Source organism: Argiope bruennichi, chromosome X1, assembly GCF_947563725.1.
Source record: "Argiope bruennichi chromosome X1, qqArgBrue1.1, whole genome shotgun sequence".
Taxonomy (NCBI): domain Eukaryota; kingdom Metazoa; phylum Arthropoda; class Arachnida; order Araneae; family Araneidae; genus Argiope; species Argiope bruennichi.
This window is the reverse complement of record NC_079162.1, coordinates 73,517,668-73,661,846: the sequence shown is the minus strand read 5'-3', so window position 1 is coordinate 73,661,846 and position 144,179 is coordinate 73,517,668. Positions and strand designations below refer to the sequence as shown.

General features: G+C 29.7%; 1 long non-coding RNA gene across 2 annotated transcripts; it reads right to left on the bottom strand.

The window, feature by feature from the left end:
* Positions 1–38,359: 38,359 nt before the first annotated feature.
* Positions 38,360–134,260, bottom strand: LOC129959067 (uncharacterized). Of its 2 annotated transcripts, XR_008783386.1 has the most exons (5): positions 133,866–134,260; positions 66,555–66,636; positions 58,930–59,339; positions 53,098–53,289; positions 38,360–39,399 (listed from the first exon to the last, which is right to left on the bottom strand). It is a non-coding gene; the product is annotated as an uncharacterized LOC129959067 (long non-coding RNA). The 2 variants fall into 2 exon arrangements; XR_008783385.1 differs by lacking the exon at positions 53,098–53,289 and having other exon boundaries at positions 133,866–134,250.
* Between the last annotated feature and the right edge of the window lie 9,919 nt (positions 134,261–144,179).

The following is a 144,179-nucleotide window of genomic DNA, read 5'->3' as shown; positions in this document are numbered from 1 at the left end:
AAATATAAATTCAAAATAAAAAATAGGGATATTTAGAGATAATAATTTTGAATATATTATTACATTTGGGAAATAAAACTTAAGTAATAAGTTTCTTGGCAGAAAATTCACAATTATTTCTGTGTAAGTAAAAAAAAAAAAAAAAAAAAAAAAAAAAAATGAAATTTCAAAATTTGTCGAGATTATTGTCATTTTATTATAAAAAGGAAAAATGTTTCGTACATAAATTTAGCTCTTTCTTTGTATCTATCATATTTCAACGCATCCAGAAATCCTCATCGCAATTTTCCATTTATTGCAAATATAGTAATTAATGGAATCAAATTGAAGAATAAATAGACTCAATTCGTTATATTTCTTCCATGCTGCAGAAAAGGCTAAAGTCATAAAAATAAAAAATAAAAAGTTTTAAAAAAACCATTGTTTTTTTTAATCAATTTTATTTTTTATCACATTTGAAGTATAAATAAAAATATGTCGATAAATTTATTTAAAAAAAAAGGCTCTAAATTTATCAGACGCATCTTTAGCTTAGAGTGTATACCTATAATTTATTGTATTAATGGACACTTAAAATTAAGTCATATCTTCCTCTAAAATATTGTCTATAATAATGAATAATTTAGTTTTCGTTTCCATGTTGATAAAGGCTTGATTAATTTACGCATTTAATTTAATTAAATATTTTAATTTCTTAATAAACTTCGTAAAACACAAAAATAACTATGCTGGGAATTTTTTTAATAAATAATCGCATCCCAATTTAGAGAGTTAGATATTAGTTATTTTAAGTAGCTTAAAATTAAATTTTGTATGACATTCATTGCAAGATATTTTTGTAATAAACATCAATGTCAATTTCTTTCCAGATTTCGTTCAAATCAAGGTGAGAAAATTCTGTATTTTTGCGTAATTAACAAATCATTTAATAGTTTGGGAAGTTGCTATATGACGTAAGATTGACAGAAAGTTGCCAAATTGTTTGTGTATTAACTGCTTTTTTATCAAACAGTAAAATTGCTAATTTAGGAAAAATGATCATACAATATTTAAATTTATGTATATTGGCAGTCTTTGATTATTACATTTGGCAATTAAAATGAAATCATTCTTGAAATGGTTAATGTGTAATGAAGCTTTAAGTATACATTCTAAAATTATTTAAAGAGCTTTGGCATTGACTTTCTCGAAGATGCTTTTTTTTTTATTTGGGATCATTTTAATTTTTGAATAAGGGCTTATAAATGAATTCACATTAATTTCTTAATGCTTGTACCACGTACTTATTCGGTTGTACCCATATTTTTTGTATAATTCTGGCTGCCTACTACCTTCGTATACTGCCGACACTATGAATTGCATATTTGCTCTTCTAGATATATAAATTAATAATAAGATGGTGTCGCTTGGTGAATGAAGAGCAATATTTTTAAGATTGATGATAGTAATTTGCTCTCCATTCCTCAAAATAACGCCATGCTTTTGCGTATTGAGCAGTTTCCTTTAAAACAAGCAGCATGAACTGAATGTTCAGTGCTTGGCGAATGCGAGAATGGAATCATGTAAGCATAATTAAGTTTGGAAAGAATTTTTCTAAGCATTTTATCTTTCTGAAAATTGACCTTCAGAGATAAAAATTAGAATTTATTCTCATATTCAATGTTATTGTTTACTAAACCGAAACATCTGCAAACATTTTCATCCTTTTGATGTGAAAAGTAGGGAAAACAAGAATAATTAAAATCATACTAAATTTATTATTTGGGATTAATAAAGTATTGAAAAAAATTTATTTAGTGAGGATGAAGAAATAATTTAAACAGAGACTTTCTATTGCTCAAGATACCTATCATAGTAAATACTGGAAAGAAATTGTAAGAAATTCGTAATATTGGTGATGTAGGATTGGGTTGATATCCTGTTTTGCTATATCAGGTACAGATTGCTACTGATATTCGATTGTACCTGACAGTTTTATACTTAATACAGCTGGTAAACGATTCTTTTTCCTTAGAATGAAATCAGGTTCTTGTTGAGTATCTGTTCTCGTACTTGTGCCAAAACTGGTTGCTGATACTGATAAGAATATGAGATTTCGCCTTTTCGGAATAGATATTGTTGACAAAGTTTCTGTAACCATGATTTCAACAGTGACTGACGGTTGGGTGAGAAGAGGAAAAGAAGGGTTTTCTTAATATAAGACAAGGCGGGAATTCATCAGCATTATGCGCACCATTAAGTGAAGTAAAGAGCAGTAATGTTGAGGATTAAGTATATATTGTTGAAAAAACATCATGCAAGCAAATAGCATCTTCGAGACATGACGGCAAACTAGGTTGTATCGACCTGATACTTTCTATCAGATTGATATATTATCACCCGATCGAAAAATAATTTCGAGGAGATAATCAATCGAGTCCAAAGTCTGATACTAAGCTCTTGACATTCTTTTTCTGCATAAGTTTTTGTATAATTGTCGAGTATCTGTTGCAAAGTAGTAGGTTGATACAGTGCCACCCAAGACTACGGTAATGTGCATAAGTGCTTCTTGTCTCCTATTACAGACAAAATCCATAAAAGTATTTAACATTTATATAGAAGTCGAGCAATGTAGCTCTGTAGATTATTCAAATCTTTATTCTTATCGCCCCAAAAGATCTCAATAATATTTCTATGAAATTTGCAGCTTTTGCAAGCTTCCTGATTGCGTAGAGGAAATTCTCCGAAATTATCAGTTTGAAGCTCGTAAAACAGCACAAAAAGTTGATGGAAATCTATCCACTCAAAGACAGCAAAATTGATCTTTTACCTTTAAAGGTTTTAGAAGTATGGGCAAGGAATTTTGAAGAACATGTTAACCAAGTTTTATTGAAATTATGCAAATTTATGTCAATTTCTCTCAAGTAGGCTAGGAAAGTCACGCTTGAAAGTTAAATACTAATTGACATTTGACCTACAGAATAATCGTATTTAAAATGATAGGTTCATTTAAAAATTCCTTCCTATGTTCTTGCTTTCATGTTGAAGAAAAAATTTCAATTATATGTTGTCAGATATATAGGAGGATTTTGCCTTATCTAGGCTATTTAAACATTTTTGATGCATAATGATAGAGAAATAATTTTAATATTAATTTTAACTCACTTTTTAAAAATTAAATTTACATTTTAAGCATTGCGTTCTTACTTGGTCCTTTTTTTTCTCTCTTTCAAATATGATACTAAGCCATTTAGCCTTAGATTTATTTTTTCTTATTGTAACAAAATTCGATGTTTTTAATGACCTTTAAAGTGCTATTTTGATTTGGCTTGCTCCAATAACGACTTATAAGATCTGATAGTTATTTTTATTGCTTTCTGAGCTATTTCAATTGCAGCAACTATGATCCTATCCAACAATTTTCAAGATGAAAGGTTTTGATTGTTGCTATTAGCAAAAAAACATATGGAATGCATCATCTTAAAAATATTAAAACTCATGAATCTTTAGAAATTCTTTTGAAACTGAAAATGACTCAGTTGATTTGATGCATTTACCATCTAATCTTTTACCCATGAATGCGCTTATTATCATGTGTTTCCATCTTTGGTGTATTCTGTTAATTGTGCAAAAACTCTTTTTAAGACAGACTTGAGGGAAAAAATGAGAAGTTCTTAATTGATGAGATAATGATTTTGTCTTCCAAAACTTATTATTATTAAATTATTTTAAAGAACATAATTTAAAACACTCTTTTTCTCTACAGATATTTTTGAAAATAAAACATTTTCAGAATTCTTGATAATTTTTTTTCCACTCGTGATCCCTTCTCGGCTGAAAAAAACAAAGAAGTTACTTGGACGCGTTTTTTTTTTTTTTTTTTTTTTTTTTTTGTTAAAGACAATTAATCATGTCTTTAAAATTAGAAAATAAATAAGATCTTGAATCATTAATTAACCAAAAATAAATAAAAATAAGAGGAATTTTTAAAAAGTTTTTCTAAATTGTTATAAAATTGCTTTATTCCAGAATGATGTTCTCAACCATCGACACCAAATGAAAAATATTAAAGAATTTGAAAGAAATAGATGAAATTCTTCTCAGTCCCAGTATTGTTCTAATCGATCCCAAAGGCGGATATTGATATGCAGTTAAAAAGGTCATGATTTAAAGAAAAGAAATTTGGTAAAATGCAATGAAACTTTTCTCTAGACATTACATAATAATAAGCATGGTTCAAAATAACCAGATTAGCCATAAAACGGCAATTTTGTAACTTGAAAGTGGGACTTTTGTCTTAAAATTATATTAAAATAATCAGAGAAGGGAGAATTATATTTAATAAGATTCACTAATTTGCAAAATCTTATTGATTACATCTTTCTTGCCTCAAACCTGTTTCATTTCAACAGACAGAATTAACAATTGTTCTTTTTTTCTTACTGCTTCCTTAAATCATATTATTTCTATAGTTTCAGCGATTTTAAAGATTTTTGTTTTATTTTTGTTCATAAAAGCAGTATTAAATATTTTATTAGACTTCTTATTAGATTATCTAGCTTCTTTTTTTCCATCTTCATCCGTTTATAAAAAAGAATAAAAATATCATGACAAATCGAGCATTAGAAACGAACATTTCTATCTCTTTCTGTGGCTAATTTTCTGTGCCATTCCAGTTCTTTAAGAATTAAGATCGTAGATAATGATTAAGAGGTTAAATGGGGAAGGAAAACGTTTATTTATTTATGTAAATAAACTACGCATATGGAAAGTACCCAAATTTTTGATGCAATATTTTTTGTGCTTTCTTAGACATCCGAGCCCTGCTGCTTTTGTCAGTTGGCAATGTGAAGATCAGCGACGCTCTTAGCGTGGTAATTTTTCGGCCCCCTCATTTAATTGGCTTTAAAAAGCGTCATAAATGCACTATCCGTAATAATTAAAAGAGAACTGACTTTTAATTTTGTGATTCTTCAGGAACTCATCTTTTAACTTAAATCATTAAGCCCTTTGCTCCAGGGGTATATAGATATCTTTATTGTATGAGTTCCACTTCTTAATAAAAATCAATGATCTCTGGCTTCTTAAACTTAATCACCTTTCAAAGATATACGCAGATGCAAGTTATTATATTTTATCTCAGTGGCATTTCATATGGCTGGCGACCGAGCAATCTATACCCCCTTCGCTCCACTACTGGTTTCAATGCTGATACTAAATATGTTATGGTCAATTATATATAGAGGTTTTGACATGTTAATATCAATCTAGCATCTTCCAACTTAAAATTTAATCAGTTAATTACAGGACATAGACCCTTTGCGACTTATTTTCACGGTTTCGATCTATGTTCTCATGATCGTTGCTTTTGTAGAGAAGTGACGATCTAGTTCACATTGTTGCTTGTGCCTATAAGAAAACTCTTTCATTTTATCAAGTCCAGTGAGGGAAACTCATCAATATGGTGCCCAAATAAAAGATTGCTCAAAATAAAATACCCGTTGCATGAATAACGAAGTTTATGAAGATAGGCAATATCATGTTGGTATGATTTCTTCGTTGACTAAGAATGACTTTAAGTGTCTTCATTGGTCATTAAGAGATTTACTGTGGACTTTTTCAGAACACGTTGTGTTATGCGCCGTGTTATCTAATATTTCATCCATTTGTATTTTTGATTCTTCCTCACGGCAAAAGGTTGTTGGCTTAAACTTAAACCTTAGCGGTTTTCTTCCGATGGTTTATAATTAATAGGATTTTAATAATTTCAAAAACAGGAGAAAGGGTTAGTATAATAATTTCAATGGTAAACTCTAATGCAACAACAGCTCAGTTAACTGGACGAATCCCTGGGAAGAATCTTACAGGATCATTGTAAGATGTAAGTGGACAGAGAAACGATTCACTACTGTTATTTTAATGGAAACAAAAAAAAAAGCGTCTTTCGGTTAATCCAAGTGAATTCAAGGAAAAAATAAAGGGAGGAGGTGGAGGAATAGATGAGGTGGGAAGGAGGGGGGATAAAATAAGTTGTGTCGACCTGTGGAAGATGGGACCAAGCAAAGAAATTCTCTTTTCCCTAAACATGTTTTCCGAGGGCGAAAACTTGTTGAAAACATTTTGATGGTTATTGGTCTCAGGGCTCACACTTCCTGTAGCAGTAGGGGTCGCATTTCGGCTCCGTCAATAGAGAGCCGCCTCCTCTCTTCCGTACATTCCACATCTTTTCCGGCGGCAAGAAAAGAAAGAAGAAAGTTCCACCCCAAAAAGCGTCGAACTTTAAGTAATCCACGAGTGCTTCCTTGTGGACAGAGTCGAAACCAATCAAGTTAATGGAAGCGAAGCAAGAGCGTCACGAAATCAAGTCCGCAAATATTTGTTCTCCAGCCCAAGGACCTCATTAACGTGGCCGCCATTTTCCTTTTCGCCCACTTCATCACACGCACCTGTCTCAGGACTGGGTCACGTGGGACGGATACTGCGAGCTGATTGGCCAAGGGGGTAGCCGCGCGTACTGCATTCTGGCGAGTTCACTTTTTTTTGTCCATGAGGCTCGCTTTTCTTATTTTCGCGAAACATTTTCCTTAGTTTCGATCTTTTTTTTTATCCTTTTTTTTTTATGCTGTAGAACTTTTTCTCTTATCTCTTTCTTTTTTTAAAAAAAGAGCTTGAAAAAGTTTGGACGCTAAGTTAATCTATCGCTTTTGTGATACACTTTTCAGTGTACTAGAAACGGTAATAAGCGCGATGAAGTATTCCAGGTAGTATCAGTCGTTGACTGTTGTTGTACCAATTTAATGTGTTTAATTAAAGATTCTATGACAACCAAAACATTAACCTGGATCTTATAGCGGGTTATGTATGGAACATTACTATTTGTATCTTTCCTCAATTAATTTTAAATAAATAATTGATAAAAAAAAGTTATTTACACATTTGATTTTTTTAAATAACTTAATAATTGATAAAAAAAATGTTATTTACACATTTGATTTTTTTTTCATTTGAAAAATGAAAGTTTCTAAGAAATTTTAAATAAACAAATAAATATTTTAGCTGAATGATTTCAATCGGAAATTAGATTCAAAATTTATAATTTTAATTACTTCCCAGTACTCCTTACAATCATTAACACAAATTTGTACAATTTTTGCTCGGAGGTCAAAAACCATTATAAAGATTAATCATAATTGAAAATTAACATAATTAAACTTTTAATTAATAACCATTAATAATTTACTTGCTTGATGATAATAGTTATATAACAATGCATAGTTAAATAACAATTACTTATGAAGGCATTCAACGAAATTTCAGTCTTAGACTGCCTGTTTATATATTCTTTGACAAAAAAGAAAATTAAGATACTTTTTAAATTAATCTTATTTTTCATTTCGAGATCTTTGATCACTTTATCGCAAATAAATATTAGAATATAGAACTGGATTTTATTTGGTTCTCGAAATGTCATATAGTTACAGGAATATAATAATAATAGTTATAATTAAAAAAGGAATAATAGCATGCATGGAGGTTGGAAGATTCACTTTCATTTTATTATTATTATTATTATTATTATTATTCAGGTGTCTGTCTTGAAGAATTTCATCCGAAAAAAGTATAAACTTGGTTTAAAACTGTATGCACAAGTCCTATGCAGTTGTATTCTATCTAATGGCAGCAAAACGAGGAAATAACGCTCCTTTCGTCTTCTTAAATATTACGAAAAGGACGAGCGAATAAGCGAAGTTCGAAATGTAAAAGGATGATGAATTTGTGATCGGTGTGAAATAAAAAGCTGAATTTGCAAGCTAAATATATCTTTTGACAAAAACTACTCAGATATTAACTGGTTAGAAATGAAGCATTGGATTATTGCATTCAAATTACATCTGATTCACAACATGCGCATAGTAAAATGAAGAAACTGATATTTTTATTAGATCGTATTTTTTTTTCCTAATACCTTTATCCTTTTTATCTGAAAATAAATTAGCGTTGTAAAAGTTTCACGACATTTTGAATTCATGAACATTGAGGTTATATGAATGCAGTTTAGTGAGAAAGTCATATCAATGACTCTCTGACCCGCCCGAAGGCACACGGAAAAATAATATGGAATGACCGGACCGCCATAACAGCAACACTGGCTAGAAATGAAAATGGGTCCTAAGGGCCATCACCGGCCATGGTACAACCCTTTCCTTAGGAAGTACGTCCCGTCATCGATGGGAGGAGAGAGAACACTACTTTTTCGGGTCCGTCTAGGGTGCGAGATCCAACCACCATGCCGGAAGCATCTCGTCATCATTTTGAGGTGGGAGTATGGCGAATAGTGAAGTGGTGCCCGATGCGCTATGCTCCCACATCACATTAAAGCAAGTACATCTTTCCTAAACAATTTAAATACGATTCAAACTCTTTGTGGAGTCAGGTCTCGAATGTGTGATCTTTCTAAACTTAATCCAAAACTCTGCCTCCAAATCACGAGCCTATGTGGTAAAGTCACGATTTCGGCTTCTGATATCTCCAAGTTTGAAACTTGATTCCAACAATGATCTTCCAAGCACATAAGTTTGGTATGTATTAAATATAATGCCGGTGGTCAAAGGTCCAATAATTGGCATGGTGTGGAAATTGAGAGAAGCGGCTCCCTGCTCACATGCCGCTCTTGTCATCTGGCAGTGGTGCAAATCTGCAGTTCACGAACCTTCAGCCTATTTGGGGACGGATGCGTCCCAAAATAGTCCTTGTGTCGCTGCAAAGCTGGACGTTTGCATAACTAAACTAAGCTAGGTACATAGATCTCCATAAAATTATGTTCCATGTGATATTAGAAATTATGATATATTTGTCCACATTCAGAACGATATTTCAGTTACATAACTGTGCTATGGTGATTCACTAAGCAATTTAAGACAATTCCAATTCGTGTTAATTTTCCGCATAAATTACTGCTACAGAGAGAGAGAGAGAGAGAAAGAGACTTTATATTTTATTAATTATTTCAGTTTTCTCGAAAATTATTATAAAATTAGAAACATTTTAAAGATTGCCAATGGTCCTTTAACTGCCATGATCCTAATATATCAGTAAATATAACTAAGCATTTAAGTCCTTTGGGCCTGTTGGTAAGGTGTCGGCAACTGGATTAGATTTTTCCATCTCTGAAACCCAAATTTCATTGTATTCATCATATATGTGAACCTAGTACACGTTATATTTGACGACGAAGATCAAATTTCATCCTGTTTTAAAAGCCCAGATGCCATCATAGATTAATCATGCATGGTGGTTTATTGCAATTTAAATCTGACGAGGATTTCACATCTGCCAACTTGAGTGACGTACTGTACAATTCCCATGAATGGGTTCTATATATTCAGAGATTAGAATATAAAGTAAATTTTGCGGTTGAATGTCTGCTGAACTTACTATGCGGACTTACTTAGTATCTTTCTTTCTTTCGCCACAGAATATCCCCGAACTTGGAATCTCTAGGATTCCCTGTCGGTTGAAAGGATATACGTGGGAGTATTTATTAAGATAAAAGAGATACACATAAAAAGACAAAAAAAAAATCAATATACACAAAAAAAGACATAAAATATCAATATACACATAAAAAGACATAAAATATCATCAATACACATAAAAAGTAACTATATACAATATTATAATGATGAGGGAGGTGTTCGGTGGGGAGTATGAGTAGATGAAATCTATTGAAGGTAATATATTCTGGAGAAGAGCTTGGTTGAGAAATGAAACGAAAATTTATACTGGGCTTGGGTCTGGAGAAATCAATTCCTCGTTCTCTTGTAGGAACCGCACAAGATTTCTAATTTTAACCTTGGACATCTTGTTTCTCATAACGTTGGTCCACCAGATATTTTCTAGGTCGTGGGTGGGTTTTTTGAGATGAAAAGATGTGGTGAGAGGGCAACTAGTGGCATAATGAAGGGGATCGCCTACTTCGCCGCAGCCACATTGATCAGATCCTTTAATATGGAATCTCTTGAAATATGAAGGAAAAGGGCCATGGCCAGTTGCAAAGATAATGTCAAGCCTATTCCAAGATGATGGGTTAAAGGACACTTTCGAGATGATTTGATGGATGTTTCTGCCAGTTGAGCCATTATCCCATTCTTCTTGTCATCGCTGTAGGCTCAATTCATTTACAATACTTTTCAGATGGCTTCTAGGAGCTGGGTATTGAACGGGCGTACCTTCAGAAATGGCCTGTTTGGCTAGGGAATCTGCAACCTCGTTTCCGTTGTGGCCTACATGTGCTTTACCCCATCCTAACTTAATAGAAAGTTGGGGGAGCAGAATGGCTTGAATTTCCTGAACAATTGGGCTTGAAGTGGAGAATGAACTGATCGCTTTTAAGCTGGACTCGGTATCACTCCATATTTTAGCGTTATGATCGTATTTGCTAGCCCATTTACATGCTTCCTTAATGACCAGCAGCTCTGCCTGAAAGACAGAATTATTTTCGTTCAGTTTGCACTTACTCAGTATCTCATGAATTAACGCCCAATTACAGCTATCTTTCTGAAAGTTGTGGAACAAATCCAAGGTTTTGCTGTATATTTTCAAAGTGTGTCATCAAAAAAATCTTCTTATTTGACAACTACCTTCCATCTTCAAAGATAGCGGCATTTGAGAAAGATTTGAGAAATCAACCGATATACTTTTCTCACCTATTGAGGCCCGCTAAATGAATACATAACATAGGGTAGTTTCAAACTAACCCAACAAATCCCCCAGAGTGCGTATTGATAATAATGAAATTCCTGATAGATAACAAAAATGTCTCCATAGCAAATAAAAATAAAACGTATTGTAGTGCCATACCAATTCAACAAATCCTCCAGAGTACGTATAAATAATAAACGCCATCTATACTTGAATTAGAAAAGCTATATAATACAGACAACATAGTGTCAGTTCTTTATTATAGCATTTTATACAGAATACTTTTCATTATTTTTATTTTTTTAATAAAGTGACTACACTACATTATGGAAGAAAGACATGGAAGATGAATTTCGTGAAAAAAGTCACCGATACAATATCTTGTACGCAAGTGTTAATCATATATCTGTGCATAAAATTGTTGTTGGCATCTTTTTTTTTTTTTTTTTACAACATTCATTTCTCCATACTTTTCACAGAGTGAATATGATATTTCATTTCATTTCGTTAATCAGTTTACTCTGCATATATCTCACTACATATTGTTGCTTGAGAACGATTGTACATAACATTTCAATGATGTGGTCAATATTTCCAACCACAACTAAATTTCAGGATTCATAAAACGTATTTTTATTTTCTCACATACGAAATATACATAGAGAGAGTATTATAATCGTCAAAAAATTCGAACTCTAGATTTTGACAAATCTTTACATTTCAGGTCTCTCTGAGGGCGAAAGAAACATATTTGGTATTGATTCTGTCTGTTGCTCTATCGATTAACGATAGCTCAAATACTCCTTGGACTAAGACGGATACAATTTTAAACGAAAAAATTTCTATAAAAATTGGAACGATGTCCATTTTAAGAAAGTCTGTTTATTCTATTTTGCGAGTGAACACGATAATAGAAAATATAAAGATCTACTTAAAATTTGATAAATAAATTAAGCCTACATAATGTAAATTCATATCAAATTTGGAACAAATCTATCAAGGGGCTGGCAGTCTGTCGGTCTGTAGTTTTACGTGCATGTACACCCAATGACTTAAATAAATGAAATTTGATATGTTATTACAATTGAAGTTATATGTCAAATTTTGTTTTCAATGGTCTGAAAAAAGACGCCCAAAAAACATATTCGATTTTCTGATACTTGCATGTTAATCGAATCTCAGCGAGTAATCACCAAAGTTCGCTCACTAAATTCAATAAAAATGCAAGACTCACTACAAAGATCAATATTTCGTAAGTATTGTTAGTCAGTACCATGCAATTAATATATAAGTGCGAATTTTCTTTACTATAATACGAAGCACGCAATCTTCAAGTATGGAATTGTAATAAAAATTTGACCATTCTTGGCACTCACAAGCTTCTATAAGGCCCATTGTTTTATGTGGGGAGGAGATTTTTATTAGGGAGTGCACTAGGGAGTTTTGGGCAAAACATTCCCTTTTTTGGTTTTTTTATTTTCTCGCACGCACGCACATACACACTATATACATATTTCCTTTAAGGTACTGTTTTGTCACTTATACTTTCTAATTGATCATTTCATTTTGAGAGGGAAAATATTTGATAACGTCTAATCCAGAGCATAAGTTAAATATTAATCAAAAGCTTCATAAAACTTCATGTAAGTAAAATATATAAATGTGTAAAAAATAATCTAAAGAAAATACCTGCATAGCATATCTATTACTTTCAAAATTACTGCTTTGTCAGCTACATTTTCCCTAATTGCTTAACAAATTCTTTTTACTAAAAAACACCAGTTTTTAAAAAAAACATAATTTTAGCAATATACTTAGAGATCGAAATCCCTTTCTATTTCTTAGTTTTTAACTTATAAGTAATTCATTATTATAAATATTTTGGAATTTTTAAATCAATTTTTTTCTCAAATTCTCTTTCATATTGCAAAAAAAAAGTTTGATTAAATTAATATATTAACTTAAAGTATTTAAATACTTTATGTGTATTCTCCAGTCTTGGAGAATACACAAGTACATAAAATTCGAAAATATCAGAAAGTGAGTTAAAAAATAGATTACAAAATTCCATCTTTACAAACATATAAAAACGTACATAATTATTTTCAGAAATTATCTTTAATGTTTTTTGAAACTGAACACAAAATACTCAATAATACATGTTATCATCTTTAAAGTAGTTAAGGTATTCAACAGCTACAAAGCTGTATTATTCACAAAACTCACGAAAATAGTTTAAATTATCATTATGAATAAAAGCGTTATTTTTCATAATTTTCAAATCAAAATTGTTCTTTATAAGGGAAGGCAGGAATGGTGTAGAATTGCGAAAATATATAAAAAACATTCCCTCTTAACACAGATATTTTCTCCCTAATTGAACAAATTATATATAGAAAGGATGTAAATAATAAAATTTATTAATGAAATTTAATTCATTGATGATTCTCTTAATGGCCTTATATTTTTGACATGCAAGGCCCCCTCCCAAAATAAAGTCAAAATATTGAACTAATTTGTAAAAGATTAGAGGAAACTCAATGCATTTTTTTAAAATTTTTACTTGAAAAAAAAACGAATTTTAAATATAAAATTTTCTGCAAAGTTCAGAGAAAGGTTTTAGTTTTAAAAAAAAATTAAAGTTGTAAAGAAGAAAAAATAAATAGATAAATAAATAAAAATCTATTACTTTTTTGTACATCTAATGATTGCACCAATGGATTGCAGCTTTGTGGCTGAGAGTAAAAAGTCATCCGCTTTGATAAACAAATCGTGCTAGATTTTTTGGCAAATTCTCAATAGAATCCCAGTAGTTTGCATGTCTTCAATTCCATCAGAGAAAACTTCGTTAAACCAGAGTTTGTTCTACGATTTGTGCGGACATATCAATAGATTTATTTATTTGCACTTCTATTTTTCCCTTTTCAAAAAGTCCTTAGATAAGATATAGTCAGAAATAATGCCTCTAAATTTACTTTACAAGAAAAAAATCCAAGAGATCATCCCTTCTGAACAAGAAGCATCGTACAGGCATTCATTTCGGGACTCTGGAAGGGGGGTGGTCTATTAGTGCTAGACCAAAGCTAAGTCTAGACTTTGAATAGAGGATTGGACCTTAAAACGATTTTGTGGTTTGTGCTTTTTCCTCGTGTAATCAAAATCAGCCAATATTGTAACAGATTAACCACCTAAGTAAAGTTTGGGGGAAACTTTTTTTCTCCAAAATTATTATAGTTATTCTTGTAGCCTACAGTGCTATCCAAGCTCCATTTCTTTTCAGCAAGGAAAGCAACCCGTGGACACTGGCCATCTTAAACCATAACAAGTCTTTCAAAAATCTTAACTCTGCATTTGTATCTGATCGATAAAGGAGTTTTGCATAACTCTGATTTATACTATTAATACTTAGATACAATAATAGTACAGAAAAGAATTTTCTTACAAACATTTGAACCAATTGTTTGTATTATTTCTTTCCTTGAGGATTTTTCATTTGAGTTTAGTTTCAATACTCTTTTTCTAAGGGGCAAATCTTTATGAAAGCCTCCAGTGTTTATTCTCTCTTACTTATTTTATCATTTGGCAAATATGTGAGATATTTTCATTTCTTTTGTATTCAGTTTGTTGCTTATTCCTTTTTTTAATATAGAAGCTAGAATCCTCTGTCTTTCAAGTTCGATTTGTTTATTTGCTTTTAACATCATGATATGAGAGTTGTATTTTTTAAAGTAAAGTCAGTATTGAAAACATTAATGGAAGTAAAAACCAAAAAAGAAAGAAAAAAAGCATTTTTTTTATTAGACATATGATTCTTTATTTTTTCTATATAATTTTCTTTTCGGTATAAGCATACAGTATAGATATCTACGTCAGTGCTGATAGTTAATTATTCATCATCATTTACTATTCTTTGTTAGTGTGTAAACATTTGCCACCGTAGAAAGATGGATGAAGAAATGACAATCGCTAGGAGCAAGGTCTGGATTAAATGGGGGGGGGGGTGGCTGAATATCTCTAAGTCAAAAGGTCTAATCAAATTTCAAGTTTGAGTAGTAACATGTTGCTTTTCATTCCAAGATTCAATCTGAACATTTTCCTGACCTTTGTTCATTTCTATCTCTTTTCTATTACTCATTGCATTGTTGCTATAAAACACATAAATCTTGCTGTAAATAGCCCTAGTTTCATGATCTTGGTGGTAAGAATCTAATGACTGATAATATTTCACTGTCGGCAGGATGTTCGATTATGCCACGATTACATTACATTACGAAACATGTAAACTTGCATCTTAATCACAATTCAGCGCAAAGAAAATCGAGTCCACACCCGCACTAATTTTCACGCAAGTGTGCAGTTGAAGCGATATGAACAAACAGGCCTTAAGAAATAACCGTTTTAAAAATACCAAATATCTTGATAGAAATGCCAAAAAAAAAAAAAAAGAATGTGACGCATCTTAATGAATTTAACAACCGGAATCAATAATAATTTAAATTGTAAATAATTTTTTGAGGATAACCGTAAGATTTTTACACAAAATAAATATTATTTTTTAAATAATTATTTTATTTTCAGTATTCCCTGGCCATACGCGTTTTACTCGCTTGTTATTATCAATGAATTGAATGATAATATCAGAACATATTTTCTATTGTTTACTTTTAAATTCATCAAAAATTATTTCTTTGTCCGGCTTAAAGATTTTTAAAAAGGTAAGTATAAATTTCACATTCTGCACAATAAAATTTGCATTTTTATTGAGAGGAAAAAAAACATGAAAACCAAAATACCCAGCGCAACATTTTTATTTTTTATAATTTATAATGTAATATATTTCTTTCGGTTTTCCGTTGAATGGAAGTAGAAGATTTCATTTACTTAAGACTTAAAAGAAATAAAAGAATATAAAAAGATATATGAAAAGCCTTTACATTGATATTAACATACTGGTTATTGAAAAAATGGCAATTTTTTATATTAAATACAGATATATTTAAGTGGAACAGCAATATGAACACATATAATTAAATGTGAGTAAATGCATCAACAATGTGAACCTATCAAGTAAAAGATCCAAATATTTTATTCATTTAAAGTCTATTTTTAATAATTTAAAATATTTTTAAATATCAATATTCAGTATTCAATAGTTATATTTACTCAATATTTACTTAAAATATCTCCGGGGAAAATGTGGCTCAGAAATATACATTTTTTCTTAAAAGTTTAATTTGTTTCAATAACACGATTTAATATAGAGTAAAAGAAAAAAATTATGATAGGTACTCCTTTTTCTCATTTGAAAACAAATAGGTAGTCATTGTTTTTTTGTTTTTTTCAAAACAATCTCCAAAATTCTTATGACCACTTTTATTACAAAGTTTTGCAGATGCTTTATAATAACGGTAGTGAAATTTCAAATATATTGGAGTTTAATTAATTGAAGGTGAGCTAAAAGTTAGATATCATTAAAGACCGGACAAACTATCTCATTCGAAATCATTTATATTAGTATCCGTTGTTGTCCCAGATCTTTTAAATTATAAGAAATTACAAATTGTACCGTACGAAATTGCACTGTATACAAGATCAGTTGAAATACCACTGTCTACCCTAATTAATTGAACTGTTGTTCCTTTCTGAGAAAGATACTATTAATATTTGGAGATGAATGTATGCATAAAATTCAAAATAGGATTTCAAAAGGAGACCAAGAAAGCTTGGGCAATTAACTTGGTGGGATTTACATACCCGAAGCAAGTACGATTCTGACATGAAGTGAGGTTCCAAACTCGTAATTGGAATAATATTTTGTCCCCAAGCAAAGTAAATTATAACACGTTTTTAATATGAGATATCAAATCAAAATTCCTTTGCCCTAGCCGAAGCTATCGGATTTATCTGAGTTTCCATATTGCCGCAGATGTGATTTGTGCAAAATAGTCATCATCGCAAATGGTTCAAATGCGAAATATTCCTTAAGTAGATATGCCCGATCATTGGCGATGGGCCCATTAACCAGATAATAACATTATTTCTGTACCCTCAGAAGATGCGAGAATCTGCTTGCTATTTCGGTTAACTTCTCATTCACATACTTGTAGTGCCACAAGGGAGGGGGGGGGGATGTTATGCTACAGTAGAAAACTCCCACTGTTTAGTGTGTTGTAATTACCATTGTTTCAGTATTATTCAAAATTGGTTTGAATAAGGTTTGAATAAAAATTGTTTTGAATACTGAAGTTCAAAAAGATTTTGATCACGAACACAAGAAGTTTTGACTATTTCAGGTTTTAGTGATACACATTTTTTAATGTTCAGAGCCCTATTCTGCATTAATTATTGTTTCAGCCACCATTCCTCAATTTTCATGGGTCTACTAGTATTTTCGCTTAATAACAATTTTTAACTGTGATTGTCATAATGAAGTCACATCAAACATTGTGAATAAATGCCAGATATGGCTCTGATTGTATTCTATATTGAACTTACTCAAAAGTTAGACAATAAGTAAACAATTAATTGGAATTTATAAATAATAAAATAATACATTTTTGAAATAAGCAGCAATTTTATAGTTTTCTTTAATTATATTGAACCTTTGTTGAAACTGAAAAGTCAGTTATTTTTCATCATTTTTTCTCATCGCTGAGTAGTTTTCTTGAATTTTCTCGAATATACAACTATTAATTTATTTCTAAGATTAAATTCTGTTCATGGAGCTAAGGTATTAAACTCACAATTATATATTCGTATTCAAAATTATAATGTTTAAGCATTAAAAGGGGAAATAATAGTTATACAAAGTGAAATAATGAAATAAGTAAAAATAATATTATGAATTGGAGTTCTATCATTTTGAAAATGATCTCTATGTGTTTCTCAGTTCAAAGGCGAATTAAGATGGTTGTTACAAATATATAAAGAAAACAATGAATCTTTAAATGGCATTTGGTCATGATAGCTGGCTGGACATTAGTCTATATCCTCTTGAAATAGATATTTTGGTGGAGAAATAGTAAAGTTTTTTATAATTTCAAGACATTCTTGGAACAATATCTGCCGGATACTTCAGTGTGGATTCTTATTCTTTCAATCCATCATCTTGTTGCCAAGCATCCGTATCACACCAGCATGGGTGTGTGATACTTTTAAGGATCATCAGAGCTCCAACATTCTTCTCTTTGATTCTTTCTCTGCAGAAAGAATCAAATCCAGTTGCTGATGCTAATGCATGGAAAAGCGCCACGCCTTGTGAATTGCCAAGTTAGTGCATTTTGTATCTTTTGGATAGGTAATTTCCTCTTTAACTAGTATTTGCTTGTAGGATGAATGAATCTAAATAATTTTTTTAAAGTTATTTCGTATGCTGAAAATTACTGTTTAAATATTGGATAATTTCAAAAATTAAACAGTGAACTGTTTCGACCTCTTCGGAAAATGCGCATCTAAATTGTATCGCAAAAAATTTAGCGATGGCGAGTATACTCGTCAAACATACAGTATCTGTAGTGTGAAATTATGTTGTAATGAAATGACTTTTATTTTTGATTTCAATAATCACATTTATTTATTTACTTAAACAAACATACATTTTTTCCATATGAAACATAGAAAATGCAGCCTCTTGAAAACATGTAAAAAGGATCCAAAAAGATCCTAATCCTGGTTTCTATTGCCAGGCGCGCCACTTATTGAATAGTCTAAAGCAATTTATGGTTACCTAATTGCTTCTGGGATGACTATTACAACACAGTTATATACGTATTTAAGAAAAACAATTCATATTATATGCGGGTTATTTTTATGGTAATTATTAATAATCTTTTATTTGTTCCTTTGATTGCGACTCGGCCTCAAAATAGTTTAAACATCTTGAAATTTACGAATATGTTTGAGTTTTTACTAAAATTGCAATTCAAACTGCAAATTGTCACTACTTATTACTTCTGAAGAAAAAAACTCGTCATAATCCAAAATGTTGCACTTTTCCCATAAAAGTTAATAATAGTTTCCCAAAATAGTTAACTAGTTAAGTATAATTTTGGTCGGTTAACCAAATATATTTTTTTAGAGATGCATATAAAAGAATTTAGAAAAGTAATAATAAACTTGTTCGATCAACCAAACATACATTTTTTTTTAGAATACATCATTCTGTTTAATGATTAACATACCAAATTTAAACGAATAATTTATCTTAATGTAATAAACAGAAACTGTTTAAATGTATTTCTTAAACATATCTTAGTAACCATAAACTGGATGGAAAAGGAATCATGAATATTTAGCATCATTATGCATCACTAAGTTGATTCGTTATTTTCTTATCGAGAGTACTTAAGCTTTCCTGATTAGATCTTTTTTAAATGAAAAATTCAATTTTGCATTCAGATATGTACTGTAAATCAAAAAGAAGCATTTTGATTTTTGCTTTAATAAAATGGCTAAAATTTTCCACCGATTATAAATGCAATAGAAGCGAATTAAAGCATCATTTCTTAACTCAATATAATCTTCAAAACCATGAATATTAATAAATAACGAGACCATGAATATTGATAAAGCAGTGCCTTTTAGAAAAGATCAATTCCTTGCTGTTACCCACGCAGAATAAATCTCATCTTTCTTGACAGTTAAACCAATGTTATAGCTTTTCTAATAAATATTGGTTTCCTAAAAATATAAGCACACAATGAATTACTATAATGGTATATAAATAATTGATAATACAGATGAAATTCTCATAAGCTGAAAAATTTATACAAGTGCAGAATCTTGCTGATTTTTGGAAGTATTCGAAATATTTTCCATTTCTGTATTAGGTTCTGAGCCCAATAAAATACATTCGATGCAACTGAAAGTGGTGCTGAGAATGTTAATTGAATCTGGATGTATTATCTTTCAATGAATGTGGGCTGCGGTGATCTGGTGGTAAGATCTCGTGATTTGGTGGCTAAAGAAGCACAGGGTTTGATGTTAGAGACCCTCTTCTACCGATGTACCGTGGGGTAAGCGGGTCTGGTGCGCCTTAAATCCGTCGGGACTGAGCGCTGTCCTGCTGGTGTGATGAGGAAGTTAGGAGAGAATAGATGCCAGCTCAGATATCGTCCTCGTCATCTGACTGTGATTCAAAATTACGTGGACCGTTTCAAAATAACCCTAGTATTGCTTTAAGCCCTAGCGTTGCGATAATTTAACTGAACTGCGCTTTTTATTCATCATTTGGTTTTGAGTTGTAAATGTCATACTCTTTGTATCCTCCGAAAAATAAATCCAAGGAGAGTTATCCGGTGAGCATCGGGAAAAGAGAAAGTACCTTTACCTGCTGGAAACATTATTTTTCCTTCTCAAGTATCTCTTGGGTGCATGGCTAAATGCTTTAAGTTCATGTAAATATAATAAATCTCAATATTCTCAAGGAAGAATGGTTTCATAAATCCACTTGCTGACAAACCCCCTACATATTTTATACCTAACATGTTCGCTCGCTGTTCAGTTTTTAAACGACGGTTATCAACTAGCTGTAATTATAGTCCTTTATTAAGCCAGTAATTATAAAAGAAGCATAGTTTAACTATAAAGGGTTGCATTGGACAATATAAAAGATATTGTATTTATTCAAAATCAGATGATTAATTAATTGGAATATGAGCAATGAAATTTTGATATATATTATTGATTAATGATTTAATGTTTGTTAAAAGTAAATGTACATTTTTGTGACAACCTGTATCCATTAGATAAGGATAAAAATTACTTATAAATCTCGTCAAAGCCACGATAGCAGCATGCTCAGGTTAGTTTCATGAGCTGATTTCTCTCATTTCCTCTTTATTTTTGATAAACAGGGAAAAAATAACAAATTTGTAAGAGTAAAATAAGACTTTTTCAGCTGATAGCTCAGGTAATCCAGAGTTGTTCGCATAATGAGTCAAGAACTTTTCAAGGAAAGGATATCTTATAAATATAGCAGTTTTTATGCTTCTTTTTGAAGAATAATAAAATGCAAGCTATTAAGAAACTATTTTTTGAAACCAAATATTTCTATCTAACTTATAATTTATTCTGCTTCTATAGTTTATGAATTCTCGCCCAGAAGTTATCCCTCTTCTCTAGATTCTTTTGGGTCCCAAGAAATCTGTAAGATTGGAATGCGTAAGCGCATTTTAAGAGCAAAACAAATATCTTTAAGTTCTTATAGAGTTCTTAATCCAGAATTCTTTGCATAATGCTTCAAAAATCTTCAAAGACTTAATAACTTTTCCAATAATATTTCAAAGGTATCTTAGACTTTGGCAGAAATACAAAACGTGAACTTACTTAAAAATATTCCTTACAATTAAATGCCTGTAATACATCATCTAATTAAATCCTCTAATGTATCCTAACCCAAAACACAAACAATGGTCTCTCTATCATCCAGCACATCGCCAGTCTGGCCACTCCAGAAAAGTGAGTGGTGAAGTTGGAAAAAAAAAGCTAATCGTCACATATTGACGTTTTCAATTTCACGCGATATAAGCAATAAGCTATCGCTCATATTTTGTAATATTTATTGTATGGTTACCAGCAAAGTCTGATATCCGGAATTTTATAGAATGCCTAGACAATTTTAGGCTAAGCTGAAACGATTAATATTTCTTGAAACTTGTAGACATTCTATATAGTGTATTTCTATCGGTGTCGAATCGGCGACACTTATAGAAAAACATAACAGACATAAAGTAATGAGAAACACATAATTTATTAACTTCGAATACCATGTGACAGAGCATGAGATTTTTAACGCTCGCATCAGGTTTAGAATTTGCATTTGCAGTCTTTTTGGGAATGTCAAAATACGGTATATTAATAAATGGATTTTTTTTAACAACAAGCAGCTTTTTTCATATGTTGTCTAAATGGCATTTGTCATGCTATAGAATGCCTAGAGTTTACATACAATGTTTAGGGAAAGTATATAACATATTCAAATCTCATGTTTCATATTTCGCTTCAAAATGCTTAGGCTTTCTATAGAATGCCGGCTACATATATACAAAATAATTTTTCATATAATTTTGTACGACAAATTCACGTTTTGTTTTTAAAATGCGCTTATTCAAGTGAGTCTCAAATAATCCGCGCTTTCATTAATGCGGATGCTCCCTGGTCGGATATCTGCCGGATTATTGAGAGATGTAGCCGGAAAATTACCTCTTCCATTGTCTCCTTTTGGTGTATACGAAAACTACAAAAATGGTATCCGAATGAGCTTAAAACAAGCCAATTTCAATTCGAACTCCGATTTTTTGGATAATGCTTCCAAGAAAAATAGTATCGTATAAATATAACATATTTTTCGGTTCCTTCAAAGGTACATAAAGCAAAATGCAAACTAATCTTAAAACCTTTACACTACTAAAAAGTTTTCCCCTTCAAAGATTCTTTTGAGGGGGGGAGGATAAGAATCTAATCTTTGAATAATACTTTAAAAATCTTCCAAGTAAGATTTTTTGATCCGTTTTTAAAGTTATCTTAGCCTTCGGAAGAAAAACAAAACATAAACGGATTTTGAAATGTTCTTTACTATTAAATAGTTCCACCTAACCCTAAATAAATAGTCGGAAAATTCCCCTTACCAAAGGCTCTTTTGGGGGCATAAGAAATCTGTAGTAATGAAATTCAGGGGAAAGGGGGAAACGTTATGGTGAGATGGGAATCATCCTTTTCCCATAGTTTGATAAAAGCCCTACAAGTGGCAACCTTAAAAGCCCTTGGCAGAGCAGAAGTTCTTCTAAGTGAGCGGTAGTCTTTGGTCACTTTGGAGTTGGAAGACTTCTGACTGAGACCCCACACGATGTTTGGAGCAAGAGGCCGACGCATCTTTGCATCGATGGTCTCTCCAAGACCTGCTTCAAGTTCGATGCTTACAAGTCTTCGGAAAAGAACAGGCTAGAAGGTCGAAGTTCGAGTCGATGAGGGAAACTGTGGGATTGAAAAGATGCTACTTAAGGCTGCATAATTGAGCAGCAAGAGAGGTGAATTTGCCTTGATTGGGTTACTGTGGGAAAGTGGATGAAAGAGCAGAAAATGAAAAGGTTTCGGTTTTCTTTCTGCAGATTAGTCATAACTTTCCTGATAAAAAAAATGAAATCAAAATATACATGAATTATAAGGAAGGATATTGAGAAAAAAAAAAGGTAAGCAAAAATAATTCATTATTGAAATAGTAGGCCTATTATGTAAAAATATTCCTTTCGTTAAACGGAGCTAAGAAATGAGGGTCAAATTATAAAAGAGGGAGTTAGAGTCATACAGATAATTTTATTTTGATAAATAATTTTAAAAATAAATAAATTTTTCAGATCTTTTTAACAAAAGAAATCTTTGCCAATAATTAAGAAGAATGTGTGTGTATATGTTGGAGCTCTTCGGAACAAACCTTTGGGTCTAGGGATACCAAATTTTCCACAGATATACTTTGGAGGTGGAGATATACGCATTGGAGTATTTTTTTCAAAACTTTAATTAGAATTCTGATTAATTAAAAATTAAGATTGTGGAGTTTTATGGCTATAGCATCCGAAAATACTATTATACAAAATCCTTTTTATACCATTTTAAAATTTAAAACATTTTCTTTTAAATAATTAGAATTGTCTCGTAAATTTTTCCTGAATTTGGTATTTTTAAAAAAATAATTTTTACTTTTAGTTTAGAGAAGTATTTTAATCGTCGGAAAATTCGGACTCCAAATTTTGACGAATCTCAACGTTTCAGAACTCTCTGAGTTCAAAAGAGCACTTTTTTGCCATTATGTCTGACTGTCTGTCTGTCTGGTTGTGAAAACGCTTTGAACTGGACAGATAAAATATGTTATATGGATTTACGATAAATTTGTAGATTTCTATCAAATTTTGAACGAGCTCTATTCACAGGAATTTTGAACGAACTCTATTCACAGGAATTTTGAACGAACTCTATTCTCAGGAATTCTGACCATCTGGCTGTTCGAAGGCAAGTGAACACGATAACTATAAAGCTCAAAGATCCAGGTAGATAAAATTCGTTTAGCATCTAAAATAGGAATTCCTACCAAATTTTAAAGCAAGTCTGTCAAAGTCTAGACTGTCTATCGATCTGCGCTTTTCATGCATGTAAATGCAATGACTTCAATCAATGACATTCCATATTTGATCTTTTGACATCAACTGCAGTTTTGTGACAAATTTTGATCAGACAAAAAGACGTCCAAACTACATATTCCCATGATAGATTCATTAAAAATACTAGCATCATGCAAAGTTCTACATTTTGCCTATTGCTCACCAATGCCATGCAAGGAAATTGTGGCCTTTACCAAGGTCCACAATTTTGTACTGGAGGGAGACGGTAAGACCTTTATGTGAGAGTATGCGAGAAAATTAAGGAGAGACCACTCACCATCCTTTATTTAATTTTCAATGACAGATTTCATATTTGTGGCGAAACTCAAATCGTTTTCATTGTTTCATCAAATATTTAATCATATGATTTTCTTCCATTTTTGAAAGCTATGGAAGAAATATTTTTTGTTTATTTGTGACATGACAGCTTACATGAGCAATTAGTAAATAAAATTAATTACATTATCTTAAAAGACGATATGTGGTTTCAAATAGATTATCCAGACACTCAAGTTTTTAATAGAACCATAATATCCAGATATTCCACTTCAGTAGAAATATTTATGCGTACAATAAATAGAACATGTATAAGATTATCAAAATATAATGTTTATCCCAATTCGAAGCATAAAGATATTTTGATGAGGGAATCATCAGTTTTGTATATTTAATTAAAATTTAATACGACAAATATTTCTGGCAAGCCAGATGGTAATCAAAATGGATAGTGAATTAATAATCATGTCATATTTTCTGAAAATTTACTGCAGTAGATACCTAAAATGGATTGATACATTGATGAGTTAAAATTCTTGATCAAAAAAAGTGATAAATCAAAAATTTTGGAATATTTTTAGCGCGGAAGCATAATTCGTTGCTTAATTTACAGCGATTTGAATTTTAACCAAACAATTTTATATTTTATTTTTTAGAAAATGTGTCATTTAGAACTTCCTAAAGATAAAGTTTTGGAATTAAAAATTTTGGGAACTAATTTCTATTTTTTTCTCATTTGAAGAAACCAGACTTTCTGGACTTCAATCCGAGACGCCCTGGAATTAAAGCTAACAATCAATTATACTACCTAGGGATCCGAAGGATATCTTGGGCAAAATATAAAAAATAAGCAAATAAGTCAGAGGTGAGGAATTAATTAAAAAAAATTTTTTTTCAAAAATATTATTTGGCAATTCCTTCCATTTTCTTTCTGGCTAGTTCATCAACATTGGCCATATTAAAAAAAAACTTTATATACGCATTGAAAAAGATTGAAAGAAGAATTATTCAAAAGCAAACTTTTTAAAAAAATGAAATCTATTTCATCTTTTTTTTTTAAATATAAATTAATCGCCATAAATATAAAACAAGACAATCTAGTACAGTTGAATAAAGGAAATTTTTTTGTCGGCAACCACTTTTTTAGTAGAGGCACAGAGTCAAATTTTAGGACTGTCCCGGTTAATCTGTTTATAGTATAGCCTGTTATGTTTTCAATTAATGTCGAAAAAATAAATTCACTTTTATCCTAGTCTTTGAAAAATTATGCATGTTAATTAATTTTTGGACGAAATTATCTTTTTTTAAGGATACGAGAACTTATTCATGCTATGAATTTAAATTCGGAATACATATGGGAGACTTTTTCAATTTGGGACTAACAGTTGTAATTTTAAACTATATCTGCTAATCCATGACAACTGATTAGCATAATTTTTCTGATTATCCAGTAATAAAATTTCTTTTTTTCTTCAAACTAATTTTTAAGTGATAGTAAATAATTTCAAACCAATTTAATACAATAAATAAAAAAATAAAAAATCTGATTTTTTTTTTGAAAAAAAAAGAATTTTATGATTCTATGAAATTACACTATTATTGCAATATACATAGCTTAATTTCTATTTTATATTATTATATTATACACACATTAAAGTATATTATTATTAAAAGTGTTAAAGAAAATGTTTCCGAACAGCGACAAAGTTCACAAAATAGAAACAGAAAATTCTTCTTCTTTTCTTATATGTTATTCAAAGTTGAACAGCTTATTTGAATGAGGTGAAAAAATAAATTGCGATAGAAAGAAATTATTTGAAAAATATTTGTATGAACTGTTGTTATAACTTTACAGCGCAAATATTATATAACTTTTTTCAAATGTTTCATTTGCACTGTATTAAAAAATTAAGGTGCATTTTTGTAATTGAATATTTATGGAGCAGATTTTGTAGTGATAGGATGGTTTTGTTAGGAAAATGTTTCATATATCTGATATGTGCACGGCTTGTAGAAGATTATTATACTGATTCATTTCATATATTTTGCTATAATTTTACTAAAGAATGGCGCAATAACATATTTCAAATATATAGGTTTACTTTAAAAAATGTCTATAAAATTTTAAACATTTTTCATTTATATATACGTTTATAAAATTTGTTCCATTGAGTGTTTTGTTCTCATTCTGAAGTGCTAGAGTTATAAAACCTCGTGTAAATGTGCAGTTTAAATGACAACACATTATTTAAATATTTTCAACGCGTAGTTAATCGAATAATTTAATTCAATTGTGATTCCATACATAGAGCGCTACCTGACAGAATATCTGACCAAACAGGGGCTAACGACTCGAACTCTAATCATATGCAGTGTTACTGGGAGAAACCATTTGCATGTTTATATAATTTTTAAACGAAATATTATGAAGGGGTCCGGGCGCCATCTGTATTTATTAAACCACTGACGACAACTAGAGGCAAAAAATTATATCATGCCTCGGGCATTTGTTACCCTGGCCATGCCACTAAGCATATCTAATTGAAAATAGGCTTATTTATCAAATTGATATTAATGATATTAGTGGCATAGTATGCAATAAAATATGTGCTTATAAATACAAAATAATGTCGAACCTTTTGAGTTATAAATCCTGCAACTATAGACTTGCTTAAACCCCTGTTTTGACGAAACCTGTGCAAAACGGGCCCAATTTCTTAAGAAATGAAATGAATTGTTATTTATATGCAACGCTTTAACAGTATAAAGTAATTCAACGCTATAACATTATAATATATAATGTAACTGCGTAATTTTTATGTAACATTATAAAGTAATTCAGCCTTCTTCTTGGGTTGAAGAAGAAAATAAACTAATTCACAATCAGCATTATATGTAGCTGGAATATTCAGCTTGGTGCCTAATTTTTGCTGAACAAATTATTAGTAAAAATACTATAATTACAGATCCAGTTATGGTTTGGTTCTCTATGCAAAACGACCACAAATTACTTTTCTGACTTGGACATCGTAGAAGCAACATCGTAGAAGGTGCTTGTGCAGTACCCAACTTTTATCAATGCATTTCACACCCTAATTACTTCTCTGGTATGTAATCACTAATTACTTGTCCGATACAAAGTGGACTCGTGCAACGACCTTAAGTTAGATTCCAAGATATACTCTCAAAGTAAAGCGTTTGTTGGAGGAAATATTTAGTACTTCCCCTCTATTATAAGTTATTGGAAGAAAAAGATTAGTAGTCTCTTTCAACCGTTCGCAAGGTTACCTATTCTTGAGTAATTAGAAATAAATCTGACCATCGCGATAAGAAACATTCAATAGGAAAGGGAATTAAAGCTATGCATAGTCTAATTCGTTTGGCGATTCAAATAATTGGAGAGATCCTACTTCAACAGAGGTACAAAATACCGCCACTGTTATATCAAATGCTCAACATCACATTTTCTTTACAGAGCTAAATTTATTTAAAATAGAAAATTTGACTTCATTTACGTTTGATGTCAAGAAATCACAAATTATTCAAGAAATAACTTAATAAAAAAACTTAATCCAAACAATAAAATTCAAAATTCCTTTCTAATTTCCATATTAAGGTTTCGCTGTGCTTTGTGTGTTAAGAAATAATTAATGTATTTTTTTATTTTTAAATATGTTTTTATTACATTAACTGGATATTTTTTAGTTTATGTAACCCTTTATTACCATCTACAAATGGAAAAAAGTTGACTTTTACAGCGGAAAAAAAGCCTGACATGATTCTAACAATCCTTTTAGAGAACTGATCAGAAATCTTAAAGGCAACAATTTAAACGATTAACTATTTATGCTGTTGCACCATACAGAAAGAAAAATTCAAGCATCACATCTAAATGATTATTTTTAGTCATTAATCATCCACTGGAGAACTTTTATCACATTCCTACCGTGCTAACTTTCATATTGATTTCAGAAAATACTGCTTTATCATTTCTAAAATTCTTCTCCCGGAATCTATTGGTTTATTGAAAAACAAATTTAATTATGAGAAAAAGTACACCACGTTATTAGATCATTAATGCGATCGGCGATATAATTTACATTTTATTCCCTAGGTTTTTTTCCCCCGCTTCAAAATATGTTCCTCGTATTATTTTTTTTCAGCAAGAAAATCGAAACTTCCCAGCAGTAAGCTAATTGCGTTCATTCACAACTATTATCGCTCACCGCTCTCAGTACAGAACGCACCTTAAATCCATGAACTGACAAGGTTAATAATCATATTGTATGCATAGAGGAGCAGGAAGGACAAAAAATCCAATTAATTGAATAATAAGTCTGGGAGATTACTTGTATTATCTGCTCATAGGCAGAGAGCTTTTATTAAAAACCGATAGATGCCGCTAATTTTTACTTTGATGAATTACCCAATTCGTTCTGCCACCTAACGGTTGAAATGAGGACGAATGATAAGGCCGATGGCTCTTCTTCCCTATTAATATTCATTGGTTCGTCCCTCTATCACATCCTTTTTTTTTTTCTCCCCTATCACTTTTATTCGCTTTTGTTTTCTTTTATCAGATAATAGCCGATGATTTATTAGCCAAAAGCGGCTTAAGTGATAATGACGGATTAAAGTTAAAACCTGCATGGGATGGCCCACATTGACTGCTGGAGCAAAAGCAGTAGCGTTTGATCCCCCCCCCTCGTAGTTTTTCTTCCCTTTTGCTCCTCTTCTTTTTTTCCTTTTTTATTTTATTTCTTCACGTTATTATACTTCCACCAGGGTCATTATTCATAGCTGAAAAAGAGGTGCTAAAATCTATTTAAGGCCAGTTTTGGGAGATTGTCACTGCGGATTCCGATCTCGATCGAAAAGCCTAACTGAAATTTGGAGGGGGGGGGGGGTAGGATTCTTCGTTACATTTATTTTTTCAGACGGCTGGTGATTTAATTTCACTGTTATGTACGGATGGTTTTTATCATTTTTTTTATATTCAATATGACCGAAAGAAAAGAAGACGTTGGACATTTCTGACTTTTTACTTCACACAGGTGCCTATATTGCATTATATGTGCTGCATATCGTTTTTGAGATTTCAAGGCAGCTAACCAATATAAATTCAGGCTAATCATATCCTTTATGGGTATTTTCCTCGTGGTTTCAGGTCGCGATCATTAGATCCTACTTGGGATTGTTATCAATGTTTTTTTTAATTTATTTTTAGATATGTTTTTATATTAGTTTTTAGCTCTGTGAGAGTGGTTTTGTTTTCAAATATGGATTCATCGAAATTCATACAGTACACTGTCGCGTACGACTTTCAAGACGTCCAATTACGAGCCAGTTTAGAAAAATTTTCAATATAGACTCAGATAACAATAGAAATTTCAAAAGTTTAAATTTTAGTGGTCTCTCTATTAGGTCATGGTCATAAGAACTGGTTTAATTTCGGGTGGATTCTTAATTTTATAATTTAGGATTATTTAAAAATAGGTAATGATTTAATATCTCAAAAGATGAATAATTTTTGAAAATGGCAAATAATTTTTGAAAAAAAAAATAATTAAAAAGATATTTCTAATTAAAAGTAAATTTAAAAAGGCATTGCTACGAAAAAATTGTGACAGTTTTTTTTCATAAATAAAAGTGAAAATAGCATTTTTATATGTGTATTTATTTTAAGCTTAGAGTTTTATGGGGAGGGACGCTTTCGTTGTTCAAACAAAATTGGATTAAAATTTAAAAAGGCAGTAAGGAATGAAAGAAAAACAATCGGTATATATTTATTTTGAAATTTATTTTTTAATTAAAATAAATTATAAATTGGTTAGTTACAGTTTCTTTGTCAGAATTTAGCTGTATCAAATAAAAAAATCTTACTATTTTTTAGTAGTAAAATTATTCAAAATTAATATTGGATTTCAAAATTTAAATTATTCTGAAAGGCATTGCTACGAAATGTAAGACAGCTGTAGCACCACCATGGTTACATAGCATTAGCTGCTGTTGGTTATAAATATTTTTTTGAAAAAAACCTATAAAATGAGCCATTTAATGCTAGGATAGTTTAATTAAAACAGAGAAAAAATTTTGAATATTAATTAATTTTTTCTTTTAATTTTAGCAAACTTTTTGCAATTCCATTAAGTGACATAAATATCTGTTAAAACTTTTAGATAGATATCTTCATTTTTTTTTTTTTTGAAACTATCAACTTAGTCGGGGGAAAAAAGTGCAATGGAAAAATTCCTGTAAGTACTTTTTTATCTCTTCAAATTTATACGAGTGAAAAAAAATGTCATATTCTAAATTTGTTGTTTTACAATTTCACATAATTTCCTATTTGATTGTAACTTATAAAAAATTGTGAGAGTTAAACTAAATTTAAAATTAATTCTTTGTCTCACTTGTTTTGCCCGCACATGTTCTACATAATAATACCTGAATGTCTCTACTACAGAAGTAAAATAGATAAAACACGATGGTCTTAGATTTGTGCCAGAAAATATCAGCCTTCTGATGTTTTCCTTATAAAATAAAAAAGTTGAAGATCTGTAGACCATATTGCATTTCTGTTTGACTACCTCTAAAAGATCCACTTTATTAAATAAGATATTATGATGATTAATAAGCTAATTTAAAAGTTATTTCGTTGCAGCGAAAATATTTGAAAGAACGGACAAAATGGGATATAAAAATAAAACATTATATGTTTAGGTCACTTAACAATATCTAGGTATAAAAATTTTCCCAAAATAGTGGTCTTATATTTGCTTTTGTGAATTTAATTTGCATGAAGCCGAAGAATCCTCCTCCCACGCTTATTCCCCTGGAAAGTGAATTAAGAATAAAATATTTTATAAAACGTAGAAAAATAATTTAAGAATTAAGAAAGGCAAATATTTTATCACTTTTCTTCTTAATTCATAATGATTTGAATTGTAAATACTGTAAAGTTGAAACACTTAAAAAAAGAACTGCATTATGAAAGTAAAATTCAAAACATGCTACAGAACTAAAACCTTCTAGAGCCATTTAAGATACATAATGCTGATTCGTTTTTAATAAATATATTTCACATACTACTTAAGTGGTATAATAAATAAAAATATGAGAAATAATTAAAACTATGAATTCTGTTGCAATAGTGTACAGTATTATTACAAATAAAATAATAATATTGTAATAATATTATTATTTTATTTTTTAAATAATAATATTGTAAAATAAAATATTAAATATTATCACAAAAAATTACTAATAAAAGAACACAAAAAAATCATAGCAGTCAAACTCTGTAAATTTGAAATAGCTATTTTGTCAGTTTTAAGAGGGCGTTTATATGCGATTATTTTTTGTTTTATTTTTAAAAGCGTTTGGCTGTTAACGCCAAAAATGTAAACTTTCAGTTAATTATTGGTTATTCACATTTCTGATAAAATTTTTAAAAAATTGTGCATTGTCGCACATGCAAACATACATTGTCATTCATGCACTGAATAGTACATTGTCATTCATGCCTACATTTGTTATCATTAGAGTTTTTTTTTTTAAAAAAGTTTACTCACATTTATAGCAAACTTAACAGAAACGATACTATCTCTAGAAGCGGAAATAAGCTTTGAAGTTAAAATGTACATAAAGGAAATATTGACCTACGATACTGTACTATGTAATAACATTTTCGATATGTAGGAGGCAGTGGCGGAATTTCACATATGTGCTAGGGGCGATCGCTTCGTGTCTGGAGAGTATGAAGGATCTCGAATTCTTCTCGATGTGCTGTGCAATGTTTAGTCAAGGAACGAATTTACCACAGTTTATAAAAGAAGAGGTCTCAAAATAATTTTGTGCCTGTGGCATACTTTCAAAATACAACACCAGCCGGAAGCAGCTACCTATGAAATTTTATCAGGTCATTACTTTCTATATTTAGTAGATTTCTAAGAAATTGTCTTTGTATTCACTTTATATAACCTTCTTTGGATATTTTTAGTGCCGGAAGGGAGGAGAAAACAATGAGTATCAACTTTTATGATTTTAATTTACAAATATTAATTCATTAATTTACGAATATTATTCATGTTTACAGTAATTTATGCAATAGCAAGATTCAAAGAACTTAGTTTTGAATGAGAATCTTAAAATTTTGACAGGAAGAAAGAAACAGAAAAAAAAAAAAAAAAATACGCAACTTCTATCTTTAACTTCTATCTGTGCCAGGCAGTGACTATGCAACTTTTGAAATTGATTTTGTTATTCATTTTAAATATATTTTTTAATAAAAACATAGTACTGTAATCGCTGTAATCTAGTAATCCCTAGTTTTAATCATTTAGGAATAATATCTGGTTTTGGATAATGTTTAAATGTTAAAAAATATATTTTTAAATAAAAAAAAATATGGATTATCATTTTGGCTTTGAATATTTTTAGGAATTTGCTATCTCCAAAATATATTACTTATTCCCTGATGAGTCAAACTTCAGTTTTAGAAAGGAGTGGCAAAATTTTATACTTTCATTTATTTTCAACATCTTTGTGAAATTATATGATTGCACATTGTTCAACCCTTTTTTTTTTCTCAAAGCTAAAAAAAAAAAGGTAGATGATATTATTCCCTTCATGGATGCTATATCAAATATCGATCAATCGCCGACATTGCTCTTTTGTCGATATTGCTTTGCGCCGATATTGGTATCGGCACTGGCAATAAGATCTTCTGTATAAGTGGAACTACTTCGTTAAAAAAATTATTCAAGAAATTTGTTCATAAACGCTAACTTAAATTCAGGAATGTTATAATATCTGATAATAATAGCATAGCAACTTGGTAGTAAATAATCGACTGTCAGAACCAAATTCCTTTGCCGAATATTGCCAATGAAAATACGAAGACATTCAAAACGATGAAATATTACTTTTAAAATAACGATGAACAGTAGATTTTGTCTTGGTGCTGATTTTATGTATATCATACAATCAGAATTGATTCCATTCATTGAAAAATCACCCATTTGTTACGACATGCCGAAATAAAATTTGAAATCTAAGCCCTAAAAACTATCCCTAACGTTTCTTGTAATCTTCAATGTCGGGTTGCATCGCCTAATGCAAAAGGCTGGCCTTACTCACCGCATTTCCCATGCCAAAGCAAACAAAACATGATACTCTACTCTAAACTAAATGGTTAGCTTGTCAGCATGACAGCCCACCTATTCGGTGCGCTTTGTCGGTTTACTGAAGGATGTGGGGAAAGGTGACTCGCCAAATCAAACAATGGGAAAATTCTCACCCCCACTACTTTCTGCCACAGTTCACCGTGGTATTTTAAAAGACGATAGCATAGTGACAAAGTTTGCGAATTGGTTGGAATGAACAAAATTGAAATTAACTCTAGAATTCGGAAAACTCCTTGTTGTTGAAGTGTGACTCTTTTAAGAACCATACTGGGTCAAAAGAGTTTCATATAATGACAATGAAATAAGATTATTAATGGCAACTGAAGTCATTACAATAAAACTGAGTTTAATATTTATCTATTATATAAAAATAGTTTATGTAAAACTGCTTTTATTCGCTTTGTGATTGGTATACAGCGAAATAATAATTTTAACGTATTTTCAAAAATTAATTCTTAATATAATTTATAACATTACCTTCTTTTGTGACTATAAACATTTCATTTTCATTGTTTAACCAGTTTTTCCTCAACATATGAAATTAAAATATGAATCACTTTCTTTCATAGTTCACTATAATATTTTAAAAGACGATAGCATAGGGACAAAGTTTGCGAAATGCTTAGAATGAACAAAAGTATTTTGGAATCAACTATGGAATTCTCAAAGCTCTACGTTGTTGAAGTGTGACGCTTTTAAGAACAATACTGAACCAAACGAGCTTCATACAATAGTAATGAAATCAGATTATTAATTTCAACTGACGTCATTACGACAAAACTGAGTTTAATATCTATAGATAATATTAAATTTTTTATGTAAACATTGCGTTATTTGTGAATTCCGAGTCACCTGACCCATGATATTTGAGGTTTGTTTTGCCAGTATTGTTTGAAATATTTAATAAAAATTATTATTACGTCATAATAATAGTTTATACTTTGCTTATCGGTAAAATGTTGACAAAAAAATAGCATTTACTTAACACTAAATTAACATTACATTAGTTTAAGACAATATTATTTGTTAATTCTACTTTTCGACACATCTTTTGTGGCAACACTAATGAATAATTTCCAATTTGTTTACTTTTTTCGAGTAACGAAAATTTTCCGTCTCTTGGTTAGCAATCGTCTAAATATCTAAGCGATGCACGTACTAATCCTACAATGTTTTTTTTTTTTTTAAACAATAGTAATGATTCGTCCAGCAATATCAGATAAAGAAACAGACAGAGCGAAAATCTTGCAGTTTGAAAAGTAAAGTTGATCTCGAAGCTGCTAAGCTGGTGGCAAAATATGAAAATTGAATGCAAGAATATTCTCATTGTAGGGCTTTGAGTTTTCAATCGGAAATAGGCCGATCGGAAAATGCATGTTCTCATCATGGGAAGATTAAACTTTCAACATTGGACAAATGGTCAGTGGAGTTTAAAAACTTGTTAGCTGGAACTGACGAACATCGTGGACAGTAACGGTCAACATCGGGGTTCGCATGCGAAAGCGAGCGGGGAGGGGGGGGGGAAACTCCCTAGTCTATTATAAAAATATGACATAAAAATAATCATCACTTTTTTACATATGGACTGGAAAAAGATTATATTTTTAATGATACCAGTTTTATTTCTGTAATAGCTTTTCTCTGATTTTAACATATTTTCAAAGATTAATTTTTAAATATAATTCATAACATAACTGTCTTTTGTAACTATAAACTTTTCTTTTTCCCTTTTTAGGCAGTTTATTAGTTCAATGGTTTTACCTTGACATGTGAAATAAAAATATGAAAGTTTTCTTGATTTGATTCTTTTTTCATTAAATGAAAAGCAGCTTTAAAAATATGTTTTTGCATTAATTTTGATAGATTCACTTTCTAGTTACGATGTTAAGCCAATCTTTCATTTAATGTAGTGTTATCCTCTCTAGAGTTTATATTGTTCATTCGTGTTATAACTAGTTAGAAATTGTTTCTTTAATTAGCTCAAACTGTGTGTAATTATTGCAATTTTAATTAGAATAATGCATAATAAAATAAAAAAAATAATAAATCTTATATTTTAGACTTCCTATCTACGTAACATTTTTTAACTGATATAAATGAAAGGCTAAATCATTAATTTTATCAGATGCAGAAAATTCAATTCATTTTCATTACTTTTACGCATCAATATTTAATCAAATTCTAATACATTTCCTGCACACTGTTCTTCTTTTTCATATTTCCCAACTCATTTCTTGATTTTCTTTCAGTAATTTGTGCTTTTAGCTTAGCAGAAATCGAGTAAATTGCACATTTTAGTTAGGTGTTGTATCTAAATTAATATTTTTAGCACGAAGAGAGAATCAGTCAGTCTCAACAGGCGGCTAACTACAATATAAAACAAAACAAGAGATTGCATTGACTGGACAAAAAAATATTAAATCTAAAAAATAAAAACAGAACTAGAAATATTTATAATTTGCTATATCCCAAGAATATGAATAAATGCTGAAAATGTTTGCGATTTTGAATGCCGTTTAGTTTTATTATACTACAGCTCAATTGTGGCCAGAGCTATTTCAATTATTCAAAAATAAGCTGAATGGTCAAATTATTAAGAAAAATACTCAAATTTTGAGTGGTCCGCATATAACGTGCATGGAACAACAAGTCACAAGATTGTAATGATTTTTCCGATCGTTTGCTACATTTTTTGTTTGTTTATGGATCTATTGTTAGTTTCTGTGAATTTTGATCCATATAGATATATATATATATATATATATATATTCCGGAGCAATGTTGGGAAAAAAATTTATTTCTCTGATATTATATTTTCAGTATTTTGCCAGCTGCATTTACTCGTCTTTATTTATCTTTGGTATTTATCAGCAGATTTTATGTTTTTAATACTCAGGATTTTTTATAACTCAGTTTTTTATCTTTGCAGCATATTTGGTGCAGCATACCAGAATTTAACTTCTATACCACTAACCAACATCAACCAAGATAATTAAGAGTTTCCACTTTGTTAGCGTGGGCTAATATTCCTCCTCAGTAGTTTCAAGTATTTTAAAGGTTCATATATGGAAGCATATTTTCTACCATCTGTTGTCTAAGAAGGCTCTGAACGATATTAATACTGTGTAGCACGATGTTCCTGATATTTTGGCTACTCAGATTGCTTATTAATGAAGAAAAAGCTGCTACATGGCAGCGCAATGGCTTGTTTTGTAGATTATGTTAATTATTTCTGTATTTTTAACACTGAGCTTAAATTAACCCTCATTCCATGATTATTTTAAGAAAAATGATACTGGTGTTGGTAAGTTTTGAGAAAAGTTATGATTTTTAAGAAAAAAACATATCATTTCTAACAAAATCTCGCATAATGAATTGTTTAAGTTAAGCAAAAGGGAGAGATATAAAATCGGCTTGGTTATATTAACATCCCGTTTGAAGCAACACTAGGGCTATTTTGGGATGGACCTCGTAATTTTGAACCACGATCAGATGACGAGGATGACACCTCAGCTGGCACCCCCCTCTCCACACCAACGGGAGGACGTTTGGTCATGACGGATTTAACGTGCAACAGACCCCCTTTCACGACGGTTCTTCGGGGGAAATCGGGTCACGAACCTGAAACCCTTCGGTTCCGAAGCCGAGACCTTACCACCAGGCCACCGCGGCCCGGATATAGAAACGGAAAAATGCATTTACTTTTTTTGGCACACATTTTTAGATGCGAAGTGTACAAAATCACTTAATATATACTTTACTGTTTGCTCCATGTAAATGACTTTTTTTTTAATTCCAATAATAGTTCTATTAATGCAGTGTACAGATTAGATGTAAAAATATATATTAAAATGATGATTACCAATTACGAATTATTTATTTTAATCTGTACGGCATATTTTATAGTTTTAAGAGATTTGACATGATACACATAAAAAAGTGATGATTAAATAAAGTTATGCAAAAAAGAGCCTCATCAATGAATATACTTATTGTTAAACAATTTTACTTATTTGAAAACTGGTGACCAGAAAATTTTCAGTCAAAATTATATGCTTTATGTTTATATTAAAATTCTACAAATAATAATATGTTACTTTGATTCGGCTGTTTCATTGTAAATTTTATATATGAAGAGGTGTTTCTGACAACATCATTTGGTGTTTGAGGATATTTTGTAACAGAATAGTTACATGGAGTAAGCACACCATGCCTACCTAGTCTTCACTCGCACGCGAGAAATAGTTGTCCCGTTATGTATCTATACGCTTGGCGTATTTTAAACGACATTGTGCACTTAGGTTAATGAAACAAATGATGTATTACTTCTATTTTATGCATTGTTGTGTTATTTCCTGCAGCGAGAGTTTTTTTCCTAAACACGGAGGACAGAATTTTCACGAGAGTTTTATGCACGTGCTGAAAGCATGGAATGACTTTGGCTTGTAAACAAACAAATCTTTATGGAATAAGGTTTTCTGTTTCTTGACATTAAATAGGCTTTCGTGATTAAAGTGATGTAAGTTTGACTCAAAATGAAGCCATACTTACATTTGATATTATTGATTTTGTTTTTCTTTTTGCTTCTTTATTTACGTTCAGAAATTGCATAGGTTTTGTTTGTTTCCATTTTCATTCATGACATTTAGAATAGTTAAACAACCGACAATCTAATCTTTTTTGTTAATACATGCGTGTGTTTCTTTTTGAAATCACAGCTCCCCATCTCTTTTTTCCTTCCATGTTTTAGATCAGTCTTTATAAGCTGCTTGTTGTATACGTAAAGAATCGAGGAAAAAAAATTAACAATATCGAAAACTGTAACAACTGCTTTTTCTGGAAGAAAAATATTATGGAATGTTATGAAGACATATTCAAATATTTGAAAATACATTAACATGCTACAAAAATTTAACAGTCGCGAAACTTCTGACATCTTTTTCTAAAAAATTCTTCAACATATTTAAAAATTAAACTCATATGTTATACCTGTCCACAAAAATGTGTATGAATAAAAGAAATCACATAAAAACACAATGCTTTTATTTTACAAATGAAGATGGCTTAAAAATTCCAAAATGGATGTTCAGTTATTAGTGAAAATTAGATACACAAAGTTCTTCTGAGTATTTAGTAGGAAGGTTATTATGTTTGGTAGTCACGGAATCATTGCTAATGCTGCCGATGAGGCACAGCTGTAATATATTCTGAATTGACGATTAATGGGTAAATAAAAGAAGTTAAGAAGTATCTTGCACATGGCAGGAATTGAATGATTACAAAGCCCATTAAATTTGCCTGATATCCTTATTTACAAGCAAATCATGGAACAGATAAGCTTAGCAATATCGCCAGTTAATGTTGCTATTTATTACACTTTGCACTTTGCTATTTATTGCACTTTGCTGTTTATTGCATTTTGCTACTTATTACACTTTGCTACATATTACACTTTGAAACAGATAAACGCAGGTTTCCTGGACTTCTTCTCTGCATCACTCACCATATAAGCAAAGCAGCTTCAAGGATATGGAGGCATATTCTGTTTTCTACATAGTACATCGCAACGCCTATACTTCAGCACTTCGTCATTGATTCGTTGCCATACTGTAATTGGGGATAACAGGTTCTTGGTCTTTTTCTGACCATTAAAAGACCAGAATCATTACGCTGATTGTTTGGTTTTTTTAATTCACCATTGAAAATGATGAAGTTGCGATGATTCGGAGTCTACCTTTAGGACCAGATACATTTGTCACATGTTATAATTGGATGCCTTGCGTATAAATTAATCTTCCCGATACTCGGTTACAATATTTTGCCTGGATTTTCCAACACTGTATTTACTTCTATTGGTAGAAAAATCTGTTTGGTTTGAAGTATCTATACATATCGAGTGTCAGCATTATCTTTTAATAAGAAGATGTCACTGGCTTGAGAATACTTTGCCATCTTTACGCAGTTTGAGGATAACACTTTGTGGTACAATCAAAATTCTTGACTTTTTCACTTGGTATTTTCCAGATCCCAGCATCCTTTCGGCTCCTTCGGAATTTGAATTCTTCTTTATTCAACTTGTGAAGTGATTACTTGCACTATTTCATCTGAAAAATATTTCAAAATTAGACATTCCTTACAAAGTATAAATACTCTGTAAAATTTATATAAGGTATGCTTAATAACGTCTTTCTAATAATAATCTGTAAACATTTGGTTATAGGATATAGTGAATTTGTTCAAAAGCTGCAAATTATATTTTACAAACAAATGCTTAAATAGAGGACATTGCATAGTACTTCCTTGTATTTTAGGAATTTTTGTATATTTATGTGGCTAGGCAGGTTTTAAATATTTCATTTTGATCTGAATGAATATCTAAACCTCCTCTTTTTATTTTTTTTTTTTTTTGTCGGGGATGGGGGGTGGATTTATTCGTATAAGTTTCGGTCTACATAGGTGAATTTATACTCTTCATATGGTAATTATTAAAAACCATGAAAATCCACTGAAAAATACTAAGTAATATATTTAGAAAACACTTTTTTTCTTCACTCTCAGAAATGAAAAAAAAAAATGTCTTAATAACATTTTCGTTCCCGCATATATTAAAGTTTAATATAAACTAAATGAAAAAGAAAATCGGATGAAATATTCCTAAAGTTTTTAGCAGATGACATTGTTTCTATCATCGAATTTCCGTAATTATTGAGTATTGACTCATTGATTATTATTTGTTTTAATCAAAGAATACCCATTTTATTATTTTTTCAGGGAACATTTAGACATTCAGTTACTAATATTACATTTTCGTTGCAAATGTTTGAAATTATTAGTAGCAAATTATTCATGTACTGTCCTTAATATATTTTGGTTAAAAATACTTAAAAACACATACAAATATTGCTATTAACTAAATTTAAATTTGTTAAGCTCATAATATAAAATGTCATGTGCAACAACTGTAATGAATTTATACATCTTTTAAGTCCTGCATGCTATACTTTAATTTATTATTGTATCACTCGTTATTTACACATTTAAAATAATTAGGGAAAAAAACCCCAAAGAACTAGTCCCCTAACTTCAGATACTGATGAGACTTCGCCGGTTTTTATTTTATATGAAAATTCATGACTCTTATATGCGTAATCAATGGTCAAATGTTTTCCACCTCATCCTATTTTCAAAAAAAAAAAAAAAAAAAATCTTTAAAAAAAACATTACTTTACTGTACATACACTGTACTATGTCCATAATTTTAGTACGAACCAAAAATACCAATGAGATACTGGGTGGTTGTCATTTCAGAACACAGTTGACGAATTTGATATTAAAAATTATCCTTGGAAAATGTTCACAAGGCAGATGATTCGCAAGAAAATCACAATTGTCAATTGTGCCTTCGAAATATCAAAAAAAAAAAAAAAAAAATGAGTGCTGAATGATAATCATAAGAAAGTCCCTTTTGGTCTAATTAACAATTTATAATTAAAGAGAATTACTAATTTTGGTTGTCTTGGTCAGTAAGTAACCAATTTAATTACAGAAAATTGCCCTTAAAACTATAGCAACATACATAACAATTTTTGTATGTAGCAAAATGTTGAAGCTGCTGCTGGAAATGAAAAAGAAGTGCAGAAATTCCGAAAAAAAATTAGCAGTGGTATGCTAATCAACAGTCAATTTTTGTGACCTAGTGTTATTTGATGGAACTACTTTTTTGAATTCGATACTTTTTCAATCCAGCCTATTATACATTCTGATTGAGGAAAACATTGATTTAATCCGTTAGCCATAACTCCTGTGCAATTTTGCCAGTTTTCATTTCATATGAAAGTTTATGATTCACAGATACGACAGCAATGGTCTCCTGCTCCATTTCACCCCTATCCCTCTATTTTCAAGAGATATCGCATTATAAAACCTTGATAGACCCCCCCCCCACCTAATCTTAAATAAATGCATCAATTACGTCACTTTGAAAGCATAGTTCATCAGACAGAAGGCTTTATGTTTATTGCTCAAATACGATTTGAAATAAAATTTTCAATTGTTGTGGTCAAATGCATTTTTCAAACTTGATTAGCAAGATTAAATTAACATTATTAATATGGTGGCTACTCAACTTTTCTTCTATGACTGATAGTTAACATTTATATCAGGGTAAATTGTCCAACTTATCTCGTTTCCAATTACTGATATAGAAAAAGCGTGAACATTTGAAAAGGTACTTTTTAGAGGAGTAGAATTGTGACATCATTCGGTACATGTACCAAGAAAAAAGGGGAAAATACGAAGGAAAAAAAGGAAAAGAAAGGAAGATCAAAGTAAAGTCGGAAGTAATCAAAAGCATGACTGTTCGAAACTGTATTTTTTAAAGAAGTACATGACTTCTTTCAGCAGCAGAGAATGATTCAAAAGGGATGCATATTTAGAACAGGAAATGCTTTGAAAATGAATAGGAGTCTTACGACTAATGCAAATTAAACACGAAATGTAAAGGCAGAGTTTGTCAATCGTTATTGGGCGCTCTTTTTTTTTTTTTAACGTTGAGCAAAGAGGGCGGTGTTAAAATGTAAATGTTAAATGTTTTTCTTTTCATGATGACAAAAACTGCAATTATAGAAAGCTATTCAAAAGTGATGCAAGTGTAAAAAAGAAATAAGAACTGTGTAACTGATGTAAATTTAAAAAAAAAAAAAGGGAAGAAAAGAAAGAAAGAAAAAAAAAAAAAGGGCGATGGATTCTAAAGTACTAGGAGCATCCTCTCAGCGGCACCGAACAATGTGAGATTAAATGCAATTTCTCCTGCCATAAAGTAGAAAAAAATATCTTTTTTGGTGTAAAAAAAAAGAATACAAATGTAAAAGAACTGATTATTGAAATTTGAATAAAAATACATACAATTCTGCTAACGCAAAAATAAAATGTTACTCTTAAAAGATACTTAAATAAATGTTTTAGTGATGTTGATTTCCAATTATTGACGATTGGAAGGAACCGCGGAAATCATTGAAAAGATTTCCACTTAGAGATATTGGAACATTTGAAACTTATTTCTTCTTTTACAGATTCACATAATAATATAATCTTAATGCCAGTCTAGAAAAAGGAATAAGAGAATTATGGATTTTAAATTCAGTTTTGTCAAAAATCAATGGATGTATGGTTATAGCCTACTTTAAACTTCGATTGTTGCTGAATTTTAAGCACAATGAAATTATTTCTTCTAAAACGGTTAAAATATCTAATAACACCCACTTCAGTTATTTTTCGTTAAAAATCTATTTCCTAGCAATATCCTCTTTCGTTATTTTTTTAGCATGTCTACTTTTTCTAGAAATTTGTCTCTTGACTTAATATATCTAAAAAGGCGTATTTAAAAGTATGATATTTTTATTTGCGAAATGTAACTTCAGAAGAGAGTTGAAGAGGAAGAATTTTCTGACTGTTAAACTTGACTTTATGACTGTTAGTATCAATAAGCCTCAATAGATGGCAGTAGTGTTTTGTATTTCTCTGCATAACGTTTTGAAAATGCTTCTGTTTTTACTTATTTAAAGAGAACAAACTTGATAGCGTTAAGTATTCGGCGACTGACAGCAGTTATAACAACTTAACGAAGCAGAAAATTATATAAATTTAAAAATAAGGAGTAGTGTGCTATAATTCAAGATGTTACTCTTAAAATAATCTACATTAATCTTTTTCAAAGGAAAAAGCTAAGCTTTAAGATTTATCAAGAGATATTTCACAAAATTATTTTCATTATTTTATTTTATTCTAAACAGGTTAAGTTTAATCAGCTATAGAAATTTTCATTTTTATAGTTAACAATTTTTTTAAACCTAGAAAATAGTATTAAAAAAAAAAGTATCGTGTTCGTAATAATTATTTTTTTTAAATTCTTATTTTGGTTATAGATAGTAGATTTGAAGGAGCAGGTGCAAGTGACCATAGACATTTTTTTTTTATCTTTGTTAAAATCTACATCATTATTAACTGTGTTCTGTTGAATCAAAATGGAAATTTAGAGATTATGGGACTTGCGCAAAATACATATTAGGTCTCTATCACGGCATTTTATGAGGAACAATAAGTATTTTTTATTAACATTTACTTACATTGTCGCTTTTATGTTAATACCTGAACGTCAAACTTATTGCTAATCCTATATAATCCATCAATCTTGCTACAATCGATGTGCCCAAAGAAGTAATTTCAATCGGAGTGCGATTATATTGCAAGATTCTTTGCCTATAATCCTTTGCATTGATTAAAATATGACTCTGCTTCACCTAATCAAATCAATTTATAATTAATAAAAATATAGGAAGATCGAATTCATTATTAACCTTTTAGCAATAAATATGAATATTTAAAAAACTATTTATTTAAAAAGGATGAAAAAGGAAAAACATTGTGGTTATTGAATTCGTTTAGATTATTTGAAAACAATATCATAATTAATTAATCAAACTGTGAGAGTGTCTTTTAAAGCCTAAGTTAAATAAAAATTGAATATAATACAATACTTATTAAATCATAAGTATTGTATTGACGAAATTTAAATACCGATGGCTGGAGAAATAAAATTTGAAACTTACATAATCAAATATTCTTAAGTGGAATAATATTTGATATTCTGCGATTTGTGCTCACTTGTTTTAGAGTTTAAGTATGCCTTAATTTCTTAGTGTATTTTAGTATTTTTTCTTTTATTATTGGTTTAACTTCATATTATTTCTTTTTTCAAAATTAACACATATTTTGAGGACATGGAATAAAATGGTCATAACTGTTTCATTTTAAGAGATTTTTCAATAATTCAATTAATTAATAAACTTAGTAATTAATAAATTCAGTTAATTCTTCTTTATATCTTATCTTCAATATATTTCACTATAGCACTACTTCATTACCTAAATGTAACAATTACACTGCTGTTCATCAATTGTACTAATTGTATTTTTGAAAAAAATTTGCCTTAAAATATTCATGCATTAAATCAAATCTCCCAACCTATCCCTTGATCTTTGAAATCAAAAACTACGTACATTACTTTCATCTTCTAGTTATGTCTCATACTAGAGGCATTTTATAGTGCCATAAAAAGAATTCCAGGTCTTTATGTACTAAAACTTAATTCTCCAATTGATCCCTTGATCTCTGAAGTCCTATTTTGATGAATTATTTATCTTATCTTCTAGTTCAGTTTCATTCTACTGAGATTTTAAAATATTTCATGCATTAAAAGTAACCGCAACTTGATCCTTAAAATTAGATCTTTAAAAATTATTTATATTAACTCCATCTTCTGCTTCTGTTCTGATACCAAACATTTTTAAATGTCTGATGTCTTTAATAAAACACTGAGCGACTCTCATGAAATACATTTTTATACAGCCCCTAACAACCAACCCTGCATGGTAGCAAGGAGTGTTGAAAAAATTCCATTGGAGTGATGTAAATAAGACCTAATCACTGTCTATCACCTCTTTACAGTTGGTTGTTGTCGAATTAGAAAGCTGCTGTTGACTCTGCCATGGGAAAACTGTTGGAAGCCTGCATGTAGTAACTAAGTACCACAGTTTATCTCTGTTCCCAGGAATACGCTTTAGAATTAGATTTCGGAGACTGAGAGATGGAATTTTTCTTTCTTTTCAACTCGCAGGAAATTTTCAACCTATTGGGTCTCTTCATCTTACAATCTATGGGACAGGAAAAGTTTTGCGGTAATTGAGCGAATTGATGTTAAGTATGGTGTTGGGTGTAGAGTAGTTTCGTTACTTTTACACGAGAGTTTGGAAAATAGATGATTGTAAGTTAAGTGCTTACTAAATTTCCCACGAGATCGACTGTCCATTGTTACGGCAGCAATTTTCAATTAATGTTCGACAAAAAAAAAGCAATAAAATGTAAAAATTTTGCTGTAAAAATACTGATGAAATTTCTTTATGTATAGAGTCAATGAAGAAAAGATTTTCACATGAATTCAATCTTCGTGCCATGAAAATATCAAAAGGATATATTTGCTTCAGTTATATATGCATAACCTGAAAACATGCTACTCATGTAATAATACCGTTATAATTGAATTAAAAATAAATAAATGAATATGAAAGTCAAAAAGTTAAATATTGTCATAATAATTATTAATAATTTATAAATGCGTTCGTAACTTGTGAAATGTGCATTGTAGTACTAAACTTGATACAAAAAAATTAACCCCTTTTCGTGAATCACGCATTGATCAATATCTCAGAAAGAAAACAGAATGATTTAAATAGTTAGAGGTGTTTACTAATACATCATTGGCAAATTGATTAAAGTGATCATGTTAAAAGAAGAGAAAAAAAGAGTTAATGTGTTCTTGTTTTATAATATCATCTCTGTAGCAAAATTTTACTTATCAATTTATAAGCAATGTATATTGTGCACTGACGATGCATAGATATGTGTGATTTGTTTTCTGTTACTGCAACGATATTTTAAAGCAATAAAAATATATTGATTAGCTCATATGATCTTTTCCTTTGACTTAATGCCATTTAATTGTATAACAACGATGTATGCCGCATAAAAAGTCAAATACTGGGCGTTGATCGAGTACATATGAAAAAAAAATTCTAGTATTCTGAGTAAGAATTTGAATTGTAATGTAATCTGAAAAATATTTATCTAAAGTGCATGTTTTATATACCCTACAGCATAAAAGTAAACAATGATTGAGTAATTGCTTTATACATACAGAATGTCCCACTGGAGGCGATTCCATAAACTGAGATATGGTAGTTGGTTCTCGCTTTTTGATGAGTGCATAATTAACTCCGATGACGGGCCATACCTTTGTGTGAGGGGTGGATGCATGACATACGCCGAAAAAAAGAGTAATAATGCGTTCATCACAGAAAAGTTTTAATTTTAATGGTCACTCGATCACTCAGGTTAACACCAGGCTTTAAGAAAGGTTGGAAGTAGCTAGTTGTAGTTATGCATATTGGGTAACCATTCTTATAGTAACCCAACAGTTATTTTCTAAACCGTTAAAGATAAGATATACTTCCATTTGGTAAAATGCTTTCAATGGCATACATATTTATATTTATTTAAGTCAATAAATGTGCTTCTGGAGAAGAGGGGGGGGGACGAAGCCTAAATTTTATACAATTTTTAGTCATATGTAATAAAATATCCATATCACGCAAAAATTTAAGCAGAAAAAAATTATATTTCTGCGACCAAAATTGATCAACTTATACAATACTGAATTTTATCACGTTAGGCCATTAACAGACACTTCCAGAAAATACTGAGTGTTGATTGGGAGATCTTCTTTGAAGCGGCCATTGAAATGGTCGAATTCGACCAAAATAATGATATTCAAAGATTCATTAATTTAAGTGGAAGAAGTGTGAATCCTTTTTTTATTTAAAGCGTCAGTATGTTAAAACAGGTTTTATTAAACATGAATAATGGACATGGTAATTTCTCAGTCCTATATTTATTTATTTATTCAAATAGCTTAAAATACAATTGCTTATATCATTCAGAGCAATATTCCAATGGAATGCATATATCTACTTACTATGATGATTGAAATATTAGTTATTGAGGAATGATTAGAGTGGACATCTCGTATTCTTGAACAGTGTAAAATAATGTACATTTAGACCTCAGAATTGACCTCATTAATCTTTTTTTTTAATTGATAAAAAAAATGATGTTTAGAAAATAGTGCGCATGTACACGTGCGTATACAGGTGAGTGCGTATATGTGTACTTCATTCAAAAATAGGAAAAATTTAATAATTTCAAGAGTATAATGCAATGGTATGATTTTAATTCCACCGATAAAAGTATATTCAAAGTGAAAATAAAAATAAAGAAATAAAATCCACTGCTAACAAATTAAAAGCAAAACTTCTATATCTCTCTTAACTCCGTTTTGGTAATTGCTTCTAGAGAAAATTATTTCAATATTTTACACATTTCCAAAGAAATTATAAAATGAGAAACGAAATTAAATTTCTGAAAGAAACTAATTTTACTATGTTTTAGATTTCATTATAAAATATATTAATTATCAATAAAAATATATCTTTTTTTCCACTTCTAATGATAAGTTTGTGAGATAAGCAACTAAAAAAAGATAATTTTAAACCGATAAGTATTCAATATACGTTGTCTCTTTTCTTGTCGAGCGAAATAATTTAGTTCACTTATTTAATTGAAGCACTGTTACTCGCGTTTTATAACTGTTTTTTTATTTCTTTACATTGCAATTGTTATTCAAATATTCTTGTCTTTCTTCATATTTGGTTATTCTTATTGAAAGATTCAAACTAATTATCATAAGTTTCGATTGCTAGCGCACAAAGATATTCAAGTTCAGGATTAGCATATGAAAGATTACCATATTCATTTCAATAATAAAGTTTCTGGAATCATTTTTGATTGAAGAGTAACTCAATGAATAGAATCACTTGAACATTACTTTAAAAATGTGTGAATGTTGGTTTTTACCGAAAAAGTCATATCTTTTAGTTAAAAATACCAAAATATTGCTTCTATTGGAAAGAAAATTTTTCTTCGTTTTAAGGTAATGAAATTAATTATATTAGCTACTTATAAATTGGATTTGCTTGACAGAATTTTATTTCGTTAGTAAATGATTTTCTGTAATTTATTTTTTATTAATTTACATAAAAAAAATCCTTAAGTTATTAGAAAATATGCATAATATTCATTTTATATATTCAACAATTAGTGGTTCCATTTTTGATGGTGGAAATTTTAGCAAGTTCCTTAAATTCGAAAGCAATTTAATTTAAAATTTAACTCATAATTAGAATAATTGAAATTGAAAGAATTGGTAACTTACTTCAATTGATAAAATTAGTTTTCAGTTTTAAAAATTCACTACGACAATTCAGGAAGAGATTTTATAATTTTGAACTGTCGTCAGGTGGAAAAAATAACATCTGATATTTTCCAAAACGAACGTTATTTCTAGAAGTATAAAATAATGATTGATATTTCATTATTAAATGTATTTTTTAAAACCTGATGTTTGTTTGTTCTTTAAATATAATTATGAAGAAACTATCTCTATTATATTTGAAATAACTATTCGTCAATTTAAAATCTACTAATAATAAAGGAAAATGTTTGTGTAATCGGTCTACATGCCTTTCCGTCTGCCCTACAGCTAATACATTTGATACAACTTGGAATTTGTAAGCTTTAGAGCATGAAAACATGCACCTTGGAGTGTTTTTTTTTGTTGTTGTTATCTTTGTCAGAATTTCAATTAATTAAAAGGTAGTGAGATTTCGGCGTTTTCGGATAACTCCCGAGGATATTATTGCACAAAAATTATTCGACATTTTTTTAAATATAATTTTAATAACCTTAATTTATTTGTCGTTTTTAAACACTTCTTTGCATGATTTTAGACAACAATTGATTGTTACGGTAAAATGCAAACCAGTTTCAATATTTCATAAAATATTTCACAGCTTGATTTTCTTCTGTTGAAATCCAAAGAAAATTTCTCTTTATTATTTTCGAAATTTGCGTGAAGAATAAGAAAGCGAAGTTTCAATATAGCAAAAGATGATGTTTAATTAGATAAATTACATGGACAGTTCAATGGTATTATTCGACCAGGTACTTATAAGAAGGTTCATTTCGGAATTATACAGAACAAGTGTAAGGTAATTATGATAATTTTCTAATATTTATCATAATTTGATGCTTTAAACATTTTTTAAGGGAATCACGAACAAAATAAAAGTTATGCTTAAGAAATTTAATTTAAACACAGCCAATATTGAAAGCATACCAACTGGTCATCAAATATGATTAGTTATAATAATAAGTATTACATTGGTTTTAAAAACGAAATGTTTGAATAATTTGAATGTATTTCAGTCTTATGCCTTTTTTATTTTGGTATTTTCTCTCTTTTTAAAAATTATACGTATAGAAATTACAGCTTGCTTTCAGACATTTCAGAATTAAATTTGATACATCCTTTTTAATCCACGGGAAATAAACCAAATTACTCACATAAATTGCATTTTCTTTCATATTTAAATGTATCAAATCTTTAATCTTAGTCCTCCAAAAAAGAATATTGACGCTCTTGGATTTTCTCTGTTTTTTCACCAGTATTTGAAAATTCACATAAAAAGAAACATTTGCACATTTATCTGTATTTATTTTGCTATTTCAAAGAAACTAAATCTCTGTTCTTCGCCATATTATTATCAGAGCAAAGCTGTTGAAATATTTATATACGGCCTTTTAGGTCTTATTTATCATATCAATATAACCATATTTACGTAAGATTTTTATTAGACATTGGTAATCAAACAAGAATGAAGCTAATGACGGGAATGTATTCAAACATTATTTAAACAGGCAATAACCTGATCCAATATTTATTTGCAATACATTTTTTTGTGTTTGGGAATTTTATGGGATTTACCACGGCTAAATGTCTACATCAGCTGCTTCGTAAAATGACACAGAGGGAGTGTGAAGTAAGTGGTTGATTTTAATAATGTAAAATTCAAAGAGAAACTTTGTAAGACTCAGATAGTATTCTATTCCTGGTTTTATTGGGAGAGGGGTATCTTTTGTGTGAAATTTTGGGGGAGAGACGATGGAAGACTGTGATTTAGAAATTCCTCAAATTTAAAACAATTAATGCTATTTTGCATCAAAGCCGATATATTCACATAGTTACAGTAGATATCCTTTCATTAGCTTGAAACATTTACAGTTCATTGATATAATCACCATTAAGATAAAAGGACAATACAAAAGTTAAAAGCAAAAAATAAAGGAAAAGAGGGTTGTACTTGTATTTTTAAAAGCGAATTGTTGAAAATAGAATTTGTTCTAATGAACTGTAAATTTACCTGTCTTTATACTATTAGATTAAATGTAAAATGTTTTGCTCTCCGATTAATAATGCTGTCTACGTCAGGAAATGCTTTAAAGTATAGTACACACCCGAGTATCCGGCCTAATGTGACGGAAGGATAGACCGGATACACTAGAATTCTATGAACTCATTTCTTTGCCCACCAATACCAGTTTTTATACCAAAACTCACTGTTATAATAAGTATTTTCTCACTTCTTTTTGAGTTCTAGCCCATTTAACTCAAGCCATGCAGAATGGGAATGTCCGGTGAATCATAGAAGTAGTTGCCGGTTTTTGCTGTTATACCAAAATCTAGTCACTGTATAGCGCGAAATTTCACCTCCATAATAACTACAACTTTTTTTCGTTTTTCTTATTTCAACGTTTTTTCGTTTTATATTATCTACAACTGTTTTTCGTTATTTCGTTTTCGTTTATTATTTACTTTTTTTCGTTTTATATTATCTACAACTTTTTTTCGTTATTTCGTTTTCGTTTATTATTTATTTTTTTTCGTTTCTTATTTCAACGTTTTTTTCGTTTTATATTATCTACAACTTTTTTTCGTTATTTCGTTTTCGTTTATTATTTACTTTTTTTTCGTTTAGTTTTTTTTTATCGTTTTGTTATTTTTACTTTGAAATTTTCACTGTCTTACACTGAAAAAAACATTAAGCATACCCCAAGAACAATTTACGAATATTGTACGAACTGTGCAGTTATAATCAGAAACAGCGGCAACAATTGAGGTCCGGTAAGCGCACACCGAAACAATGAACAACAAACAAAACGCTGTTCTTTTCATGTCACAACTTGTATTTTGCACACAACACATAGGAGGAACATTGCAGACGTCCGCTTCCAATGCCTCGTCAGTGTTGCCAATGGAACGCCTTGCCTTCCTCATTTCATTACGATAAAAGAAAACTAGGCCGGATAATCACGAATTGGATACTCGAGAGTGTACTGAATTAATAATGTTTATAGCTATATAGGAAAAACTATAAAACTATATATATAGTTCCTATAAAACTATATATATAGTTTTATAGGAACTAAATTCATAGCAGCCAATTGTGAAAAATCCATATATGTTGACAACATGACAGAGGAAGTTATACATTTTGTATGCTTAGTTTTTTTTTTCTTTCGATAAATGTAATGCGAACTGTCTTTTGAAGGAATAAATGCTCTAATTCGTGAGTTATATTACGCTAACCTTGAAAATAATAACAAAAAAAAAGAACTTTATTATGCAGCTGAATAAGATCCAGAAAACAAAGTAAAAAGTCATATCAGAAAAAGCAATTATTTATGTTTACAAACAGTTATAGTCAAGAAGTTCAGCATTCAGCAGCATGAAAAATAACAATTCGTTCGTGATGTTTTTCCATTGATGAATATTTTTTTGTTAGTTGCATGTTTTTCCATTCACTCAAGATAAAAGGTTACATAAACATTGAATTCCGTTCGTCATTTTCCGTAGCATATGGTTCTTTCTTATGCAACGGATATGCCTTCTATGGTAAACATAAGATGCAGAAAAGGGAGAACAATGTTCTTTTGAAAATTTGCCCTTTACAATGGTGTCGCTACTAAATGTAGCAAATTATTTTCATTAGAAGAACCTAAAAGCTAAAATTTTTAAAAATTTAAAGTTTTTGACAAAATTTCTTATTATTTATTAAAGAGGGCTCGGTAGTTCTCTGTTGAGGTTACAATCGGTTGGGAGAAAAAAAGACCAAAATACATATATTCGTTCAATAGATTCATAAAAAAAAAGTTAGATTTATGCCAAAAATCTATATTTTGTTATTAAGGTTCGCCTGTGCCATATAAGGCATTCGTGGCTTTATCCAAGGTTCACAGTTTTATGCGGGGGGAGGGTGAGAGATAAGATCTTTATTGGAGAATATATGAGAAAGTTTTTGGAAGACCACTCCATCTGGTTTACATATAAGATTGCGCATCTGGTGGACTAATAGAACACTTCCACAGTTCCCTAAAATGGTGAAGTTTAATTTGAACTTTTATGTTTAGGTGTTTGGGAATTTTGCTTAAAAACACAAAAACTGACATGTTATGTGTTAAATAATGAGCTTAAAATGAATATAATTTTATTTTATGGATGATCTATGGTCTTAAATCATGCATTTTACGTAATTTGTGCAGTCTTGTGAAACAATTGTTATGCCGTTCACTAGCGATGCTATAGTTTATAGCTTTCTATGTACTATCAGCTTTAGTTGTGTAGGGATACAGCCTTGTTTCAGAATTTTCAATCGGTTCTAGAAGCTTATAAAATTTTTTCGCCTAAAGTTTGAGTCTTTTTTCTTTTTTTCTTTTTTTTTTTTTTTTCGTAAACATATCCAATTACGCACTTCACTTTAAGCCACATAGTAGACAGCTTTTCAGAAGGATTTCTCTCGAATAAAAATTATTCTCAAATACAAAACACCATTGATGAATTTTTAAAAAAATCCCGCTTTAGTAATTAATAATTATGTAGTAATAATTAGTTACAGTAGTAATAATTAATAAAGTAAAGAAAACATAGAAAAAGAACAACTCATTAACCAAACGAAATCAATCATGATATTTGCGATTTCGTCACCAAAAAATTTTGATTAGAGTGATCGCCATTTCAAAAACAGGCATTGAATACGAAAAAGCATGCGTAAAGCTTACTGTGAAAGTTGAAAGTCAAAATATAGGCTAGTAAATATAGAATTTATAATCATTGTAATTGGGACTTTATTTTTACGACGTCCTGTCGTATGAAGATTAAAGTGTAATCCTTAGATTATACCTAGATTTGGGAAAAAAGACAGCAGAAACTGACTTTAGAAGGAAAAAAAATGTACCATCTAAAACAGGATGAAAAGGGAGTGAAATTCAACCGCCGCAACTGAGTCAGCTGAAGTGCGTCTCTCTGTATGGGGCGCATTCAATGAACTGTCGCCCTTTGAGGAAACAAAGTATTCCAAATCTGTCAGCCGAATCAATGGAGTGGCTGCCCGAACCGATTGTCCGTAGCATCCAGCCTCCATTGTGATCTGAAAGAAAAAAGGAAATGAGAGAGTTTTAGTTCTCTCAGCAGGAAACCTCTCTGCACTATCCATCCTAAGTGGTGGCAGAAAGAAAAAGATATTGCCATCACATATGACAGCTATAAATGGTCGAAGAAAAGTTTGGGAAGGAGGAAGAAGAAAAGAAGAAGAAGAAAACAGTAAAGAAGATGAAACAATAATACAGAAGTCAAACGGTAAAAAAAATAATAATGGAAAAAAAAGTTGAGCTAGTCTTTAAAATGCCTTCACGCGTCATAGATGGCGTATTCTGTTCACGGCATTACATACAGCAAGTAGAATGAGGACAAACAGAGACGCCATATTAGCTTGTGAGATCAGACGTACTAGACAAACATTTATGCTGTTTGCCAGTTTATGTTATCGGTGTGGAACAAACAGATCAATTCAAGACTGATTCTCGGCAGGGTAAAGAAAAAAAAGGAAGAAAGAAAGGGCTCTTACTTTACGACGTAATCATCTTCGCAAAGTTGGATAGAGGGTTCAATTCGTTAAGGTTTAGTGGTTTATCGCTGCCTTTCGTTTACTTTGACCCGCCCCGTTCTTTGGCGAGTACTTTCCTTAGAACGGACAGTCCATCATTCATAGAAGATGATTCAACACGTGCGATTTATTTATTTTATAAAGATGAAAATGAAAGAAGGGTTAAAGTTTAATTACGCTGTAAAAAGCTGTTGGAAGTATTGTGTTAAATGTATCATACCATCTATGTACATTCGACTGTCTTGCTTTCTAGATTGCTAATGGGAGAATTTTAGAAACAATAAACGCTAAGATGCAACTTTTCTTCTAAAAAAAGAGTCGCTCTTTCCTAGATGTGTTTGTGTGTATAGGGGGAGGGGGTAATTCAGAATCATAATAGTGGTAAGTGGCACCAGGGCCATTATATGATTAATTATTTCGTCTCCTCCCAATCGCCATCAGTTGCTTAGTTACTGTAAATAATGATTGGCCATGCAGTGGCGTAGCGAAGAGTAGGCATAGATACTATGGATGTCCGGGAACCGGTCTTAGAAAACACCACTGGGACATAGAACTTGGTTTTCACTTTTGAAATTTAAATAAGACAAGGAAGAGTGAAAAACAATATCATATCTCTGCTTCTATTTACTTTGGCTGTATCATCAAAGATTATTATGTGAGAAAAAAAATCCTTTTTTCAACTTGCAGCCACTTTTGCTTCCTTAATTTTAATTTTAATTTGTGCAAGCGAAAGGGGCCATGATATGACTTTTTTGTCCCTTTTTCACAGTTCAATTTAAAACGTGTCAAAAAAAGCATAAAAGCTTTGACCCCATGAGGAGCCATAAGACTGGCTCCCTGGATTTTAATATTTTAATATGACACATGCATGCACGCACGCATGAACTCACTCACACACACAATAAAATCAACTGGAATCGGATAAAGAAAAATTCAAATATTCCCATTTCTTTTTATAAATCAAAAAAATCCTCGTTAATTGAAAAATTACTTTTATTTTACGAAAACGAAATTTATTTCAAATTTCGGAACTACAAACTTTCAGTTATCACGTTAAGCTTATTTAAGGAGGTTAGAAGTGTGTTGAAGTTTTGCTTCATGAATTGTACGGAGGCCAAAAGAAAATTAATTTTAATAACAAAGTTTAATTTATGATTTTTTTTTTTTTTACTGTATTATATTAACTTTCTTAGGCGAATTTCGATTTAGTCATGCTTTTTTTCTGTGATTCCTTAAATTATGTAATGTTAACTACTTTATTTCGGATCAATATGTTGGTTATTTAGGCTTATTGATATTTTTAGATCATATTAATCTTGTATTACATTTTTAGCTTTTACAGAAAATATTAGTAAATTTTCATTTGAATAAATGAGTTATCTCTCCATAAAACACATAAAATATGGCAATGCGATTCCCTGAAAGAGGCAGCAATGCTGACGGGGTTTTGTGCTGGCCACATCCAGACGGAGCTAATCTTATTTTCTATGGGGGAGGTCAGGAATGATGACTACTTTTTAAGTGACTGTATACTACTATTAGATACAGTAGGCCATTCAGATACACTGGACAGCCAAGTACCAGTTTAGGGTGAACATTATTAGATTGAATGAGGATGATGAAGCCGTGTCCGCCTTACCACGGAAAGGGGGTGCAGTAGCTTCTGAGGGTAAAGACCACTGAGCACCCGAGGGCAGAAGTCTGACTTCCAGCTCAAATGAGGAACGAAACTCACACATTCGCTTGCACAACCCTTTTTTACAGGGGGGCACATTCACACACCTCACAGATAGAACACAGATGAAGAACAACCATGCCCGAACCGGGATTCGAACCCGGGACGCCCAGATCACGGGGAAGATGCGCTACCCCATGCCAGGACGCCGGCCTTAGATTGAATAAATGCATTTTATATACATATATTGAAATGGATTTAGATTTGGAATGGTTTGATGAAAAAAGAAAAAGAATTCAGTGTGGATTGCTTCCATCCATTGAAACTCTCCACTTTATTCATTTGTGTTGGCCAACCAACCGTGTGGATTACTACCAACTTCATTATTTTTTTTCGTGCTGATTTCTTTCTTTATTTCTTTTCTTTTTCTTTTCTTTCTTTCTTTTTTTTTTTTTTTTTTTTGAACAAATAGAAACTTCAACTTAGAAATACATTTAAGAAATTAAAAGAATTGTAAGCGATCTTAAATAGTAAAGAACAAGCCGACTAATCGAAGCAAAACGATATACTCTGCCTTCCATTCGAAATGGTTTCGTGGAAAAGAAGAATATATATATATATATATATATATATATATATAAACGTGGTTTGCTTATAATACAGTATTGCTTCCATCCATTAAGTTCATTTATACACTTTGGATGAAAAGAAATAAGAAGAAATGAAAGAAAAAAAACGAAACGAGCCAAGAGCTAGCCAACTAATCGAGGGAAGCCGAGATGAGAAATAACAACTTGGGGCGCACGCGATAACGAAATATCTGTGGGCGGATAATAACGATGTCCCATTAACGACCGAGAGTAATTTATTGATTAGCGGGGAGGGCGTCTGCAATAGCCGCAAATGAAGACCGATGAATGGAAAAGCAAAAAGAAACCATAAAAAAGTGAAAGCGAGCGCCGTTCGTGGCTGGTCGTTAAGTAGCGTTTGCTACTTCGACAGTAGAGGGCCAGCACAAGGCGGGACACGCGTCCTCTTGCCAATCTACTGAAGTCGATGGATTGGATTGGTTCGAGCTACATGTAGGTTTCAGCAAGCGTCACGCCAATTTATAGATCGAAGAGTTAAACGCGACCTGCATGAGAGGGGGAAAGATAATGATAGACGACGCCCAGCATTATAAAACTTGATTTTGTGACTGCATACTTGCGACAGAAAACTGTTTTCGACTCGGAGAGATCATCAGTGATGGTTTCAGACAAATGAAAAGATTTGAAAGCTCTCGTTCCATTAAGATATGCACGCGATATTTTTCTCCTAAAGAAGTAATTATGTTCTTTAAAAAGTTTACCACCTACGTTAGTCTTCTGTTTTGCCCGATGGTACAATTCATTGCCTCGATGCTGTACATATTGCCTAATGCAAAGTTTGTGAGATTTTTCCTGTAAAATCGATTCTTAAAAACATCTAAAGCAATCTGTAAAAGTATTATTAGACAGAAAAACAAGAATGTAGGCAAGTTATTAAAATAAATCTATGAGAAACAATTTTTTTTCAGTATATGTACAATACATAAAGTGCAGTCATTTTTATATTCAAATGAAGTCAGGCATTAACTTATTCCTTTAAAAGCAAGATTTTGCTATGAAATACTTGCTTTAAAAATGGTGGTTACTCTTCAGTTTCACCATTACAATAAACATAATTTTTGTTTGACTTCCACACAAATCATTTTTGAGCAACAGCATAGCTGTAAAAAGAAGTAGTACATGGAGACAGTTTCAAAATACCTCTTCAGTCATGATGAAAATATTTTTATAAAAAGCAATTAGAAAACACTTCTTTTACTATAAAATGCCGATTCATCTCCAGTTTCATCCTTACAACAAGAGCAGACATTGTTAAATTGGAGTTCCAAATATATCAACTTTGCGCAACATCATAGCTGTTGAGGAAGAAATTACCTCTAAAGGATTTTTGCATATATTCATGATCATGATGAAACAAATTTTATGCGAAGTAATTGGGAAATTTACTTTCTATTGCCTTACATTATATATATTAGTTGTAAGAGTGTTGAGTTTGTTTGTGTTAGCGAAAATCATACTGACATTTCTACTCTAAGACCTAAAAGTTACTTTTAAAAAAATCAGCTGGGTTGTTTAAAAGACAGGAGATACTATTGTACTTCTCATGTAAAATGTACAAACTTTTCAATAAGTAGTTGAACTGACTGCACTTGAGACTTCATTAGTACGCGTTTGAAGAAATCTACGAACACCATGGACACAGTATAGCACTTTGGGTCGAAAAAAGCCTCTTGGTTCTTTTCAACTAGTTGTTTTGAAAATTCTCGACACTAACACGGCTAAATAGGAATATTTGTTTGAACTCGTTTGTTCATTTCAAGTAGGGATTCGAACTAAAAAAAATTTTTTTAAAAAATTAGCTGAGTTAAAGTCGAAAATCCTGAATTCGAATCAACTAAGTAATTCACAACAATAAGCTCAATTCACGCTTTCTCATCGAAAGAAGGCAGAAAAATCACTTAATTCTCTAGTCACTAAGCAAATCATCTGAACGTTTTTTCTTTCGAAATTAATCTTATGAGGATTATGACATGATGTGGCCCTAAGCTATTTCAGAAATGTGGCCCTTTATAAGTTCATATAATCAGTACATTTAATATATATACCATTTGCTCGCTTTAATGTATACGATACTTTCTCACCCCAAGAAGTGGTGGATATAATATATATAGTGGAAACATTGAGGTATAGTTTGTACAACTTATGCGTAAATCCTGCACTAATGAAAGGTGTATGTTTTCAGATCTGATTTCATATTCAAGTCCTTCTAAGCAGCGATAAAGGATATTATACACTGCAAATTCAGATACTAAATCATAAAATTTTCATACGGAATAAAATTTTTAAAAGTGCATTAAGCGAAAGTATATCAATTAAAAAGTAACAAAATTTAGAAAAGTTCTCTCTTCTTTTCAGAATAATTGCTGCAGAAAAAATAGTCTTAATCAATTTTTTTTAAAAATAAGTTATGTTAATAAGTAATTTATTGTGAATCTCAAATACATGAAAACAGTATTTAATAGTTCGTGAATCCAAAAATACTTAAATGACTCTTGAAATAATCAATTTAGTTTTAAATTAATTAAATTAAGCTTAATAACTAAACAGACAAGGCACTGTGTTCTTTAATATATTCATCAAAAACTGCATAATTATGTATGGAATAATCAGATTCAAACTATCTCATTGAATGAACAATTGTAGGTCAGATCCATTCTGCCCTTATTTTTATTTGTATAAAGACCTCAAATATCCACAAAAGAAACATTGGATCATTTTTTTGCACCAGTCATTCAAAGACAAGATATCACTTCACTAAACAAAAACTGTCTATTTCAATGTGAAGACATAATTACTCACTTCGCTTCATCAACCATTTCACTCTGCCGTTTCTGTGAAGTATTTGTGTGAAGGTCTTTCCCTTGCTTGTCAATTCCTTTCTCCAGGTAACAATGCTTTTGATTTACTTCCGAGTTTCAGATCGCATTGTTGTCCTGCAAACGAAGTGGTGGGGAAAGGACTAGGTTATCTTGATTCGAAGGTCAAGTAGGACTGCTATGATGGGCAGCCATCAAGGGTAGATGGAGTGCATCAACGAGGAATGAATAGAATATCCTCAAACGATTTTTTCCATTGGTGAGGTCGATCGTCTTCATGCCCCCTTTCTCTCTCTCCACTCATCACTCAGACATAATTCCTAGGAAGCGCAGAACACCCCTGAGCGAGTCTTTTTTTTTTTTTTTTTTTTTTTGGAATGTTTCGTTTCCTGTCTGAAAGGTCAATAAAAGCTTGAGTGAACTCTACAAGAACAGTTTTATGCATATATACTTATAAATATCAAAAAAAAAAAAAAAAAAAAATTATACAATCACAGTTTTAACGATTGTAAATTCTGAATTTATTAGCACAAATACATAGCATAATGTCTGTTTTCATATCTGAAAATCCTCATTTCTTTCTTTCCTTTCCCCCCCCCCCTTCTTGTTAAAGAAGATGGAGAAAATTGATGTTCGTTATTTTATCTATCCATACATTTAATTTTAATTGAAACACATCCATGCAAAGTTGCCGAATGCATACATAAGCAGTAAAACAAATATCTTTGAATGCTTTAAAGTTAAATAAAAGTTAAAAATGTTATACGAAAATACGGGAAGATTGTCAATAAATTTTTGTTTTTGCTGTCTTCGTTTAATAAATTAATTTTTTTAACCGAAAATATACATGCGATTTTTTAACATGTTTGTTGCCATGAATCATGCCTGTGATGCGGACCACTATTTAATAAGATGATTGCTTCTTTACCATGTTCATTGCCAAGCTGAAAACAGGAATTTTGTTTAGTGAGAACTCGCATCACGTGATATCGGGTGTTTGGTAATTAACGTGTTAAGTAATAATTGTTTATAATTTGTAATAAAGCGTATTTTGGAGATAAATTTAATCTAATTATTGTAAATAAAGGATAATAACTAAAAAATACACAAATTACTTCAAATTTATTAAATATCTGAATAGTAAAGCATTGCAAGACTTAACTCAAATATAAGTAAAAGGATAATACTTAATAGGCCGACTTTTAACATCAGAATGCATGTATTTTCATTTGTAATTCAATTTGTACAAAATACTGTATTAAATTAGGATACAAATCCAAAATGCGATTTTTTTTCTGTCTTTCTTATAAGAAATCTTATAATTTCCATTCTCTAAAAATAAAACCACATGAAAGAGATCATATTTTTTGAAAATATACTTTGATATCGAAAGATTACAGACCATGCTTTTGAAAGCTTATACAATAAGAGAAGTAATAAAGTATTTTTGCAAGAATATTTACTATATGCTATAGAATGAATAATAAGCGTTGAATGAATAGTAATCTTAAAATTACTCTTCTAAATGGGTACAAAAGTATACTTTATCAATACTCTAGCTGCCTCATCAAGTTTAAACATTTTTCTTTGAGAATATACCAGACATTAGAAAGCCTCCCCCCCCCTTTTTTTTGAAGGGAAAATATAAAAATAGGAAAGCTACATATTTCCTGTCTTATTTAAATAAAAAATAAATAATTAAAATAAAATAAAATTTAAATGATAACAATTAATTTAATCATAATATTAATATAATAAATAAAATTTATAAAGGAAAATTAAACTGGATACTTATTATTATTATTATTTATTAGTTACCCACACTTGCAAAAAATAATTGCTTTACAATTAGATGATGGTCAAACTAGGTATCTAAAACAAAGTTACTTGAATTTTTACCACTTTTTTTTTCCTACAAAACTTTTTCTTGCTACTAAATTCATATATCCTGAAGGAAAAAAAGAGTATGGATTAAAGATCATGCTAAAATACTAAACATTTTCTTTAGTATAGCTATTTTATAATTTTAGTAAAAGGAGTGGAATTAGGAAAAATGTGAATTAATTTTACTTATTGATGTTGAAAAGGTAGATAGAAATCGAATATTTTTACTGGATCCTATTATTTCTAAGGAAATAGAACATCATACATAAAATCTGCCAAACATGCCATTCAAAAGCCGTATGTGTTTAACAATACATATCTTTTAAATGCAGTCGGTAGGAACAAGACTTCTTTTCGAATTATAAAATTATAGCAAGAAGGCATGCTTAATGTACGAAAGAAAGCACTTACTTAATCGTTACTCTCCTGTTGTTGTTTTTTACTACATTTTTGAAATAACACATGTTTCTTTATTATTTTTTAATGACTCATAAAAATTTTGATACAACTTACTTCACCTATGTAAACTTTTTTTTAAATTTATCATGCTTGCTTTACTGTTTCAGTAAGGCAAGCTGAAGTCATTATTGAATTCAGTAAGGTAATCTTATCTGAATAAGTCCAAAAGCATTTTTGTGAAATCATATGCTCTGTACCAAAAATGCTGATTTTATATTCAAAACTAAGAGTGGCGATAACCAATTTCAACTCAGTTACAGCTAAAGCATTTCTGTGAAACCCTAAAGTTCTAAACCAAGAGCATGACTCGGAACAGAAAGTTTCTCTGTTTGGGTTGGGAAGCAGACGGAGTCATGCCAATATTTGTGGACACTTGGGAGCACTTACATCAGGTAGAATAAATTGGCCAATCTCCTATCCCGGACCACCTGCCCCGTTTGTGCCTTTGTGATAGCTCCCCGACTCTGAAGTCAAGAAACAAATCCAATATAGGAACACTGGATTGTATTTCAGGGGACCTCCATTTTTATTTTAGGGTCCAACGTTAAAAGCTTGTTGACATGAAAGAGGTTTTTTGAAGGTGATTTGCTATCACTTCGAGGAAGTACCAAAGAGTTGTGGTACTATTCATTGTAAAGAATGGAAGCATGATGTCCTACCCATTCTTTTCTTTGACATGAATTTGCGAAATTAAATTTTTAAAAAAGTGTACAGAAATTGAAAAAAGCCATAAAACAAATTTTTATCTGTTTTATTTTTCCTGAGACGGCGATAAAAGTTATGGCGAAATTTGAGAGGTTTCCCGCGATGACCTATATTCGGATAAAAACATGTATTTATCATGTATCGGATAAACATGTATTAAATATGTAAAACATTTAGGGAAAATTTGATCTTCATACACATGGGACTGAGAATTCATAGTTTGAAAAAACCCATCGGTAGGGTTTTTTTTTTTTTTTTTCCTTTTTAAGGTGATTGATAGGTAAGCAGCATTTTCGTCTCAAAAAACTGATCAACATTCATTTTTAAAAAATCTAATATTTAAAAAGTTAATTCCTGTATAATTTTTAATGGATAGTATTTAATTGTTGCTTTTTTTTCCCAATGATCATGGAAAATATCACGCGATACGGCAAAAGAAAGCAATGGGGGGATTTATTGTTCTTAAATTCGAAGTTTTAAAATTCTCCTCTTCTTAAAAACCCTTTTTCCCTCTGCCAGTTAGATAGTAGATAGAAAGATAAAAAAAAAGAATTAGGTTTTTCGTTCAACATTTAAATGATACATAAAGTACTAAATTTTTAACATTCAATAGATGAATATTGACTACATAGTTGGTTTTAAATGCACTAGTTTACTTTTAGAAAATAATCATAGTAACTATTTTTTTTTCAACATTTGACATTTGAATATTGAAGGCAATCTATAATTAGGATTATTATGAAATATGACATTTAGCAGTAATTATACCTTTTACTTTGAAGTGCAAGTCCGATACAGACTGTTTTATTGCCAATCGTGCATCTTAAAACTCTTTTAAATATATTGGACTTACTCCTCCTTCATTTAACACACATTCGATCGAGTAGCAATTCAAATAATTTGAAGCTCAATTAACTTTGGATTTTTTTCTCTCTATTTATTGTAAGATATGAACCATCTGCTTGGAAAAAAAAGACTTAAAAAAATTCCAGTACCACTTTACGAAATTCCAAATATCTGTTTAATATTAAAATATTTCATTAAAAAATAGCACCAAATTTTATTTATTGCATTATCTAACTTAACTGTAACTGTGGTTAAAGTATCTTAATTCAAGCTGTCGCACTGATACCACATAATAATTATATCGTTTTATTAATGAACAAGTACAATTTAATAATTAATATGCAATGAAGTACATTTTTATAAAAATTATAATCATAAAACTAGATTGTACAACAGCATTCCGGAGTCGTTCTCGCCATTTTATCATTGTCAAAATTGTGAAATCGTCCTCAAAACAGTCATTGCTCTGCTTCAGAAAGGAAGGGGATATAACTAAACAATGCATCGATATTTTGTGTTGAACAGCCATCAACATAATATGGCTCTCTCAGCAAAGTTACACCTAGAAAGATAATCATCTGAAGTTTTATCTTTGATAAATATTTTGACATTATTATTATTTAAAAGTTAAATATTCATAAACGATCGTACATTTTTCTATAAATAAAATAACAATAAGGATTTCTAAAACCAATAAAAAGGCAGATAAACTCAACTCAGCTCTTTTTTACAATCTACATAGGCAGATGTTTGCTTTTTAATAAACAGCATGCTTAGACTTAGATATATCTAAGACATCTTCAAAAATGCGATATTTTATCAAAATTTCGTATTTTTGTATTGAAAATTGTTCAATTTATATCACCGAATGCATATATACCAAGAAGAGATCTTTTCATGCACCCTCAAGTTCTGTTTTTGATAATATTTCTTCTGGACATATTTTTCCGGTTTAATGTTCATTAACTATCGATCTTTTTTCTATAACTGAAAATAAAATGTTTCGTCTTTGAATTAAAGAAAAGAGATAAGGCGAGGGTAGACAGAATAAGTCAAACTTTTTTTTAAAAAAATTTTCTTCCGTATAAATGGCCTGCTAAGACTTTTTTTTTTTTCAAATTTTTCTTCCGTATAAATGGCCTGCTAAGACTTTTTTTTCAAATTTTTCTTCCGTATAAATGGCTTGCTAAGACTCTTTTTAAAAAAATTTCTTCCGTATAAATGGCCTGTTAAGACTTTCAGATTATTTATGACAACATTTTAAATATGTCGTCTTTCATGGAAATTTCAAATTTCTGTGATGAACTATACTCATTTTAGGTCCCCGAGCAGATCTACTCTAAGGGAAAGGTTCCCCATCAGCCCTCTAGTTTCGTTCCTGATAATATTTCCCCTGGATTAAATTTTAAAGGTCAAACGATCACAAATTCTTTTTTTTTTTTTTTCTTCTCCATAAATGAAAACAGAATGTTCCCTTTTTATTATTATTAAAGTAGCGGGAAGTGTTTTTTTACACCTCTATTGTAAAATTAAGCATTTTCCTTCATTTAAAAGATATGTTAAGACTTTCAGATAGCTGCGAGAAGATTCTCAAAAATGCCATCCTTTATCGATCTTTTACATTAAAGCAAGATGGAAAAAAAATTAAATTAAAAATTAAAAGAATAGAAAAAGCGAAAGATTTATATTTTTAGTGCTTTTCCTCGCCTTCGATTGAGTGGACCCGTTAAATATAACTTATAAAAAAATCCGGTATCGCTACTTTTTAAATTCTTTTTCCTCAGTCGTTTTGGTCGAAACTAGCAGATGAACTCATCCCTAACCCCTTCAGCCCCCCATACCCCCTCCAATTAGCACAAACGCTCTTTCCCAAGAAACAGCTCGCCTGAAAGCTCCCATTTTAGATGAAACGAGTAATATGGGTAAACAAAACGGATTTTTTCCTTCCTCTTCCTCATGTCCTCGTCTCTAATTAATTGAACAGTTTTGAAAACAAAGAAGACGTGTCCTTCGCTGTCTTTTTATACAAGATTTGTTTTCATCCCTATTTTATGTGTCTGTTTATTTAATTCGTGTAATTGCTAAATGCTAAATGTATTCACTGTCAATATACAGATTAGGCGTTTCAGCGGAAGCAGCTTTAGGTGCTCTGCCGCGTGGAAGCAGAGGGAGTGTGAAACGATTTTTAATTAGATCTGTAATTACTTTCCCCTGAAATGCTTCTATGATAGTTGCAATTGGCTAGGATTGAAAATAAGTTAATGAGGAGAAGAAAGAAAAACATTATTTATTAGGCTTAAGATTAAAAAAAGACGGCTGCTAAGGATTTTTTTTTTTTTTTAAATTACTAAAATTATAGGCTTAAACTAAAGGCTTAATTTCGAAGTTTAATGAAGAGGCAAAATAAAAATATCGCATTTAAGCTGTTCTTGGAGGAAGATGAATTGTTTCGTCACTATGGAATAAATGAAGTTTTCTATTTTATTCTAAAAATGAACCTATTTTGATATTTTCTTGTCGACGTAATACATTTTCTAATATACTTCGTTACAACATTTTTAGCAAGCTAGCTATTTTTTAAATAGGCTAAAGAAAAAAAATTGTTAATAATTAATTAAATTAATTTTGATGGGCCTCTTTGGAAGGTTTTTTCTACTTCTTTTTTATCATAAAAGGCTTAGTTTTTTTTTTTTTCCCCTTGCCTGTAGATAGATATTAATTTTTTTTTTTTTTTTGCTTCTAAATTGGTGATGAGAAAACAGAGGAACATTTTTTTTTTCAGTTCAAGTAAAAGGAAGAAACTGAGGATTTTTTGAGCATCATAGAAAAAGACAGAAAAGAACGTTTTCAATAATAATCTTAATTAGATTACCTTCTTTTTTAAAGAAAACAACTTTGATTATTAAAAAAATCCTTTTCGTTCAGAGGAAAAAATATCTTCGAATACATTTTTTTGGAAGAGTTTCTAAAATGTTTTTCTTAATTAGTAAACGAACTAAAAAATGCCATAAGAAATTTATGTGCTTAATTGAAAAAAAAAAGAAACGACGAAATCATTTGCAAGTTGAAATTTAAGATTAATGAATGAAGTTTTGTTTCCACTGGAACTAAGATTTTCAACTTTCAAATGAAACTTTTTTTTTTTTACGAAAGTAAATATGCATTAAAAAAAAGAGAAGAATGTTTAGAAGTAAGCCTAACAAAGCTTATTTCTATATTTTTCAATAAATTAGGTGCAATAAAACTATTTAATTGCTTATTCTTGGTAAGAATAATGAATAATAGTTATTTTATATCATTAGCTGATTATATTTGATTCAATTAAAAGAAATTCATATAAAAATCTTTTTCTAATTAGCATATTTTTCATTTGAGATTTTTTTTTTTATCTTGACTCTTTTGAATCTCAAATAATTCAAATGCTTCTATTATTTTCACTACTGCCTTTTCACGATATCAGGACATTTTCTGTTTCAAAGTCATCAAAATAAAACCTTAAAAGTAGAAGAATTAAAAGAATTAGAAGTATTAAAAGTAGAAGAAACTACCGTGATACTAAATTAAAAAAGAAACCAGAAAACTATTTGAAAAAATATAAATAGTTATTTAAAATGTGAAATAATTTGGCTGTAATTAGTCACATTAATTTTTATGTAATTTGTTTCAAGACATAAAATCAGCTTTCAGATGAAATTTTAAAAGAAATCGATATACCTGAGGAACACTTTCCAATACAATATTTAGACCCTGGAATGACGACAATGGAGCATTCCTGTGCAGATTCAACAGCATGAATCTAAAAGAATTAATAGGAATGGGTAAAAAGAACACCAGAATACTTTGAATGACAATAAATATATGAAAACTGAGTATAAAAAAATTTGATTTATCGAAAAATTTTAAATTAAGAAAAACTATGTCAAAAATGAGTACAGTAAGAGGAAACGACATTTCTCAAACTAAAAATGGCAGTAATGTTTTATTTTTAATAATTAAGAGTTTTAATAAATATTAGTTGATTAATAAAAAAGAGTAATTAATTTTTAAATAATAAATTATAAAAAGAAAGAGAAAATTTTTAATGCTTTATTGATTAAATAAATCGTATAGAAGTGAACTCAGTACCTTAAAAATTATTCATTTGCCATCGCTAGGAATAGAAGTTGCAGACATATTTAACTACCAAAAATAGTTCAAATACAAAATAAAAAAAAAGAAAGAAAAAGGATCTAACTTCGAATTTTAAAAAAAAAATGAATTATAGACAGCATATAAACGTTATGTTAAGATGACATTCAAGGAACCATGAAAAAAAAAAGAATTAATTATCGACAAATTCAAGCAGAAAAAAAAAAGACAGTAAACCACAAGTTAAACCATTAGGATAACATTGGATTAAACATTTATTGACAACAAACAAATGAACTTAGAATAAAAAAAAATCTAAAATCATGAAAAATATGTTTATTATTAAGAAGTTGCTGTGCCCGAAAACATAATAAAAACAGACCGTCTCATGAAAGAAGCAAATATAAATAATGAAGTATATTCCATTTGTACCTATGCAGTTAATGAATATTCTATTAAGAATGTAACTTGTTTTGATGAGTAGTTTAATTTTAAGCATCTTACTCAATGAAAGGAAACAAGTTCATCCTTTTCTGATATATGAAATAAGAAGCACCAGTTTAACACGCGAAAATAAGCATTAGAAATAAAATATAGAAATTAATGAAATATGTCAGATACATGAATTAAGAATTCGTAACTGAGCTATTAAGAATGTAACTTGTTTTGATGAGTAGTTTAATTTTAAGCATCTTACTCAATGAAAGGAAACAAGTTCATCATTTTCTGATATATGAAATAAGAAGCACCAGTTTAACACGCGAAAATAAGCATTAGAAATAAAATATAGAAATTAATGAAATATGTCAGATACATGAATTAAGAATTCGTAACTGATCTATTGCAAGCGTGACTTATATTAATGCATTTTATATAAAAATAAATAGAAAACAGTAATCAAATATGAAAAAAAAAAAAGAATTTCACTTACATAGCTGGACCATTATAATAATATCGTAAACTGAATTTACTTTACAACAACCCGTTACAAAAGTATTTCATTCTTTCTTGAAAACATATTTTATATACATTTACGCGAAATAGCATAAATATTCAGAACAAGTAACATATAAAAAAAAATTAAGTCAATTCCTACTTTCTCAAGAATTGAACTCGCATTCTTCACCTTCATGTGAAAAACACTGAAATCCTTGCATTTTACCGATTGATCTACTTCCTGTTGATTTCAATTCACATTACAAACTGCTAAAACTCTATTTAAAGTATTAAAAAGTAATAAAATTTAATAATTAATGAATTAATATTTGTAAAAACTGTATTAACATCAAGTGTCATCCACTTCAAGTTTAAAAAAATGTATTTGAATTTGAGTGGATGAATAAAAAGTATTTTATTAACGATTGAAAATTTGAACAAGATATATAAATATATATAGGGACAGTGTGATTTAATAGTAGGAATTGGAAAAAAATATATTTTGAAGTTTGATCGCTTATAACATCAATTTTTTAGAGCAATGGTTACAGTAAAGATGATTTTATAAAAGAAAATATGTTTTAAAAGCACGCTTTTGCTAATGTGCTGTAAAGTAAAAAAAAAATTACTTTTTCATTAAAAATTCTTGTAATTAAAATAAGGTTATAAAAGCGTGAAATGCTCATAGAAATACTTTAATAAAATTTATTTTAATCATATAGATATTTAATTTTCTTAATTTTTTGAATTAATTTGTTTTATTGTTTTTATTTTTGTTTTTATATTCTTAATTAACATTTAATGCTTTCTTAAGATATTCGTTGCGACCTTATTTCTTTATAGTCTTGTTTTCCGTGCCTCTGGCTTCTTGAATTTTGTTCTGACCTCCAAATTTTTGATAAAAAAAATATATTATATTCTACTTTTTAGCACTCTAATAAAAGATCGTATTCTCAATTTTTAAAAATTTTTTTTTATTGTTTACTATTTTTTAGTCTTAATTTGCAATCAAACTGCCCCTAATATGATGAATCCATATTTAATACAAATTAATAAATGACTGCCAGTTAACATCTGAAAATATTAAAATTTTATATTACCACCGAAAACACTCAACTAATTATCAAGCTGATTACACTTGTATTCGGAATTCTAATCTGGCAGAAATAGGTGAAAAATTGATTCTGAAATTCCGTCTCTGCAAACTCTATAGAAATTACATAAAAGCATATAAAAATATCTAGCAATAAATTTTATAGAAGATTTTTTTAATGTGTAAATGCATTAAAAATATGATACATATGAAGAAAATTATCACCATATACGCCTAACTGGATAAGCATTATTTGTAATTACTAGGAAAAGCAACTTGTGCCATGAGGTATCAAACTCAAAAGTATCCTTTTTCCGAAAGATTTCCACAATTTTGGCCACTACTGTAGACCCAAACAAGTCATTGCTTTGTATTTGCGAATAAATTATTCCTGCACAGGTTACTCTGAGCAAAGTGTGCGGGTGGGGATCTAAAATATGTCCATATTTTATGGGCATTCTACGGTGAAGGAATCAACTCCAGTGGGGAAAGAGAGAGGGAACTATGTATATCTCTTATTCTTACGGCTTGAAGAATGACCGCTGGAGTCTGTTATCTACTAGGATGCAGCTGGTTCGGCTAATCGACACAAGTTTTGCTCAAGCACGTTCTTCTAACTGTAGCTGGGGCTCAGATAATAGCCTTTCTGCTGTTGTGTTCTTCCAGGATCGAGAGCGTTAGATTATAGCGCACCTAATGTGTCTGGGCTTTTTTCTCCAGCCTTAATATTCTCGGAAGTCAGGTTGGATGTGATGCAAAAGGATCATACAGAATTTTTAAAAACAGATCTGTGATCTCCGGAAAAATAATAAGATTAAGAAGAAAAACGTGATGTTATTTTTGGTAAATGATTTCTGAGAATTCTGAGTACTAGTGTAGGAATTCATGCAGGTTATGTATTGGCAAAATTCTGAGTACTGGTGTAGGAATTCAAGCATTTTATGTATTGGTAAAATTTGTGTCGCCAACAAGAACTGTACAATTTATATTTTAAGAAGTCTTGGCTGGAAATAATTCCAAAATAAGATATATTAATAAATACTTGCCATTTTTGTTAATTAACGACAGTAAAAACATAGATTTCAGTGTTAAAAATTTGTTTTTAGAGATAGTTAGAATTTCTTTATTTTTTGCTAAAATATGACAGTTAATAAATTCATTTTCAAACCGAAAGCGGTAGCAAGTATACTTGAACTTTTATAAGTGTTTCGATAATTTTAATCTCTATTTATTATTATTATTATTATTCAGATCACATCTTATCTCTTCTTCTTATTATTATTCAGATCACATCTTATCTCATCTTCTTATTATTATTCAGATCACATCTTATCTCCAGAGTTTCATGATTTAAAATCGAAATAGCCTCAGTGTCATTAAACCCACACTAAAACAAACTGAAATTCAATTTAACTCATCGATTTATTTGTATTTCCAACCATTAATAAAAATCATTTGTAAATTGTGCTTTATTAAAGGTTTACAATATAGGATTTTGGTTTCCTTGTGTTATGATAAAATGTGTTAAAAATAAAATTTAGAGATCTCCATTTCTTCAAATGTTACAATCTGATTACTTTCTTTGATAAATGAAAGCATAAATAGAAAGTGTATATTTAAAGAGTTAAACTATTTTGAATTTTTTATAATAAGTCTTTTTCCTTTTAAATGTCAAAAGTATAACTACAAATTAGTTGATTTCAAAAGTGTTGTTTTTAAACACAAGTTTCAGTTTTACAAAGAAATTTAGAAGAGAAAAAACTTTGAGAGGCAGGTAGCAAATTTAATGTATTATAATAACATTATTGGAAACACCGATGAAATATTATTACTTTTTGAGTGAGTATAGAATATTAATTTTATAAATTGAATATTCAAAAAATTTTCTACATAAAATGTGCAATAAATAATAAAATGTCCAGAAACCTAAAGTATGGAATTCAAACACTTATTCTATTTTTATGAACTTTATCACAGATATTTTAAATGGTATCATAATTCTTGGTTAATAGATAATGGAACTATGGAAAAATTATTTTGAATATTTTTAAATTCAAGGGGACCCATTAAACTGATATTAGCAATAAAAATTTAAGAGAAACTTAAATTATGATGAAATATTCATATTGAGGAAATGATTTTTAAACAAAAATATTTCATTAGAATTTAACACAGATATAGAGATTCTTGAAATATGCTGCTTTCCATATGAAACCTAAAGTGAGACGGTTGCATTTCCTGAGTTCTGAATTTTGACTGAAACTTAAAAATTATGGCTTGAAAATATGGCTTAAAAATTATGGCTTTTTGTTTCGGATCTTATATCAATTTCTTAACGAACCAGTGAATGTGGCCTTCCCAAAACTTTCTTACATACTCTCCAATAAAAGACTTATCCCTAATCCTCCAGATAAAATTACGAACCTCGGTTAAAGCCACGAATACCTTCCACGGCATCCATGAACGATAGTTACGAAATATAGATATTTGGCATGGATCTATTATTTTTACTGAATCTATCATGAAAATATGTATTTTGGACATCTTTTTGCCAGCTGATTGACACCAAAACTGGATGCAGAATTACCGTTGTAGTCACAAGATAACATACGAAATTTCATTGGTTTAAGTTATTGCATTTATGATTTATAGCGTTTAGATGTATGCGAAAGTACAGGCAGACAGTCAAGCGTTAACATCTCACTGGAGTTTTGAATTATTAAAAATCTAATTAATATTTTGGAAAACCGTTTCTTCATGAACACATTCTAGTCAAGAAGCAACAAAGCACTAAATTTGTTAGTTGTCGATCCAAAGATAAGTTACATTTTATGCGTAGCAATTTATGCATCACACATTCAATAAATAGTACACCAATCTAAAAGCATTAACACACTAAAACAAGCCACAATTAATTTTGAATTTTGGCATTTTTATTACTTGATGAACACTTATGGTTTCTAGAAATTTTTGCAGAGCCTTTCTGAATTTAAAGCGAATGAATCTCTGCTGCTTTTTGTCTTTTGGTATTATATTAAACGGATTAACACCCTTTTCTTCTTGGATGTGTGATCATGGTATATCATGTGGTTGTATCAGCAATGAAAATATTTGCTTGAAATTATGCCCCTGATAATTGTAGAAGTGACATTAAAAGTTCCGATGTAAATTTCTGGACTATCTCCTTCATAAAATTTGTCACATGCATATGATACATAGAAATATACATATAAAGCTTTATGTATTTGATTAATATTTAACGTTAAATGTAATTAACACAATTTTGTTTTGCGTGAGCTTATATTCAGACTAAATTTCATTGATATGCAGCTGAATATAACCAAATCGAAAGAAACGTGAGAATGTATACTTGTATTAATTCGTCGCTTCTATACTATATATAGAGCACATAAATTAATATGTTCGTTTTTTTTTCTCTTAGTGTAATGACACTTTAAGCCAACAAAAACATATTAGCTCATTTTTCTTTTGCCTTGGTCACTTTTAGCCATATACCGACGAGTTATTTTATAAGAACCAGAATTAGACTTCCGATATCGATTTTATTCTTAAGCAAATACTTTTCGATTTTTTCATCGTATTTTTCCGACTGAAAGGTCAAAGTATTTGTAGGTCTAATTTATATTTTTTCAACACTATTTTCATTCAAATTTTAGTTATAAAACACAAAAATTCACTCGAGATAGTTATTGTATAGGATGCGAAAACTACTTACTATGTGCTATATTTCACATACTGTAAACAAAAACACAACTTAAAGTTGACTTTATTTTGAAATTCAAAATTTATTTTTTGTGGTTGTAAATTGCGTAGATCATAAGTCTAGGAGAAGATATACATGAATTCCTTCGCATATATTATTAATTAAAACTAATATTAGCACTGTTCTATACAATTTTTTTCTATAGCTTTTTCTTTAAAAGTTTTGTAAATTCATATAAATATAGGTAAGAAATGCAGAGAAAATTATTAAAAATAAGTTTCAAACTAATTTTTAATTAAAAAGGTATAAATTAAAAACGGAATTAATCATTATGATGACTAAAAGCATTAACTTTTTTACTTAAAAATTCCATGTTAAAAACATTCCTTCTTCCGTTCAAGACTGTAACAAATAAAGAAGTTTATTAATTAATTATAAAATTAAAAATCGTAGAGCAAATGGCCAATCATTAATTAAAATTCGAAATTTTTATTCCAGCAATCTTCTTTAATACCAATTTTTTAAAAACTACTTTTTCATATTTATTCTGAGAAAATTAAATTTATCTAAAGCAAAAGTAATAATATTATATATAAGAATGTTACAACAGAACAAATTTGTTTCCGCGTGAATTTACTTTAAATTTAACTAAAACAAACAAAATAATGTAATATAAAGAAATGCAATGCAAGAATCACTTAGGCTAAAATGGCTTTATGAACGATATTTTTCGTAAACAATTAGAATCCAGCACACTTAGAATTCAATAATTCAAGCAGTTAGAATTCAGCAAACAGATATTCTCTCACTTTCAATACATAGTTAATTTCAGTAAATATTTTTTATTTAGGTTACGATACAATTTACTGAAGAAAATATGATTTTTATGGTACGTAAACAAATAAAAGCAAATAGAAGAACAGTAACATTAAATAAAAAGTAGATGTTATCAGAGCCCTTTTAAGACTGTTTTATATTTAGTCAATTTGAACTAGCAGCAAAAACGAGTGAGTCAATAAATAAAATTGAAAATTGTTTCTGCAGAATTCTTCGCTAAATTGAAACTAAATAATTTCTGTTTATTGCTTTTCATTGCTATCTCTATTGTTTATAAGTTTTGTTGCATTTTTTGAAAGTCTGAGAGGGTCACTCAGGAAAGGAAAACAGAAATGTCTATCATATTTTCATTCTTTTTCTTCATTATGAAAAAAAGCCTTCGATTTTTACGATGCATTTAAAAATGTCTTTGTTAGAACAATTACCAATTATAGATGTAATTGGAATAAGAAAGCATAAAACAAGGAGGAAGGAGCCATTTTTTACATAGGAATTTTGCTAAGAAAGCATTTTAATCTCGACTCATGTTAGATTTAATGCCAAAAAATAAAAATTCGCCTATTTCAGAAATTAAAATTAAAATGAAGCCTGAGTTCGAATGATAAGAAAATAATTATCTTCAGAACGTGGATAATTGGGGGTGTTACACACACACATGTTAGATTTAATGCTAGAAAATAAGAATCCACCCATTTCAGAAATTAAAATTAAAATGAAGCCTGAGTTCAAATGATAAGAAGATAATTATTTTTAGAACGTGGATAATTGGAGATATTACACGCACACACACTCACACATGTGTGTGTTACATTCAATGGTATAATAACAGATTAATTACATTGTTCGCAACATAAAAATATAATTTGAATTAGGGAATTAATAATTTTCTAATTAATTTAATTCAGGCTTAAATTTAAGAGTTGCATGGTCCTCTACTTATCTTCGCTTCCCAGAGTCTAATAACTGACCTTTAACTTCCCAGTGTTAATCTGCAATATTACATACAAATTATGCATCAAAAACAAATACTTCTTCAACTGTATTTTGGTAAAATCCTTTTTTGATGGCCACTTTTCCACCTTTATTGGTGTTAAAAAAATGTCACGGTAGTTCTTTGTCATGATTTAAGCGAAGAACTTTTAAAAACATCTAGAAAACATTCATTCTTATAATAGTGAATGAATTTATATTATAAGAATGAGTATTTTTCTATTCGAATATTCTATCTAATAATGAAGAAAAGAATAAGCCTTTTTTTTAAGACCCTTTTCTTCTGCTCATTTGCCGAAAGTACTTTTCATATACGGATTGGTCATAAACTTTCTCTGCTTGAAAGCATCTGAGTTAAACTGACGAACAGAATAAAACCAAATTTTAGATGCAGATATTGAAAATCAAGAGAAAAAGAATTATAAAAATAAATAAATAAATAATAAGAAAAGTAAGACATATATATAGGTAATGATATCGCTTAATCTAATTTAAATCCTTAATATTTTCCTAGTTTTTATTTTATTTTATACCACATTAACTACATTCTAAAATATTCTCTTACATTCTGATCCATTTCTCCATTTAATAATTCTACACACGCTCTATAAAACGGCTGATCTCAGCATTTTCTCACGCTCCGAATGAAGGGGTAAAAATCCTTAATGCTTACAACATTCTTTCAAAGATAAATAAAATTCCCTATCCTAAATCTGCGCGTGTCAAAGAAATCCTTATCAAAATCTCATAAGTAAGTAAAATCATTCAAGAGAAACATTTCTGTCTCTTTTGCTCTTGCGTCGCGATGTAGACCGATGTATCCTCTTATCACTTTTTATCTGTACAAACTGTGACTCCCGGGATAAAAGAAAACGAAATTAAAATTAATTATTAATTAAAAAATTAAATTACATTTAATTAATTATTAAAATTAATTAATTATTAATTTTCTCGGTCAAGGCACCGGCTAACACATACACACACACAAACGCGCGCGCACACACACACGCACGCACACACATATATATACAGTTACAGTTAATATATTCATAAAGTTACAGTTCGATTTCGAGCAATTAGAAAATTATTTCTAGAACATGGATTAATCAGAATTATTACATATGTATCCCATTGGCAAAATATATACGATATTTTCACGGTGTTTTTCGATATTCTGAATGCCATGTAATAACGTTGGGCGTTTTGTGCTAATATTAATATAATATAGTATGATAAAATTGTAAAGTTAAAATTGTAAAATAACTACGGAAAAATGCAGCTTTTATGCCATTCAAATGATTGATAAGACTATCTAAAGATGCAAAAAACGTATTTTTCTATCGCATATTTAACCAGAACACTTAAAAAAATTCATAAAATTTTTATAATTTCTTGTTACATTAATCTCAAATAAATATAGATTTTGAGGTTGAATCCATGAGACGCTGTGAATCCATAAGAAATAAAATTCAAAAGTTGTAATAATAATAATAATAAACCAGGGAAATTCGGGAAAAAGTATTCAAAGTTTTATTTTAAAGTGGATTGATTAGAAATATTACATATGTATCCCAACTGGCAATAGATATTACAAGATATTTTCCCGATGTTGTTCGATATTCTGAATGCCATGTAATAACGTTTGGCGTTTTGTGCTAATATTAATATAATATTGTATGATAAAATTGTAAAGTTCAAATTACAAAATAACTAGGGAAAAATGCAGCTTTTATGCCATTCAAATGACCGATAAGACTATCTAAAGATGCAAAAAACGTATTTAATGTTTTTGGCTTTATATCTGCCCCATATTTAATCAGAACACTTAAAAAATGCATAAAATTTTTATAGTTTCTTGTACATGAAACGCTGAGCATCCATGGGAAATGAAATTCAAAAGTTGTAATTGTTCAAAGAATAATAAATAATAATAATAAAAGAACCCAGGAAAATTCGGGGAAAAGAATTCAAAGTTTTCACCTGCGACTTGATTTCGCGGAAATTTCCAAGCCACCCTCCTGTTCATTGATCTTTTTTGACCATGAATTAAATTCTGCAACCTGTTATTATACGGTGCACTCATCTGTGTCATTATTTCGATTACGAGAACAGTAAATTTGAACGTTACCGTTAATAACACACATCTAAGAAGAGCTATTTGAATTTTATTTTTATTTACTAAAACATTCCGATTGCTTTTCTTAATTTAAAAAGGTTAACACTCGATTTTGCTTTCAATTAGCTGTGATAGTTTCATACAGTATCAAATTCAGAAAAGAAAGTAGTAGAAAGTATAGAGTAGATTGTCTTATAATTAAGTTTGTCTCAAGCGTCGCTTTTGTTGTCTTTGTGGGTGCGTTGTTGTTGTCTTCTGAGAAGTGAAGTTCGTCAAGATGTTTTTATTTAGTTGTTTACATTGTTCGTCTTTTCTTAGAATTTCAGTTTTTCATATGAAAATTTTTTAGTTTTTATGGATTCACATTTGAAGAACACTGAAATCACGCGCTTTTAACCTGAAAGTGTGTTTTAATTACATAAAAATAATGTTTTCACTAGAGAAACAACAGACGTTGTTGAAATATTACAGCTAAATGTGAAATGTCTGTATCCTTGATTCCTTTAATTTCATTTTCTCATGAAAATTATAGCTTTTTTCATTAAGATTCTTTTTATCACTTTCTTGTAGTTGCTTTATTACTTGTTTTTTTTAGAATTCAGATTTTTATTCTCTACTCCTTCATTATATATATATATATATATATATATACCAGTTTAAGAATTTATATAACATATTTCAAGAAAAAGAAAGTCGCGTGTTTTAGACTCAAGTTTGTTTTTTCTAGATTCTATTGGATTTCCACGAATATAAATAATTACAGTTTTTTAAAATGAAAAACACTCATTGATGTTGAAATATCACCTCTAAATATTAAAGGGCCAGGTCCTGAATATAATTACTTTCCCTGATTCTTTGAAATTTTAATTTTAATTTAAATGCAGATGAAACTAAAGAATATATTCTGACAAATATAAGATAACAGTAAAAATTTAACACAAACCTTAAGTTTCGACATTTATATGAGTTTTCCCATGTTCCATTTAGTTTTCACAATTTAATAAAATTTCTATTTGTCAATGAAATTTTGAAAATACTGTGAAATTTTGCACGCTAAATGTTAAATGACATACGTATTCCGTTATTTTCTTCCTCTTTTTTTAAATGCATTTTCGATTTTTTTTTTTTGACAGCAAGCAATTCACACATTTTAAATAACATTAAAACTATTTCTTTGAGATTACGAAAATAATAATATTTTATCTGTTATTTTTAAATGCTAATTAAAAAAAATATTTTGTTATTAGTTAAGGATTATAGTTTTGAAGAAGGAGTTATGGTTTCAATTTTAGAATAATGTATAATATATTAATATTTTAATCTTAAAAATAGTTTGTTTCAAGTTTTTGTACAGATCAAAATTAAAATTTATTCAATATTCACTTCACATTTAAGGAATCTACTAAAAGTTCATAAAACAGGTGGTGTTGAAGATTGTAGATGTATTAATATTATTATTCTCCTTATTATCCAAAAATTCCTTCTTCATTGCTGAAGTATTAATTATCTCAATATTATCGTATTACAGATTCAGATCAATTATTATTCTCCTTATTATCCAAAAATTCCTTCTTTATTGCTGAAGTATTAATTATGTCAATATTATCGTATTACATATTCAGATCAATTATTATTCTCCTTATTATCCAAAAATTCCTTCTTTATTGCTGAAGTATTAATTATCTCAATATTATCATATTACAGATTCAAATCAATTGCTACACACCAACATTTTATTGTAAAACATAATCCTCCATTTTTAGCTATTTCGAAAATTCTAAATGTTTTTATATGCAAAGTTATTGAATTTCCTGTGTCGGAAGTTATATTTTTAGTCTGTAGGGAAGCGAAGACAACTTGCATTGATGCTTAAATATATTCGAACCAAAAGTACAAAAACAATTTTAAAAACTTTCAGGAGACATTTTTATTCGGTTGCACAACAAATGAATAGTTATTGTAATAAAAGAAGAGCGTTGAAAACAGGCATGAAATAAGAAATTTGAAAAGGAAGTTAACATTACTTTGAATACTAAAACCTTCAATTCCATCCATACATTCATAGCACCATAAATGATATTAATTACTGAATGTTAATTATTAAATGGCTAATAATTTAGCATCAGCAGTTAGGAATCTCCCTTGCTTCGTTATGAGCATAGGCAACATAAAATTTCAACTCAGTGTAAAGCAAGAATATTAACATGTTGTCTATGCAACCAGTAAGAATAATTACCCTTATCTAAACGACAGCCACAAATATCAAAGCAAATACACTGAGTCAGCATAAAAAACCGTATTACAAGTGTCACATGCTCGAAACTTTCACAAGGAGGTATGTTCCGTCATCAGCAATAGGGTAGTTATGTAACCAATATCATTATTATTATACCCTTCCACCAACATGCTTATACCGCATTTTCTCATCCCTCTGTTAAATATCCCCACCCAAGTAACAATCGCTTCTAAATTATGTGAGTAAGAGGCAAATAACACTTTACAGCAGAGCCGAAAGAAATTCTAAAGCGCAGTGCTTGCTGTATTTTATTTTAATTTTGAAAGCGATTACTTTCTTCCAGTATACAGCTACTACACTTTACACTTCCGATAACACTGCCGGGATAAGAAAAATTATATGAAGAAAAAAAAACCCCTTAAAATCCATAAAATTGGACTTACATTAGTTTACTTCTAAATTACAGAATTATTTCATACAATTTGAAGGGGAAATTATTATAAAATATTATTAAATAGCGATATACTTTACTATAAAATTATTTGTCTCTTTTATTATTTACATATTTATCAATTTTACGCTACTTTCTCTTTAATACTGTATTCATGACTATTTAACTGGAAATAGTGACACATTCCTCAGCTTTATACTTGTTCTTAACTTGAAGACGCTAAATCATACGAAACGCTATATTTTCTTTGCTATATTTCATGGAAATAATCCAATTTTCTCTACATAAATATAAGTCGATACAGACTCAAGCTAATATTTGCACTTGTCGTAATTTTCTACGTGGTTAACACATTCAGAAACTCTTTCGTAAAATAATTACATAAGCAGGAATTAGATAACAAATTCCCATATTTGATTTTAATTTACAAATGAGAAATTTAATCGACTGCAATGTTAAAATTTCATTTTCAGAGATAATTAGTTGGCATTTTTTTCCCTCAATAGTTTTCATAAATTAATTCTCTAACAGAAAACGGTATCGCCGAATACCTTAAATTTCGTCTCCGTTCTCAGACCTTTATTCAATGTCGCCCTTTTCTCATGCCCAACTTAACTAAACATTATATCAATTCATAAAATATTCTGGATATCTCCGGTTCGAAGCAAAGAGCCCAATTTTCCGCCCAGCTAAGCTCTCCTGATTGAGCCTATGTGGAATGGAAAAGAGTTGTCCTCAGACCATTAAGATAGGAGGTCGTCATCAAACGATTGCCTGGGAGCGAAATTCGCAATTAGTTTTTCCTTCTACTTCAACTCAATGATTTCCGAGAAATTCGTAAATTGTTTCTCGGCGCGCGAAACTCGAGTTAATAATAATAATAAAAAATGCAAACTCAATTCGGAGTTCTGCGGTTTGGAGAGAGCAAACGAATGTTAATAATCGCAGGAAGAAGGGGAAGAGGTTGGAAAAGAAAAGGGTAAAAGTGTGTTAGAAGATTGAAGAGATGCAAAGGAAGGCACACATATAACCACGCTTTGACTAATTCCTTATTTGTCGTCGATCAATATTTGTTTGAACCGCGGATCTTTTAGGAATGAGCCGATCGGCAAATACGAGGACTCAAGTATTTGTGCTATTTGAGAGAAGATTTTCAAATATTGACTTAGTAAGCCCCCGCGTACAGCACAAATAATTGACACAACATTCCGGCGGTCGTCTATCTATCCACGCTACGGATTTCAAATTACAAGATGCCGTTATTTATACGATCCGTCGTTGAACATACTCGAGCTAATATTTACTGCCGCTTTAAATGCTTCGCCAAATGAGAAATTGCTTCAAGCCATTCCTCGGAATCTTTTCTGATGGAGAGTTATTAAACGTGTGGTCGCCACAAAAACTGAGGAGTCTTGACTTCAGTAAAAAAAATAAAGTTGCGAAACTTTTTAGTCCTGAAGAGTTTCTTTTGTTTGCTGGCCGCTGCGTCAAAAAGCACGCAGGCTGTTGTTTGGGCTTTCTCGAACTGTAAATACAAGACTGTTTGGAGGTTTTTAATATCGAAGACCCTTGTCACTTGTTTATATTTTCCGACTTGTCATAGTAATTTCGTGTTTGTTGGAATCTACGACGTCGTTTTCAACTTTTTGTTATAAAAGAACATGGAATGGAAATATTTAGGTCAATGGAAATTATCATAGATATTCATTACTTTCAAAATTATGATTGATTGCTGCCTTTTTTATGTGAACAAAGCAATATGCAACAAAGCTGTTAATTTTTAATTATTTCATTTAGGAATTGTGATTATAATGGAATTGTTGGTATAATGGAATAATTATTGTTTCAGGTTTTGCTGGCAAATATTTCACTGAAAATAATGCAACATTTTTCTGATTCCCGATATATATATATGAATGGAAATCCATTTATGTATCATGGAAACGAAACAAAATAAGAAAATAAAGAAAAGTGGGGAAACAAACATGAACTGGTGATGAACAAGGAATTTCTTGAGATAATCAATTGCTACAAATAATTATGAATGATGATAATTTCGTAGAGATTTCTCGGGATTTTCAGTTGTTATAAATAGTTATGAATAAAGAAGACTTCTGTAAATATTTCTCGAGATTATCAGTAATTATATCAATAATTACGGATATAAATAAATAATAATTTCTGTATACAATTTTCGAGTTTCTTGAGATAATCAATTGCTACAAATAATTATGAATGGTGATACTTCCATAGAGATTTCTCGGGATCTTCAATTGCTACAAATAGTGATGAATAATTATAAATAAAGAAGACTTCTGTAAATGTTCCTCGAGATTATCATCTGTAACAGTAACAGTAATTAACAACAATTAATTATTATGAACAAAAATAAATAAAAATTTCTGTAGATATTTATCGAGTTTATCAGTTACCTCAAATAATTGGTAATCATGATAAACAGAAAAGAAATATAATTAAATATAAAATAAAAGAGGACTTAGAGAACAAGAAAATATTTCCTCATTCCCATCTCACGCCATTTCTAATTCAACCTTTGAATTTCAATTAAGCAAAATATAAGATATTTTTTTTGTGCTGAAATTTTAAATTAGATAGAAAAAAATTCTTCCTTTCATTGTTTTAACTCACTGGAAGATAAGTTTTGTGGTAGCTTTACACATATTACTTATTCTTCCTTTTCCTCAATAGCAATAGACAAATTACACGTACTTGCCATGATACAATAGGACAAAGAAGCTACGCATGAATGAAGCTATGAATTACTTTATCCTTTCCTTTCCTTATTAACAGTATACATATCTCTCACGCCTGCCACGATACAATAGGACAGAGAAGTTATGAAAACTATGGATAACTTATTTTTCTTTTTAGTTATAATCAATTCATATATCCCTCACGCTTCTCATGATGCAGCAGAACGGGGGAGTAATGCTAATTATAGATCGATTAAAAATCCTACAGATTTGCACCGCGAGGGTAGAGTACAGATACTGTATCAGTAATTACTTATACATTTACTGATACTGTATCAGTACTGATAATTAAAAGCTTACTGCACAGCATATGTACTATGCTTTCGGGCAGGTACTGCATATGTACCAGTCCTTGAGTAGAAGCTCATACTTATTGATACAATATCTGTACTATTCGCAATCAAAATTTTAAAAAAATTGTGCTGGTATAGGATCAATTCCACGAATAATAATAAGAAGAAAGTTTGATACAGCTCCAACACCATTCGTAATTAGAAGTTAAAAAATGCACTGGGAAATAACATCTGTAACAACCAAAAACAGAAGTGACGAAAAATGATGTGATATCGCATCTATACCATCTACTAACAGAATTTATAAATATACTTGTACAGTAAGTGTACCGGTCTCTATTAAAAAAGACTGATGCAGTGCCTGCACCACTCGTAATTAGAATTTAAAAATGCACTTGGGAACAACATCTGTACCAACCAAAAACAGAAGTAATGAAGAATAATTCGATACATCTATACCACCTACTAACAGAAGTAGTAAATACTCTTGTACAACAAATGTACCACTATATGTTAAGAAAACTGATACAGCACCTACACCATTCGTAATTAGAAGCTAAAAATGCATTGACAAATAACATCTGTACCAACCAAAAGCAGAAGTGATGAAGAATAATCTGATATAGCATCTCTATCACCTATTAACAGAATATTAAATGTACAGCAAATGTACCACTCTTAAATAAGATGTTAATACTGATTTTGAAAATATGACACAAAACAAAACGCAAAAGGAAGTTATTCTTTTGTAGAATATATTTCTATGCTAGAAAATATTCTGAATTCGGAAGTATTTTATTTATGAGGTTTTTGCAAAAATTGTGCAGATGAATCTAACTTTTGAAAGTGAAAAACATTTATTTGAATGATTTAATTCGAATCTAGCATAGTGAAAAAAAAAATACTCCTATCTTCAAACAAAATTAATAAGAGAAAAATAAACAATTTGGATTTATTTTATTTCGCATGTCTGAAAAATCGATCAAAGTCAAAATTTTACGTAAAATCTAAGAATAACTTAATTTCAGTTAACGTAATCAAATCGCTCGTAAAAAAATAAAAAACAAAATTCTAATTTCCTTTAATTCAAAAATCTTTTCTGCTCCCTTTAGTTGAAATGCAAATGCTCGCAACTTGTGAATGCTAACTTTATTAATATTCATTCAACAATCTAGCCTGAATACTTCCGTTTATTTTTCTCAAATAAAAAAAAAAATTGAAAAAAAAATAGCGAAAAGAAAATTTATTCAAAGCATACTAAAAGAAATAAAAATAATGTACGTTGTCTTCAACTGGATATTGGTGATAAAGTAGTTTCAAACATTTTCATTAAATCAAAAAGATTGTATTGAAGAGAGATTTTCACATTTCTTCTCTTTATTCGGTTGATGCTAGTTATTTAATTCGATTTTGCGGAACATTGGAAATGAAAAGATGCAATTATTGCTGTGATTTATTTTAATATTTAAGCTAGAAATTTTATGTTTTCTTTTTTTTTCTTTTTTACAGACTCTCAAATTTCCGTTTGTCAATCGGCCGAAATAGATTAATGTCTCTCAGTTTTTATTTAATTTCGTTGCAAATTGTAAAGCACTTATATATTATGAATTATGTATTAAAGAAATGTGAGAAAAATTATTTTAATAGTTTCTTAGTTTATTTTTCACAGGAAAGTGACTGAATGGCTTCTCGGCTTATTTTTTTAAAAGTTGATGGTCCACAATGAATCACTTATCAAAATTTAGCTTATTTAGTGAGTTAATAGACAAATATGCTTTGAAATCATTAAAAGAGCATAGATACTAGCTTCTAAAACTCAGAAATTAATTATAGAGTTCCATTTTTACAAGCATGAAACAAGGCGAGTTAAATAAAAGTGCATAATTTTTTAAAAAAATTACTTTGTATTTAATTGGAAAGCAATTGTATTAAACCAATACTTCTTTTTATTTGTTAATTCTTAATGTCGTAAAGGAAACAGAAAGGTGGGGAAGAGTTTTTTGATGATCCAGAAGTTATCCTTTTATGATTCTGACAGAACTAAGAAAACTTTTTTATTCTTGCTTCTTTTCAAGTGTCCGCATCCGTTTTATAAGAATATTAGACTTATAGATTAGACTTAGGGTATGTTCTTTGAAAAGACGTAAATAATAAAAAACACATTTGGGCGTTCATTAAGTCATCACTAGGTGTTCTACTAACAAATTCAGAAAGTCGTTATCCTTGTTCTTTGCAGGTTTTGAAGGTTGTAAATTTTAAACAATGGCCCGCCAACAAGGCATGGCTTTCTTCAGATGTTGGATGGGTGGATTGTAAATGCCTCGAAAGTTGTTAGGTCCTGTAAGATGAATTTGGTTTCACTAGGGCGCACGTCAGGATCGGAAGACACCTTGAAGTAAATTCTGAAGAAAGACTCTGAAAACACATTATTTGATAAGAATACTCTTGAAACAGTTGAATCCGTTGAAAAAAGAAAAATATTGAGAAAAAGTCGCAGTTATTCTCATTGCAAGAGGATTATTGCTGGACAAACTCCTGGATCATTAGATTATGGATATATTTTTAAAAAAAATAACGAACTTTGGCTAAATATTGAAAACTGCTAATGTTTCTTATTTTTATAGCTGCTTTTTCTCTCATTAGAGTTAGATTATGAATGTCAATAAACATTAAATAGTATAATGTTGAATAATATCTTCAATTTAAATTTTAAAAATGTAATTAAATAATACGCTTTCTAACATCTAAAATATTAAAAATAAACCTGTTCTTCACCCTGTTATGTTGTCAACAAATATACCCAAGTGTATATACTTTCATATTGGAATTGTGTGCCTTTTACTTTTAGAAAAAATATTACAGAGGTATGATATAATTGAATACTATTTTCAATTTAAATTTTAAAAAGGTAATTTAATAATACGCTTTCTAACATCTAAAATATTAAAAATAAACCTGTTCTTCACCCTGTTATGTGGCCAACAAATATACCCAAGTGTGTATACTTTCGTATTAGAATTCTGTGCCTTTTACTTTTAGAAAAATTTCACAGAGGTATGATACGCAGTGAGCAAAAATAGCACATTTTGGTTCACGCATTTTTTCCCCCTTTCTGTTTTCTTCTAAACTTAATTTTTGTTTTATTTTTAAATTTACTATTTTGTTTTAATTTGAAACTGCGTAATGAATTTATATATAATGCTCAGTAAAAAATAAACAACTGCTTCATCTTTTCCCTCTCTCACAACTGATTGACGCATGCTCAAATGCATGGAAGCTTCCTCATCTGAAAATAAATAGTAATACATCTTACTTATTAAGGGGAAAACATCTATTCAATTCTTCGGCAAACTTTTGTATTCACAATTGATGTTATAGATAAATACAAAAGCTTTTATACTATCTAACAATTTAAAACATACATTTCTTGAATTAAATTATTTCTGTTCTGACTTCTTAGAACATCTAATCTATTCCACTTGAAGCTTTGGTTCATTTTTATGAGAAATAACCTTTTATGAAAGTATCTACCTTTTTTTTTTATAAATATTCAAAATAAAATTTTTAATAATTTTTAATTTTTCCATCAGAATTTATTTCTTATCCACAATATCAAAGGGCAGTGAACTTATTTTCATTGATAAAAATAATCAAAATAAAATAATAAATAATAAAATGATTTTTTCATCAAGCATACAAGCCTATTCTCTTATATTAGGGACGTGGCACATCATTCTTATAAATTTTACTATTTCGAAATATAAACCTCCCAATTTTCTAATACAATGCTTATTTAATACACAACACAATGACCGTCATGACTTATTTAATACACAACACTATGACCGTCATGACTAAAGTTCAACCTTTTAACGTAATGGCATATGAGGGATTCCTTTCTGTCTCTACAATTGATCCGTTTCAAGTGTCAACGTGCTAGAATCATAATACAACCACTTGTAAATTTCAATAAATAATAATTGAAGCATAACCTCCGTTAAAGAATCTATTAACGGGGAAGCGAATCGCGGCCCGTCGAGCCCCATGGGTGAAATCAATTCGCTTTGGTTTCAGAGATCGAGAGGAGGAGGATTGAATATACTCTCTTAAAAGTCAACGCTTCCATCTGCAGGGGTTTAGCTGACATCAAGGTTTACCATATTTTAAAGTGAACTTCGCCAACTTGACATCAAATGTAAGCTGTACTCGTATCATTATGTTGGATACGTTACTTTAACGAATTTTTTTGTTACATTTTAATTTATTTAAAAGGAAAAGGGATGCTGTCCACAAGATGTTTTATAAAAAATATAAAAAAATGATATTGATCTAAGCATTTAGATGATTTAGAAAATATTCAGGCTATTTCATGGATAAGTGACTCAACCCGAATAGAACAAGAAAGATGTTTTAATTTTTAACATTCTTCTTCTTCTTATTATTATTACCATTATTAATATTTACCCTATGAGGAATCATCAAAATTTCGACAATGCAGAACGATTCCTTAACTTGAAGTTAAGAAAAGTAATTGAAAAAACTTACTGACATTAAAAAAATCGTGAAGATATTGAAATAATTTCCTTTGCCATTATTTACTAGCTCATTTTTTTCTATTTTTTTTTTTTTTTGTTGTTGTTGGAGAGGGGGGGGAGGGAGAAGGAAGATGTTGTCTCTCAAAGACCTTTACGTCCGCTAACGGATCAAAGTTAGAAAGAAGTTTAAATACTCCTTCTTCGGATAAAAGTTACATAAAAGGCTTAAAAGAAGCGGAACTGTTGTCCGTTCGAGTTAATCGTTTCCACTTTGTTCGCTGAATGAAATTGCGAACATCAGCTGTAAATGCCTGTTTTTTTATAACATTGGGATGGACAATCAACGAAAAATATAAATTACTATTTTTTTCCAGTCACCCACAACCTGTCTTGTTGGAAAATACTTTATCCATAAGCATACAACAAATAATATGTAAATTTCATCAAATATTTTCATAGAAGATTTTTCAAAGCATATTTACTTTTTCAACAGAGAAATAATATCTCTAATTTGAAATATAAAGAGAGAAAAAAAACCCATTTTAACCCCATAGTTTTTCTCACATAATGATACTGTTAACAACTGAAAGCTATATTATCAATTTGTATTAACCATCGATAATAAATGCGGCTCAGTTAGAATGACAATAGTATAATACAACCAATTAACCTGATGAAGCATTTCAGTTAATGAAGCTTTTGGCAGACTGCATCACACTTCAGTGCAGTTCGTTTAATCAATTTTCGTTAGCAGAGCGATAATCTCGCCAATTCGAAAGGGTTCCTTCTACCCCGAATAAATCATAGATTGGTAGCAGGAGGGACCGAATTAGCAGATTGCTGTTATCAGGGACACAAACGCCCCCATCTGTGCCTCTGTCATCTAAGGGGTTCATCCTATTGTGGGCGAGCAGGGGGTTGAACAATGGAGTATGTGGACAGATCAAAGGGACGATCATCGTTTGGCCAAGTGGCCAAGTGTCTGTATCTACCTACACCCCTGACGTCATGGGGATTGCTCTAATCAGTTGTCACCATCTGTTTGGGCTCAGGGCTGTCTCGCGTACAATGAGAGGCGCGGGATCATTTTATCGTCCGTGTTGAACGCGAAAATTTAACAGAAGGTCGTCACACAAAAATCCCCGAACAATGGAGCCGCTTTGTTAGCTATTCATCGAGGATTTTTCTCTTTTTAATTGAGTTTGAATATTTTCACCGACCGGAGAGAAATTTGGATTTTTTTTTTAAATCAAAGAATTTGTTATGATGCAGTCAACCCTCTCATAACGTGACATTTTGTTAGCATGGTTTACTATACAAATGGTACAAAAATTGACAGCCATCTTGAAACAGACCTTATAGCGGTTTTTATATAGCACTAGTTGATACACGGAGCGTTGCTTGAAATTAAAATTCTTTCGCGTATGATATTTTAAACTTAAAAACTATTTTATATGAAATTTTTTTAAATAAAAAAAACCCTTTTATCGTCTAAAATCTTTAGCGCTGATTTTAAATAGAATTAGAATATAAATTGAACCAGACAATTTTTAAAAACCACTATTAGCTTATGTTCTCCAAAAGTTATTGATATTTGTTATGTTAATATTGCAAATTTTATCCACAAGCGCAGAAATGTAAGAAAGTTTTAAACATGGTTAATTAATTTTATGGTCAATAACAGCATTGTCAAAACAAGTAATATAATAAAACAGGAATAAAAAATAGTGTTAGAGTAGTTCAAAATGTTAAAAAAAATTAATTTCTAATGAGCTGAATAATCAATTATTATTTTTACTTTGAAAAATTCACAGTTATTTTTTTCTTGTCTTTTTTAATAAGTATGAAAAATGTGGTTGAATTGAAATGTGGTTTGAAATGTGAATTGAAATGTGGTTGAAATGTGTTTTTTTTTTGTGACAATTTGGAACATATAAACATACATATATTTATACTTATACAGCTACAAAGGACATTTATTTATATTAAGATGATGCAAAAATTACAACTGCTCACCTTAAACATTGCATTCTGACAACAAGAAAAAATTCCATTGGAATGCATATGGTTCAACTTTGTACGCCAAAATTCTCATATCTGCTTATGTTAATTAATGTTTATTTGAATTAAGAAGTATGAAGTTTTAAGCCCTGAAATTAACAGCTTTCAATAATCATTCAGTGTATAATGCTATAGATATCTGCTCTTTTGTATTACTTGTCATCTTATAACAGGACTTCGTTTCAAAACATTTTGTCTGAATCTCGCTTAATACAGTTTAGATTTAATATGAACAAATTGTTATAGACGTGCTGAATACATTTAAGTTTTTGAATAGATAAATGACGCTCATGCAGTTTTTTATTGGGGAGATGTACAGATAACTTGAAAGCTATCTGTATTTGGTAATATGATTAAATTAGAAACACAATGAAATTCCTTATTCTGCAAAAAAAAAAAAAAAAAAATAACCACATTATTATTTGTTCCTGAAAATTTATTCATTTGGACATTTTCAGATGAATCAAAATTTTTAATCTGATATAGTTTTTAAATGAAAGCTGAACATATTTACTTATAATAGCTTGCTCATGGAAACTATGACTTGAAACTAAAACCTCTTCCACAAAAGCAATTACAAATATGCTCATTTTGATTAGATTTTTTAAAGTTAAATATGCATAATTTAATTCAATTACCTTAAATTATATAATAAAATTATAAAAAAACTCATAAAATAGTTTAAAATTTTTTAATTGAAATATAATTTAAAAATATTTTTATTATACTGATATTTTTATTGCTTTAATTACTATTGTTGTATTTAATTTAAAGTATTTTATTCTTTTATGTTTACTTAATTCCTTTAATGACCCTATATCACTTTAAATACAAATTTATTTAAAGTAGCAATTTATAAACGCAATTACTTTAAAATTTTATTGATGAAATATCTGATTCAAAACTTTCAAACTTGCTTGAAAAAATGTGGGATGAGGTAAATGAGTTAAATGTTTCTTTTCTCTTTTAATTGTCGCTACAATCAGTTTTTATTCACTGGCTAATAAGCAAAAACTTCAGAATAAAAGTTACTAATGCATACTTTCCAAAGGTATATCAGTCTTCTTGATAACAGTCTTATACTGTACTCATTGCTTAACCAACCCAATTTCGGTTATGAAACTCGCTTCAGAATCGTGAATATCTAGGGGAAAAGATTAGGAAATTTATCTTTTTTTCCCCTACAGATTGCAACGTACAATTAATTAAACTATAATGACTTAGAACAGCTGCTAAAACAACAGCTTAGAACAACAGAAAAAAAAATCTCTGTCCTTCTATTGGATACTTTTTTTTGCAGCCATTATTTCAAATAATTCGTCATAATATTCAGAATATTCTTTAGTCTTTTTATCTGATATTTGTATTATAGAATGTGACATTAAATAGATGAAGATGCATTATGAATAGATATATGTCGTATATTTCATTAAATGCGTAAAACGCAAAGAGCAAAATGAAGTATTGTTAATCAAATATCCCTCAGTATGGATTAAAGTAATTATTAAAATGAAAATTTAAGCATTGAGTTTCACAATAATTTATGACGTACGTACCAATAAAACAGAAAATTCGTTTCGCCCTTACTATAATTTATGTAAGAAAATAATATGTGAAGACAGAAAAAAGGGTTTTAATTTCGGACTTATTTCAAATAAATATAACTATTCCTTTCCATTTCATTTGTTCATTTATTTCATTCCATTAGCTTGATTTATAAATTACCGAACATCATATATGCGTAATCATAATTTATAAAAGATTTGTTTATGAAAGCGTTTTCAAATAAACCACTTCAGTCGTTACTTTTAATTTCAGACTCACAAAAATCGCATTTAAATATGGCAAATTATATAACAAAATCGTTCGAATATGTCTCTTCATTGCACTTCATTTCTTTTAATTACTGAAATCATCCTTCCACCGTACTTTCATATTGGAGCAACATCACGTTGAGAATTTATAAAATACTCTTAATCGGCAGTTTTAAGTGGGTAGCCCACCCCGCGATAAATTGCCCCCGATATAAACCCATATCCCAAAACACCCATCCCTAATCTTATGAATGCGTTACATCGATAGGATAAAGGACTGGGGAAACATGATGAATTTAAGGGGCGTATCGGAGGTCGGGAATTCCCTTATCGTCTCTAACTACGGGGGATCACCCCACAACCACAGGGAATGACCTCCCTTCCCCTCCCCTTTTATTAGATACAACTGCTGTCTGTCCAAGCGATAAATAGTTGGCTAATAAGAGCAAACAAGATTAGCCTTCCTGGCGTTTTTTTGAAATTAATTTTTTTAACCTCCCCCTTCTTCTGTATAAATGTACCTACCTAGGGGGAATAGGAGGTCAGACAAAAGGTTGTATTGGGAATTTACGAGGAAGCGAGTTGGGGTCAGTCCAAATTAGCATTTTTTTTTTTTTATATATATATATATATATATAGGGTGAAAGTGGATAAGTCTTTTAACTCGTATATTCGCTGTGTTATGAAGAGTGAATAAATGAAGAGGGTTTTTTGTTAAATAATGCAATTTATTTGGTTCCGGTGCTTTGCGATGGTTGCCCTGGAATAGCTTACGAATGAGAATTGGGTTTTCAAACTTTTTTCATTTGCGACCCACTTCGATGGCAGAAATAGTCAGTGATCTCATCAAGAAAGCCATAATGAAACGGATGAATTTATAAATGTAAACAGAGGCAAAAATTTATTATAGAAAATAAAAGTAACAACCAAACGGATAAATATTAAAGCGTTGAAACAGCCATAATCAAAATGAAGTCAAAAGAACGATGCTAAAGACATAATTAAAAGAAAAATAACTCACAGCAATCATGTACAAAATGGAAAGGATAACCAACAGATGAAACTAAAAGCACCTAAAACTAAAACACCAGAAACATAAATTTATTCGAAACAACCATATAAAAAATGAGTGACAACTAAACGGATGAATATAAAAACGTTGAAACAGCCATATTCTAAATGAAGTCAAAGAGACAATTCTAAAGACATAATATAAAAAATAATTCATAACAATCATATGCAAAATGGAAGCGACAATCAATAGATGAAACTAAAAACGTCTTTAGAGAAATAAATTTATTCATAGCAACCATGCACAAAATGAGAGTGTTATCGAAGAGGGTGAACTTACAAACATTATAGGTTTTATTGGAAATAAACATAGTCCTAACAACCAAACAAACATAAGAGTGCACTACTTTTAATGTAAATTGAACTCTTAAAAATGATATTTATCATAAACCCAAGTATGTAAAATTACTAAATGTCCAGTTGTTTGAAATTGAACTTTTGGCGAAGATCGCCAATTTTCTTTAGCCTGTGCACGCTTGCTTTATTACCACACTCTTTCTCACAGAATTTTCAATAATCTCAAAATTATTTATTCGCTTTTTTCATTGCATAAACAGAATAACCATAAACGAAACTCTATCATATCCGAAGATATGACAATAAATATGCCAGAAATAGGAAAACAGAAGCGGAGAACCCTGTAAATCTGGCCCTATTATGGCCATCTCTTGCTAGAAACCTTCGTAGGAAAGTGCGCTCCGCCATCGGTGGTGGGACCATTAATCAACCACAGCACCGTTGCTGTACCTCCAAGATAGCAGAGAATCTATCTACTTATAATACAAGTTTTCAACCTGGAATTTAATTGCACCCTAGGTGAGAAAAAGCATAAGTAAAATATACTACACATTAACGCACAAGATTAAAATGAGTTGCGATGCAGTTTTTCTTTCTTTTGTCGAATTTGTTTTATAATAAATAATATACCTCAAGCGTTACTTACATGAAATTGCTTATTTTTATGTCCTTTTCAATAATTTTCTTTGAATTTGTTCTTTAAACAATTAATATAATTTTATCCTAACTTACATGAAATTACTTTTTTTTAAAAAGTACTCAGTCCAGTGATTTTCAATGAATTCGCCTCTTAAATAATTAATACAACTTAATCATTACTTACCTGAAACTATCTATTCTTAAGAGATCTTCATTTCCAAAATTTTTGCTGAATTTGCCTCATAAGTTATTAATACAACTTTATCGTTACTTACATTTACATGAAATCATTTATTCATAAAAGGCCCTGATTTTTGCACCCTGATTTTTGCATTTCAATCCTTAAAGAATCAATATGACGTCATCGTTATTTATGTGGATTTACCTCTTTTTTACGTGTAGCCTCTGGTATTTGTATGAACAAATACCAGATGCTACACATACAAACTACGGCTCTTTTTATTTTGGTTATTAATATTTAGATTTTTAAAATTTCACTTTCAATGTTTTAATATTTTCTTTTGGTGTTTTTAATACCATAAATGATACTTACCATGCGTTAAAAATTGTTATAATAAATAAAAACAAATTTTCAAAAACGACAGTCACTTTTGAAAAAGAAAAATACTAATTTTATAATTTGTTACTAATTTCAGTTTACTAGTATTGCCAATAAAATCAATTAGTAACCAACTACCTTAATTCAAAACAAACATATAAATGTGACAATCCTTTTTGAAACGGAAAAACACCAATTTTTCAATTTGCAGCAAATTTCAATTTACCAGCAACAACACTAAAACAAATTAATACCAATTACCTTAATTCAAACAAATTTCAAACACGACAGTCATTTTTGAAATGGAAGAATAACACTTTTATAATTTGTCATCTTTTTAAATTTACCAGCACCATCAATAAAGCCAATTAATACCAATCACCTTAATTAAAAACAAATTTTCAAATACGGCAATCATTTTAGAAATGAATAACCATCAATCATACCAATTTATCACCAATTTCAATTTTAATTTACCACCAATTTTATTTTTAATTTACTTCCAAATTTAATTTTAATTGCTGAAAAAATTAAATGATATGAAAGGCGTTATAATTTTTATGTATGTGTATATGTATGGGCGGCCATTGACCCAGTAGTTACCGATTCAAAATGGATGAAAGAATGGACATAAAAATCCACGTTATCGGAGGATTTGAGCTCGCTGTCGTGCCAGCACCTTTACACTACTGTATGGAAATGAGTTCCAAGATGGTCTGGATATTTCCCAGTGCGCATTACCGAACATTCAATTCTGGCGTCCGCAAGAGAGTGGATTCAGCTGTCACCTGTTGGTCACGAGTTGGTGCTCGCAATTGTCGCAAACATCACGTGTAAAGCATCCTTTGTAGCGCTTGCCTCCCACAACGGCTCTCGGAGCGGATGCTACGTCTGTTTGACCAAGAAACAGCTGCAGGAAATATCATCTTCCAATTAATTTCTCTTGGCTACAACCTGTTCCTTGCGCTATGCTACTGGAAGTAATCGATAAAATCTTTTATATCATTGTCCTGATTTCAAATAGCGCGGATAGTTCGTAGTTTTCCCAAACAGGAACGTGTACGATACAGGCAACCAGTTCTGTTTAAGTGATATTCCTCAAAACAGTTTACAACGTGCTATTAAGTGAAAGGAACGATTAAATATTTAAAATAAATTATGAACTTACCTTACCTAATTGGGTACCGTTTGAACCATGACTAAATTGTGATGATAGTTTTGGGTTTATGAAATTGAAAGTACACCCCTCCTCCCCAAGAAGTTCCAATACTCTGTATTTTAAGTAGTAAATTTTCAACCGACTAAATGTGTATCTTCATGTGCAACTTAAAATAGTTGTATCTTTCTAAATACATGTGGTAGGATGAATTCCGTAAAAAAGACAAGAAAGGTTATGTGTCTCGTTTTGTTTTGGAAACTTCATGAAAGTTACTCAGTTTCTAAAGTTTCTATTGACTTATGATTTCATTAGGAGATAGTATAAATTATATTTTTTGATTGGTTGAATTCAAATTTATTTAAAAAGAAATTTTAGAATAATATGCATGAAAGAAGTATTACACTGGCCTTCTTTATGTAGATGTATTCCTTATGCAGATGAATGGAAAAATTCAGGAGAAAGTTTGAACTCTAAAAATCATCAAGCTTTCTAATTTGTTTTACGAATTGTTTTAATATGTACGCAATCTTTACGAGTACAGTTATTTGTGATCACATCCTAAATATTATTCTGTAACAAGCAAAGTTATTTTCAGTTCAAGCAATTATTTAACTGTCAACAACTAATTATATTGATAAGATATTGAATTTTATTTAAAATAAAAAACCAATAATTGTACAAGTCAAAAATATAGATAAAATTTCTTTAAATTTAAATTTGTTTGAATACACGTATCTTTTTATATATTAATTATTGAGCTACAAAAATGCACATTTGTTAACATATTATAACTGAAAACAACAAATTTAAATTAATACTTTCATCCTATAATAATAAGATTAATTCTAAACACAAATTTTATTTTTTGTACATTTCAAAGCAATTGTCTGTTTTGTATTATTAATGGAAGATTATTTTTACGAATTATTTGCCAGATGATATTCTTTTTTCACTCATATTGTGATGACATTTTATTCACTTAGCCATATAAAAATTTCCTCTATCAAAGTCTAGATATGAAGGCTTTAACCATTTCAGCTATCGAATCCGCACAGAGGGAAAGCTTATTAACTCGTAATACAAGCAAGAAATTTTTATCTTGTGTACCTGATTCAAGAGATTACCGCAATAAAATATTTGACTTAAACGTTCCACCAATGAATAAATTGGACAACGAGAAAGAGTTAATGCAATCCAAACTGATCTAGTTCCTTACGAATGAATATCTAAAAATTTTAATTGAATCACTTTGACATAGAATTGAAGATAGCATTGATTCTTTCAAGCGTGGCATTGCATCTCTGATTTTCCAGTTCTTTGCTCCGGCGAATCAATTGAAACTTATAAAATCGAAAAATGTTGCCGCAAAGAGTCAAAGTATCGAGTCCAAAAAGCACTCTTCGGCGAGAAAGAAAGCAAAGAGTGTTTCTTTTACTGTGATTGCGTTTCTGGAAGCCAATTTCAACATTCTTCGGAGCCCTCGGGCAGAAATACTATCAAATATCCTAATATTATTTTTGCCACTCTCTTCGGGGCTTCAGTTGCTGTGTCTAGTAACTCTCCATCTTCCTTATTGACTTAGATCGGAGGTCTGCCTTCAATGCAGGAAATGCATTTCCGGTGGAGGTCGTCAAAGCTTCATTGCCTTCATTTTCGGTGTCGCCGGAGGTAAAAAATATCTTTGCCAAATATGGATAAACGTGGCCCGGGCACAGGTCCCCCTGGGCATTGCCGAACTGTTAGGAGATTCCAAATCTGACGCACAAGGAAAGAAGACCCAGGCGTCTCAAGAGGGTTTGCCCTAGGATTGAGCCCGAACATTACGATAAGTCAACATCTACTAATGGACTCCCGGCACGGTCCTTTCTCCTCTTAAATAAAGTTTCTGTCAACATTTAGAAAAGATCCTCCGGATTCGTTTCAGCTTTCTTGTTTAAAGGGAGACAAGGATTCGCGCAAAGACGATGCTATTTGTGTTGCGTCCGGATCGCTGTTTATCTTCCCCGGGTAAAAGCTGTTTAAGCTTTATTCAGTTTCGATGGCAAATAGACGGATTCCCTTAATTGAAAACCGCATTCTTCACCAAGGGCGGAATTAGCGACTTGTTTTCAGTGGTTGCTTACGCACTTCGTAACATTCCCTTAATATGCCAAAGAGCTAAATCAAATACGAGAGCGGTTAAAACAAACGACCCTTTCCCATCGGTGAATAGAATGTACCTCAGAGTTGTATGTTCTTTCATTTCATTTCCAATCGCTTAAAGTTCAATCGGGGCTCATTTAAGGAGTCTCGGATCGTTTCTTTTTCAAGTCACTCTGCATAAAGAACGGGAGGATAAATATTTCGCCGGAGAGAGCAAATGTCGCCGCTGTTGACTGATTCTCGAAACGGAGGTCTAAAATAAATCTTGCCGGCGCAGGTGCCACTTTATTTTCAGTAGCGATCGCGGATACTCAAATAAAATGGATTTAACTCATCGAGATGTTGTGTCCACGACGTTTGATTGGGTTCGAGGACTCGAATTATCATCTTCTCTTTGTCAATTTTTGAAATGAGAATGGTAAGTCAATTCTTCACAATGGTATACTCTTGAAGAATAAAACAACAATGGGCAAATACGAGTATCTGAGATTCCATGATTAACTGATTTGTTCCAATTGTTTCTCCGATAGAAATTGCATTTTAAAAATTCTCATTCTGTGAATTTTAACTTAGCATTTTTATTTTTAAAAAGTACTTATTTTAATTTTTTTCCATGCTACAACATTTGTCATCTATTATATTCGAAATTATTATTTTCCTAATATTTAGATGGAATTGAAGGATAGATCAATCGGTTGTATATTGACTAATCTTTGATTACAAAGAACACTTGACGGGCTGTGGTAGTCTGGTGGTAAGGTCTCGATTTGGGGGCCGAAGGTTTCCAACTTCGAAAGCCGATTTCACCGAACAGTAGTGAAAATAGATCTAGTTCACATTAGATCCTGTGATTCCAATCCGCCCTCTTCCCGAATTAATATGATGAGAAATTGTGAAAAGGTGATACTAGCTCATATGTCGTTCTCGTCATCTGATCAAAATGACAAGTATCTGCCGAAGTAGATCATGTAGCTCTAAAACCGGACAACCATTTAATTAAAACTATTGTCAGTTTAAATAGGGATTTGAAATTTTTGAATGTTTGCCTAAAAGTATCTAACGGCTATCTAAATTTATTTAACATACTTTCAGAGTCAGTTAATAAACATCTAAACCTTTCTTAAACATCGAGTTTAAATATCTAATGTTTCTTTTTTTTAAATTTTAGCTTTCCTGGAACTAGAATAAAATTTTAGTTAATAATTTATTTTTTAACTTACAAATGTCCAAGAGACACTCCCGCATGTTAAAAGATTGTCTATTGAAGTTTTAATACATACTTTTTATTTTGTTTCTTAATGACTATTGTGTTTCGGTGTACTTAAATTAATTCTTATTTTAGAACCAACAGTTTCTGATAATTTTGTATTAGATTGTCAGTAATCACGCTGTTTTAAATGGATTTGAGTGTTTTTTTCCTCCATATATTTTTTGTGTCATGGACGAATATGTTCCGCCAATAAACCCAAAAAAAGTCAGTCATCATTTTTCTAAAATAAATCTGTATTGCATATCATTAACTAAATTATTAATTAATATCAGATTATTTTATGAAATGCTTTTTGAAATTTTTTTATCAATAATTTTACGATTTAATTTTGTCGCACGGCAAGGAAGACAAATTAAAATGTAAACATGATCCAAATAAGGAGTTCAAGCTTGTAGTTTATGTTGGTAGCAAGAAAGAATTATGTTTACAGAAATTAAGCTTTATTGTGAAAACATAGAATAAAAGTAAACAACAACGGTTATAAAATTCAAGGTTTCTTTCGGCATTTGGAGTCTCTTCTCTGCTTTAAATCTTTCTTACTTCGGAGGATATTTCCTTCTCAGTGATTGTTTTCAAAACTCATCAGCCGTTGATCAGATAGGAGATTTCATCCATAATTGAAAATAATTTCTCGCTCCAGTAAATAATACTAAACATATGCCAATTTCATATGAAAAATTTTAAGTGTTTATAAACTAAGAAAATATTTAAGTATTTGTATTTGGCATCGCTTCTCTTCTATCATTTCTCCTACTTCGGTGGATATTTAATTATCAGCGACTATTTTCAAACTCATCCAAGGGAAATGTTAGTAATCGTTGATCAGATAGAAGATTTATTTCAATTATGATAGAAAATAATTGATGGCTCCAATAAATAACTCCAAATAGATATAAATTTCATATGAAAAATTTTAAATGTTTATATACGATGAATAATTTTAATCGTTAACATTTGGCATCTCCGTTAACATCTTTCCTACTTCGAAGGATATTTTAATTCTCAGCGACTATTTTCAAAGCTCATCCAAGGGGAATGCCAATGATCGTTGATCAGATAGGAGATTTATTTCATTCATAATTGAAAATAATTGATCACTCCAATACATAATCCAAATCGATGCCAATTTCGTTAAAAAAATTTTGTGTGTTAACAAACCTACCAAACATTTGTAAAATACTAGTATCCCAATTTCATTGAATTTTTCTTTCAAATCTAAAGAGTATTAAATCTCGATTGCTCTCATTTTGTTTTAATGCTGATTCTGTATCTATTCAAAACATCAAAGAAAACCTTTCTGACAAGGATATAAAATTATTCAATTTTGCTTCCAGTTCAGCTTTAAAGTTTAACATTGTTTTTTAACATGTTTTAATATTTGCTGGGCTACAAATATATTCGTTATGGATCTCAAGTTGCTGGCGAATTTGATACTCTTGTTATACAGTTATACATAAGGTGCTCTCTATGATGGAATTCATCATGCCGCGTTTCCGGTTCATACATGCATGTTTATATCAATAACATTAAAACCATTCTTCGAGCCAGGGAATAAAATGCAAACAAATTCATTCCTATATCACTTTAAATATCGCCATTATCACCTTACACTTTGTTGTCTATTCTTCCTTTTTGTCCCATTGAAAAAGCGTGTTGACTAAACTTATTGGTTAAGTGCACAGATCCGGAAGAAAATACTTGCACTTGACAAAAGCGAAAGTTGTTGAATTTATGATTCCCTGTGATTTCCTGTTTTGTATATTTCAGTCATTTGTGAGGGGCCAACATAGCGCTTACCGCAGGTTAAGCTACGTGTGTCAGGGATGAACACAGGGGGTGGACGGGGGATTAGAGAAGGCTTAGTTGCAATACAACTGTACTTAGCGGGGGTAAACAGGACTTCCCGAGATTAACGAAACGTTCCCATTACTGAAAATAGCAAGTTTATTTATATTGGCCTTTTTCGGATCTCTTCTGTTGGGGGTCACTGATATGTTTGAGGTGAATGGAAATGATACTTAATGCAGAGTTTGAAAGAAATAAAATAAATATTGTACATACACTCAAACTAAAACTAAATAATATTGATTTTTTATGACTGGTTACTTCTGGGAAATAAGGCACTCTTATAACAGAAATCTAAAATTTTGGAAAAGCGCTGGTACAGCAGTTTCACTTTAGCAAGATCCGTAAGTTGGAGAAATCAGCAAAGAACACACAAAGTAATAATAATTTTAAAAATAAAAGATATCGCATTAGAAATCGAGGAAATTTTCAAACAATATGAAATGTGAGAAGCATTTTTATGATAAAAATTTTCTTTCGTTGACGAAAATCATTCAGCTGAAACTTTAGACAATGGTAGCCTAGTGGTTAGATACCGGCGTGATGATCCCTGGGTTTCTAGGTTCTACACTGGATATTATGAAAAATTCTGCCAGGGATCATGTTACAGCCTTCCTCCTCCTTCTATGGCGCGGAAAATAAGAGAGGGAAGGGCGCCAGCTCAGTCGCCACCCTCATTATCTGACTGTAATAGAGATGTCCATCCCAAAATAGCCCTTGCATTGCTTCAAATCGTAATGTCAATATAATTAAAATAAATCAAACTACCATTAGACGAAACTCAGTATTTAAGAGAGAACTTCATTGATGTCTTTAAAACTATAAATGATGAAATTTATAAAATCTCTCAGTGAAAAGTAAGCAATCTGAAATAAATATTTCTTTATTAAATATAAATAACAGAAGCCAAAATATAATCAAGTATTTTAAAGTATGAAGATATCTTGTCAAAGAGAAATTATTTTTAGTGAATAATGTTTAGCTGTGGACATGAATTTTATATTTATACAAATAATAATAAAGGTGAATGCGTGTGTATGTATGTGTGTGTGTTGGCACTCTGCAGGCCAGATCGTTTTTCCTATAGCTGCCAAATTTGGTCCATGTATATCTTGGAAGGTGGGAAGGAGTACTTTGGAGCGATTTTTTGAAACTTTTATTAATCAAAAATTAAGTTCAATTCGGGTGTTTTACAGAGGTAACTTTCGAAAATATTATTGCAAAAAAAATTATACATTTTACAGTCAGATAACGAAATTTAGATTAACGATTTAAATAATGGTTTAATTGGAAAAATAGAATTTGAAACTCCCGTTTCAAAAATTTTAAAAAATGTCTCTCTTATGATACTAATTTAAAAGCCTGTGTGACTTTCTGTTGAATTTGGGAATTTTTTTAAAATATTTTTTTTTAAATTCCAACAATAGATTACATTGCTGCCCTAAAGTTCAATTTCTTTTCTCTGTTTCATCAAATACTTAATAACGCAATTTTCTTCCATTGTTGAAAGCTGAAGAAGGATCCTGTTTAATATATATGTAGTTTAAAAGTAAAATAAAATAAAAAAAAATTGATACGGCAAAATAGATAAATTTAGGGATGAACCGGACGCAATAGCTCTGTAACATCACGGAGTTATTTTCCATTAGAAATATTCATATTTAAAATGAACAGAGCATATACAAAACTATTAAAATAAAATAGCTTTAATATCTATCAATTTGATGGAATCATGGATATGAAGTTTTATATAGACGATTTAATTAAAATTAAATTTAACCAATATCTTCGACGAACTAGCTGGTCGCCAAAAGCGACTAATAATAAATAAAAGTATGGCATATTTTGGACAGCAATGGATTTAATAAAATATTTCTTTTGATTGTAAAAAACACAATAATTTTTTTTAAAATTTTTGAAACGAAATGCACATTCCCCCTCTTTCTTTAATTTGCATAGAAGGGATTCGCGCATCATTAAAGTTTTTAAGAATCTGCCGCTTTCTGTATTTTAGAGTAATGCATGACTTAAACCAAAGTTTTTATTTATTTTTTTATTTTTCTTCTTTTCATTTCTATTCGTTTAAGTCTCCGAATAGCACGGGAAAGATGGAGGGGGAAAGGACGGGGTATATTATGAAAGAAAATACATTAAGAAAGCGAAAAATCAATTAATAACAAATAAAAAGAATATTAATACCTGCGTTGAGCGATCATTCATATTTATGTCATTATTATTTCTGACTTTTAAAAATTACATATGAATAATTTACTAACTGAGTAAAAATTAATTATTTATTGCAATTATGGTTTGAAAAAAAAAAGATTTTTTAGTAAAAAATTTCATTTGAATAATTAATGTTCTTTAATTTCTTCATTTTAATTCAAATTTTTTTTAGTAATTTTTCCTACATAAGTTACATTCGTTTGTTGTATTATGATAAAGAAATAAATTTATGTAATTTATTGTTAATTTAGTGATATTTTTTAAATCTAGAAGACATGAATTATTTTCAGTTAATTATCTAATCTATATTGTTTCATTTCTCTTCTACAAAATTATCTAATGGACTCTAGTGGGATTCGGGATTTTGCATAAATGAATCTTTACTCGGGGGATTAAATTCAATCTGCGGCTTTAAAAAAAAGTCGCCGATAAAGTCAAAAGAAAAAAGATTACCTTGAATTAACATTAAAATTAGAGAAAAAAGAGACACAAGAAGACAATTTTTTTTCTCTTAAAGAAAAGTCTACAAATATTTGGAATTTCTACCTAAAAAAAAAAAATCATTTTGAAAAATTGTCTTCTGGAAAATACGACCTAAATAAATCTACTAAAATTTGGTCTTCCATTTTGAAGCGAAAAAATTTCAAAAATTAATACACAACGAATTTTTTAGTTATTCTTTTGATTTTTAATAAAATTTAATCGCAGAAACATCAAAGGGATTTAATATTAACCTAAGTGCTGAAAAATACTACAGCATTGCAAATGTTACGTTGTTTTTTTATGTGTGTATGTGTGACTCATTATCAATGGGCCTAGTAGTTTAATTAAATTTCGTCCGTAAGCAATAACCACATGAATGCATTTTTGCAGCTTAACTATGCATGAATTCTTAAAAGAAACACAAAATTAAATTCATAAATTTTGAAGTAAAATTAGACGACTATGAAAAAGAGTTACATTATTTGGAATATAAATAAAATATGTCAACATTTTTAAAACTTTAATCGACTTTTTTTTTTTTTTTTGCTTTCAGATTTTTTAAAATTTATTTAATCCCCACTTGATTTTATTTATTGTTCTTTTTAATATTCTTTACTCAGATAGTCTTTAAAATCTACATTTTTAACACTTTTAACAATATTTTCAATGAGGATTCGTTTAACTTTCCTGTTAATTCCCTATCAGAAATATTTCATGGAAAAACAACTTCAGGAATTTTCGCTTACAAATTTCTTATTTTGTAATCATTACATTGATGTTAATTTTTAAAATTTTTCTGTTACAATTATTGAACTGACAGCATCTATTTATTAAAAAACTGATAATAATAAACACCTAAGGTGTTTTAGCGAGCCATTTCAATTTTTACAGATACCCTGGCATATTTTTTCTAAAAGTAACCCTATAACCAATACAATCCATTCAACCTCTCAGCAAACCAGTAATTCCGAAACTAATTGAAACAGAAGGAAGCTTTAACATATATAATAGCAGTTGAAATTTCATCATTAAATCGAATATTTATATCGAAATTAATCAAAACATCGATATTATTTTTTAAAGTCTTTCTGTTACTGTTATTACAAACCCAATAATAATAATGCTAAAATCGAAGGTTTTATCGCATACCATTTTAATTTTTACAGGCTATTTGTACAATCCATTCACTCTCTCAGAAAACCAACAATTCCGATACTAATTGAATTTAAGTAGATGGAAGCTGTAACATGTAAAATAGCGGTTGCAATTTCATCATTAAATCGGATATTTATATCGAAATTAATTATTACCTCGATACTATTTGTTAAAGTCTTTCTGTTACTGTTATTACAAACCCAATAATAATAATGATAAAAATCGAAGGTTTTATTTCATACCATTTTAATTTTTACAGACTATCCGTATAATCCATTCACCCTCTCAATAAACCAAAAAATCCTATGCTAAATGAAGTTTAAATTGAAGTGGAAAGAAGCTGTAATGTGTACAACAGCAATTGAAATTTCATCATTAAATAGAATATTTATAGAAATTAATCATTACATAGATCTTTCTCATTTAAAATCTTTCTCTTACTGTTATTACAAACTCAATTAAATAATAAAAAATCGAAGGTTTTTTTCCCCTGACATTTTAATTTTTACAGGCTATTTGTACAATCCATTTACTCTCTCAGAAAACCAACAATTCCGATACTAATATAATTTAAGTAGATGGAAGCTGTAACATGTAAAATAGCGGTTGCAATTTCATCATTAAATCGGATATTTATATCGAAATTAATTATTACCTCGATACTATTTGTTAAAGTCTTTCTGTTACTGTTATTACAAACCCAATAATAATAATGATAAAAATCGAAGGTTTTATTTCATACCATTTTAATTTTTACAGACTATCCGTATAATCCATTCACCCTCTCAATAAACCAAAAAATCCTATGCTAAATGAAGTTTAAATTGAAGTGGAAAGAAGCTGTAATGTGTACAACAGCAATTGAAATTTCATCATTAAATAGAATATTTATAGAAATTAATCATTACATAGATCTTTCTCATTTAAAATCTTTCTCTTACTGTTATTACAAACTCAATTAAATAATAAAAAATCGAAGGTTTTTTTCCCCTGACATTTTAATTTTTACAGGCTATTTGTACAATCCATTCACTCTCTCAGAAAACCAACAATTCCGATACTAATTGAATTTAAGTAGATGGAAGCTGTAACATGTAAAATAGCGGTTGCAATTTCATCATTAAATCGGATATTTATATCGAAATTAATTATTACCTCGATACTATTTGTTAAAGTCTTTCTGTTACTGTTATTACAAACCCAATAATAATAATGATAAAAATCGAAGGTTTTATTTCATACCATTTTAATTTTTACAGACTATCCGTATAATCCATTCACCCTCTCAATAAACCAAAAAATCCTATGCTAAATGAAGTTTAAATTGAAGTGGAAAGAAGCTGTAATGTGTACAACAGCAATTGAAATTTCATCATTAAATAGAATATTTATAGAAATTAATCATTACATAGATCTTTCTCATTTAAAATCTTTCTCTTACTGTTATTACAAACTCAATTAAATACTAAAAAATCGAAGGTTTTTTTTTTCCCCTGACATTTTAATTTTTACAAATACCCTGATATATTTAGCCAAAAGATAACCCTTCCATTCGGAAAATCCAATTAACATTCAGCCACCCAGCTTTACAGGCACCAGTTGAGCTGAAATTTAAATTGCAATGGAAAAAGCTCTAACGTGTTCAACAACTGTTGATATCACAGAAAATCACCGTGGATCAAAAACCGTGTACTTTAAAACAAAACAAAAAAGTCTGAACTTTTTTCAGGCACGGCGTTCGAAATTGAATGATTATTATTATTATTATTATTTTTTTTTTCTTTCAGACAATCCATAAATCCATCTTCTTGGGAGAATTTGGAGGAAATTCTAAGCTAATGACTACAAGTAAACACGGATTGGGATCCTAACTGTTTAGCCACCCTCGTGCAAGCAGGCAAGGGAACAACCGTATTTCTCGTATGTGTCCCCTCTTTTCAAATGGCGGATCGTGCTCCAACCCACAAAAGCCAGATTAAAGGGACACACTAATAGGGGCAGTTGAACCGTGAGAAAATTGGTTTTCATGCCTGCCTCGCGACTCCCCCCCCCCCTCCCCTTCTTTTATTATTTTTATTTTTCCTTCTCGCAGATGCAGGTTCTTTTCGCGTTCGTTTTCGCGTTTTGGTTTCTATTCGTTTTGTAAAAGCGAGCGGTTTCAATATGAAAGGTGAAAAGTTGTCTAATTCTATTTTTGCTTGTAGGTTTTTTTAAAATATCTCCCCCCGCTCTTCTTTTTTATCATAAGTTTTTTTTCTTTTCAAGTGATACCGATGGATATGAAATCGGATTACATCATGTTGGCGAGATCTTCCTTTTGTGTGACCACTTCGTGGAAACTTTCACTTGGTGCTTTTCAATCCGAGTCAGGGTTTCTGGTTTCTTTTGTTACAAAATAAAGATGGCGTGAAATGACCAATTTCCAACCTCGAGATCTTTTGAATCTCGAGATTAAAAAGCGATTCACTTTCTTGATACGCATGAGTATGTTCTTTCTCAGACTTTTTAGTACAAGTTTCTCACGGTTTCTACACTTCAAAATTATTTAACTGCTTTTCTAGCGACGGTATTGAACACTGCTAAACACAGATTATAATGAGAAGAGGTAATTCTACTTATGAAAACTAACAGGATGAATTAGAGCATTGCAGTAATTGTTGGACTGAATTTACGACTGAGAATGCATGAAGCGTTATTCAACAGAATGGTAACCCTTTGAAGTGCCAAAAGCAAAAATGTTAAAAAAGCGCGCGGAGGGGGGGGGATAGCTGTTGGCTCTAGTCATAGAATTGTTCACATGTGCGACATTTTTACACGCGCTTTTGAATAACTCAGAGAAATGCGAGGTTCTTTTCATGTTTTTCTGATTATAAAGTATTGTCCATTTGATTGTTTGCAGTGAAAAAAAAATGTTATTTGTATCGTTTACGTTTTTACTTTTTTATACCTCCTATTATATTTCAACAATTGGTTAAATTATTGTTGGACTGAATTTATCAACCTAAACGTACAGAATACTTTTATTTGAAGTTTAAAAGTGGTAACTGTTTAAAATGCTGAAAACGAAAATATTGAGAAATCACAAAAAGAGAAGAAGAAAAAATCATATTTTTACGCGCATTAGGAATATGTAGAAATCTAAGGTCTACCATATCATCGACGAATGACAAAATACATATTTCTGCCATACATAACTCAGCCATTGAAAGAGTTCTACGGAACTAAACAATTTTTATTTGAAATATAGAATTTTATTAAATAGGAAATCAATTACTGGTATTTAGAATTCTTTGTTTAATATCTTTAATCATCGCCAGATAAATTCGGACGATATTTAGAGTTATAATTTTGACAGTATAGAAAAAGTATTTTTAAAGGGAAGACAACTGAAATGCAGTTTTTAAAAATCTGCTTTACTTCTAAATGATTCAAAGGTTATAATTAATTATTTGAATTTTGCACCAGAAAATTATGGAACTCTTTCTCTTTTTCGATGAGCGATTTCTAACATCAGAAAACGGATAGGTATTAAATCATATGCGTTTCGTCAAAACGATATGAAGTATACATATAAAAAACCGGCCAATGAGAGAAAGCAAATCAAAAAGGTGAAAAGCATTGAGTAGGAGTGAGGGTACAGAAACAGTTGACCTAGCCAACAGCTAGAACTCCCAAAAATCCAACTCATGCCAAATGTTGCCTCAAAGGGAAAAAGCATTGCTTTTCGCCTCTCAGTGTATCATGTAGCGTGTGCGCCTTTGGTTTGCTATGAGTCTTTTTCTTATTAATTCCTCTTTTTTATTTCTTTATTCGTTTTTTTTTATTATTATGTTTCCATTTTGACCAATCATCAAATTTTCACTGTGGAAAAGAAAAATTAAAAACGATAATATTTTTTTAAATTATTTGTGGAGGTGTTGCATCTCTGCAACTGTAACGGACAAGTCGTCTTTGTAACGGAGTGGCACACTTTATAGCTTTTGTCTGTGTCAGTCTCAGATCCATTGGTTTAATTTACAGACCCGGTAGTAGGTGACCATAGATCTTTTCCAGAAAAAAGCGTAGGTTAAAAATCAAATGTTGAGCTTTTGAACCAATTAAAATTTTTAATGATTTCATCATTCCTTTGAATGAGTTAAGAAATAATTCTCTAAGGTTCTCTACTTGTAGGAAAGTACACGTAAATCGTAATAAAACAATAAACTTATAAAAACTATAATTGTAATCTGAACAGCAAGTTTTGAAATATATTATTTACTTTGGAGCTTGTGACTTACGAAAACAAGAAATTATCTCGTCACATTTATATTGTTCTTATGATTAAGCTATAAAAAAAATTCGGCCGTGGTGAAAAAGAGAAAGAGACACTCTTTCTTTGTTCTTTTCAAATGCCAAAGAAGTTTGCGTTAAGGCTTATGTGGTATTTATTAAAAAAAAAAAAGTATCTGTTCGAAAATATTTGAGAATGAAAGGAACGAGTTTCTTTATTTTTAAACGTTCTTCTCTATGTTTGTGAAAGATAAATCATTGAGTTAATAATTTTTCTTCCAAAAAAGAATTCAGTTCAAATTGTGCGGAATGATATTGACGTGGAGGCTTTGATATAATAAGACTTTGTATTAAAATTTATTTATTGAAAAGCAAGGATCCAGTTTTGGAAATTGTCAAAATAATTTTTCTTAATCCTTTTATCTGATTCAAATTAATTTTCAAAATCCGTATGCATTAGGTAATTGCAAAACACATTATTTTGTCTTACAGTTACAAGACAATTGTTTTGTGTTGTATTTGCTTTAATCTCTGAGGTAAGTGATTCCATTTCATGCGAATCAATATTCAAGCATTTATGCTGTATTATTAGAGGTAAACACTATTCACTAAAATCACTGCATTGATTCTTCACAATAATATAAAAAGAATATTGTTATTCGAATGATTTTTAAATGCCATTACAAAATTCAAATGCTTTTCAAAAGTTTTCTTTGTATCTAAACTCCAACGCAAAATACGGTGCTGCCTTCTTATAGAAAATCCGAGAATTTTTTTTGTTTTGTTTATTATTAATTCAGTTATTCAAGTATCTAGGATACACTGACAAATGCCAACATTCTTCATTAAAATCAAGATGGTAGATAGGTTGATTTATTACAATAAAGTAAAAGGAATATTGTTATTTGATTGATATATCTAAGATATTGCAAAATTCCCTCTATTATTTCTATGATATTCTTTGTATCCAAATTCCAAAATAAAAACTGAAATGGCTTACTTTTGAAAATATGAACAATAATTAGAAGCATGTTATCTTTTATTCGCTTTGATCCCCGAGTTAAATCATTCCATTTAATGAGAGTCAATATTCAAGTATTTAAACTGCTTTATTAGATGCCGGCATTTTCCTTTAATTCTAGAAAGCCGACTTGTTGATTTATTACAATAATATAAAAATAAAAAGCAGCATTGTTATTTGTTTGATTTAGCGATGATATTACAAAATATTTTGTTATTTCTACAATTTTCTTTTTATCTAATTGTAAATTCCAACGCAAAAGGTGACGCTACTTTCTTATGAAACATTTTCCATTTATTTAATGATAGTAAGTATTCAAATATTTAAGACGCATTGATAGATGCCACCATTTTTCATTAAAAACTTAAAGATTTCAACACGAAAGATGGTACTACTTTCCCATGAAAAATACGATAGGTGATCAGACCCGTGTTATTAGTTATTCGCTTTGATCTCCTAGCTAAATGATTCCATTTAGTGCGAGTCAATATTCAAGTATTTAGGCCGCATTGTTAGATGTCGACACTTTTCATTAAAATCTAAAATGGCGATGTGTTGAAACGGATGCGACTTGCAATCGATGATCGGTGGGTGCAGTCGATTATTAATATGGTGGAAGGGGACGCTGTAGCGCAGTTTCTAGCACCCGAGGGCAAGGTTCCTGATTGACGGGTGATTGCATCAGGAGGCAGGTAAACAGAAAACGGTCGCTAGAAATGAGCACAGACACCCGATCCAAGTTTCATTATTACCCCCTGATGTCTGACAGATGACAGCTTCTGCACCTCTGCAGTCGTCTCTCCCAACAAGAAATACCTCCGCCTCCATTTCCAGTGACAAAAATTCTCACGACTTGTTTCGTACCTTAAAAGTCACATTATTATACAAAGAATAACAGACTTTATTCAAAATCGATTTCTTTTCAAGGGTAGGAGGGGGGAGATTTTCCATATTCTTTGCCAGTGGAAGTCTGTCTGTCTTAGCTTTTATGGAAGAGTTTTAAAGTTTGGAGAATAGAAAGGATTGATTTTAGTAGAAGCGAGAAAGCTTTTACTTCCCCGAGGGTTATTTCGGGGTATTCAGGAGAAAAGCGAGATTTTATTAACAATGGAATTGTGTTTATTTATTTGGATTATATTCCGTAACTTTTTTTTACAACTGATATTGAATGAAATCTTTTGATGGCGCTTAGAAATTGATATTCCCCACGTGCCCTAGTTTTTGTGTGGTTACAGATATTGGATTTTTACAAATGGTAAGATTGTAGAAATTTTTAGACAGTAAATAGAGTCAAGGAATGCGATGCTATATTAAAGAATAATTCTTCATTTAATTCAGTTGTATTAGCATCTCGTTTCGAAAACAGATTTGGAATGGATGTCAGAACGTGTTCTGAAGAGGAATAATGCTAACATTAATATACTTAATATTATATAAGTCACAAATCAATGAATGAAGTGCACTTTTAAAAGAGAAAGCTTTAAAAGTGCACAAAAATTAAAATTTACATTTGTAAAATAGTCCAGGAAATAGGAAAAAAAAAAATTACACTACTTGCAAAATTAAAATCTAACCCATCGAAGGTAAAAGAGGCTTAATTGACCCTTGCTCAAAAACTGGAGCCAACCAGAGTAAGAAAATGTCCTCTTCTTTTCCACTCTCCTCTCAAAACAGTTCATCTGTGCGTGTTTTTTTTAGGTAGATTCCTATAGGAAGGCTACCTATTGCAGTGGTTCACATAAGACTTCAAGAAAATTTCTTCAGTTCTAGTAACACAGATGAAACAAAATCTACCTTTCCCTTCCAGATTGTTTTTCTTTCTTTCTCACGTTGGTTCAATATAGACTTCGTTTTATGAAACAGCAACCTCTTAAAGATGCCTATATATAATATTTATGTTTTTTATGTATAATTTTGAGTATCTGTCCATTTATTGTCAATTTCTACTCAGCAAATTCATGTGAATTGTTCTAACTACTTGAAGGGAATCGATAAATGAGATAACTACAGAAATTTTTCGAAATCTGAGGCTAATAAATTCTTTTTCATTTTTCATAAATGACAATTCTAAAAGAAGATTAATGACAAATGCTTACAATGTTTTATCTTCTTTTATTTATTTATTACTTTCTCGCATATGAAGTATGCAAGATGTCCACTAAAGTTCTTCCACCTCATATTAACTTCAGAATGGAGACACCTATTAACACAAACTTGGTGTCTAGGTATAGAAAAGTGATCATGCGCTAAACGATGAAATCAGTTACAGAGCCAACTGATTGTACACACTGGAGTTAGTGTTCCTATCTCGAAAACGGTACAAGATACAGAAAAAAAGTCAGTTACAAAACTGCAGATAGATTTTGATTTAGTACGGAAATAACCTTGAGTGCAATAATGCTAAGAACAAAACGCATAAAACGTGCATTTGTTTGGACATGATTTCCAGAACTTTTAAGCCAAAAAATAGTTAGAAATAAAACCAAACAATTAGTTACCAGCAGTTATTTTAATTTTCGGCGTTTGAAATACTCTACGTCATGGGGTCGACGTTTATTGTTCAAAAGAGGATTTTTTTTCTCCTTTTGTCTCTAGTTGTTGAGTTACAAGTTCAGAAAATCACGACTGAAAAAAAAAAAAAAAAATGCGATATTTTTTTTTTGGGGGGGGGACAAACACACTTTTTTTGTTCTATGGTATTATTGAGCACAATATATCTACTTTTGCGAAATGGAAAACATTGTACAATTTTCTAATTGATATATTTCCCCGTATCTTTTTTGATATAGAAACACTATTTCTAATATTTGCTGATAGGTGGCACTGTTATAAATCTCATCGTGTAGAGCATGGTAACTTTAATATACCTAGACAGGAGGTTCGTGGTAATAGTTGTCGCCCTTTTCTAGTTAATATGTTCTTATCAAAAATACTCTTATTTAATTAAATTTTTGATAGTAAAATTAATGATTAATAAAATTCAGAAAGAAATGTTAACAAAATTATAATAAACAAATGTATGTTATATAAACAATGTATAATAAACAAATGTACAAATGACTTATGTTGTTTGTCCAGAAAAGTCATTGGATATCAACACGATGATCATAATTGTCATTTTGGTAAACGAACCTTGATTTCGGAGTTAGAGTTTTCGCAGCTTCGATAGTATATGTTAAAATTACAGGGCTTTTCAGGAGTGAGTACCAACTGAAATGTCATTTTCGTTATCTAACAAAAAATTATATAATATGCATCAAAATATATCTACTTTTACATCAAATTTGGATGCTTATGTAAGCAAGCAATCAATGAATCATAAAGTCGATTTTAAAAGAAATGAGCGATGCATCGACAAAAATTAATATTGTCAGTGCTATAATATCTAGAAGATTTACTGAATCGCATATCATTTACTATCATTATATCATCCGAATGGCGTAAACAATTCAAATAATAGCGCGTAGTGGCATATCTTTTAATTTAGGTAAACTTAAACATGATGCGATGCATTAAAAAAAACTCTGCAAAATGAAAATTACGATACCTCCCCCCCCCCACTGAATATTGAAAATTGTGTGGAATAATTAATATTTATCATTTCCGTTATTAATTCTAAATGGAACATCTAAATCCAGTATCTTACAATAAATTTATAAGGTGTTCACTCTAATCGTGGTCCAATAGCGAGTTTCTTAACCGCTGGGGATAACTTCTTAGTTTCAGGCTGAAAAAGGTTTTAAATGATTTTAAAAATTATATTTTATATTATATCGATTAGTAAATGTACTCCGGGAAAATTACGAAATCAATACTTTCATTGTTCTATTAATAATATTTAAAGAAATATTTTTGATTCACTAATATTTTATATAAAAACGTTCACCATTCCACAACTAAAGCTGTAAGAATTATGAAGCTTTGATTTTTTTAATGATTTTTACTCATTCCAATGACCATCTCAAAGAAGATCAATCAATAATCGGGATGCGCTTGTTCGAGATTAACCTCTGATTAATAAAAAATAATGATATTCAAAGCATCATTAATTGACCAGTTTTAGTCATAGAATTGAGATTTTTTTTCCATTTTGCTAGTGCGACATTATTAAAATATTTTACTTTAATTAATAAAGCTGGATGACTGTGAAAATTTGATTCCGTAATTTTTTCAGAAGTGCATTTCGTGTCTGAAACACTACAAAATATAATTTTGTAAGGCATTTAGAGCATTTTTCCACTTGGAAGTATACGTTTACCTCTAACGATTTAAAAATTAGCTATTGGAACACGATTAGAGTACACACCTTATATTAGCCAAAATAAAAAAAATTCAGGAATTATTTCTAATCCTACAATAAAAAAATCTGGAGTTGTTTTTCAATGATTTTTTTTAAAAAATGGTACGAAAAGAATAAAATTGGAATAATTCAATTTCCTACCACAAAATAATTACAACGTAGATTTTAATTATTTGCAAAATTTGAAATGATTCTATTTTCAAAGGTATAAAAAAAAACAGAACAGCTTTCAACTATTTAAAATAACGAAAATAAAAAACAATTATTAAATACTACTATTAAAAACCTAAAGTTATATCTTAAATTATTTTAAAATAACTCTTTGTATTAGATTCAGAATTTTATATTTAAACAGTGATTGTAACAACGCAACTTACGACCGATTTAGAAACAATTTTTAAGTTAGCGCAGGGCAAACCGGCCAGACATTATTCATTGCTAACATAAAAGTACTTCAGTTTTTCAGCTGCCCAGGTGATAAAACGGTCAACCAGCTGACCGTCCATTTTCCTGGTTCATGGGATTAGATCATATTTTAGGTAGAGGGGTATGGAAGTACTCTTATTCTTCTAAACAAGCTTCAATCTTCCTATGAATTCATCTTTTATTTTTGTAATAATATATCAGTATAATTTGATAAGGCTTCGCCAATTTCTATAAATCGGTTATTAGGGCAACTGGCATTATATGCGTAATTCTGATAATCTGCATAGAATGTCTCAGAATGTTTAATAGAAAAGTTCATGAATGGTTCAACAAATAATAGATAACCTTATTTTAATTTATAATATCAAACATTCCTTTAATAATATGAATTTCAGAAATACATGCAATGAAAATAAATTTTTGTGAGAATTGCTTTGTAGAATTTTTAATTGGTGAATGATCTATTAATAAATTAAACTAAACTGTGAAATAAACACTGAAAAGCATATTAATTTAAATATATTTAAAGTGAAAGGTTATTCAATTACTTATCTTCGCTAAATATTTGCTAATGACAGGATTCAGGATTTTATGAGCTTTGAGCTATAACTCTGAAATGGGTTAAGAAAATGCTCACAGTACTAACATTTGTCAGAGTCTTCAAAGTTAATAAGTAGAAACAAGCAAGTAATTAATTCTGGTTTAAAATGCGCAAGCGTCTAAAGCGTGTAACTAAATTATATCCCCTTATACAAATGATTAATAAATGTGTCATTTCATTAAATTGTCACATATTATATAAAGTCATAGTCAGGATTTAAATTTAGACAGTGATTGTAACAACGTAACTTACAACCGATTTAGAAACAATTTTTTTGTTAACTCGCAGAAAACCGGCCAGGCATTGCTAACAAAAAGTATTTTTCTTTTGAACTAACAGTATTTTCCTGCGATTGTTTATAAAATTTTAGTCTTACAGTAGGTAAATCAAAATTTACCTAACCAACATTTCGTCATATTTAATACACTGAAACAGTTTATAATATAGTTTAAGTCAGTTTATTCTATTATAAACTTTAGTATTTTTTTTAAGAAAGGCGACAATGTTCCAAACTAATGTAGTTATGAGTAAACAAAAAGTCCATCTTAATTTACAACGATTAAATTAAAGTTTATAATCGTTTAAATCAATATACAGTTTTTGATAATCTTTACAGCTTACTACCGTTCGATACATAATAGCAAGCAAGGCTGTAACTAATCAGTCCTTAAAACATCTTTTGCAAGTCACACTTGCTGAATTTGATCATGTGCAAGCTTATAAAATCTTAATCTGAAAGAAGTTGAATTTTTCGAAGTTTATTTAATCAAAATCGTGTCGTATTCAGTGCACCGAAGCAGATTATTCTATTCACGATAAAGTTTATAATGTTCTGTACATTTAATTCTAGGTCACAAAAGTGTCTTTTGAACAATTTTTTTCAGGAAGATAACAATGTTCTAAACTAATATAGTTAAGAGTAAACAACGAGTCCATCTCACTTTACATCGATTAAGTTCAAAGTTTATAATCGTTTAAATCAATATGCAGTTTGTGACACTCTTTACAGAGTACAAGCGTTGGGTACATATTATCTAGCAAGACTGTAAGCAATCAGTCCTCAAAACATCTTCTGCGAGTCACACTTGCTGAGTCTGGTCAACAGATATTTTATTTAAAACCGAGGCCACCCAGTATTCCCCATACTTAATCTGTTTAACCAGCCAATGGGGGTATATTTGCCACCACAACAAACGCCCGTGCCTGTGTCGCTTGACTTTTCAACTCAACCAAAAATCAACCCGACGGAATTACCCGCTCGTTTGTAACAGCTGCAAATAGGGCCTTGTTGACGAACGATGCCTTCTGATTTCCATATTTTCTTTGACGTTCGCGGATGCCTCCTGAATGGGGGGTTTCCAAAGATCAATATTGAAACAAATCGGAGGGGCTGAAGAAGGTATAGGGGATCATGAGAAATTTTGAAAGACCCAGCCGATCCCGCTGCATTTTCACAAAAGATTCTGACTTAAAAAATATTTTTTTCGGAACCCTAGCCGTGTCCTTATAGCTTCAATAAAAATTCTTTGTCACAATTAAAACCGTTATGGAAGATTAATGTATTTACCAATGGGATCTCAACGTCTGGCAAAGTTCTTAGAGATTTTTAAAGAATTCGGTAGCGATTCGTCGCCAAGCACTGCCTAGATTGTGTCTGGATGCCTAATCGAAGAATACTCTTATTTCGGCCTGATTTTAATCATAAAGGCTTACACTGTAGTAAAAAAAAAATCTTTAAAATTTTAATAATGTTTTGGTAATTATTACCATTTTATTTAAAACAATTCATTAAAAATTGTCAATTTACTTAATTAAATAATTTTTTTTTTCGTCTTTCCGTCAACTGAAGTATTAGTTGTCTTTGCCTTTTTATGTGCAATTTCAATACAAAAAATAATAATAAATTAAATTGGTTCTTTTTTAATATATGTGTGTGTTTATTTTTGAAACTTGAATAAATTTTCGGAGCAAGGGAATTGCTTGGTAAAATTTTAATTGCCAGGAAACAACAAAAACTATTAGAAAAACATTCGACTTGCAAAATGGATTGCTTTTCACTTCCATATTTAATTCAAATGTAATATTCATAATATTAATTCTTATAGACGCTCATTTATTATATATTTAGATTTAATTTACATTTAATGCATGTACACACATTAATTCTTGTAAAAGCATTTATTATAGATAGTTACTGATTAATTTTTCATATAATTATCTTAATTAGGGACTCTTGAAACAGCTTTCCATTTTGTGTGGTTTCATGAAGAAATTAAAAATTATATATTTTTTTGGTTATATATATATAACCAAAAATATAAGCACTATGTAATTAAAACCTATTATTTGAACAATCTAAAATTAAAATTATTTCGGAAACGAAACTAAATTATTTCGGAATCGAAACTAAAAATTGTTTCTGAATCTAACTAAAAACTAAAAAAAGAGCAGAAAAAGCACCATCGTATTTAGAGAGCGCAAATGCATCTACTACTAAAACACAGATGAATCTAGACAATTAGAAATGAAAATCAAGTTAATAGGAAAAAAAGTATCAAAATTAAACCAAATTAAATAAAATAAGCCGGATTCTGATTTTATTTGGTTTAATTTTGATACTTTTTTCCCTATTAACATGGTTTTTATTACTAATTATGTATATATATATATATATATATATATATATATATATATATATATATATATATAGAAAATGCCTATTTGTTTGAGAATCAAATATAAGCTAAGCGCTATGGAAACACGTTTGTGTGAATATCAGTACTAGAGAAAAAAATATTGCAGATTTTACTTTTTTTTAAAAAATAAATAAATTGAAATCTGTTTTCACATATACTTCTAATTTATAATTATATTTCTGACTTGTTATCTCATTATAGACTGCCACATATATTTCTAAGATATAACAAACAAATAAATTTAATTTATTTCAAATCATTATTTACAGCAAATGTAAATTTGCCGAAAATACGCACTTCGAAAACTTCGTTTTGTATCAAAACTAGGAAAAAAATATATACTTTTTATTTAAAGGAAAATCTGTTACACATTCACAGGAAAACTTGAAAAATACAATCAAATTCTAGACTAAAAGAGTCATGCGAAAGTAAAAATGAATTTCAAAGCCAATTTAAATCTGTTCAAGGCCGAATTATTCATCCTGAACAATAGATACTATTACACCGCAATTTACTTTCACAAAAAAATTCAATAAAATTACGTTGCATTCAGTTTAGTGAAATCAACACATGAATGAAGCTTTAATAAAGTCGGAAAAAGCACAGTTACGTAATTTTTTTAAGTAATTCTCAACAACTAAGATATATAAAAAAATATAATGATTGAAAAATAATGACATAGTTTAAACTACATGTTAAACAAAGAAAGTTTATTTTGAAGTTCACTGAAACTTTAAAAAAGAAAACAAAACAAAAAAAAAAGCGCTCAGAAGATAATTTGCGATATTACTAAAACATATTCATTTACCAGTCTTTCTGCCAGACTGATGGGGATTTCTCAAAAATAAAATCCACGTTACAAATCGTGAATCCATTGATGAAATGTGAAAACCATTAAGCGAGAATGTTTCCAAATATCATGCTACATGATTCTCTATGCTGATAAGTCTTTTGTTTTACATTGCCAATAATGTTTAAACTAGAATTGTCACTGCCTGGAAATTAGGTTATAGTTATTTCAAATTGTGTATTTTATATTTAAGACTGAAAACGATTTTTTACTTACTACATGTTTTGCGGCACTTTCCACAAATAAGATATTAATATTTTTTTTGTTTGAATATCAAGCAATTTTATTATTTTCTATATTTTATTCAAATGAAGTTTATTTCGTAATATTTAACTACAGATACTATCACTAATAAGAGAGGAAATGCATTAGTTTTCAACCTTTTGCATTTTAAAACTATTAACTATTTTATTCTTTTTATTATCTAATGAGAGGATAGTTTCCGTTTTTGAAATGCGATGACTAACTGATTCAATTTAGAATACTTGAGGTATTTAGGAATCATGTGTAATTTTTGTATTGAATTATAGTTTTTTTTAATGATTTAACTTTACTTTATAACTTATTCTCAGAAGAAAAGTTCTGAAGATTATACTGTATAAAAATATTAAAAAAAAAGGAATAAAAAAGAACAAAAAATTAATGGAAATATGAATCTTTCCGGAAGACTTTATCAAGGATAACCATCGGGCAAGGATTCAAAGATGTTTTCTGTGAGGCGCTTGACAATCATCCAATAATTGACCCCTCGTGATTTGAAAATTCTAAGAAATTGAATAACAAGAAAAAAAAGTATTAAAAACAAGAAAAAAATGCGCATACCGCAGCCCAAGAATAAAAATAAATGGATAAATAAATATTTAAATAATAATAATAATGGAATCACAAAAGTAAAAAATTTAAACTTTGGAAATCTAGGAAGAACCAAAACCAAACAAACAAACAGTAAATTACTAAAATTTATGAAATTTAAAATACATGAAATATACAATATGTAAATTATGAAATTTACAATATGTTTCTTCCTTAATTTTCACTTTAGTTATTTTTAGATTTTCTTGATTTCAGCTTATAAGTTGAGAAAGGATAGTTCAATGCACATATGATGCACTGGCATGACGATTTAGAAGTTAAGCCAGTAATATTTGAATAGATTGGAATAGCGATTTGTAAGTTTTCGAGAGGATATCATAAATTAGGTTTACTTTTCGAATTTAGATATAGCTTCTTAGCACAGAATTTAACATTCTGCGGATTTTACATTGCACATTCTAAATATTAAAATTTACTATTATCACATAGATTTTAAATCTAAACAGTTAATTACATAAAAATAGATTTTTATAGTTTCAAATAGTTGAAAAATGAAAATTAATCTAGTGATGAACAATGATAAATTTAAAATTTATAATTCAAACAAATTTAGCTGTAAAAATCATATTATGATATTACGAGTTGATGCCTTTTATTTTTGTTTTTTTATTGATATTGTGTTCAAAATCTAATAAATCAATGATGGTTACTAAATAAAAAATAAATAAGATATATTTATCAGTTACTAAATAAAAAAAAGACTTTGAGACAAAAATTCAAGTTATTCACAGTTTCAAGGAAAATGTAAATTGTTGTATAAATCAGAAAATATATTAACTTGAATTAAGATGTAAAAATTATCATCTTTACACTCTATTTAAATAAACTTTTTTTCTTTCAAGTGAGATATGCCTTATTAAATAACACTGAATCAAACTTTTGACATTAGTCTTCAGTCTTCACGTTTCAATCCAGCTATAGCATTTCATAGTTTCAACAGAGAAATTTCAAAGATTTTATTGCTTATGTGAATATTCCTAAATGTTTCTTATGCTTTAATTTACCTAAACATATTGAAATTTAGCTAACTTTAAATAAAGAAGATTTATATTTTTTGCTGTTTTGGCTTTGGAAGATTTATATTTGAAGTGGATTTTTATTGTTTATGAAAATATTCACAAATGTTTTTTATGCATTAATCCGCTTAAACATGCTGATCTTTATCTAATTTAAATAAAGAAGATACATACTTTAAGATACTTCAGTGCAGTATTTCGTAAAAAGAAACTGCGTAACTTGAGATACTAACTAAAGATATTAAAAATTTAATAATTTAGAGACATTTCTTTATTATTTCATGTTTAGATATGGCAGTACCCTAGAATATCTATATTGAAAACAATTTTACACGAATTAATCTTAAATTACGCCTTTGTCTGGCAAGGCGACTAATTACGTTTCAAAAAATAATGAACTACTCAAATGTTTATGAAGCATAACCAAATCAAGTTTCATAATATGCAGTGCTTCAAAATTTGGGCTCTTAAGTGGACATACCAAAATAAATATCTTTATTCATTAATTAAATTCACATCTAGTTAGGCAACTTTTCTACCCTTTTAAAACAGGATAGAGTTTAAAATTTATGCTTGCAGATTTAGCGAAAACATACTTCGTCGCGGGTCTCACTGAAATGTTGTACCAACATCTCTCTTTAAAGAAAAGACTTGCCATTACCTCCGAAATAATTTATATTGAATAAGAGTGCCTTTATAATAACTGTGTACCTGGAAGAGACTTAATTAAGCGTTGGAAGCCTCTCTAAACAAGGTGTACTTGATAATTTCGCCAAACAGCGCTTCCACGCCAAATTAAATTCTGCGAGCTGGCCCTAACGCGTAAAGTATTCCTTTTATTGAAGGCGAGCCAATGTTTGATTAGACCTAGGTGCGTTGCCGGATGACTGCGAATCTCCCTTCCACGGATCTTGGGAATGTTTGCTTCCGAGATCACCGAACAACGGACCTCCTCTTTCATCCTCAGGACCTCAGACATCGTTTGGGGCCTCCTCAATGCCAGGTAAACACACGGAGGGAATGTGGATGGCTTCTTCCACCATGGAAAAGTCAGGAAGAAAACATCTCCTGCAAGACAATCTCGAGGGATGCATAAACAACATTTGAACCCCCTCTTCCTCTCAAACGACCCCCCTTTCACTTGATGCAGTAGCCTTCCGCACTCACTCTGAAGATTCGACATTCTAAATTTAGAATCTGAGAAATAACCTTCACTACAAAATCCATCAAGATAGTTTGTTGCAAGTAAACTTTAAAAAGCGTGGGTTTACTTTATTTTTGGATAGTGTCATACATACTTTATTTTTGGGATAGCATCGTATGATCTTTATTTTTTGGATAATGTCATATATACTTTATTTTTGGAATAACATTGTATGATCTATATTTTTTGGATAGTGTCATGCATACTTTATTTTTGGGATAGCATCGTATGATCTTTATTTTTTGTGATAGTGACATACGAAATTTGTCAGAAGAGTAATACAGTTTTGTAGTACTAACTTAGAACTGATTTCTTTTTAACAATAGTAATAAAACTTTTAAACAGGATCATAAAAAATATATTTTTATAACCTTTTTAATGCAATTTTATGATAACAGTTCTGTATTAGTGAATTTTTCTAAGCTCATTTAAATTTTTTCCAAATGGGAGCTTCAGAAGGAAATGCATGGTAAACATTCAAATATTCCTTCCTGCTGTTTGGTCCTCATTGTCATCCCTTTTAGTTGATGCAGCATTTAGAATTTGAGAAATAACCCACACTTCAAAATCTACGAATATAATTAATTGCTGATAATCTTTAAAATCATGGATGTATTTTATTTTTGGGAAATTTCATGTATTTTTAATTTTTTTATTAACGCTGTACAATCTTCAATTTTTTTTAGATAATGACATACGAAATTTGAGTGAAAAAATACCGTAATTATATCCTGTAAACTTAATAAGGACAATGATTGTATGGAATAGAAAACAGCGCTTATAGAGAAAAATTAAAAGGATGAAGAAGTGAGAAAATTTTCATGATGGTGGTTCATTGCCAGTGAATTTTCTAGAGCATTAATTCTTTGATCTACCTTATTCTTCTTTTCTGTTGCCTTTCCTGGCAATTTTAACTGAATTCAGTAAATTTTTGTCCTCATTTTAAAGAATCGATGTTCTAAATTTAGAACCTGAGGAAGAGCTTCCACTAAATTACTCATTAACATAGTTTGTTATGAGTAAACCTTAAAGAGCGTGAGCATATGTTTTTAGAGGGGGAGGGAAGTCGAATTTTGATATTCTTTTGATAGTAACATACAGAGTCGGATCAGCTAAATAACGCAGTTTTACATCATATAACGCACAAAGAATTTAGGAAATCGCCAAAATTGCTTGAATAGCATAACAGAAATGACTACCGTGAAAGCGAATTCTTTTTTAACTCTTTAAAAGGCGTTGCATATTAAAATATTTCTAGGATTGAGATTAGTTTCAGAAAAGTAATTTATTTAGCTTACTAGAATAATTTAGTTTGATTAATTAATTAATTTTGTTAATTAATAACAAAGAAATGATTCAAAGCACATCATTTTGTATGAGATAAGCAACAGAAGCATCCGAGTTTCTGTCCTATTGAAAAATTTGTCAGAACCTATGCCAACCTAGATAATTTCATACAAAGATTGATTATTTTGGTGGTAGGCATACTTCCCATGGCCTTAGAAAGGGTTAAACTGAGTTTGCTTTCCCTAAATACCAACGAAGATCTTATAATGCAAATAGAATAATTTTGATAGAGTTGTAGAAAGGGTGATAAAATGGCAAAATTTTGCGGCAATGGTTCATTGTGATGAATTTTCAAAACCAGAACTTCTTGAAATTTTTCATCCTGGGTCTCAGCTAGAAATTGGCAACACTATATCCACGTCTACCACCCTCCATCATCCTGTTCCACAATACCTTCCATTTGTATACTTCTTATGAATAGTGTGAAATAATAATTTTTTAGTTAATGACCTGTAAAACTGCATTAAGAATAATGTCACAAACATGCCAGACATAAAGAAATATTACTATTTCTTATGCATTATATATATCCTATATTACTATTTTCGCCTAATGCAAGCCAAGATTTATGGAATTTACAAATTATTTGAAACTTTACTGTCTACCTATGGATCTTTATCATTTAATAACAATATAATAATAAAAATAGTAGCTTGGGGACATACAAGCAAAAAAAGAATAAACATTCAGAAGCTTTTTAGGACACCTTTTATTAGTGTACGGAAGATAAAAAAAATCATCAAAAATGTGTGATCAACACAAAACCGCAAAAACTGGAGGCGCTGAAAACTGTGCGGTAAGGAAATTAAGTCATGGTGAATATCATTAGAAAAGAAATTCCTAAACATCAATTAAATATTACAAATATGATAAAAATGTCAGTTCTAGGTCTGTCCGTGCCTCATGCTTTCATCATTTTGTTTTGGGTTCCAAATTTTGACAAAAGAAATTATTTTCTTCTTTTTACTACATTCATAAAAGAGTGTATTGAAAAGTTTTTTATTTTATTTTGAACTTTTTTTATATTTATAATTTTATTTTACTCTTAAATGCATTCCCTTTCCATAAACACAATGTAATCTAGAAGTTAATTAATTTTTTAAACTAAATTAGTTTTATTTTATTTCTTAAGTTCACTAATAGATGGCGCATTTGGTAAAGAATCTAAATTTAATTGAAATTAATTCATTAACAGGGAATTAAAGTTTGAAAATTTTAAAAGGCCATATTTTCATCATAAGCTCACATATTACAAAAGTTCAAAACTCTATTACACCTATTAGTTAATTTGAATCAGAAATATCTGAGTCATCGATTGCTAAATTTTATTTGTTCAAATTTAAAAGAAGTACAGATAACTAAAAATGTGCAAAAAAAAAAAAAAAAACCATGAAAAAGTTGATTGCTAAAAATAAAATAAGAATAGAAACATTCTATTTATTTAAAAGTAATATGTCACTCGTGACCATTGGTAAATGTATAATCACAATGCAAAATATACGTTGAAATGCTTTAATTAAAATTTTTAAATTCACTAGAAACAAGGATGGCTATGAATTCATTAATTTTTCTAGAAAAAGATTAAGATCAAAACAACAAAGTATTGTCGCAAATTCTGTAAGGTTCAGATGGCAGGTCGGAAAGGACTATGCTATAGTAGAAAGGTCTACGTAGTAGCTCACGCAGTAACGGAATGAATTACATAACGAGTTACGCACAAACACAAAGGAGAACGTAAGGAACTACGCACTAACGGAAAAACTACGCATTTTACAATAATTATCATCGCAATTTATTGTTTGCAAAATTTTTAGAACATTGTTTCTGAAGGATTTTTTTATTTCAGAAAATGTTTCAATAACATTGCAGGACTCATAATAATATATAAGAAAATAATTACCGATTTTATAGATATTCTGTAATTAATATTTACTTATTAAATTAATAAAGATTTTAACTTCTTAATGAAAACAATAAGCTTTGGTAAGTTAAGAATGTATTCTTTTGAGTTCTTTTAATATTTTCACTTGCTAAATTTTGGTATTCTATACTCATAGAACAACCGGAACGAGTTTCTAAAAATATGCATCCTTTATATAAATATGTGTGGAAAATGAAAAGAAAAAAAATTATATTTAAAATGCGCTTATGAGTAAAACATTATTAACATTGCAATCATAAAAATATAAAAGGAAATAATTATTAAAGTTCTATTTGTTTTATAATTAGTATTTATGTTTATAATTAGCCTCAATTATTTTGAGAATTAACTTTAATTAATTACATTTAATAATTTGTTAATTTTGTAATTAATAAAAGGCTTCAACTTTTTGATGAAAACGATAAATTTTGATAAAAGCGTAAAAAGGACTTCTTTTTACACTTTTAATATTTTAGTATTTAAAATTTTTAGATAGTCGAGACGAGTTTTAAAAAAATATGCGGCCGTTGTGTAAATTTCGTGATGTGAGCGTGGAAAATGAAAAGCAAAATTTAGTTTTAGTGTATCTGTGTAAAGTTAGCCATTAAAACAAACCATTAAACAAAACGTAGCTGGCAAATAATAATATTTATCAATCATAAAATGCGTGGTCCGCTCAGTTTTTAAATATTTTATTCCTTTCCGAGTTATAATATGAATAAAATCTAACCCAAATATTTGATCTCAACGCATTACTTTCAAATATATTAGTTGTGCATGAAAAACTTATCTGCAAAAGTAATAGCAATTCAATCAGCAATAAATGGAAACAAAAGTTGAAATAAAACCGATTATAAAAGATTTCTAGAACGGAATCATTTCTTGATATTTATTCATACGAAAGAGAACAATTTCAAAGCGAATGAATTTAATCGAAAATCGCAAATAGAGAACTATGGTAATCTTTTTCATTTTTATACAGAAATGAATACTGACAATCAATCTTCTTTAATGAAAATCAAAGATAATGATAACTTCAACAGCTGATGACTTATCACAACATAGATAGCAAAATTCTTTTATTTTCGAAAAGCTGTATAATTTTATGTTTTGAATGACGAATTTGTCTAAAGTAAATTCAAACTCGATACGTTTCATTTTCTATTTTCCTCTTAAATGACTATTTGGTGGCAGGAGATTTTTAAATATTAGCTCAAAACAAAGAATAACTAATCAACCCATTCATCATTTCAACTGACTATAGAAAATTTCGTCAATTCTCCTCGTAAATTTCAAAATCGAAAGCGAACAAAGAGTTCGGTAACGCTTGACAGATTAGCTCGATTTTCAACGCGTTACTAAATACGTTTTGTAACAGCGGAATAGCAGAGTAACGGCGATAAAAAATCCACTTCAGAAAAATCAAGTCAAGACGCTAAAATATTTCAATTGTTTCAAAGTATACATAACGATGCGATTCTCGATAGTCATGCAGCGTTAATTTGAATCAGAAAAATGCATCGGATTTGCTCGCATTTCATTCTTTTGTTTCATTAGTGGAGTCTTTGTGAAAAGGAAGAATTCCAAATAATTTTGTATTCTCTAAAAATTGCTCAGAGCTGCCCTGAAATAAGCTTCGTCACTCGGATTTGAACAACCGTAAGAAATTTCATTTTTGGCACCATAAAATGATTGGTTAATTCTCCATAAACAAGGACAGAGGCGTAAATGCGAAGGAAGGATATATTCTAAAAATAGAGTTTCTATTGCATTTGCATTTAATATGTGCATGACACTTAATAAAATAAAAATATTACTTTAAATGATTTCGAAATATAGCTTGTTACTGTACATTTTCATAAGATGAGAAATTTTTATGGCTTGGACAGCTCATACAAAATTCAACCTGTTCTAGAAATGCAATAAAATATCGCTGTCTGTAGAATTTTCATTTTTATTTTATACCAAGTTATAAACCTGAATTTTATATTTTACTTTCAGTGTTTGCAAGATCAACCTTATAGCAAGTTGATGCTTAGAAAAGGAGGATTGGATCTAATCAATTTAATCCCTTGAAGATGATCAGGTTTAAACAATGACAATTTTTTTCTCTCCCAAAATTGATTCGAATCATCAAATATTTGCATACCTGGATTTCGGATAATCCAAATTCGTCGTATTGATTTTTGTATCTGTTGTTCAACGAATTGCAATTTATTGATTTTGGTATTACGAAAGGAATCCAAAATCCGTAAGCTGGTAAATTGTATCTGCTTGTAGAACTGCGCCTAAATTTCTGAAAATTACTATAATTCTTTATAATCAAGTTTAATTTTGATTCATTAACCATTACCCTGGAAATATAAACTTATGAATTTTAATTGAATTGAAACTGTAATACTTTTTAGTATAAGAATTCTCATCGGCAACAAGATTTAATCAACGACACTCATTTTATTCCATGTATATCATTGAACATAATTGGTTAATTTGATATTGGTAATTAACTAAATCAATTATAAATCCAAAAACCTAAAAATAACAGATGGTTTCTGATTGTATAACTACGCCCAATTTTCTGAAAATTATCGTAATTCTTTATAAGCGAAGTTTAATTTTTATTCAATGACCATTACCCGGGAAATATAAACTTAAGAATTTTAATTGATTTAAAAGATAATTTTTAATTTTTAATATAATTAATAATAATTTTTAATTATAAGAGGATTTTAAAGATAATTTTTATTGGTATAAGAATTCTATTTGACAATAAGTTTCGAATCGAAGACGCTCATTACATTCCATATACGTTATTGAACATAATGTGGCTGATTTAATTTTGGTCATTAATTAAGCCAGTTGTGAATCCAAAAATCAGTGAAATGATGACGGTTTTCTCATCGTATAACTATGTTTAATTGGCTGAAAACTGCTACGATTCTTAATCAGAAAGTTTATTTTTTATTCATATATCATTACTCGAGAAATATATATAAACAGATAAAAAATTCATTAGCAATAATATTGGTACATGCCGTATTCACAATACAGAAAACAATTATGTCGTTCAAATAAGTGCAACACAAACTTTTTTTGCCAAAGGGAATTTTTATATTTCTGAATTGTCATGCGGTCTTCATATACGATTCAAAATAGGTATCTTGTTTAAATTTACAAAGTATTTGATACAAATAATTTCCACGCAGGTACTCTATAAAAATTTGACTTAAGATTATCGTTGGAAAGTTTCAATAGTAATTTTTGAAAAGGCACTGGGAATTATTTTCAAAATGTATTAAAAATGCGGAAAAGAGTACAAAAGAATTTCTCCAGGAAACAGGGTCAAAATGCTGGATAATTTGAAAAAAAAAACGTGTACTTCTAACCATTCCACTAAAGGTTCTGAGACCAGTTGGAGTTTTTAAACTTTTCAATAAGTCATTCATTATTTGTATACCGTCCTGATCTGATTTTTTCTGATTGAGCAATCTATTTAATTATAGCTAGCTCTACGCAGGTGTGAGTTCCAGACTTCTGTGGATTATGGAAATATTATAATATTTTTTATTGATAATTAAAATTTATCAAGCAAAAATATTGGAAAACCTATTTTGAATTCTTGTATAAAGACAATATATATATATATATATATAGAGAGAGAGAGAGTCAGAGAGTGAAAACAAAATCAAAAGATATTTGCTGGCAGCTGGATTTTAGCTTACGATCCTGAGAGTTCGAAAAACAAATACTCATCTGGAAGCAGTGCAAGTCAACATGTAACTGAAATACAGTCACTTTTATTTCAGATCTAAATGGCTGAAAATATTTCCCACTCTTAAGAACTGCAGTACTATGAGACTGCAATTCTTAACCCACGAATTCTTTTGAATATCAAAGCTTCACAGCACATAAAACGATTTGCAATTAAATAAATCAAAATAATTGCATCGTTAACATAACATCCTTACCTCTACATTTCCTGAAATTTAAGACCCATGAATTTAGGTTTCATTAATATATACTTACGGTTTCATTATTAATCACTGGATGTTACGCGTTTGGTCATAAAGGTGTGCCCGAGTGCCTTCTTTATGGGTATATTTTTCAATATATACTTTCATACAAATTCATAGAAGCGACATTTATGCTGACAGCTATCAGATTTGTGAAGCGTTGCGTAAAATCGAGGACAATAAAATTTCTCCTTTTGGCTTGTTTTCTAGCACTTCGGTCTTTTCCATCATAATATCTGTCACCATTATTGCAAAATTTACGCTTCATTTATAAAATACACGCTTAACCCAGTGACACTCCTTTTTGCCCTTATGAATTGAATGGTGCTTTCTCTGTTTTTTAGTTGTCTGCGTATTTGTCTAGCAGCTTTTAAGTTCCCAGAGTACATACCTACTAGCAATTAAACTTTTTAAATTTGTGATGCTTCCTTTATTTATATTTTGTAAAGAGATTTTGTTTATCAAAACAGATGGAAAGTAAATTTATTTGTGTTGGGAAAAAGGAAGTCTCATTCTTTAATAACTTCATTATCAGTTATTTTATCAAATTCATTGTTATCCTTATTCTTATTTATATTACTTGTGTCATATCTCAGAATTGTCTGAAAATATATTTTGTCTCTGATAAATGAAAGAAAAATTCAAAAATTTGATTCTTTATCAGTTAACATTATTATATTTAATTTTGAATTTAACTGCATTTTGATTTTGTTTTCATTATGCAGAATAATCTAAAAATATTTTTGTGTTTGTGCTGAAAGAAGAGAAAATTCAAAAATGTATTTCTTCATCAGTTATTGTTATCATATTTAATTTTAAATTTAACCACATTTTTGATTTTGATTTCGTAATGCAGAATAATCTAAAAAAAAAATTGCTTGCGCTGAAAGAGGAGAGAATTCAAAAATTTATTTCTTCGTTAATTATTATTATTATATTTAATTTTGAATTTAACCACACATGATTTTGGTGTCGCTATGCAGAATAATATAAAAATAATTTTTGTTTGTGTTGAAAGACGAGAAAATTCAAAAAATTATTGATTCATCGGTTATTATTATCAAATTTAATTACCATTTAATATATAATAATTTTAAACATATTTCTGATTTTTTTTAAATTATAACTTGGACAATTTCAAAGTAAATTTTGTCTGTATTAATAGAAGAGAAAATTCAAAATTTTGCTTTATTTTCAGTTATTATTATCATATTTTAATGTCTATTTTAACCACACTGCCGATTTTGGTTTCGTTATTCAGAACAATCAAAAAATAATTTTTTCCTGAGTACAAAGAAGAGAAGATTCAAAAATTAACTCCACTATCAGTTATTATCGTCAAATGCAATATTCACCTGACTCATACTTTTGTCAAGATTTCGTAACTTGGAACTGTGAATTCTTTTCAAATGCAACTGTGAACACTTTCTTTCTCTCTAAACAAAGATAAGTAAACCCTTTCCAAATACAACACATTTATGTTTTAAAAAAATGGTAACTGTTTTTTATCCATATGGTTTTTGCGTTTCTTCAGAATTTTTTTTTTTTCACAATCCTAATTGCATATTTACTAAGGAATATAAAATGCATCAAAGAATCACGATTTTTTTTAAAGAAGAAAATCGGAAAAAGAAGTTTGGAAAGGGAATGCCAGCTCTGTTGCCGTTCTTATAATCTGACCATAATTCAAAAATAGCTTTCAAATTAACTCTCGTTCAGTTTCAAAACAGAAAGTTAAAATAACTAAGAAGATATTGATAACTATTTGAAACATCCTTAGCAAAATTAATTATAATTTCCCTTTTAATAAAATTTTTGAAAAATCGATAAATTCCTGATTTTTTTCGTTTTAAAACAGAAAGATACAAAATACTCAGTACTTTTCTTGAGAATAAGAATTTAATTTTCCGTATTAAATCACATTCCACTATGATTATTAATTAATGCGAGGAGAAATAAATTACATGTTTTAATAATATACTCTGATTTCATTATAATTATGTAATGATGAAAAAAGATGCTATTTTTGCTCGCTTATCGAAACTTATTAATGAATTAACACTAATCACTAACACTTTGGCGCTTGGGCAGTGAGATAGTTCGTAACATTATCAGCACTATTCCCACAATGAAAAAAGCAAGGCAAGTATTTTTATGATCCTTTTGCGTGATGTTCTGCGTCTACCAAATAAACTTAATGATTCAAAAAAAAAATTTTTTATTCTTCCAAGGAATTAGTTATTAACCTGAAACGTTAGCTGAGTAAATAGTAACCTAGCAGTACATGTAACATAAAGATAATGACTGAATGTACACATCGATGATTGTGCTAAATTCAAGATCACACACAAGTACAACGGCCTGAAATGTATTCAAAAGTGAATAAATAAAAGAAGAAAAGTAATACATAAGAAAATATCATGTTTAATAAAATTTTATGGAAAGGTTTTCAGGTGAACATTACTTTTCTACTTTGTTCAAAAATGAGTAGTGCTCTGCTTTAGTTAGTTTTGCGGAGCAGTTTGGGCACGGCAGTCCATATGCCCGTCTTTGGTCATTCATTAATTAAAAATTGGGGATCATTAAATCGCTTGAAGGTCAAATGCTTTCAATATGAGACATTTATCTTTGTCTTGTTTTCAAGTATTATGCAACTTAAATATTAAATAATCAAAAATGTTGTAAACATTTATATGGAAACTTTGCAATTCATTGAAAGGAAGAATTTAAAATTTTTAAATGAAAATGTTGAGCTAAATTCTTCTCAAAAATTATAGTACTCAAAGCTGTGAAATTATTTCATTTGTTAATGAATTAATTTGCGGATGGGTATGAACAAAATTTGACATGGCAATTCAGGTTTCTTTCTTTCTTTTTTTTTTTCCTTCTTCTTTTTTCTTTTCTTTTTCTTTCTTTCTTTTTTTTTTTTGCAGTTGTAAAAGTTGCTATCTTTACATTAACTTTACAAATTAAACTTATATATTTTTTTAATTAATGAGTTTATCACACTGAGCTTAAAAGTAAAATTCCGTATTCAAATATTTCTATAATTAGATTTAAAATCATTTGATACAGCTTTAATTATTCTTAAATTAAAATTTTAGTTCGATGTTTTGGAAAATATTCTAAAAAGTACCACTAATTCTTTAGAAATTATAATGGTTTTTGAAATAAAAGTCCGATCGATTACTCTTTTAAACCCAAGAATATTCGTCACAAAATGACTAACGAATAACATTTATTAATATTTTTAGGAGAAAAGGGAAGAAAAGAAAAATTAAATTTAATAAGTTTGAAATCTACATTTTTTAAGGATTTTAACTATCATACACATCACTTTATAATTAAATGTGGTTACTTTGTTGAAATAAATGCTTTCAAAGCATTTGAGAAGTGTACTCATTTTATGAAATAACCCAGCTTTCATTATATGGATTTTTATTCGGTTTTGTTTAACTTGATATATTTTATGCTTGCAAGGACTGGATTTTCTAATCAAATTTTCACTCACTTCTTTGAGTGTAGAGTTTTGAATTTAAGTACATATCTTTGTTTTCTATGACAGTACACTATTTTAATATTTTCAGAGTTTAATTCTTCGTTAATTGATTAATTTAACAAATTCCTTAAGAATACCTTCACCTCAGAGTCATTTGAGAAAAGTTAATTTCAAGATTTCGTAATATTTATAATATTAAATTAAAAATTAAAACTGAAAAATTTAAAAAAAAAGTTGAAATTATACAAATTTCTGATTTTTAGTACATACATAAAAGTCATATTTATTTAGAATATAAATAATAATTTTTAAAAATTGTTATAATTAAATTCATTCCTCTGTATTTCTCCAAATAATACTTTTATATACATTTTTGCAATTCTCAATTAAAATTTTCAAATAAAGTATCTACTCATGATGAAATTTTTTTCTTTATCCATTAAACATACTTTTTTTTTATTTTGAATCTAGTCAGTTTTATCGCCAGATTCAACAGATTTCCAGCTTCATGCGTATTTGAATACAAAGGAAATTGGTTATCTAAAATTTATAAATCAAATTCTTCATTCAACGGAATTATTTAAACATAACTAAAAAATGATTAATGCTGTTTTCAATAATATTAGCATATGAAAAATCTTATTTGTGCAACTAAATCATTTATTGAAAGGAGATATAATTTATTTCCTGTCAAATAATTTTTTAACCAATTATTAATTGTATTGTATTCCTGATTACAATAAATTCGAAATTATTTTATTACAATGCGAATAAAAAGAAAATGGCGAAAAAAATCATTCTGAAGATAGAAGTAGATAAATAAGAATGATGATTTTGAGGATAACAGAATAATTATCTTTACCATGGATATCATCTGATACAAACGAAAATTATTATTCGCTATGTATATTAATATCTAATTTTGTTCTTTTTATATAAAAAGATTATATTAATTTAGGCAAAGGCTAAAAACTCGTACATGTAGAGAATTAAATTTCGATTCAAATTTTCTAAAATTTGTTTGAACAATCATTCCGAAATTTCTTTGGAAACCTAAGAAATTTTCTTGAAAATTTACTATCATAAATTGGAAACCTACAAATTTTATTGAAAATTTATTATCATAAATTGAAAACCTGGAAATTTTCTTTAAAATTTATTATCATAAATTTTATGACGTTCCATAAAATGTCTGCTTATATATTATTGTCGATAAAGTTTTCCATGAATCAAGAAGATAGTTAATCAAAACAGCTATTGATTAAATTAATTATTATGTTTCACAAAATATTTTAACTCAAAAATATCTGCTGATTGCATTCTTCATAAATTATGAGGAGAATTCATCAAAACAGCTTTTGCAACTCAATTCACTAATAATAATATTTCAACATGAATTGCAATAAATTCTTAAAATTGATCAAAGAAAATTAGATGATACAAATAAATATATAAATAATATATAAATAAAAATATATATAAATAAAACCTAATGAGACCGCATAATGTAGTAGAATATATAAACTTAATTTCAATTTGAAAAGATTGAATGGAAGCATCACTGTTTACAAATTTGAAACAAGATGCTATAATCTTTGTAAATTTTAACCCGTTGACCGGAAATAATGTCTGACATTCGAAATGCTCAATTGGTGTCATATTAATCAATTAGTTAATATATTCTTTATAAATACTATTATGTAGTTTTATGCATGCCAGTTTTCTCAAACTGAACAATATACAACTTGCATAATTCAAGTACAATACAATAGTTTACAGTATTATTATCAAATAATGTAATGTAAGAGAATTAATAAATCAAAAAATTTTATGAAATAAATATTCAGGAATGAATTTTACTTATTTAAGGCATATTTTATCATTTCGAACTACATTTCCTAAATAATTTAAATAAATAATCTATATCTGTAATATATCTCCGTCAAAAGGTCAATGATGTCACAGGTCCAGTTCAACCGCTGAGTCAGCCTATCCAGCTTTCCTCTAACGGTTAATTCTCAGAACAAAGAAAAAAAATCATCCTCCGGAGATATGTTTTTTTCGAAAGGAAATAATACAGATTTCTCATAAAACTTAACCGACCACAAACAAAAATTAAATCATCCTTCACGAATTTAAACTCAAAATGACTTACAGGCAGGTCTTGGATGAATCTCCATCGTGCCAAGAAGCAGGGACCTGGATCAGGGTACCTCTCCCAGTTTTGAATCCCGAGGATCTGAGGGCAAAGCGAAAAATCTTGTATTTAAAGGACGCCTCCTGCTCAAACTGTTTGTTCCTTTCATGGTAAATGTTTGACCTGCTCTCAGTCTATAGAAACAGATGAATATCTCGTTTTATTGATCCAGTTTTCATGTTGACGAGAAAAGAGTCGTCCTGTCAATTTACACATCGCTTTATTTGTTCGCAGTAATGCTATTTGTCCACTTTTTTTTCAATATTTACCTTTTTCCTCTTAGCCGTTGAAACACTAAAAGGTGTTGCCTGCATTATTTGAAAGTAAGCTTCATTTATTCATGACTCGGCTATTGAAATGGTTCAAAGGATTATTTTTCATCGAAAATATCTTTCATTCCTCTTTTGGAGCCCGTAGGGCATCTCGTTCTACAGATAGAGCTCGTATTCGGATTGTCTGGATGTAAAAATCAGACTCAAAGAATCATGCATCAGACACGGTGTCACATCTTCCGCTAGATACGAAATTTATTTAAATTTTATGTCAACCTAGGCTATAGAAGGTGTCTATAAAATTCTTTGTATACACATGTAGAAGCTTCATTTATTCATGACCAAGAATTTGATGTTATTCTTCGACGAAAATATCTTTCATTTCTCTTTTGGACCCCTTAGCGCGTCTCGTTCTTTAGACAGCTCATTTTCCTTCTTCCTGGAAGTACAACTCAGTTCCAAGGGAATCGTACGTCAGACACAGCATTGCATTATCTGTATGATAAGAAATGTTATTATTTATTAGATGCGTTATTTATCTATATTCTATATCAACCTAGGTAATAGCTGTATATAGGTTCATATGAATTCCTTGTTAAGGTATATAACTTAGGCTCATTTAGAAGCATCATTTTTTCATGATTCGGAATTTGAAATTTTTTTCCATAGAAAATATCATTCATTTCTTTTTTGGAGCCCATAGCGCGCTGTGTCTCATTCTTACATCAGAACTAGAGCTCTGTTTGTCTGTATGTAAGGTTAAGGTGCAGAGAATCATACATAATATAAGGTATAGTGTTTTAATTTGGTTTGGAGATATTATATACAAAATTTATATCCATTCTAGATCAGACAGTCTTCTACATAAGATGTGCACAAAATTTAACGCTTCGTATAACATAGACTGACACAGAATATTCGAAAATAAGTTTCATTCTTCTATTACTGGATTAAAGGGGTTATTTTTCACCAAAAATATTTTTTTGGGACCCGAAGTGCGTATCGTTCTTAGAAGCTCAGACGCGAGGAATCATGTATTGATTCGCCTGCAATGAATTGGAAATATTAGGTAAGAAATTTATGCATATTCTGCGTCATTCTTATGTGTACGCACGCACACACACACACACACACACACACACACACACACACACACATATATATATATATATATATATATATATATATATATATATATATATATATGCGTGTGTGTGTGTAATGATATTTTAAACTCTTAATTTAATCCACATTAACTTCCAAGATTTTATCTTAATTTAGCCCAACGTAACTTCATTCTAAAATATTCACTTATTTCGTGATCCAATTCCACTTTCGGTTTAATTAATTCCTCTGTAAAAATAATGCGCCATCAGTATTACGTATCAAGAGAAAGTGATATCTTCGGTTGCCCTTGAAAAGGTGTCAAAGGTCATCACGTGTATTGAATTGGCGCCTGACCAGAAATCCTATGTTATACAAGACTAGTGATAATTTGTTCGTCCCTTTTTTGCCTTCTGCTTTTGTGCCGCCTGCGCCTTGTAAATAATCATGTTTGTCCCCCCCGAGAGGGAAGAAAGCGGAATTCTAATTAAACCAAAAATATGTTATATACATATATATATATTAAATACAAAATTATTTGAGATAGATAAATATCTCCAATATTGTATGAATTTTTATATGAAACAAAACATTCCCGAAATGTCATTTAGCTAGATAGTAAAGAAGATTAGCCCATTTCGAAGCTATAATTTATATATATTGTGATGGAATACGTAATTTCAAGTTACGAGTAAATAACGAAGACGACACTTAGCTGTCTATCATGCCGTCCCATAACAATGAGAGTTTTAACGCATATTTAACCCGCATATAAGGTGAGTCTTCTGTAGAGTAAGGCCTTGAACTTACGGTTAACCAACCCGAAGCCGAGATTATACTATCAGGGCATCGCAACTTCACTGATATATATCAGAAAAAAACCTGTTAAAAGGATTAGAAATCTTGATTCATCGTAATTTACCATTAGAAATTTTATTTTTAAAGCTTTAACTTAAAATTTTTTTTTTATTTTTTTTTTCAGAAGTGTCATTGATCTACGGTTTCAGTAGAAGAAAATGAAAATTGTGTTGTTTGAATGGCTTCTTTAATTTTTCCCTACTTTAGTATATGGTCTTGACATATTCTGCATTTTTGGCATGTCTTCGGCTATAAAATAATTGATACTCTTGGATATGAAATTCCTCTGTGAATATTTCATTTTGTTCTAGATTCTAAGTCTTCTTTAGGTAGCAGCGGCAAGTTTTATTTCAGACTACTAAAAAATACAATGTATTTTCTTACACTAGTTTTTATTATTAATTTTAAAAAATAAGTATGCTTTAGCTAAATTCCCGAAGACAGAAAGTATATATAAATTCATTAAGCTTTTTAATTTTTTTCTTAATATCACATTAATTCTTAATATCACATATATTTTCAAAGTTACAAGTATCTTAAATTTCTTAAATAAATTTAAATAAACTGTTTCATTAACAATAAGTACATTTTTAGTTAAATTTTCAAAAACAGGAAAAAATTATATAAATTCTCTAAACTTTTAAACTTTTTTTTCGAATTCTTCATATCACATATATTTTTAAACTATCTTAAATGTCAAAAGTAAATTAACTAAATTGTTTCACTAAAAATGAGTACATTGTTAGTTAAATTTTCAAAGATAGAAAAAATATATAAATTCACCCAGCTTTGAAATATTTTCATGAATTCTTCATATCACACATATTTTCAAAGTTGGAAACTATTTTAAATTTCACTTGAACTTTATGGACATACTGAATTATGTAGAATCATAGGAATTCGTGAGAAAATAGAAATTTATTTTATCGTTTGTTACTGTGTTCACTTGAATTCTGTACTTTATTAACAATTAGATGATTTTTCAGGATATCGAAGTTTATTACTAATAATTTTTAATCACTGTCAAATGATGCGAGCATGCAAATGAAAACACTTAAAATATTCTGAAAGCACACAATGTTTTACTTTATCTAAGTTTATTTATTCTCAGCAAAAAATTTAAAGAAAGTATTTAAAGCTTCATGATTAAAACTTTGTTTTGCATATAAATGGAATATCTAAAAAACATAAATTGGTGGTCTGTGTTTCATTGAATAATAACTTAAAAATTCAAATTTAAGTATATAAATTATTATGGTCATATTTTGCAAGATTTTTTTATTGGTTGATCCATTTTATAAGGAAAATAGTATTTTGAATTTCCGTGTGGTCTTTTAGAAGCGGAAACAGAAACTACTGTCCCCCTGACCACTACACCCAATACCCATCTTATGTCAATAGACAGAAACATTGCTCTAAGCAGACAGGAAGAAGTAACATAAACCTTATCTTACCGGCGATCTGAAATGCTTGAAGTTTAGTACACAGAATCATCAATACCATCTATCCGGCGATATGAAGCAAACATGGTTAGGAAATTATGAATTAATATGTCAAGAAGGAAGACAGGAAAAAACACCATAAACTCTACCGATCCCGGCGATCTGATTTAAATCTTGTTTGCAAAATATAAACTAACGTGTCAAAAAGGGGAGGCAATTGACAGGAAAATATCAATCGAATCGATGATCTAAAATAAACTTAGTTAATGAAAAATGTTTATGTCAATAAGGGGAGACAATTTTCTGAATTGAAAGGAAGAAGCACCATAAACTTTATCGAACCGACGATCTCATTTACACCTGATTAGCTAAAAATAAACTGATATATTAGCAAGGGGTGACATTTCACAGGAAGAGAACTCTATCAAACCGACAATCTCAAAGCAAACCTGATTAACAGGAAGGAAACTGATACATTATTTGAGTGCCACAGGACAGTTAGTTTGCTTTGTAGTTTATGATTACTTGAGTCAACAATGCACAATTTTAACTTCTGTTCGCCAACCAGGGAAAGTGAGGTGCAAGAAGTATTTAGGAAGTGTACAGTCAACTATGACATGCTACAAATAAAGCGTTATCATAAAATATTTTTTAAATTAAAGTTTTGTGTGCAAACTGCAAAAATGCAAGCAGCAAGTGGTAAGGGAATAGATTCTACAGAAATTTATTTTCTCGCATTTTTTACAAAAGAAGGTTAAAAGTCCAATGATCTCTCCCTAAACTCTATCGGATACTGCAATGAAGTATGTTTATCTGAAAATTATACCTACTCGCTTTATGGTGCATAATTATGTAGAAATCAGAGCTAACTAATTTTTGTTACATTATTAGAAATTGGAGTATTTTGAAACCCACTTTTGAGGTTACAAGAGGCTTGTAACCCCAAAAGTGGGTTTCAAAATGCTTGGGGTTGTAGGAGATCGAAAGATACCAGTATAGTAACCCGATTCTGTCGCCTATGTGGGTCTGAACATCCTGCAACGTGTGGTTTGCGTGAGGTGGCAGGAAATATCTTTTCCGTTATTCATGGTGTAGAAACCCAGTTTTTATGTTGCTTTAATAATAATAATAATAATGGAGGGTTAATACTACGAAACTAATTTGAACTACGAAAAGCTTGAATCTAATATTTTAAATTGATTAATATTTACTGAAATTCGTAATAGGAACTTGTAATAGAAATTTTAATTGTGAAAAATGTGCCAGATGAATATTTTTAACCGATCTCAGAAGTTTAAATTTTTCAGAAATGAGCATATGAAATTTTAATTTCTACTTTCGGCTCAGTTAGTAAGATGCAATACTATAAGGAAAATATTAAAATTCACTATATTTATGTTCCTTTACAGATTAAAATGATTATTATAGGGACATAGAAAGAATATTGATATAAAGTGTAATCAGGAAGATTGCAGTTTTCCAACTTATCTTTAAAATTCGCTCCTTTTACAAGTAATTTTGCTTATTGCAAATGAAAACAATAAAACATGCGAACACTAATAAATTAAACACCATGGACAGGAATGCTTTACAATGCATGATGTGACACGTTAGTCTGAGTGAAAAGATGAGCCGTGAATCTTATCCAAAAACTCCAATTTGATATGTAACCAAAATTTACTGATGATTAACAAATTATCCAAACGTTTGCTTTTTCAAAATATTCTGTGAATGCTTAGCGCTAATTTGTAATTAAAACCACTAATAGCATCAGCACTGTGTAAAAAGTTCGTATGAGCTAAAGAATGAGTCAGTTAATGAATAACCAAAACCTTGAGCTCGAATGTGTAACCAAAATCTTGAGCTCGGATTGTAACCATAACCTTGAGCTCGAACATGTAGCCAAAAGTTGTTATGGATTAATTAATAGGGTAAATATTTACTTTTAAATATTTTGCTAATGTTTAATGTTAATGTTGTAAATTTAGATATTTTAAAAGATCTGCTAGGTATTATGCATTCTAAATTCAGTCATTTCATCTTCTATGTAATTTCGATTGTAGATCTTTTTTTATTCCCACGAGAAAAAATATGATAAGAATGAAAAAACATTTTAGGTTCTTAATAGCTTTCATCGTTATTCTAGAAAAATCGGAGAAGTTAATCCATTCTCTTCATTACTTGAAAAAGGGGTAACAAACACAATAATATAAACACAATAATATTTTATATTCATGGCGCCATCAAAACCTGGCATTCGAGGCATTTATATCCCCTTGCACTTCGATTTGTTAATATAGGTAAATATTTTTTTCTTCTAATTCCTAATCCTATAGCCTAGGATGTTTTTATATGTATCAAACAGCTGTTTGCTCAGCAGTTTTTTTGAAATTTTACTCGCTTCTGTTCTTTTTATTACAGCAATTTTTTTTCATGTAATTTAATTTGTTTTATATATTTATTACACTTTCTTCTGAAACCGTATTTTTTTCAAAAAATATTTCGAGGTTCATTTTCCACCAAAAAAACTTTTTATAGCATACGATTCAGTTTTTAAAATTTTTTATCCTTAATTTTATTTTTTTCCGTTAATTTTAATTATTCTTGGTTTTTTAAGACCAATTCTTCAATATTTTTTTCTAAAATAGAAAATTAATATTTTTATTATATAGTTTCGCTTCTCTATATTATGTAAAAAATAATTCAAATTCAATTAAGATTCTGAACAGGAATTCTGATTGAACGTTTTCTAATGCTCATTTCCCTTTTGTTTCAAAACATATACTTTTTTCTTTCTTTTGTTTACCAAAATTAATTCATAATATGTCAAATTTATTTTTACATTTAAATACAAGAATACCTCACTCCCTTCAACGACTCAGTGACCTACGGTTCATTATTACTGAAAAAATTGAATCAGAGAAAAACTATTCTGGTTTGATTCATTTCTTCCAGTTTTAATGCTTTACCTTATTTCTTTGAAACGGTATCGTCAGTTTTAAGCCCTGAATCTGAAGGTAAAAAACCTTTTGAAATTATGTCTGCCTGTATTTGGACATAAATATTCTAAAAGCGAAAGGAGCTAGACCAATGAAATTTCGGATGCTGTCTGAATAACAAAAGTGAAAGGAGCTAGGCCAATGGAAATTCGGATGCTGTGTTAATAAAAAAAAACAAAAGGAGTTAGACAAATGAAATTTCGGATACTGTCTTAATACAAAATAGATTTCTGTCAAATTTCCGCAGAAATTCGTATACGTGTCTGTCCATCAGTACGCTTGTAAGCAATTAAACCACAAAAGGACGATAACGAAGAGAGATGAAATTTGACATATAGTTTTATCTCTATAATTACAAGGCGTATACAATTTTGAGCAAAATCCAATTAAGTTTGTTAATTAGAAGTTAAACATCAGTATAAAACCTTCTTCCAAAAAACCTATTTATTCAAAATCTATTCTATATTATTGAGTTTTCTTTTAAAATAAAATTTTATCATATAAAGAACTTTTTAAAGTATTAAAAAAATTTATATTAAATCATATATTAAAAATTTTTAATGAATTTATTTCAAAATAACACAATTTTATTCGATTTTTTTACGCAAGCAAAAAAAATTCAGCTTGGTTTATTGAGGTAAATCTTATTTTCAACAACCCAATATAAAAAAGTGGTGTTTGTGTTAGCTTCTTGACTTGCATTAAAAATATGCTATTAATTTAGAAAAACTAACCTTAAATAATTTTCCTTATTTGTATTAACAAATAAATAAAAAAATTAACAACTTCACAACTTCACATGGTAATAATAATTTGTTACGATTTTACAATATATTGGTTAATAACCTGCTTTGAAGTTTTTAAAGCGACAAAAAATTCAGATGCATTCTTTCAATATTACAAAACACTAAAAACAAATTAAAATTCTGGGAATTTTTTTTCACATAAAAAAATAATATTGAAATTTAGTTGACAACTATTTTCGTATGAGACTCTTGATTCTAAAAAATAATCTCTTTAACAGATGTTACAAATAGCTATTTTTACGTAGCAACTTTTCAGCCTTTTGCTGAATTTAACTGTGAAATCAGCTTCACAATAAGGAGAATAAATCTATGGGGAATTCGAATTTTTGAAACAAAATGTTCATTTCAGTTTTTGAATACAAAAGACAAACATCATCAATTTTTAAAAATCTAAATTTATGATGATGGAATCAACAAATTAAACTTCTATAATGGTGAACAAAATGGCACAAGTTGGAAATTAAGATTGAATAATTGACAAATTTCTGTGTTTCATTCCTTTTGTAAATACAATACAATAAAATAATGTTCAATTAAAACAGTAAGTTATGGAATAAATTTTAACATGATGTTATTTTAAATGGAAAATTTCTTCAAATAAAATTGTGCCATTATTAGATTCTAACTAATTTTAAAAGTTTACTTTAAAAAACTAATAACTTAAACTGAACTTACTTTACTTGATCCTTGTTTGTAAAGATGGGGTTTTGAAATAGATTTTTAATTCACTTGCAGATGTGCCAGAATTTAGAAATTTTGTGCAGTTGTTTGTAACAATAAAATAAAACAAATGTAATGAAAATGATTTGCTAATTGAACACTAGAAAAGTACATAATTAAGATAGAAGACTTATCTTTTTGATGCATTAATAAAAATGTTTTTTAATATTCTTTGATAGTAATTTCACAACTTTCCTCATTTTATTTGGATTTTTTTTTCATTGATTTAATTTTTTCATTCCACTTCAAAATTCTGTTCTTATTTTCTTTTAATTCTATATTTCTTAAGCAATAATTTGGCTTTTCAAGTTGTTCTTCAAACCTAAAATTCACAATAAAAGAATATACATTACTCGGAAATTATTTTTAATTTTTTGGAAGGATGTCGCAAACTTAAGAATAAAATAAAATATAAACCGTGAAAATCTAAAAATAAATACTATAATCAAAATATTTTTTTCTTTTCCTTTTTAACTCATGTTGAAATGCAATGCAACCATTTTACTTTTATTTAGCTGACACCTTGCCTACTGTGAGTTTCTCTTTAGCTGAATTGATATCTTTTATTTATTAAAGTCTAAAAGAAATCAAGAGCAACTTTTGGAAAATCGTTTCATTCAGACTTATTATAAAGAGAAATACTTCTCTTTTAAGTTAGACAAAAAAAAAGTTTCTTATTTTCAAAGAGTTCAATACAATAAGCTAGGATTAGAGACAGAACTTCTTGTTATTTGCAATGGATTTCGTAAGCCAGGATTACTTTTTGCTACAAAGTAATTTTTTTCAAAGGTATTGTTGTCAAGACGTTTAAAGTTTCGAAGGCACGCTAGCTATATTTCTCTCTTAAATTAGAAATAAAGCTTCTTATTTTAAAGGAGATATTTATTCTGAAAGATATGATTGAAATTTTTTTCAAAAATGTTGAAAAATTTTAGATCTAATTTTTAATCAGTTAATCTATTTAAAGTTTCCAAAACTGTCAATCTTTCCTTTTCAATTTAGAAATAAAGTTAGTTACTTGCAACTGTTAAAAACAAATTATAAGGAATTTATTAAGCTATAGAACGTTGAAATTTTCGATATAATAACAGAACAAAAAAATAAATGCATAAACAAAGGTTGCGTTAGGGAATGGCTTATATATGTAATTGCTACAAAAACGAAAAAAACATCTATGGTATCTAAAAAACGAAAAAAAACATTTACAAAATTTAAACATAATGAACTACTATATGAAGAAAAACCTCTGAATCAGAAAAAAAAAGAAATTGAATGAAGTATATCAAACTAAACAGTCATACAAAGAAAAATTCTGTTACAAAATGCAAACAAAAAAAAAACTATAAACAAGAATTGCGTACAAATTATTACTTCTTTACTGGACAAAATATCAATATTAAAGTAAACTATTACTCCAACAACTCCAACAAGCAAAGCAAATATATCAAAATCAAAATAACATCATGAAACTGAATAAATTGCTACACACACGATATAAACCTTCTCAGATATTGAAACAAATAACAACAACAACAAAAAAGTCTTACTTGGCAATAAATATTCAGCTGCTCGTGCACCCTTTGTAGGCATGCGTAGAACTTTGATAGCGCGCGGTACAGTGACCATCAACTTGACGTATTGGTGAATGCGCCTATAAAATTGTCTCCTTGTCATACTTTGAAGCATTTGTTTTTGAATGTCATTGATTAATGTAATAGAAACGCTGCAAATACAAAAGAAATTGCATTTAATAGTCACCAGAAGCATAGATTTATATATAATAAAAAGAAAATTATCATTCGGTAGCGTTCCGTCAAAGCAAGAACGATGTGAGCACTTACCCAACCAGTCTCTTTGTGAATCCGATTTCGAAAAAGGCTTTTACTTAGTGGTACAGATAAATGTATAAGTTCTCACTGCGAGGGGCGTTTAAATGTGGAGCTGGCCTTAAGGCGTCGCCCCATTTATACAGTGTGCGGGGCGCACTAGAGCTTGGAAAATATTTGCCCCACTCCTCAAAGAGAAGGGATCGTCTGAAATGTGTCGAGCCAACATACCAAACAATGAAATA